At 43.7% G+C, this 141,520-nt stretch overlaps 6 protein-coding genes across 7 annotated transcripts; 2 read left to right on the top strand and 4 right to left on the bottom strand.

The window, feature by feature from the left end:
- Positions 1–8,629: 8,629 nt before the first annotated feature.
- On the bottom strand, positions 8,630–14,797 carry C2H11orf97 (chromosome 2 C11orf97 homolog). Its single transcript, XM_055703266.1, has 4 exons — positions 14,577–14,797; positions 13,781–13,885; positions 10,978–11,103; positions 8,630–9,106 (listed from the first exon to the last, which is right to left on the bottom strand). The coding sequence occupies exons 1-4, from the start codon at positions 14,626–14,628 to the stop codon at positions 9,099–9,101; spliced, it is 291 nt and encodes a 96-aa protein (XP_055559241.1). The 5' UTR covers positions 14,629–14,797; the 3' UTR covers positions 8,630–9,098.
- A 2,359-nt stretch (positions 14,798–17,156) lies between these two features.
- On the bottom strand, positions 17,157–19,841 carry ANKRD49 (ankyrin repeat domain 49). The gene is made up of 3 exons (XM_055702053.1): positions 19,710–19,841; positions 18,893–19,163; positions 17,157–18,118 (listed from the first exon to the last, which is right to left on the bottom strand). The coding sequence occupies exons 2-3, from the start codon at positions 19,148–19,150 to the stop codon at positions 17,660–17,662; spliced, it is 717 nt and encodes a 238-aa protein (XP_055558028.1). The 5' UTR covers positions 19,151–19,163; positions 19,710–19,841; the 3' UTR covers positions 17,157–17,659.
- Positions 19,842–19,878: 37 nt separating this feature from the next.
- MRE11 (MRE11 homolog, double strand break repair nuclease) lies at positions 19,879–43,803 on the top strand. Of its 2 annotated transcripts, none has more exons than XM_055702052.1 (20): positions 19,879–20,006; positions 20,420–20,510; positions 20,998–21,130; positions 23,395–23,555; positions 24,219–24,306; positions 25,224–25,365; positions 27,051–27,165; positions 28,232–28,417; positions 28,842–29,013; positions 29,915–29,995; positions 30,539–30,665; positions 32,524–32,627; positions 35,109–35,282; positions 36,438–36,500; positions 37,456–37,672; positions 38,575–38,658; positions 39,635–39,690; positions 40,164–40,231; positions 41,112–41,190; positions 42,308–43,803. In XM_055702052.1, exons 2-20 carry the CDS (start codon positions 20,491–20,493, stop codon positions 42,356–42,358), a joined length of 2,121 nt encoding a protein of 706 aa, XP_055558027.1. In that variant the 5' UTR covers positions 19,879–20,006; positions 20,420–20,490; the 3' UTR covers positions 42,359–43,803. The 2 variants fall into 2 exon arrangements, with proteins under 2 accessions (XP_055558027.1, XP_014131834.2); XM_014276359.3 differs by lacking the exon at positions 19,879–20,006 and adding an exon at positions 20,167–20,324.
- A 114-nt stretch (positions 43,804–43,917) lies between these two features.
- On the top strand, positions 43,918–51,741 carry GPR83 (G protein-coupled receptor 83). The gene is made up of 4 exons (XM_014276332.3): positions 43,918–45,648; positions 46,404–46,529; positions 47,524–47,657; positions 48,467–51,741. Exons 1-4 carry the CDS (start codon positions 45,262–45,264, stop codon positions 49,089–49,091), a joined length of 1,272 nt encoding a protein of 423 aa, XP_014131807.2. The 5' UTR covers positions 43,918–45,261; the 3' UTR covers positions 49,092–51,741.
- A 16,579-nt stretch (positions 51,742–68,320) lies between these two features.
- PANX1 (pannexin 1) lies at positions 68,321–96,163 on the bottom strand. Its single transcript, XM_055703029.1, has 5 exons — positions 95,878–96,163; positions 85,736–85,875; positions 74,424–74,647; positions 72,720–73,390; positions 68,321–70,642 (listed from the first exon to the last, which is right to left on the bottom strand). The coding sequence occupies exons 1-5, from the start codon at positions 96,056–96,058 to the stop codon at positions 70,557–70,559; spliced, it is 1,302 nt and encodes a 433-aa protein (XP_055559004.1). The 5' UTR covers positions 96,059–96,163; the 3' UTR covers positions 68,321–70,556.
- A 3,066-nt stretch (positions 96,164–99,229) lies between these two features.
- On the bottom strand, positions 99,230–135,858 carry HEPHL1 (hephaestin like 1). Its single transcript, XM_005434716.3, has 20 exons — positions 135,689–135,858; positions 126,204–126,448; positions 125,217–125,429; positions 123,209–123,388; positions 121,988–122,242; positions 120,784–120,952; positions 119,921–120,057; positions 119,622–119,753; positions 116,706–116,917; positions 116,112–116,262; positions 114,702–114,914; positions 110,183–110,396; positions 108,397–108,536; positions 107,455–107,595; positions 104,385–104,491; positions 103,717–103,939; positions 102,848–102,987; positions 102,073–102,232; positions 100,662–100,742; positions 99,230–100,584 (listed from the first exon to the last, which is right to left on the bottom strand). The coding sequence occupies exons 1-20, from the start codon at positions 135,856–135,858 to the stop codon at positions 100,382–100,384; spliced, it is 3,486 nt and encodes a 1,161-aa protein (XP_005434773.2). The 3' UTR covers positions 99,230–100,381.
- Positions 135,859–141,520: the final 5,662 nt, after the last annotated feature.

Raw genomic sequence — 141,520 nt, 5'->3', positions numbered from 1 at the left:
GTCACAGGCAAAATCGGCTCCGCCTGGGGAAATTAGTTTAATGTATTAACATTCAAATCACAGTAGGATAATGAGAAGTCAAAACCAAACCTTCAAACACCTTCCCCGCACTCCTCCCTTTTTCCCGAGCTCAATTCCACTTCACTCCCATATTGTCTCACTCCTCTCATCCCGAGCGGTGCAAAGGGGGCAGGAACGGGGCTGCGGTGAGCGCATCACCCGCTGTCTCTGCTGCTCCTTCCCCCTCGCCCTCTGCCCCTGCCCCGGTGCGGGGCCCTCCCACGGGAGACAGCCCTGCACGGGCTTCTGCAGCGCGGGGCCCTCCCGGGGCTGCGGCTCCTCACGGCCTGTCCCGGCGGGGCCCCCCGCGGGGCGCAGCCCCTCAGGCCCAGCCGGCTCCAGCCCCCCCGGGGGCACCGGCCCTGCCCGCAGCCCGGCCCCGGCCCGGGCTCCTCCCCGCGGGGCCACGGGCCCTGCCCGGAGCCGGCTCCAGCGCGGCCCCCGCGGGTCACAGCCCCCCGCGGGCACCCCCTGCCCCGGGCTGCGGGGGGGAGCTGCTCCCCCGCGGGCTCCGTGGGCTGAGGGGCACAGCCTGCCCCGCCGGGGGCTGCCCTGCCCGGCCCTGCCCTGCCCTTCCCCGCGGGCTGCCGGGGAGCCTCTGCTGCGGCGCCCGGAGCCCCCCCGGCCTCCTCCGGCCCGGCCCGGCCCGGCCCTGCCCCGGGGGGCTGCGGGGCTGCTGCTCGCCCCCCCCGGCCCCCCTCGCTCCCGCCGCTGTTCCCCCCCGCGGGGGTTTTTCCCCTTCTCAGCCCCTTCTCCCCGCGGCGCTGCCCCCGCGGCTGCGGGGCTCGGCCTCGGCCAGCGGCGGGCCCGGCCTGGAGCCGGGGGGCAGCGGCTCTGCCGGCCGGGGGGAGCTGCCCGCAGCCCCCCGCAGCAGCCGGCCCCCGGCACCGACACCCGGCCGCGCAGACCCCCTACATGTGCGCAGGTGGGCGCGTGAGGCAAGGGACCACCGGCGGAGGACAGCCCTGCCACGAAGGCCGACCCAGCCTCACATCTCCCTACCCTGGGAGGCGCGGGCTGCCCCGCTGCTTCCTCTGAGCCCTTCTCGCTTTTTTCTCCCCGCCCACACCTGGAACAGTCAGAGGGTTTAAACTCCAGCAAAAGGGTTTTCCCACAGCAGCTGAACTATGGTTTATGTGCTGTATTCTGTGGCCTTGCGGGGAAGTACTTTGGAAGATGCAGAGGGTTTTCTTTTAAAACAGTTGCAATTTAGACAATGAAGTTGAGAGAAGCTTTGAATAAAGCAAAAAAAAAAAAAAGTTACATCAGCCACAGTAGCTTTGAATTCCTGTCAAATTCAGTGTCAAGCACCTCTAAAAGGATCTACAATGTGGAAAACTAAAAGTAAAGAAATTAGAGGATTTTTTTTGTCCTTTTAAAACTTTCTTAGAAATACATACATTTACAATAAAATGTCACACCCATTTAAAAGCTACAGAACCCTGTGGTTGCCAGAAAATTACTTTTTCCAGCTCTGTGTGTGGAAAAGTGTATCAGATCAGCTCAAAACTTCCCCCCCCCCCCCCCCCCCCCCGGCCCCCGTCATTTGCTTCAGTGAACTGAGAGATCATTGATTCACACAGTTCAGAGACTGTTTGTACAGAACTGGAGAGTTTCCAGCTCTGACCTACGCATTTTCATATCCAACAGCCATAAATCCAAGGTCCTCTCACATGGATCTACTGAAGGCAGCGGAGTTACACCAGGCCTAAGTTCTCACTGACCATTTGGATTGTAGCATAGCTTTCACATACCACATAGACCAAGGCCTTGTCTCTATATTAGGAAAAAGAAGTGGTTCAAGCCTGTTTACTCCGCAAAATGAAGAACAGTTGTGTGTGACGTTGGTGTTAGGTTAGGAGCTAGGTAGTGTGCATCTATAAAGTTATTAATTGCACATAAAAGTGCTTGCAGATTTCCATTGTCCATGTTGTAAGCACTCATGAAATATAAGAAACACCAACAGTTGTGGTCATAGCCAGTATCTTGCTTCCCCTGCTCCAACATACAGCCTTGGTTGGAAGGGGTCTCTGGGAGTCACTAATCCACCCTCCCACTCAGAAGAGCATCACTGCCAGCACTGGCCAAGGTGGTGGCTGGACTAGCACCAGGATGTTGAAAATGTTCAAGGAGAGAGACTCCACATCACCTCTGGCAGCCTGTTCCAGTGCTATGTCACCCTCTCGGAGAAGAATTTTTTCTAATGTCCAACGCTGAACCTCCCAACCTGGAATTTCTGGTGGTTGTCCCTTGTTACATCCAAAGAGAGTGGCTCCATCATTTTCATAACTTACCTTCAGGTAGTTGCTGGCTCCCATTAAATGATCCCATCGCCTCCTCTTCACATGACTAAACAAGACCACCTCCCTTAACCTCTCTCCTTGTGTGCTGTAGGATCTCTCATCATCTTGGTAGCCTTCTGCTGAACCATGTTCTCAACATTCTTTTTGAACTGGGAGGCTGGGAACTGGAGACAGTATTCCAGGTGCTCCTTCACCAATGGGGGGGAATAATTACTTTCCTGTTTGCTGGACGTGCTTCTCATGTGGCCCAGCAAGTGACTTCCTTTATTTTTGAGGTGAGCTCACACTCAGCTTGATGTTCACGTAGCCCCCAGCTCCTTTCCAGCCCGGGTGTTTATCAGCCAGCCAGTTCCCAGCCTGTACCAGTGCATGGCAGTTTTCTGCTCTGTGTGTAGAACTTGCTTTTTGTCCTTGCTGAACTTCCCAAGATTTCTGTTGGCTTGCTCCAGGGCCTCTCTGTGTTGAAGTTGTACAAGCCAAGATCTTAACCCTGCTTTCTAATTTAGTACTGTCTGCAAAATAATGATAGACAATAGTAGCAAAAAAACTTTTTAGGGCAATAAACATAGCACCTGTCTTGACAGATAACACTGATTTTAGTCACAAAATGAGAATCTGGGAAAATTCTTCTACCACAGCAGAAAACTGCCAACAAACGTAGAAATACAATGCCAAGGGAGAGTGAAATCCTCTGAGGCCATGAGCTGTACCTAGAATCAATCCAGAGCTCATCCAATACAACAGACTACCTAAAATGAGCACAATCCCTAGCCTGCCTTAATTAAGCATTCAAAGGATTCACAGTGGTCTAAAAGCCCTTCTGTTAGTAATTTTGTTTACTTAGACATTTTTGCAAACAACGTAAGAGATTTGGGACCCATGAAAGTCAGTGGGAGAGCTCAATTGACTTCCTTGGAATTCTGATTCACTCAATATATTTGATCGTATCAGCTGCAATGGCAGTTCCTATTTTCCTTCGGGAACTTAAATTTCAGCATTGATATATGACTTTGGAGGAGCCCTTGTCTAGTCAAGTTTTCATTTCCATTGCTTGAAGATGTGGTGCTAAGCCATTCCAATTCCAAAGCCTAGCCAACTACATTGGTGATGCCAGGCCTGATCCTGCATATGGTAAACTCAACAAAAACGTTGGCTTTAATTCAGGGTTTATGAAATGTTTCAGAACAACTCAACATGGAAGCCTTTTCAAGGCAAGTAGTGACAAATCTGAAAATAAAATATATATGTTTTCCTTGTGAAGATTAATAGCAAGAGTTGGCTAGTTACTTTTGGGTTTTTGCAGTCTCGCAGTGAAACTTCAGTGTGACATTCAGCTGCACTGCAGTGACATCCATTTTAAGACTTGTCACATGGGAACAAATCTGCTGAATTATTTAGCATGAAATCAAAACAAGGCTCTCTATATTCATCAACACACTATCAGCTAAAGCTCTATGCTGCATATTGAAGAAAACTATTACTGAAATCCACAGTAAGTTGTGATGGTATATACCATGATGGAAATGCAGTATTGTAATGTTTCCTATCTGTCATCTTACAGCAAATAAGGATTAGATCCATTCAAAATGAGAGGAAAGTAGCCTGAAATGTTTCTATGAATAATACTGCCACTGTAAGTTAATTTTCGTGTTATACCCGCCTCTGTGGAGACTAAATACGTGAGACTAAAACATTTACATGTTGTGTATAGTCCACTAGTTCAGAAATCTAAACAGAATTTATATCTAGAGCATGAGAAAGCCTGTTTTTAAGGTATATTTTAGATTTTTTGCAAATTAAAGATCCAAATGTCTTGCTGTTGCTATCTGTCTTCAAATCCCTTGCAATGTGGGAGATAGCACAGAAATACATTTTAGTTAGATATCATAGTCACTACTGAAAATAATTATAGCTGTGCCTTCTTTGAAGAATCTAGCAGCCTTCTAGAAATTTTCGTGTAGCAAGCTTACAAGTCAGGTGCAATGTGCTGCTGTACAGTGAGTCACCTCACTGTCAGTACCACAGTTAGAAGCCCAGTGTCCTCAGACCTGCATGCTGGTGAGGAATTTCTCCTTTTTAATGTCTCATTTCTCTTCTAGAAAAGAAAAACCAGCCTGGCAGTAACCCACATCAGCTCCAGTTTGCCTCATTTCCACTGTAAGACACATGGCATGACCATGATGAGCTACTCTGCACTAGTAGGGTTTTGTCAAGCATTTTTGTTCACTCTGACTTGGGAAAAACTCCACAAACGTCACGGGGAAGTACAACATGATGATGTTCGAGTAGCGTTACCAGATGCCTGCAGATCTTCCAGAGGGAACACACTTGGTTTTGTCTGCTTCAGTGGTAAACCAGCCCAGCAGATAGCTCCATGGACTGAGGACCACACAGACTTCTTGGAGCTGTATACACAAATTGGGGAACTGTGGTTTAACTGCTCTGTAGAAACCACACTAAGCTCTAATGTTGCTGATAGGAATTTAAAATAAAAAGCTAGCTGCTAGTAATGAAGCTGTTGCAAAACAGAAAAATATTTTGCTGCTTTGAAGGTTAAATGTTTGCCATTTCTAACAGCAGTAAACATTTTTACCTACAGCTTCCCAGCTGAATTCCTCTTCTACTCTGACTCATTCTATTTTGTCACACTTGAGAAGTAGTTAAGCCTAGAAAAGTCTTTGAAGTTATTTGTCAACTTCTTGCAAACACAGTTTAAAAGCTACTGCAACACGTGGCTGTGTTTTCAGCCACAGCTATCGAGTCAGACATTCTGTTGACCAAGCAAACCTTGTGGAGTTTTTTATCCTAAGAAAATCTGATCATCTTCAAAGCATGGCAGCATGCTACCTGGTACCAAAATGACACTAAGAATGACTTTGAAATCTCTTCTTCGTAAGTAGTCCCCATGGTTTCAATGCAAGTTTTTGCCAATTAAGATCCTAAATCCTGTATGAAAAAGAGTGATAAAAGTTCTGTATAAATGGCACGCTGTATTTTAGTGTAATTTGATTACCTAGGGTTTCATATTCAGGATTATTATCTTTCTGCATGGAAGTTTAAAATTGTGAAATATGACTAGACATAAGCGATTCAGTTGAAAGGTGATGCCTGCCTCACTGGATGAACAGCTTCTGGACAGACAAGACCACATTATTGCACACACAGCAAATGTGATATTAAAATATTCTGCCTCGCTACAGTTCTGCTTGTGACTGTGAGCAGGGCTGGATTAAAACTATGTGACCTTGACACTTCCAGACCAAGGCACAGGCATGAACAAATGTGCTGTGGCACACTGTGGATGGAGGATCCCATCCCAGGACGCTCTTTGACCTTCCGTTGCAACATCTTTGTTGTTCACCAGGGTAGACCAGAGCCCAAATCAGAGCAGAGAACTTCCTACCAGAACCACATGATCCTCAGACACTTTGATGTGTGTGTGTACAGCAAGCCAGAATTTGGGTCTGTGGATATTTGTTAGCAGTTATCTTGACTTTCCATTTTCCTTGGGTTTTTTGAGCATTGGTCTCTCATCTTACGCAGCAGCAGTGGCAGGGGCAGTGCTGTGCAGTCAGCACCGATGCTCCCATTTTACCCAGTGAGCATTCCCCAGGCCAGAGGGCAAGGGTTTGTAATGGAGCTTTTCTTCAAGCATCTTTGAAGCTCAAGCAACAAGGTGACATTTCAGTCCAGGAGACAAGACTAGCTCTAGTTCGAAGTGAATCTCCTAAACCACATACAGTCTAGTTATGGGGCTCTCAATACTCATTGCTTTAAAAACTTGATCCCCTCCTATTGTGCCTCATTGCTTGATAATGTAGACGTGACCTTTGAAAGATGTCAGTGTTTGAACATTGCTATTAATACATGGAAGCAACGATAACATTTGTCTTTTAAAACAGTAGTGTTTAGTTTCAAAAAGAAATAATACCAAAAAAAACTAACGAGAAAAGGGTAGCTGGACAGTTAGTAAAAAAGTCACTGCAATAAGATGTGACCGCAGTTAATTTCAATTATCTGACACCCCATTTAATGAAACATATATTATAAATATAATAGCAATATTAATAACATTACTATAATATTATGCAATGTTATTATATTTTTTAAATTGCTTTGTTTTATTCAAATGAAAGATGAGACACATAAAAAGGTCATGAACATAAATATACTGGATTAGCTAAAAATTACCCAAGCCTCATAATTTAAATAAAACATTCAGTAGAAAAGATCTAAAAGACATTTCTCCATTGTACAAGGCTGCACAAAAAGGAAGAGAGAGCAAAGGAGCAAGAGATTCACAAATCTGCCTTTGTTGCAGCAAAACTGAGCTAATGCAGGAATCCAGGATAGACCCAGAAAGTCTTTTCATCTGGAAAATTTTAAAACAAGATCATGAAAAAAACACTACTAAGAATGAGAAAGCAGGGGGAGGGGAGTAGAATAAAAATGAAGCAAGGAGCAGTAGTGAGATGTAACAAGCTTAATCAAAGGCCTCTATCTGAAAGCCCAGTGATTCTCAAACAGTATTGTGTGGTTCATCATCAAATTTGCATCTAAAAAGGGAGAATAAGGTTTTCAAAAGCAGCTAGTCCTCTCGTGCCTCAGGTGCCATTTCCAGTGCCAATATTTTTTTTTCTTTTAGAAGTGAAAATGCTGAAAAGAGTTGGCTTGGAGCCAGCGAAGGGTGGGGTGTTCTTTTTCCCTTCTCACTGGTACAAAAAGAAAGCCAAACTTTTAGTGTCAGAGAAGGGTTCCTGACAACCTAAACCACAAGCATCCCATTTCATTCACAGATAACTGTAAAAACAGCAAAAGAAAACAAAGTCTAGCTTCACAAAGCCTTCACTGAGACTTCATTTTTAACAGCATTCAGTGTAGTTTAAACACTTTCCTAGGATCCGAGAGCCCCAGGAACTCCCATCTCCACCTCTTAGGATCACACCTTAGAAAAGATGTGAACTATCATCTGAGGTATAAATGGGAATAAGGAGATCTTAAATTATCCATCAGTCCCAGTTCATTGTTCTCACTGCACAATACAATTAATTCCCTCCTTTAAAAAGCCAGTAACATTTATCCCACAAACATGCTGCAGGGATGTCTGGAAAGAATTCTGGCAGTGAAAACTGCAGGGTAAGCACTAAGTATTATTAATCTGGAAAATAATGTCCTACAATTATTCTAGAAATACACCAAAGTCTGATCATTACGTTAGATTGTTAAACACGAAGACAGGAACTATCATGTCTGCTAACCTGGTCCACCACCTCCTCACCTGACTGCGGGTTGTCATCTCCCTCCCCTTCCACTCCTACTTATAGTTCTCCTCCCTGGGTTGGCCAGGCAAATGATCACTACTGTGTATTTCTTATGTTATCACAATGCTTAGGAAACAATCAGGGATCCTTCTACGTATGGTACAAACACAGTTTTTGTACCACCTGTTGAGGTGAATCTCATCTCTTCATAGCAGTTCTTAGTGCTCAAAGAGCGGACATCCCATAGTCACAAAAGCCAACTCCCCATTTTCAGCACCAGCTGAGCAAACAATAGTTACAGGATCCATGCCTTCCTCCAGCCCTACCCCCTCACCAGTAGGACTGAGGAGAAGCCACCTGGGCACCCGTGTCTTTGACTCACCTTACAGCAATGTAGTCATGCTTGATAGGCTCCATGCCTGCCCTGGCAGTATTGTTGGTGACCATGTGGAAAGAGGTGGAAAGAGCAGTAGGGAGTAAAAGTCCCAGTAAAAGGCCCAGACAAGACTCAGCACGCTCTCCATGTTGTCCCAGATCTCAGCCTCCCAACAAACCTTTCCAGACAGCACGTTGGGGAAGCAAATGGGAGCTTCCATCTCCCACAGCAGGGAGTCTCCAGCTATTCTCACTTTTCACTTCCCCCTGCATGGTTCAGGCTCAGCGAGCTCAGATGCTTTGCTGGAGAGAGCTTGCAGCCTCTCATCTGCTACCAGAGCACTGGAGCTGTGCTGCAGCTGCAAATGTCACTCCTGTCTCTGGTACCTCTTCCAACCACCAATGACCTTGGAAAGCTATCTTTTGTTCTGGTTATATACAGCACCTAGGAAAAAAATGTGGATCCTTCTAAGTGGTATGATAATACAAAACAAAGTAACGATCAATTGGTATTACCTCACTGTAATAATGGTTAAGGGTGAGAGTTAAATGACAGGTTCCGTTTCAGGTTCCATGCTGCCTCTGTGGTTCTTAGTAACTCTAACATATGTAGAGACATACAGAGAGAGGTTTATTTATGTTAAACTTTTATTAAATCAGGCTAGATATCAAACCACAAACTCCTGGCTTCTGAACTGCTCAGTTCAATGAAAGGACTCGGCCTAAGGCACTTAAAGGCATCTCTTCAATTACATTACAATCTTCTGCCAGAACTTAGAATCACTTTGCAACAAAGAAGCCTATGAAAATGTCAAGTTTCACAGTAGTACATTTTTGTCAGCAAGAACATTTTGTAATCTTTGGATTATGACATCTTCATCACTGGCTGAAATATGGATCAGAGTTGGCTACTACAACATCAGATTAAAAAGTGGCATAAGGATATGAATAAAACAACAAACGAAGAAATAGCTCCCTATCCAAACAGAACTTCCTTCAAAATTTTAGAATTACAGATCTGCTTTTCCAAAGGCAGCCAGTCATTTTTGTGTTTGATTTGACACATCACAACAGGCTCAGGTCTTCACAGCACTGAAGTTCAGCAATCTGTAGAAAAACAAGATCCGCTCTAAGGACGGATGAGATAGCACACAGTGAGCCCCCCAAATCACTAATCACTTCTAGGGGAAGACAGTAAAAGGGAGAAGCAAAATCAAATGCATTAACTTATGCATGGATTTTTTTCCTCTCTCTCATCTATTTATTTCTTCTACATGTTTTCCCTTCATTTCTTACAGTTTCTATCTCTGCATTGCTGAACTGTGTTCTCCTCTCTCCAGTTCCCTTCAGGAATTTCCAACCTTCTGTTCTGTATCTCTCTCCTTTCATTCTCCTTGTCTGTGCTGCTTCTTTTCCTTTTGCTGATGCCTTTCCTTCTGGCACTAAACACAGTAGGCTCATCTCCTCTCTAGAAAAACCTCTTCTTTTGGGCCCATTTCCACAGCCTGTACCTTCTCCATCTCCCAGTTAGTATATTACCACCTCATTTCCTCCCCAGATCCTTACACCGAGGCAGGTGTGTGAATGGAAACTGTTTGGTGAGTAGAGAAGCTGAAGCCAGATTGCTCTCAGTTTTTCTCCTGTCTTGTATCTTTTCTGTCACCCCTTCTCTCATGATACCTGGCTGTTCTGTTGGAAAACAGGCAGTATATATAGCTAGTAAGGAGAGCACCACTTGTCTCTAGCAGCAGTCCCTGGGAATGAAGGTGTATCTAAATTCCCAAAGGAAAACCAATAGAGCCTATAAATTTTAGCACCTAAATAAATTTGAATAAACTGCTTTGTTTTACAGCTGTTCTTTCCTCACAGATCTTAATAGGAAATGGAGGAGATCAGGATCTTTGAATACTCCGTGTGCTTTCACTAGCAGCCTCAGGTACGTGAGTTTTAAAATAATATTTTAAAAAAAAATATTATTTTTTTAAATTTATGTAGCAAAACTCTGAGGCATTCTTTGGCTGTATTTTCTATGGTGTGGCTAAAATTTTCTTGGTTTAAGTACACAGTGACTGCAGTTAGTACTTGCACAGATTAGGCCTGCTCTATTCTAGAGTACAGGCAGCATGGCAGAAGGCTGTACTCATTAAATGCTACTTATACTAGCAATCACTTAATTGATACTGCTGTTGTAACTAAGATGCTGATATCTCTAAAGCTTACAAGATTAAGTTAGGAAGAAAGAGGCGCTAGTCATGCAGCTAGCTGTATTTTTAAACCAACAGCTCCTGAGAATGAGTTAAGGAGCTTCATTTAATAGCAAAATATGCCGAGTTCATATATCGCGCAACTACCAACCATCCTCTTCCAAAACTAATGGGCTCTGTTTCCTTAGGGTTGGAAGCTTTCACCTTCCACTACAAAGTTTATACATTTCACGGAAAGAAAGTGAGCACATTGAGAAGACTATGCTAAAAATCTACCAGCTCCTAAGGAACAGGTCTGCTCCACAAAAGCCATACTCCACAGAAGTGGACCACACTCCAAAAGCTGAAATGATACCTAGATATGTATCTTTTCAGGAGGTCTGTTGGAGGAGGCTTTTCCAAACATTTTAATTTGTTAAGGTTGGATGTTAAGAAAGGCCAGTAAGGTTCATTATGTACATGAAACCAACACTCACCACCTATCAGTAGGAAACAAGTGATTATTCCACACATTTACAAAAGGTTTCCGAAAATGAAATCAGGTGACCCAACACAGCAGTCCTAAACAGGTTTCTTATGCAAAGATTTCAAATCTGCTGGCTACTTACTAAAGGAAGAAGTAGGTTAACTCTGCAGAAAAATGCCCAGAAGCAATTACCGTAAGACCATATAGGTAATCTGCAATCCTACAAGATGTCTATGAATTATAAAATAATAATACCCTGTAACTTTAAAATGAGGTGTTTTAGTAAGTTTCTTATTATTGACTCTTACTTTTCATTCCTGCATGCCTTGAGTAGAACTGAGGCTGTAAAAGTAAACTGTTTCTGTTCTGTGACACTGGTTTCAGGCTTCCAATGGCAAAATTCTTTTTCACACTGCAAATCCCATCCAGAGCCACTGTTTGTCAAAATAATATCATTACAACTGATTATTTCAACTTGTTCTAGAATTAATGCAACTTTTAAAAAGACAGTCCCTTTGGTCTATACAGTAATTAGAAGTAGTTAAGCAGAACACTATAATCTTCCTCCATAGTTAATGATATTGACATCTTCACAGAGCAATTCAGATTGCTGAGGGTATACGATGCTCTCTACTGTCTGTAGAACAGCTCAGGACTGCTGGGCTCCTAACTGAAGCAGGATGCAGCTGATTTATAACGTATAAGAAACAGCAGTAATACCATCAGCGCATCCAGCATAATTTACTCGTCATACTGAAATACCAAATGCCTTCATAAAAAGACAGTAGAACAACACCCCTGTGCCCACCCCACCCCCCAAAAAAAACCCAAACCAAAAACACACAACAAAAAACCCAAACAAAACCAATGCCAGCAAAACAAAACAGCTAATTTATTTGGTGGAAAGGTTATAATTTACTAACCATCAATATATGTAAAAGAAGAAACTTAGTAATAATCTGTGTAAATCAGTAACCATCCCATCTGACAACCGTCGTTTATCAGAGCCCAGGCCACTTGGGGAGTATCTCTAATTTTCCAGATGCATACAGATGAAAAAGGAACTGGGTACTTGCTGAATAATCTGTACACCAGCATCTGTTTGACCTTATTATACATAGCATTGTTATTCTATGCATATAACATTATGCCATACATACCATTTCAGACTGAAATGTTCCAGACAATTTTGATCCATTGGCAGATGGATACAGTGAAATACAGTTGCGTTCAGCTCCTAGTAACTTTAGACTCATGAGCCAACTGAGCAGACCAAAGTTAACATCTGCAATTCAGCTACTAATCCAGAAGCCCTTTACAGTCAATGGGAAAAGAACAGGCACTTTTAGAGCATCACACATGCAATGATAGGTATCTAGGGCAAGTCAGAAGAACTGTCTTTTCAAAGTGCCTTTTTCTCTCCATTTACTATAAAGAGAGCCTACATAAGTCATTCATTTGCAGGTGTGCTGTAATTGCCTAAGGAGCTTAATCACACTAATGGAGTTGCAGGTTCAAATGGTCTTTACATCCAATAGGATACTGATTATATCACCTAACTTATGTACATTTTTGCCTGTGGATCTAGCTGTTTTAAATTACCGTTGAATGAGTTTAGACTTGGGTCTTAATCCTACATAAGAGAAACCAGACTTTTTCAAAATGTTCCAAATTTTGAAACAAAGGCAAAAATGCCCTTACTACATGTGTGGAGGATGTAATAATTAGGAGATATAGCGGTGGACTTATTCCAACAAAATGCAGCTTAATATCATCAAGGAATAGCTTTACTCTATGGAAGAGAATGTGGCATTAAAGAATGAGGACTGTGTATTGTGAAGCAAAAGCATCATGGATTTAGCAGCAACAGTTGACAAATAGTTCAAGGTCCTAGTGCTGGCAGCTCTAAAATTAGATGATTCTCTCTCTCTACAGGCTACCAGTGATACAAATACTGAAATTCCATGATCAGATTTGGTATTCACATTTTAAAAGAGGAGGCAAAACAACTGGTCAGAGTACATAAAGAGCCAAAATAAAATTTATGTATACCTTCCCTGGAAGAAAATCCTGGATACATATTACATATCCAAGAAAAGCAAGGAGCTGAACCATACAAACCCAAATTATTAATCAGGCTTTTTTTTTTTTTTTTTTTTTTTTAAATACACTAACCACTAGAACAAACTAATGAGGGAAGCTGTGGAATAAACAGCTTTACTTAGTGGAATCTACAGAGAAGCGGCTAATAATATACAACGGCTTGGCTGATAAAGGCAATAAGACCATATAGACAACCAGATGACTGATCCTTAAACACTATAAACTTCTGAAAATTGATTTTCTACAATAAGATTAATATATCTTATGGCTGCAGGAGGTCACCAGCGTGATTTAAGTTTTGTCTTGCATAGGCTACGTGGCTTCAGGTCATTCCTGCACCAAGATGAGCCAGTATTTAAACTGTGTATTGCAAATGCTGAATCTAAGTGACCTTTATTAAATTGTTCCAGCATTAAGTTATCTTTCTGTTAAAAACTGCTAATTATTTCTTCTCTGATCTTACCTTGGTTTTACCTCTGGTTCTCAGAACAGAGTGAACACCTTGTTCCCTCTAAGACTTCCATGTCCTCATTTGCCTACTGTAACCAAGTCTTTCCATAACCTTTAAGCTGCCTAAACAGACTGATTTTCTAAGTGCTTTCACTATTTTCCTGTCTTTCATTTACATTTGTCATTCTTACCTCAACCCTTTCTTTTCAACGCCAACTTCAGTTTCAAACAGCAGAAGGGAACAAAGTATTCTAATAACTACAGCACTTCTTTCAGAGAAAAAGGTCGCAGAACCTCCCTACTGCTTGACATTTGTTACTGTTTTATTAAACTGACAGATCATACAGAATTATCCATGTTCTCTATGGTGCTGTAATTTTAGACTGAAAAAAAAAGTGAGAAAGACTATATGTAATTCTTCCATTTCTATATGTTCCCCAGGCTACTACAAAATGTGTTAGGCTGGTTTTTAAAGTAACAATTTGCCACAACTCTTCAAAACAATTTATATTTCATTTCCCTGGCAAACACTTCCCATTTGCTGCTAAGGAGGATTACCTGCAGCTGGATGTTTAGTATGGCATGCTTCTTTCCAGAAATAAAGATCTTCTTCAATTACTTCTTTAACTCTCCTAGGTGGCTCAACATACGCAATTTTTTCCCCTGTTAGTAAAGATAAATTACAAAAGAACCAGTTATTTCAAAATCCCCTGAACGTTAACGTTGCTTTGCCAAATCTAACATAATTTCACGCTGCTCTACTTCTGTCTTTAACACGCTTCAAGTCAAATAATTTATAAATGCACGGTACCATTCAGTCAGGCCCTGCTCCCCCGTATCGAGTGATTCCTCTTGACGACAGCATGGTGAGGGAGCGAGGGCATCAGCCAGGCCCAGCTCCCCGCTATGAGAGCGTGGGGAGGGAGCGAGGGCATGAGCCGGGCCCAGCTCCCCCCTATCTCACGACGGGAGCACGGTGAGGAGCCGAGGGGACGAGCTGGGCCGCCACACAAGAGCCAGAGCCACCCCTGGGCACCCGGGGTGCTGTGCCTCAGCGGGCCAACGACCCCTGGCAGGGCCGCGGCCACGCACGGAGGCCTCCGAGGAGGTGCCCTCGCTGAGGGTACTCTCCAAGGAGCTGAGGAGGCCCGAGGGGCCCCCGCGGCGGCGGGGCAGCCACCACCTGCCCGGGCACTGCCCGTGCTCCTGCCAGGGGAGACATGCGACCGCCGCGCAAAGCCCGATCCCCCGGGGGGACACGCCGGCGCGGGGAAGGGAGGACGCAGCGCGGGGGTGGGGGGGTACGGACAGTGAGGTGGGCCCCACCGCCGGGCCGGGGCACCGCCGCGCTCACAGGGCTGCCCGCCTCCGGCCGCCACCGGCTGCTCCTCTCTCGCCGCCCTCATGGCTGCCGCCGACGCCCGGGCAGGTAGGAGGCGGGCGGGTCGCTGCCAGGGGAGCGGGGGCGGGGCGGCTCTGCCCCGCTGGCGGCGGGAGGCAGCGCGGCGGCGGCCTGCGCCCAGGCCCCGAGCCGGACGGGGCCGCCCCGCCCCCTCGTACCGAGGCGGGCGGGCTGGGGCCGCCGCTCCCGGGCACAGCGGGGGGGCTTTACCCCTTCCACCCGGCAGGGTTAACGGCAGCGGCCTCCGAGGCGGGGGGCGGCCGGTCGCCATCCCCGGGGGACAGTGGGCCACGGCCACCTCACGCCCGCTTGGGTCACAGGGTGGGTGAGGGCTCCAGGTATCATCGGGAGCTCCTCGTTTCTGTCAGTGTCACTGCACTCAGAAACCGGCACAAACATCAAAAACGTTTTATACCCCTGTGGGGTGTCACTACTGGCCTGCCTGGAGAAAGGACGCCTCGTCGCCCCCCCCCGGAGGCGGCAGCAGACTAACAGAAATAAAGACAAAAGAGCCCGGTTTAACTGGATGGATCATGTAGATCTAATACTCAGAAGTACTAGCTTGGTTTTAATAACACTTTTCATAAAAGGAGGCATATTGAGGTGCTGTTCATAGGACTGAAGTGGACTTGACTCCCCTTGTTTTGCCACTGTTAAAAGTTTTGAGAAAGAACTGTGGCTGGCCAAAAAAAAAAAAAAGCAGAGAATGCTGCCGACAGGTGCACAGGGAAGCTGTCCTGCTCCCCTGGCTGCAGGCTGTGCCCCGCAGTAGCTTCCTTTAAATCAAGACTTTGCATACGGTAGTGAGACTTTATACAATACAAACCAAGTTTAGTTACACAAATGCATGACGTAACCCACTTCTGTATTTTTTCTTGATGCACTTCAAGGTGTATTCATCTTCCACAGGTGTCCTGAAACCAAACTTTCGAAATAGTAAGCATTAAAAATCATCTTGTACCATTCATAGGTCAGAGGCAGTTCTCTGTTTTGTAACAGAAGTCCTGAACCGGACCTCTAAAAAGTGCCCTCTACAGTTGCTTGATCAGAGCACCAAACGTGGGCCAACATACCCCAAGCCTGCTGCTGCTGTTGCAAATATACTTCAGCTCTGTTGGTAGTGTCTGGAAGGAGCTTGGGATCACTAAGGTGTCTGCATGGGGCAACAAAGTGTTTTGTTACAGCCCTCGTATGGAGTTACAGTACTTCAGGTCTTACATTCAGTTGATTAACAGGGAGAAGCAAGTTTCTCCCCTCTGAATTACAGATGGCATGAAGCTCAAAACCATGCCGCATGCCATTACCATGGGAAACCTTTAGTATGCTAATTCCCACGCAGTACAGATCATCTACTGGGCAGACAGCACTGCTGCAGTTCTACCAGTATCCTTCTAAACCACTATTGATGAAAAAATATCTACCTGCTCAGAGTAATTGTTTTGAGATGTACTGTAATGATACTTAAAACCCTCACCTGTTAGTTACTTGCATTTAGTAGTTGTTTTTGGCAAAAAATTTACACTTGAACTGAGGCAGTAGAAAGAAAAAAAAAAGACAGGAAGTACATATTTTACTGGACCTTTCACAAATAGCTGAATAATCCAGAGATGCTGATTCTCCAAAAGAAGTTGAAAGATTGAGATGCAGACTAGTACAGATGATGTGAACAGTAACACAGGTAAATTAAACTCTCACACCAATTCTAAAAATCATAGAATTTTCCACTTGCTAGCAGAAAGGCTGAACTGACAAGCAGAAGCAGCAAAATATGTCTCTTGTGAAAATTTATAGCATTAATTAACATTTTTCTGCTAAACTAAACCAAACAGTACTTGGTGCTAAGAGCTGCCTAGTGTGCTTCAGGTTAAGGGCCCCAAGTCTTCACTGCAAACCAGTGAGATTCTAGCTGGCATGATTGCAGAGAAGCTGCACTCAAGTGTGTGCTGAAGGCCTCAAAATCTTAAGAAACAAACCAACAAACCCACCCCCACCACCTTAAGTTTGGTTAAATGATGGCAGCCACATTCAGAAGTCCAGCTCAGATGTGAATGCCTGGGATTAGTAACACAGGCTATTGCAAATTAAAAAGGCATCAAATAAGCAAATAAAAGAATGGACTGGAAATTAAGGAATTTTGAGGGAAAATACCAGTAAAGTTTTTAAACTATGCTGAATATTTGAGCTGGAATGAGGGATTCTCTTTGGGGATTCAGAAGTGGAACACTGCCAAGTGCATCCTGCACTAAATTAGCTGTAACTACATCAGACACAACGTTATGTTGGCTGTTTATCCTCACACAGCTGAGGTTCATTTGTTCTAATGCCCTATCCATGACATTAAAACTTTACTCCTCAACTTAATTTACAAGCAAAAATTAAACAGGATCTTCACAGAAAGTAATTTGCTTGAAAGTACCAGAAAAAAACCTCACCAAAACTACTTTATCTTCCTATGAATAACACTTCTGATTTATGAACAAGCAATTGCATTAATAATTGAGCTTTCAGTTAAAAATATGACAACAAAAATACTTAGGGCTAAATATTTTATTTTATAATATTCCTTACATGAGAATCACTAAACATTTTGTGTATCACTCTAATAAGTTACATTCATTCTGAGCTTTCATGCAGCTTTAAAAAAGTTAAAATTTCTCAAAAAATAATTTTCAAGTGGGCTGTAATAAACTGCATAACCAAGCCAGAATTCTTTCACATCAAGTAAATATTCCAGTTTTCCCTCCTGCTTTGACAGTACAGGGCAATTACAAAGGCCCCTCGGAAGCTGCACTAACAAAATGGAAACTCACTGAAATTACTGACACTTTCTGAACACCTCGAATAACAGCAGTAACGCTTCTAAGTATGTGTGAGGCCACAGAGCAGAGTTGCAAGAAGTGACATTTTGCCTGAGGAGAATACTAAAGTATTATAAAAGAAAAACCTTGTTGCCAAGGGACAGACCACCACTGATAAGCATGCAGAACACAAACAGGAGGCAGCAAACCTCACATTCACAAGCTTAACCACAGCTTTTAAGGGGACACAGCATTTATGCAGTCTTCTACGATTTCAAAAAGATAGTGATATACGTCAGTCCTCCTAGCAATGTCAAGGGCAGTTTCATCCAAGTTGTTTTTCAGATCTGGTTTCACATAGCGATTCATCAGCAAGAGTTCAAGGGTTTCTCTACTGTTTTTGTTTCCTGCAGCAATATGCAATGGTGTCAGCAAACCATTTGTCTGCGCGTTGATGTCTGCACCCTGCTGAAGTAAGAACGCAGCCACTTTTGTGTTGTTCCACTTACAGGCGCTGTGCAGAGGTGTCCAGCCATCCACCGTCTGCGCATGAACGTCTGCCCCTTGGGCAACCAATTCATGTGCAACATCCAAGTGCCCACTGTAGGCAGCTCGATGCAGAGGAGTGTACTGATCTTCATCACGAGCATTCACTGGAGCCAGTTTTTCAGAAAGGAGCCTCCTCACTGTACTCAGCTATTTAAAGGAAACGGGCAATTCAAAATAAGACTCTACAAACAAGATGTATGGCTTTTACTGTTCTGAAATTTTGTGGGAAAGCAATTTCTGTCAGTCTCAAAAAGGCTTAAGTGCAACAAATAATTTTAAAACGAAACCATTTATTCTTACATTGGTGGGGGTTTTTTTGTTTTGTTTTTAAAGAGCTACAAAATGAACATTAGTTACAGTGCCTTTGGAGTACCTTTTTACCTTACACCTTCTCTCCATTCACTGTGAACACATAAATACCTCCACAGAACCGTAGGTGGAGCTTGTGTGTGTAAGAAAGGTAATTAATGAAAATAAATGTACACGAGGGTGTAATAAGCTAGGTAACAAGTATCTTGATCATCTCTCCCTCACACCAAAAAATAAAAAGCCCCCCCCAACAGGGAAACATTCACCCATTACCTGCACATCGAGCTTTTGAAAAAAAGATTTCAGACACACCCTCTCCACCCCAGTTAAAAGGCTTACTTGCCATGAAGGAGGAGCCTGGCATGCTTTTAGTTCATAGAAGTTTAAGAAGAGTGCTGTTACTGTAACTTTGAACTACAATTCAAAGCTTTTGTTCTGAAAGCTAATGGATCTAGAGATAGTTTTTTGGGGTGAACTGTTTTACATACAGTGGCTTGCAAAACCAGATCAAAATAGTGTGTAGGTAAATTTTTGTTTGTGGATGGAACTGTAGATATTTGCTCAAAATAACATTCTTGACGTTGATACAAAGGAACAGAATAAATGCCTTACCCGATTATTTTCAGCTGCCCAGAGCAGCAATTTCTCTGGATTTTTTTCCATTTTTTTTTCTTGCATTTCGTACCATTCCTCACTTCTTTCCTGTTCATCATCGTCATCGTCAGACTGTCCTGACCAACAGCTCTGAGTTCCTACAGGAATCAAATGCCTGTGTGTCTCCAGCAGTTCAAGTTGGTTAAAATTCTCTGTAAAGTCCTCAAACTGCTCGCTGTCATCATCATCTTCATCGATTTGTTTGTCTTTACTCATTTTCAATCAGCATCTGTAAGCAGCAGACATACAACGATATCTGTAATAACTTTTACTGTTTCCTGTGCAACTAATTGTCCATAAAAACATCTGACGAATGACGCTGACGCCAGCAACACCACGAACAGCAAAACTCAGGAGCGAACTCCATGTTGCGCCACTAAATGAGGCTTCGCCAGCTCTGCCGGTATCCCCAGGTCACACGGTGTTAGCCCCATCCCCCGAAGCAGCACCGCCTTCAGACGGCGTTTCGTGGGGCGCACGGGGAGCACTGCGCCCCGTATAAACAAAAGATTAGGGAGAAACGACGGGACTCCAGAGCAGCGCCCCAGCCCCGCCACGCGCTGCCCGCCGCCCCCCTCTCCCCGAGCGCCCCGAGCGAGGGCCGGGCGGGCCAAGCCCGGTAGCACCGGCCCTGCTCCCCTCCGCGGCGGCTGCACCACCCCGCCAGGGCCTCAACGCCCGCCCCCGAGGCCGAGCCCCGCACCCCCCGCTGCCCCAGCGCTCGCCGCCCGCCCGGCCCGGCCCCACTGGGCCGCGCTCGCCCCGCGTACCGTACCTGCCGCCTCCGCCGCCGGGACGCGCCGGGGGGTGGGCCTCCCGCCGGGGCGGGGCCTCCCCAAGCACACCCCGCCCACCGCCCGCGGCGTTTTTCCGGCCCGCGCGCCGCTAGCGGACGTGACGCCAGCGGTTGCCGGGGCTGGCTGACCAACCACGGCGGCCCCGCGGGGGAGGCGGCGGGGGGGCGCCAGCGCGCGCGCTTTGAACGAGACGGCTCTCGCGAGAGCAGCGTATGGGCCGCGGCGGCGGGCCCGCCCCCTTCGGCGCCATGGAAACGGCCGCGCTAGGCCGCGGGGTGAGCGCTGCGCCGGGCCTCGGGCTCCCCGCTCGGCTTCTGCTTGGCCGCTCTGGCGGGGGAGCGGGCCGGCTGCCGCCGCCGTTACTATTCGCTGATGCTGAACCTCTTGAGGGTCGCGCTCGTCCCGGGGACCCGGTGCCGCTGTCCTCGCTCGCCCGCCTCCTGCCCCGCCGCGTTTTGCAGCCGTTCCCGTGAAATCCCTTTTCTTTTCGCGCTTCCGGGTGGCCTTGGCGGGGCGGGGGCGGGCGGGGCGGCCCCGCATCTGGTGCGGTAGGAGATGGTTAAACCAAGCGAGGGGCTTTCCCTATCCTGAGGGTAATTGCCGGTGAAAGGCTGGGTAACTGGCGGCTCAGCTCGCTGTGCCGTTCATTCTAATTCGGTTCTGTTCCTGTCTCTCTGGCTTTACTTAGTATCTACGAGGGTCGGAACCGACTTCCTGACCTGAGTCCAGAGCCTGTTTGTGAGGAGCCTTGGAACCAAGATGAGTACCATCAACTCCCAGTAAGCTGCTGCTGTCTACAGCTCTGTGTTCTTCTGTCATATCATATAACAAATCTTTTGTATGTTTGGAATGAGTTGAGAACAGCAAAGGTCATCATTTGGGTTTACCCTCAGGTCCTTACGATCATATGTACAAAGAGAAAAATCGAGTGTTTGCTTACCAAGATTTTTTTAAAGGCAGAAGACATACAAAGGATTCTTTAGGTTTTCGTTAAATATTTCAGAGAGGTGGTTGCAGCCTCTGCTAGAGTAGGCTGATTGGGAAAACCAAATCGTCAAACTGGTTGGTTTGGTGAAGGAAGGGCTATTTACAATAAAAGTAGTGAAATGCTTTGAGAATATTGACAGGAGTGATATTTTAGTAGAGTTTTATTAACAAATCTCCTGTGTGTTTAATGACTTCAGACAGAAAAGGTTACCTTAAGAAAGCTGGTGTTGAAATCCTTAAGTATATTTCCCTCAACACACATTTTCCTATTTTATTCAGGGATGACGAAGATACCTTTAAAATACTTATTGCTACTGATATTCATCTTGGCTATTTGGAGAAGGATCCAGTGCGTGGAAATGACACATTCGTAACTTTTAATGAAATTCTGGAGCATGCTCAGAAAAATGAAGTAAGTACTGCTTTTTGGAAAGTGAAGGAGTGAGACCATGCAAAGTACATTCCAACCTGCCAGAAGCTATAAAGCTTAGTCCTGGTTCAATCTTTAGTAATTTAATTTGATATTACTAAACTATTTATTCCAACAGTAATGTTTCTGTTTAGTAAAAGGAACGCCTATTCCTTTCTGAGAGCATTTTTCTTAAATTATGACACTGGTTGGACTAATGGTGTTTTTAGATTGCCTACACTAGTTCCAGTAGTATTTGGAGAAGATGTGTCCCTGCGGTAAGGGAAGGTGATTATGGAGAGCAAGGGTAATGATACAAAGTCTTTAGACAACTTGGAAAGTAGAAAAAAAAGTTAGGAGGTGTTGAGTTGCTGAGATGAGCAGCTCCGGTGCCGACAGGATTGACAGTGGAGTGCTCCAGTGTGGTGTGCAGTGGGATTCCCACGCCAGGGGAGCAGAGAGTGCTGCTAGGAGCCTGCAGCTCATGCAAGAGCAGCTAGTGTGACCTGTGCGGGTCCAGGCAGGCAGGACGCGTGGTACAGAGGATTCCCCATCCTCTCTCTGCCTGGCTGAGCACACAGGGGGCAATGCTGACAAGTCCCTGCCTGGCGCATCAGGCACGTCCCCTCTGTGGCCGCCCCACCTGCCCAGGTGCCCTTGCGTGATGGGCGTGAGGCTCTGCAGGTGGAACCGAACAATAACGGGGACGATGGTTCCTCTAACACAGCGGTGTCGGTGAGGTTAAGTCAGCCTACACCCTGCGTCAGAACTGCTTCATAAAGAACAAAAGACGGGTCCTTGTCAGCAGGCTCCGTTCTGATGGGACCGGAAGGCCCAGTGCACAGACCGAACCCACTTCTTAGGGAAGGCTGCGGCCTCCCTGGGGCCCGGGTTAAAGATGTGAAGAGAAACCTTCCCACCCTGGTGCAGCCCTCAGATTAGTACCCATTGCTGATTTCTCAGGCAGGCAGCAATGAAGGTGCAACATGAAGTCTGAGGGCAGTTGGGAGGCTTCTGGGCCTTGGGATGACTGGTTAAGGGACCAGGACCACAAGCAGTGTTCTACTCTATCCTTTTCCAACCTAAATGATTCTAGGATTCTATAATATGATTCTATTCTATAAATCTGTTTTTAAGGATTGAAAGTTTCTTAGTGAAATTATTTGTAATTTTGATGAAGAGGGGTTTTTTTTGGTTTTTTTTTTCCCTAATGCTTTTTCAAAAGCTTAATATATACGGAAACTCAGCTAGTACATTCTTGTCGTGTTTTAACCTCAGCTGGAAACTTAAGTACCACAAAGCTGCTCATTCTACCCTGCCCCGCTCCCCCCTCAGCCCCACCCCAGAGGGATGGGGAGGAGAATTGGGGAAAAAAGTAAAACTCAAGGATTGAGTTATTTTAATTATTAATAAAATAATAATGACACTTGCAATGAAAGGGAGGGAGGAGACGAATAAAATCCAAAGGGAAGGAAAAAAAAGAAGTGATGTACAGTACAATTGCTTACGACCCGCTGACCAACGCCCAGCCAGTCCCTGAGCTGTGATCCAACTTCCCCCAGCTTATATACTCAGGATGGTGTTCTGTCGTATGGAATGCCTCTTTAGCTAGTTTGGGTCACCTGTCCTGGCTGCGTCTCCTCCCAATTTTCCCCCAGCCCTCTTGCTGCTAGGGTCTGAGAAGCTGAAAAGTCCTTGACTTAGTATAAACATCACCCAGCAACAACCAAAACCATCAGTGTGGTATCAACGTTATTCTCATACCAAATCCAAACCACAGCACTGCACCAGCTACTGGGAAGAAAATTAACTCTGTCCCATTTGAAACCAGGACACTTCTCAAAGTAATGTGGTGATAGCTACTGCTTTCTTCCCACTTGCCATCACAGCAATGAAAAGATAATGTATCTCTTCGTGCCTTTCAAAGAAAATGTTCAGGAGCCAATCTGGAGACCCTTATTAAAACACTTCACTGGAATTTTTGTTGGGGTTTTTTTTCAATTGTTTCTGTTATTTTTTCCTATAGCTCTTCAGAAATGGGTCTTTTTTGGTTTGATTTTGTTTTAATGAATAACTTTAGTTAATGTTTCTTTCATGAGGAAGTTAAATACTGTGTTGACAACTACCAGCTTGTTTTACCTAGCAGTCCAGATATGAGGAGATACATGGAACTCCTTAGAAGAAATAATTTAAACAATTTGTTTTGAAGTCTTTCAAGGTAATACAGAATGTTGTATTAATATAATGCAACTTTTTGTTATGTACAGGTGGACTTTGTTTTATTAGGTGGGGACCTTTTTCATGACAACAAACCTTCCAGAAAAACAGTACACTCTTGTTTGGAGTCACTAAGAAAATACTGCATGGGTGATCGTCCTGTTCAGTTTGAAATTTTGAGTGATCAGGCAGTTAATTTTCATTATAGCAAGTAAGTATGTTCCTATAAATTACGGTATAAGGTTTGGTTTGCACATTGAGTGAATGCATTGTGATTTTTGTGATTTCTATCCTCCATGACTGGAACCTTGAAGTTTAGGCCTGTTTGTGTGGTACAGTTTACAGGATGACTTCACTTGTCATCTTTTGTAATCTAAGTCTATAATGGAATGCACAGAATTTTTTAAGAAACTTCTGGATGTGTTGTGACAGTTGATACATTTATGTAATCTATAGTTTCTATCCTGCAAGTACAATGCAAATAAACCAATTTAATTGAATTGCTGTGGTAAAATTGGCAGAGTTCTTTGTGTGCAAACAAAGGTTGCACAGCTCAGTCTGCTCCTCTTGCACATACCTCACAACAAGTTGTGCAATTCTGTTTGGGCTTGCCCTAAAAAACAGGATCTTTTTACTAGCCTGTTCACAGTGGGAAGTGCTGTTCCAGTCCATGAATAAGAATCCTCTTACATTGTGTAGCTTAAGTTTATCCATAGCCACATAGTACTCATTTGTGCTGCTGTCATAATATATTTTTGATGACATTAATTTGAAGAGAATATTGAGAATTTTCCACAACTTTGCAGATTAACTTTTAACTTCTAAAAAATGTAATTAAAAAAAAAAATACTTTTTTTTTCCTCTTCTTGTTCAGGTTTCCATGGGTGAATTATCAGGATGGGAATCTCAACATTTCTATGCCAATTTTTAGTATTCATGGCAATCATGATGATCCCACAGGGGTAAATATGATCATAATTGTGTACTGGGCTGTTATATTACAAAAATAGTATTTTAGAAATAGAGATTTGTATAGAAATACCGTTCTTGAAGAACAGGCTAGTTTTAGTCAGTTGCTCCACTCTTCACGTAAATATTTTGTGTATCTTTAGGAATTCTATTAGTTAGTGACAGGTTAAGCATGACATTAAAAAAGAGGGAGGAAAGAAGTTAAGGGATCCATATGAACTATGTTTAAATTCTGAATTTATGTAGATTTCTCTCATTGAGAACAGAATCACTTTTCATACCAAGAAATGGCAGCCCTTCAGAAAACTTCTAATACAAATCCTATCTGTTGAGACTGAAAGCCTTTTTCTTAAAGAAGGGGAATTTTGATATTTGGACTTGTGCATATGCAATTGATATGAATCTTATATTTTCAAAGAATATAATCTAATAATGATGAAATGCTAGTTTAAAAATCAGCTACTAAAAGTAAGTTGGAAAATTACTTTTAGAAAGCAGCAGAGTGTGTGTGTTGAATTAAAAATGTTGCATTTTATCTCAAATAGCAGTGTATCATGGAGATGAGTGTTTTAACAACAGAAGTTTAACTTTGGACTCACTGTGAAGTAGTTAGCTTAACCAGATAATTTTCTATAGTAATTTAGACTTTGACTGTTTGGGTTTTTTTGTTTTGTTTTTGTTTTTCTGAATGATTTAATATTTAATTTCATGTTGTTCAAATGAAACAAAACTTGTAAGGAAAAGGGATTTTCTTCAATACCCATGAGTACTGAAAAACGAAACTAATCTGTGTGGTGGGGTTTTTCAACCACAGAAGTTACTTGTCCCTTTTGAGTCTGTTTCACTTATACTTTAAAGATTAAATGTTCATTTAAAATTTTTTATATTTGTTTCTTAATATTTTCTACAGGCAGATGCGCTATGTGCGTTGGATATTTTAAGCTGTGCAGGATTGTTGAATCACTTTGGACGTTCAACTTCTGTGGAGAAAATAGATATTAGTCCCATTTTATTGCGTAAGGGTAGAACAAAAATTGCTCTGTATGGCTTGGGTAAGTATTAGGCTGCCAGACTGTGGCTACACTGTTCATGTATTACTGAAGCTCAATAGGTCTAAATTAAGTTGGAACAAACAGAGCTGCAACAAACATGAAAGCCTAAGTAATGCTCAATCAAAGTGTATCATTCTGTCACAGTGTCAGGTTTCTCCTCCTGTTGTTGTCACTGGCTGACAGGAGTTTTTTTGTTTGCTTTTTTAAATTTTAAAATAAATCCTTCGGTAACTTCATTTCCATACTTCTGTTGGCCTTAAATGAACCCTGCTTAAGTCAGCCATAGATAGTGCCTGTGTATTGAATCAGGGCAATGACACTCTTAAATTCTCACTGTTGTGTATTAAGTTTACTTCCTCCTGTTCAGGTAAAACTTAAACATTGTGTGTTCACTTGACATTTTGGTTATATTTAAAAACAAACTGTCGGAGCAGAAAGCTAATGTCTGACATACCTGAAGTGGTTCATAAGTAACATCTGTCACAGGTAACCTCAGTTTCTTTAAAGAAGCTTACAAAGAGCTTCATAATTTAAAGGTATTCTATGGTAGGTTTTCAACTTCATTTTGTCGCTTTCTATTTTCTCCTCTACCCTCACTTCTTACTTAGAATGGTTATGTTTGACTGTTTTCATCTGGAGAAGTTAACTATTAAGATCTTAATTTTTCCCCCTTATTTTACGTCCAGTCATGAGTACTTAAACACTTATTTCCAAGCAACCTTTATAGCTATAAGTTAAGTCCTAGTTGGCTGTGATTTCATGTGTTTAATGAGATACTTTAAATGCTTACTAGATGTTCTAAGGGTTAGTAGTGAAGGTTCTAATGCCACAATACAAAAGTTTTCAAAAAGCATTTGAACTTTTAATACCCCAAATATTCATGGGAAATTCAACAACTTTCAAAAGTATGGGTGTTTCTTCATGAAAATGTTCATGTGGTGTTTCTTTGAGCTTGTGCCAGATTTATATACCCTCTTAACTTTGTCTGATTTAGAGAGCACTTGTTCTTATACAAAATATGTCAACTCCATATGGGGTTTTACTAAAATGCGTCGTGTACCCTGGATATGGATGGTTTGGGGTTTTTTTTGTCCTTGTTAAAAACATCAAGGAAATAATCATTGACAAACAGTTCAGAAGTACTGCAGGCTTTTTCGTGCTGTGTGGGAAAGCACAGACTTTGCAGAATTCATGGTTTATTTCTTGTTTTGTAGAGAACTTCAAAGTATTTTTAAGAACTCCATCTCTATTCAGTACGATCTGTTTTTAGATGCCACCCTACAACAAAATATACTTCTTACTCTGTCAACAAGAAACAAAACGCCTCTTCTAATATTTTTATTTCTGCCCTTAGGCAGTTATTTGGCACAGAAAACTGGCAAGGGTTCTTAAACCAGATGTAGTAGTTAATGAAACTGCTTTTAGCAGTTGTTTAAAGGTAGATTTAATGTTAAAATGTCTGATTTTCAGAAGTCTATGTAGTAAAATAGCCTATTTATACTTTGATTTGTTCAAATTCATAATCATGCCTCGGACTTCTTAGGTCATGAAAATGAAGATCTGATCTGGCCACAAAGTTGTATTCTTCATGATCTTTTTAATAGAGTTGCTAATAAAAATGCTATAAAATAAAAGAGTTGTTTACCACACAAAAATGATTAAATGTTTTGTTTTATCCATTCCAGGAGCGATTCCGGATGAGAGGTTGTATCGTATGTTTGTCAATAAACAAGTAACCATGCTGAGACCAAGGGAAGATGAAGATAGTTGGTTTAACTTGTTTGTGATCCATCAAAATAGGTGACAGTATTGAATGAATTTCAGTGATTTTTAAATCTGTTGTGTTACTTCATTAAACTGCCTTGAGAAGGGTAGGTGAGAAAGCCAGCTATGCTAGTTGGTGCTTCTTGTGAGTAGCTGGTCTCTTAAGATTTTCCCAAATGAAAGCATTGTTTTACAGCTCTTCTTGCAGAAGAATCATAAAGGAAAAGAGTGTAAATAAATGAGTTAGGGATGTTGGGAAACTGCTTCCTAAGCTTTTATAATTAGGGGCAGCGCAGGGTTTGTAGTATAATATGCCTATAGTTTAGTCTTGTGTGCTGCTTAGAGCTGAAAGCATTAAACTTCGTATTGTATTTTCTATCCTTGTTTGAACCATAATTTGACGAGTACCATATCTTCCCTTGCACTGTTATACTTTGCAGGTTCTCTTGAACAGAGGATAGGTAACATGTTCTTTCTGCCTACACACTTCTCCCAGCAGTGGTAGTAGGAACAGGCGGAATTCCTTTCTTACAATTTTTCCTGAATAAGAATGCAATCCTTATGTGCAAGTAATGGTGAGACAGAAGTAAACAAATACAGCTCAGATCATCCTGTGTACTGATCTCTATCTAGTAGGCTGATGGAGCTCACTCATCCTCCATCTCCTCTGCCTTCTGGAAGGGGATGGGAGGTGGTGTGTCCCATGTCTAATTCAGTGCTTTTTACCCCACCATTTAAAAAAACAACAACAAACAAACAAAAAAAACCCCACAAAACCCCAAAAAACAAACCCCAAAAAAGGCCATGAGGTGCTATGAAAGCACTTGTACAGAAAAACCCCTAAAGTCTTACAAGCCAAATACTAAGAAAAGGGAGATCCGTATAAAAGGATGGGAGCAGAAAAGAATGAGCTGTGTAAGCTGCCTTTTTGTTTAACCAAACAATTGTGTACGGAAGAAATGTGAGGAGTACCAGATATGAAATGTATATCAGATATTTTTTGCTGGAGTTTCTGTATCACTTTAAATCACACCTCCTTCACTCCCTCTTTGTCCACCCAGGACTGTACACATTCTAACTATTTTTCTCTTTTCTTTAACAGGAGCAAACATGGAGCTACCAACTACATTCCAGAGCAGTTTTTAGCTGACTTTATTGATCTTGTTGTGTGGGGTCATGAACATGAGTGCAAAATCGCTCCATCTCAAAATGAACAGCAACGTTTCTATGTTACTCAGCCAGGAAGTTCAGTGGTGACATCTCTGTCCCCTGGAGAAGCTGTGAAGAAGTATGTGATCTTCTCTTTTTCTTCTTGTTTATCCCTTGCCTTATGTCTCTCATGTGTTGTGTTGAGAAAGGAAAAATATTTCCTCTAAATATGAAAGGATTTGTGTTATAGCATGGGTTAGCTTCAGACGTAACAAATTAAGTAGATGGAATTAGTGCCTAAAATAACTTTCGCTTTATTTAGGATTAAACCTAACATTTGAAGCAAATGGAACATCTAAGAGGAGTTACACCCTTGTAAGTTGGAATACAAGGAACTGTGTACATGTGCTTGTGTATGGAACAAGCAAAATCTAAATACAATAGAACTGAAGTTCTGAGAACTTCCTATAGCTTTTAAACTTTTGCCCCGGAAAGTAAACATTAATCTAAAACAAATCTTTATGCTATAGCTCTCTTCTAGTAAGTTACCTTTCTCCTTCTAGACACATTGGTTTGCTGCATGTTAAAGGGAAAAAAATGAAAATGCAGAAGATTGCTCTAGAGACAGTGCGAACTTTCCACACAGAGGATATTGTTCTAGCTGATCATCCAGATCTTTTTAATCCCGACAATCCGAAAGTAACTCAGGCAATACAAGCATTCTGCATGGAAAAGGTAACTTGTAATGCTAACAGTATACGGATAACTGTATGGACAGGGAGTAGGATCTGTGACTGGTTTTAAGACTGGAAGATGAGAAATCTTGTGTCTTGCCCCATGTTATTTGAGATGAACTTAGTCAGTGTTTCCATAGGAAGCTAATTCCATGACATTCACTGCAGCCTTAGCTTCCAGATTCTTTGACTGGGATAACTTATTAAAGTACGCTGGAACTGCCTTTATGGGGCTCCGTATCATTGTTGTACAAAACCCCCTGCCTAAGAGTGGGTGTTGGTTGGGTGTGCACTTTGGAAACAGCACAAATACATGCACCTAAACCCTGAGAGCTGGGCTGTGTGCTGGCACAGGCTGCCCAGAGAGGCTGTGGGGCTTCCTTCTCTGGAGACATTCAAAACCTGCCTGGACGTGACTCTGAGCAACTGCTTTAGATGACCCTGCTTTAGCAGGGGGTTGGACTAGATGATCGCTAGAGGTCCCTTCCAACCCTGACCATTCTGTGATTCTGCGAAGTGGCAGAAGTAACTAGGCACGTTTATTAATTGCTCTTGATTCTTCAATCTGTGTAAGTTTCTTCCTGCTTTTCCCCGGAACTAGAAATTTAGCAAAGGATGATAGCTATAAAGTAAAATAGTATGAGAGATCAGTGACATAGATACTGCCAGACTGCCCTATAACTGAAAGATAAGCCTTTCATTGTGATTTTTTTCTCACTTGTTCTTGTGTTTTTTTTCTGGATACTGGTTTATATGTCTGTTCAGGAATGAGAGCACATTCTAGAAATACTTACTATTGTAGCTCTGCCCCCTGCAGCTGTATGTATTTTAAGTTATACCAGAAGGGTTCAGGCATCTATAAGAGAACAAAGTGGAACTGAATTTTGAATTCTGCTTCACAGGTTGAATTGATACTGGACAATGCAGAAAGAGAACGCTTGGGAAATCCACGCCAGCCAGAGAAGCCTCTCATAAGATTACGAGTGAGAAATGGTTTGGTTTGGATTGCTTTGTTTTGAAAGGTTACTGTGAGAAGTTTCAAGGCAAAGTTATGCTTTTTGTATAAACACATAATATATAAAATTTCTTACTGTGTACAGGCAAATATAAGTAATCTTTATACCTGATTCTGTTTACTTATAACCAGTATTCTACGGTAAAGGATAAGATTGGTCATAGGTGTACTTCACTTCTGGCCTGAGTAAGGGCATCAAAAGTGGCTATTTACAGTTTTTCTTGGGTCATATTATCCTGTGTTTGTTCCTAACCTAATTTATGGAGACTCTCCTGAAGACTAGTAAATAGAACAAGTTATGAATCTGGGCTGTTATTAGCTATTTTTTTTAATATTATTATGGGCTATTATTATTCATTAACTGTTCTGCATAGTATGGTAAAGCATTAATTTTAGGTTGACTTATATTTTACTTTAATTTTTCCCTTGAAGGGTAAGAAACTAATCCTGATTTGTGTGGCTTCTCTACTTCTGGGTGTTTCACATCTAAGTTTTTCCTTTCCTCTCTTAGGTTGATTATGCGGGTGGCTTTGAACCGTTCAGTGTCCATCGTTTTAGCCAGAAGTACATGGACAGGGTGGCTAACCCAAAAGACATCATACACTTTTTCAGGCGGCGTGAGCAAAAAGAGAAAAAAGGTAAATATAAAAGAAGGGATCATTGACTTGCTTTGGTTTTCATTATTCTTCCTTCATTTAGTTGCCCAGCACTTGCAAAGCCTTGGTGTCTGCCATCTTAATATGTTATAGAAGGAGTAAAGATGCATTTAATATATATATTGCACAGGTATTTCTGTTCTGTTTCTGGGTTTGTCTAAAATTCTCATGTTCAGCACAGCATCTTCTGACAGTTATTGATAAATAATTCCTTTTTCTTCAGCCTCAAACCTTATTAAGTTGCTTATGGTAATGCATATAGCTCCATACCAGACTGAGTTACTTTATGATTCTATGATAAGTACCATGAAAGGCATTAAACACTTCACTCCTGAGGCTTCTCAGAGTGAGTTGGTTGGTTTGGGGCACTCTGCAGGAAAAGAGATGGGTGTTGTGCTTTTTCCTTTTGTTTTTTAACTTTTGTTGTAGTAGCATAGTAGCAATTAATTTGTTTATACCTAAAATAGTAATGGAGAGGGATGGGTTTGAAAGATGTTTGTATTCCAAAAAAAAAAAAAAAAAAAAGGTCCGAGTGTACGACAGCATTTTGTTTGCCCTAATTAATCATGTGTATGAGGTGCTCTTGGCTTGTCTGTTCCAGGTATGTCTCTATTCAAGCAATTGTGGAAAACAAATAATAGCTGTTACTATTGTAGCATTTCTCACTGTGCCTAGAATTTTTAATAAATGTTTAATAGATGTTGCCCAAATACTGGATTTGTAATAGTCACTAATGAAGATACAGCTTGCACAAGAACATACTGTGCTAAAGAACTGTTAATCCTAGTGCTTTGTAAGTACTCAAATTCCATTGACAGTTTTTACGTACACTGTCAATTTTATAAAGTTCAAAACATCATGTTTCATTAATAAAACCTGCTTTTAGTGAGGCTTTTTTTAATTATGTTGTATTAATCTTGGTTTATTTTGCTCTGGTTTTTTTAACAGTTGTGTAATCTCATTAACATTTTGAGAATACCAGATAGCTACCACATCTGTCACCATGTTTCATCAAAGTGTTTTACTTTTTCCTAGTTAATGTGCATCTCAGCTTCAAGAAGAGGATGTAAAAACAATACTATGGTTCTTTGCATTGCTTTATTAGATGTCCCCTAATACAAGGGAGGTAGCTAATAAAGGAGAGTTGTCAGTACATGTGCACATAATGGTGTGGTTCAGTACAGGTGATGTAAAGACTTCATGAGTGCAGAAGTTACTGTTGTTTCCTTTGTCATAGCTGCTTGCATATAGCAAGGCTAACAAAACAACATCTGGATGTCTGGAAGCAGTCTGTAGTCCATTGATATTACTTTGCATGGTATGTGGTAACCTCAGGTGATTATCCCTTTCATCCCTCTGTCACTCCTATCTTGCTGCCCAAGAATGGGGGGGCAGCTTTAATGAGCTAAGAGCATTTTCTACTGTAAATAAATTGGTGTGCTTTGGAGGAAAATTTCTTCTCTAGTAACCATTACTTGCAAAAAAAAACCCCCAACCCTTATGCTTTGAGTCCTTTGATTTTCTTCCATTTGTGATCTTCTAGATTTCAATTATAATAACCTTCAGGACTTAGTGTTCAATTTATAATTCCAGTCATTTGGTAGTTAGAAGAACACTTTGTATCTGCTAGACGTGAAATTGTCTTGTACAATTATCACATCTATTATATTTACCTGTGTTTCCAGAGAACAGACTACAATTAGAACAAAAAACCTTTACATGTAAAAGGGTTCACAATTGTTAGGAAAAAAGGTTAACATAGGCATCTTATTACTGTCAGTGGATGATAATTAAAAGCTGCAAATGTGGGTGACAGTGCCACCATGCTTTTCTGTTCTAGACAGTGATCTTAATTTTGGAAAACTGCTTGGCAGACCTGCTTCTGAGGAGATGACACTGAGGGTAGAAGACCTTGTAAAACAATATTTTCAGACAGCAGAGAAGGTATCTACCTTTTATGATTTTTATTAAATATTTTTTAGTGAAATATAGTTTTTTAATCTTTTTTTCTTTCTTAATGCAAGTAGTGTACCCTTAAAAGACTTTGACATTCATCAAGAAGTGAATCTATTTTCTACATAACTGTATGTGAATTGCTGTATGAAGGTTAATAGGTAACTGTTGTATATATGTTATATAGGGTACCTGAACACATGCTGGTGTGAGAACATTATGGTGACCCTTCATGTGAACTTGTGGTGTCTGCCCTGTACTAAATGATGTGTCATGTTCTTACAGGAGCAGCATGCTGTGAGTGAGAAGCTACCTTAATACACTGTAGGGTCAGTGTGAGGCTGTACCATTTACAGTGACCAGCTGACTTGGAATAGCTTATTAACTTTGCAGTGTATTGGTGTCCTCAGACATAGTGCAATTCCACATTATATTTAAAGCAGAGCGGGGAAAAGGAAGAGAGCCCCCCCAGTAGTTTGCCTTCTCTCTACCCTTCCATTAAACCTGATCTATTTCCCTTTCCCAAGACCAGGGCAGTAACTTCTCAGAGGTAAAAAATACTCATCAGCGAGTCAGATGCCTAAATGCATGAGCTTACATGATCAACCGTAACTTTCAGAAGCTGCTTCAGAACATGCCTTATAGAAGGTCATTAGAGCAAGGATTCCTGAGGTAAAGATCCCCCAGATTATATCATCTTGCCTAACTTTAGACACATTAGGTGTCAGTACTAGGATGGCATAAATCATGCCCTGGAAGGGCTGTTTGCCTTCTGAATATGATAAGGGAACCCAGGGTGACTAGTTCAGAAGTAGGTACTTGTCAAACATGTGCCAACCCTAAATCCCATGGGGAGCGGTAGCAGTGTCAGAGACAGGGCACTGTATTATTCTGTGAAGAATAAATTTTGCTTTTACTCTCTTTTCCTCCCTTATTCTACAGAACGTCCCTGTTACACCATCTTCCCACTTTGTATGCTCTTGTATAAACAGCTCAGTTACTGGTCCCTGCATTTGCGGCCTGTTCAGCAGCTCAACATCTGTAAAGACTGGAAAGAGTCTGTTGGTGTTCTGGGAAGGCTTGCAGTAGGGGGATAATATATTAGTTAACAGTGGTAATGAAAGAAGGAGGGGAGGGGGAAAGCATATTGTGCCCCAAAAGGATGATAGGGGTCTTAAAATTGTGTTAAGGTAGCTTGTGGTTTAGGTTTTGCTAGACACCTGATCTTGTCTGATTAGGGAAACAAATGAGCCCTCAGACCCTGAGGTGGCACAGGGCCATAGTTGAATGTTTAAAAAAATTTAGACCAAAACCACCTAACAAGTACCAGACTTTGTTCAGTTCCGGTGTTGCTGGTAAGCTGAGGCCTGGGAGTTAAAGTCACTGCCATTTATCTCTTTTAGCAAGCTTGCTTTTTTTTTTTTTTTTCTTTGGGAGAAAGCTTAATTGCTGAAAGTCAATGTGAATGTTCTGTGTCATTACAATCACTCGGTCTTTTGAGATCCTTACCTTACTTTTTTGTAAACTTCATATTTTATAATCGCTGTAAAATTTATTCCTCGGTGCAGCATTATTTCAGGAAAGGATTTATGTTTCTGATGCAACCCTCAAAACAGTTCCTAAAGGACACCTGGAAGGATCAAAAATAGTTGATAAGCTTATATAATGCTTATTACTAATCAATTGTCTGTGCTGTAATTTAGACAAAAGAGGCTGCTATTTAAACAATACTGCCCATGTGGGAGTTTCATTCTCAGAATGTCTCTTCTTACTGTATTGGGAAGGAGGGTAGAGAAGAGAGTGTCTGCGAAACACCACCAGTAGCATCTACTACTATTACTAATTAGTGTCTGTAGTAATACCTTAATGTAGAATATCTTGATGAATGTCATCTCACTTGGTGAACATATGAGAACTATTGGTATTTATAGAATTGCATTTCAATAGAGTAAGACTTCTGTTTAATAGCTCTTGATGCTTCATTGTAATAATTTGCCCTGCTATGTAACTGCCATTTTTTTAATGTTAGAATTTGACAGTGAAACTAATTTGGAATCCATAATAATTCAGAGCCTGTTTTTAATAGCGTTTTTATGTCTCTGCAAGTTGGTCTTAACTTTAGCTTGAATAAGAGAGGGGAACTAGGAAAGAATACAGTTTACCTTCTCTCAACAATACATTTTAGATATGGCTAGCATTATAGTTTCTTTACTGTCTATGAAGCTTTTTTCTTTGAGTCTTGAAAATACTTGGTTAGGTAGGTGTAACGTGCTAGTAGCCAGATGGTTGTAACTATATTATGATGGGTAACATGTTTGCTTATCACTGTGCTTTTATCTGATTGAAATCTTGAATGCATGTTACCGATTTTGGAACCAAGTTAATGTAATAGTTATCTGAAACCGGAGGAATATTACTCACTTTCTTTGATGACAAATGCTTCTTAACAAAATGTTTTCCCCAATTATGAAGAAAGGACAGCTTTCACTTCTAACTGAAAGAGGAATGGGAGAAGCAGTGCAGGAGTTTGTGGACAAAGACGAAAAAGATGCCATAGAAGAGTTGGTGAAATTTCAATTAGAAAAAACACAGAAGTTTCTTAAGGAGCGTTGTGCTGATGCAGAGGAATCAAAAATAGACGAAGAGGTAATACTGTGTTAATTCCTTAGGAGAGATCAAGACAGACAGTAATAAAAACAGTGCTCAAACCTGGTTTAATAGATTTGTGTGATGTGTGTAGCATGTGCAAACTCACTTCTAGTCATTTTCTGGAATTAATAAATATGGTGATGAAGTTTCAAATACATAATTTAAAAGCTTGTATTGACTCTCACATACAAGGTATGCTTGTACTGATTCTCACTTTATTTGCATTCACATGCGTAGAAAAGATGTCACTAATATATGTAGAACTACTGTGAGAAAGATGTAGATATAATCTCTTCTTAGCTCTTTCATACTGGCTTAGGGAAGAGTACAAGAACAGGACAAGCATAAAGGAAACTAATCCTTCAGGTGCTCTACAAGCTTCTAACTGCTTGCGGCTCAGGGTCTCCCAGAGACAAACCTGGATTATGTGTATCTAGTAAGCCTTAATAGACTTCTCTGACAACTTTTTGAGGTTCCACATGAGGCTAGGTATTTAGTTGTAATATTCAAGCATTGTGTGACAAGTTGTTCTTTAGCTTAACTGTGCCCTGCATAAAGAATAATCTGGTGGGGAGAGGAAGGTTGTGTCTACCTGCTTTCTTTCTGATTGCTTTCATTCACAAGGGTTTGGAAGAGACCGTAGACAATCAGTACCTGTAGGCTTTCTGTGCCACTTTGGGTTTTTTTGTTTTGTTTGTATTTTGGACTACTATCTTTCCCTCTCACCCATCATATCTTTTTACATACTTGACAAGTTGAGCTTTCTTAGTTACACATGTATTGAACATTTGTCTCTTCCCAATACCATTGTTTTCTATCTTGCTTCTTCATCTGTACCCCTTGTTTTCCAGTTATTCATATTTCACTGTCCCTTATTGTCAAATTACATATACTCTCCTTCTCTTGAACACAGTATCTCCTGTTTTTCATCACGTCCCAAGCTTTTTTCTCCCCAGTGATGTAGCTCCAGTTATTAATAGAATGTGAGATTCTTAAACTGTAGGACAGCATGAAAAGACTCTAGACAAACTCTTCAGTTATTCTGTGCTCTTTTTTTGCCTCTCACATGAGCTTGACTTCTCACTTACTGTGTTTTGATTGTATGAAATGGACTATTATTTTGATGGGAACTTTTTTTTTTTTTATAATCAGGTGCGAAAATTCAGGGAGAGCAGAAAAAAGAACACTGACGAAGAGGATGAGGAAGTTCATGAGGTAACTCCTTTGAATTTTGAAAATAGGCTGAAAAATGAAATGGTGACTTCTGCATATGAAGTCACTTAGCAGTACTTCAAACGGTCCTTGCCAAGAAGTGCCTGTCTGCCTAGGCAAGATAAGTAAGTCTTTTTTAAAATCTTCTTTGGTATAATATGTGCCTAGCTACTGTTTGATTTGGCTTTTGAGATCTCTTTTCTTGTGCAAATTTGTGGACCTGAGCATTCAGTTGTTCTTGCTTTGAACTGAGGTTAGACCAGGCAGGTGATCTTCAGGGATCTGTCAGCTTAAACTATTTGTGATCCCATCACCAGTGGACATGTGGATGGGCTGTATTGAGTGATACTACTGGAACAAATTGTTATTATCGGTAAATCTTTAGGTAATTCTGTTCTCATTGGTAGTCTTGGGTCTCCCAGAGATTCGTATCTAGGTTGCATATGTCTTCCCAAAGAGAATTGCCAACCACTGACAGCTTTGATGCTCCTTTGTCTTTGCAAGCTATGTGGGACTGGAATGAAATTTTGAGAAAAAGGACACCTGGGGTGAGATTCAGTTCTTCTGGTCTGAGATATCTTCACATGAACTAGGCACCCACTGTCATCAGTGAAGATGAAGTCAATGGAGCCCAGAGGGTGCTTCCTCCAAGCAGATGTACATATCTGACACAGGGTGACCTGAACTGTTCACCAAACTCCACTGACGGTGTATCATATTAACTAGCTCCATTCTGTTATCAGAGCTTAGCTAACTACTTTATATGTGCATGTCTTAAATTAAATAGACTAAAGGCTGTCCCTGCTTTTTGACAGACTTCCTTGCCTTCCATAACGCTGTGGATTTGGGTGTTCTAAGCCGCAGGGGTTCAGAAGTATATATCACAAATAGGATTTAACAGTGGTACATTCCATCATTTAAGATTCTTTTTCCTGTAGCACTTACTGTTCCATTTCAGGCAATGACCAGGGCTAGAGCCCACAGGTCTGAGGATGCAGTCCTTGTCAGCGCCTCCAGTGATGAAGAACTCATGGATATGGGAGTGAAAGGCACCGGTGATTCAGATGATGGCCTTCCTGCAACACTGAGCCGAGGAAGGGGTCGGGCAAGAGGAAGGGCAAGAGGTGCAAAAGGACAAAATTTAACAGCAAGAGGTTCATCTCGAAGGGGAAGAGGTGAGAAAAACTTCACTTTCTTTGTACTGCAGTTCTTGAAAAGGCAGCTTGGTTCTGATGCTTCCATCAAGTGGAAATTTGTCACTTAAGGACTCTACTGGAAAAAAAGTTCTTCACAGGTATTTTTGGTATCATATTGCGTACAGTTGACTGCCTTATGAGGCTTAAGTTGTGACTTTTCCACAGGGTGATGAAAAGAAAAATACCTTGCTTCCCAGCTATGGAAACATAGCAGACTCTTTAACAGATGCATTGTTGGGAAGGTCTGTGCAATGGAGTGCAGGGATAAACCTTGGTTACTGCTAAAGGTAATGCATTTGATCAGTACAGAGAGGAGATGAAGATTGTCTCTCCTAATGCAATTTACCAGAGACTTCATTGTCTCTAGTGACGGAGAAAATGGGGAGTGTTTCCTAGCAAAATGAAGTAAATAGCTCTTTTTGGTCTATGTGTGATTATGCACTTTACGGTGGTAGCAGTACTTCCATTATATATATATATATATAAAAATTAAAAAAAACCGATGGGGTCTTGCAGTAATGTACTGCTTTGAGTTGTCTCCGTAATATGCCCAAAGGTCTAAGAGCAGGATGAGTTGAAACAAAGGCAGTCACCTTAGGACTGATTTGGTTAGTGCCTTTAAACTAGTTCAGTGAGCGTGTGCTCCAACACTTGTGGTGCCGTCAGAGCCCGGGGGAGTGTTAGGAGGCCGAGTCTGTGGAGCTTTGAACACTTGGCCCAGAGCAGTTCTTCTGCGTGTAAGGAGGGCTTTGATTCAAGGAAAAAAGTCAAGGAGTAAAGAGGAATGTAGGGTTTTGAGTGACTTCCCTCTCAGTAATAGTAGACTAAATGGTGAAAAAAACCCAAATGACTGATTTCCATATTGTTTATTATCCCTACAGGAAACACTAGCCAAGAGTCAGCTACTAGCAGCAGAACCTACAAGCCTGTAACTGCGCCTGCCAAAAATATGTCTATCCTGGATGGTAGGCCTTTGATCTGTCCATTACTCTAATCTGCTCTCTCAGATTGTAATGAAGGTGTTTATTTAATGAAGTGCCTTATTGCCTTTATTTCTATCAGTCCAATTCAGCTGTGAGAGATTCTTCTGGTTCTAATGAAATAGAATAGCTAACAGTGATGAGAGAAAGAAAAATGGAGAGGGGAGGAGAAAGAATAGGGATATCCTGCTGTCATGAGTTAAAATGAAATGTGTCAGGGGCTTCTGGCTAGAACTGAAAATAGGAAAGATCTTACTGTATGCAGTTCCTGAAGGAATGTGACTTAATGGCATCTGTTTTGTGCAGAACATTCCTCAGTGGATAAAAAGTTAAACTTCACTGATGTTCACAAGTTAGTAAGCTTTAATGAAAATCCATTTAATCTTGTATTGTAGCAAGTTTTAAGAATGCCAGTTTTTACTAGGGCAGAGAAATCTACCTGCAATTTAAGCTGCATGTGTGAGTAGCCCTTCCTTGCTACACAGGAAAAGCTCTGAGGAAATGGCGTAGGTGATAGTATTAAAGAAAAAAATACCGCTCGCAAGTCTATACTTGAATCCCACACAAACTACCTGAAGGTAGAGCGAGTTTTAAATTAATTAGTAAATTACCGAAATTTTAGGTTGGTCAGCAAATGACCTGAAATACTACAGAGAAATCAATTTTAGCAGTTATGTTCATGTCTAAACTGTTAGACATACAGGAATATCAATTATAGTAATATTTTTCTCTTCCTCCTAAGTAATCGGCCAGAGTGGGAAGCACTTGCTGCTGTGCAGAGGGTTAGATCCCTGGGTTGTCAGACTCTAGCAAAGGTTTTGGGTTGGGTTTGGGGGGGGTTGCTTGGTTGTTTTACAGAAGAAATGCATGCTAAACAGATTTTAAGTAAAAAGAATGATATAGTGTCATTCGCATTTTATTGTGTGAGCACTTTAAAATTTTTAAATTTCTTTTATTCTAGCCTTTAGGTCTTTGAAACCAGAGCCCTCCTTGAATTCATCTAAATCTTACTCTGAGGTAAGAAGCATCTTGCATGAGTGAAATTGCACTGCCTTTTGCTGCCATTTGATTTGAAAAATAAATATATTGTCAAAATGTTAGCCAAAACCAGCAGATGTTCCCAAGCTATGAGTTCCAGCAGTAAGATTCTGCATGTTAATATGTAGACCTTTTGTACCCTTTTTTGGTGTGATGTTTGTCTGAGAAAAACAAGGACCATGTTTTATTTGTGACCATAGTCTAAGATACAGAGTGTATATGCATGAGTATTTTGGGGGGTTCTGCAAGAGCAAAGATCTGAAGAGCAGAACTTGTGCTGTATTTGTATGTTGTACAATTCTAGCCTTGGAACCCTGTGAAGTGTATAAATAGGTAGGTATATACCTGGAAAAAAAACAAAGGCTCTGTGCTACAGTACTTTAGTATTATGTGCTACGTCTCTGTAAGAATAAATTCTGTGAAAAAGCTTTATAAATTATATACTTTTTCAGGATATTATAGATGATGACTCAGACCTAGAAGATATTTCTATTGTTCCTTCTTCCAAAGTAAATCAAAGGTCAGTATGTTTGCTTCATGAATGCTACCATTGCTGCCTTATTTCTGATTGGCAATTAGCAGAGTCCAGGGATCTGATCCACTACCTGAAAAAAACCAGATTTTAAAGAAAGTCGTAACGCTACTTGGGAATTTATATAATATTTTACCTGTTAATGTGGCTGATCTTTCTGTAACAATAAATCATGGGATCACAGAATGGTTTGGGTTGGAAGGGACCTAAAGATCATCTAGTTCCAGCCCCCTGCCACAGGCACAGACACCTTCCACCAGCCCAGGTTGCTCCCAGCCCCATCCAGCCTGGCCTTGAGCACTGCCAGGGATGGGGCAGCCACAACTTCTCTGGCAACCTGTGCCAGTGCCTCACCGCCCTCACAGTAAAGAATTTCTTCCTAATACCTAATCTAAATCTACCCTCTTTCAGCTTAAAACCATTACCCCTTTTCCTGTTGCTCTAGGGCCTGGTAAAAAGTCTGTCCCCATCTTTCTTACAAGGGTAAGATCCCCCCTTTAATGTCTTGAAAGGCCACTGAAAGGTCTCCCTGGAGCCTTCTTTTCTCCAGGCTGAACAACCCCGGCTCCCTCAGCCTGTCTTCACAGGACAAGTGCTCCAGCCCTCTGATTGTCTTCATGGACTTCTGTGGACTTGCTCCAACAGGTCCATGTCCTTCTTATATTGGTCTCCTGACTGAAATAAGCTAGGTCAGAGCTTTACAATTAATTTGTTAGTTTGAGCATTTGAATCGTTCTACTTACTGCTATTTCTGTTAATTCTTAATCCTGGATTGGTGGTCCAAATCTAAGTGAAAGAGCAAGTTATTGGAATGCCTGGTAATTGAGAACATGGTGATGCTTTTTTTTTTTTCTTTCTATGTTTCAAGGTTGTCAAGTACACCTTCATTTAGTAAAAGAGGTTCACAAAGCCAAACAGCTAGAGGAGTTGATTTTGAGTCAGATGAGGTATTGTATATAGTGGTCTTTTTTTCTTTTCTATTGCTTACTGTTTTACAGCTATTTGAATAAAACATTTCAGAGTAAAATTGAATATTTTTTTTTTTCATTAACAGGGCTGGATTATTGCAACCAGCTTTAATTACAATATATACATAATAGTAAAAAATCAGGCTAGAGGGGATCTCGGGAAAATATCCAGTCCTTTTTCCTTTCAGTTCCTAATCAGTTAATTATCATTCCTGAAATGTGTGGAACAGGTTATTTTGCCGGGGGAAGGAGGTAATCATAAGATCTTCTAGTGCTTTGCTATTTCCTTTTGTTTGTTGATGTATTTTATTCTTGTAAAAAGGGATAAGTTTGGTTTTTTACATTTAAAAATGGCTATTTTCCAGGACATTTTATTGTTGTTGCAAATTATGTAAATGCATTTAAAAAATCCAAAACACTATCTTCAAGTTCAGGATGTCTGTTCTTGCGCTGTATATTTGAACTGCTAGGAAATGGTTTCCTCCATAATTAAACAAGTAGAACTTTATTCACAGTATTTGACTGAATAAAATATACATTATACCGTCAAATACTGTGCAGTAAGTTTTCACAGACTAGCAGACTGTCATGTATGGTCAGGATCCTAGCCTTAACAATGTCAGACCACTTCAGAGAAGATGTTACATTCTTGTCCCTTCCCTCCACTATGCTATCTCTTCTTGTGGTACCTGAAATACAAACCTAAATGTTTTCTTGAACATGCAAAAGGAACAGTATTTTTGATTCATGCACATCTCGGTAAATTATGATGTGTGATATGTATACGGATATAACTTCATTGAGGTATGTGCTGCAGGTAATGATAATGTTTTCCTAGGTCACACTTGAAATACAGATTGTTCCTCATTTCAAGTAGCTGTTCTGAACATACTGACTTAAACTCAGTTTCTATTCTCTGCACATCTGTGATCTGGACTTTTAAATCAATGGATAATTTCTTTCATATCAAAACCAGCAAACCAGGGCTGTCAAAAAACATGACCAGGCTTTCTAGTTTAATCTAACGGTGGCTTTACTTTTAACGGCTCAGAAAGCATGCTAGTTCTAGTAACACACATCTGTTTACAAATTGCAGGAGGAATTTGATCCATTCAAAAGCACTGCAACATCAAGAAGAGTGAAGTAATTTCTGGCTTGCTGTACAGGAGAGACCGTGGAAGTTTGTGAAGAAAATGCAAAGCAGTATGCAAGTCATACCCTATATATTTCTCTGTAAATGATGGCTTGCCTCCGATCTGCACCAAATTCAGTGCCACTGAAAAAAACCAAACCAAAAATATTTCACAGAGGTGAAATCTGGGTGTTGCATTGCTTGATACGTTAGACTAGAGTGTCTAATATTCTGAAGTACTGCCTGAAACTGCAAGTTCTTTCTAAAACTTTTAAACCCCTGTTTTCTTTCTGGGATGATAATGCAAATAAGTAATCTATTTTATAGAAAACTCCATCTCTTGGGATTGAATTTTGAAGAGGAGTAAATTTATGAGAGTATACAAGTATGGATATGGACACTGACTCGCTCAGCTTAACAGAACACGTACTTATTTGCAATTTTCTGTGGATACAGTTGAAAACTCTGAAGAGTAATAGCTTTACCCAAAAAATACAGTTTTCAGTATTGAAGCTGGAAAATGTTATAATGCTTTCAACTCTAGTAGAACTAAACCCACTATTGCACTGTTATTAAAGGTCATAGTATATGGGAATGAAGTCTGCTGTGTAATTAAAGAGGTGCCAAAGGGGACTGTCTTTTAACGTTGGAGACATCCTAGACAAAGATTTTAGAAATGTATATAGGATTAATAGGAATTGTATCAGTGGACGTTTCTACCTTTTTGTTGTGAGTTTAACCCAACAACAAAAAAAAAAAGTTAACCACATTTTTTTTCAGTTAGCTGTCCTATTCACAGCGGCTTTGTATGCAGTGTTAAACGGCAGCAGTTCTCAAATCGTCTTATATAGAAGATAAAGATGGCACACTTCATTTCAAGGGGAAAAATGTACGCTGGTGTGTGTAGAAAGACTGTACTATAAACAGATACTTCTAATTTTTATGTCTGTTAGTTGTATGGGGGTGGGGGAGTAAGATGGTCAGAAAATCATTATTTCTCAGAGATCACACTGGATATTTTTTTTAAAAGTCACTTCTCACTCACATAACTTCCAATCCACCTGCCCCAGGAAAACTCAAAAATTCAGCAAAGCCATGCTAGCAAAAGATGGTTCCCAGGGAAATAGCTGGGGCAGAGGGAAATGCACATTCTTGCTGTATAATTAAAAAGGAAAAAAAGGTGTTACTCCTTTTCTTGAATGCTTCCAAATTACACTAAAAAAATGAATCTGGGTGATTATTTTTTTTCAATTATTCTTACAACCTTTTTTTCACCATGCCTGTTTTCTAATTTAAGTTTGAGTGTGCCATTGCACGGATGTTTTTGATGACTTCTTTTCATTACTTGACTCCATGAGCTCTATAGCTTTATTCCATTTTCTAAATACTGTTCACTTTATAAATTACATCATTTCACAGATACCTTTTACAGAAACCAGATAAAGCATACCAAATCCTGATATTCCTGTGCAGCCGCTTCCTTTGCTGTCGGTGGGTGCTGGGGATGGTGGAGTAAGGGTGAAGTCAGCAGGAGCGTGTACCAAGCTGACAAATCCACTGCAGCCTGTTCTCTAGTAACAACCACAAGGTGACCTGTTTAGACAGTTCATACTGGGGTATGTTTAAATACAAACTAAACCAGAAGGGGTGATGTGAGGCAGAGAAGCGCACACAGACAGCATGGGAGAGGTGACAAGAAATAGATGCCAGCAGCATTTTGCAGAGGAGCGCTGTGGGCTGGCTACACCACCTGTCCTGCTACATTCCAACTCCTGAGCAGTGGTGAGGGGAAAGCAGCCTGAGTGGTTCACTGGGGGGAGTCACAACCGTCTTCTGGAAGTGTTATTTTCACCAGTAAGTGACCAGCTTATAAGCTCTTCAGATAATAGCCTTTTAATTGTACATAAGAGTCTTTAACCATCAAAACCCGCTCTGCCGCCCAAGCAAATCTCCCCAGCAGAGGGGCAGCACCTTACATGTACACTTGTGGAGGAGGGGCGCGTCTTTCTGTGCTGTGTATGTTTTGTGGCTCTGTCTCCTGATACTCATTTTAGATTTCCTACTGTTTTTTGGGCGAAGGCACAGGGAACCCATGCTGCTGTCTCGTCAATGCTTGGGTCCAGCGCATGCTGCCTGTTGCTTTGGATAGTGGACTCACTGGGGTGGGACATCCCTTCCTGTCCTCTGTCCTGTATAGTCACCTCTTTGTAACCACCTCTGTATTGCTACAAAAGCTAGAAAGCACAGTTTTGCATCGAACTTTTTATTCCCTCAGCCAAGAGGAAATCCCTGCCAAGGGAAAGCCGAAGTATTTCTCTGAGGGGAAAAAAGGTCTTTGGAAAAATACTGTTAAGTACAGTAAGCTGGCTTGTTATTCACAGTTCATCTTTTACGCCCTAATGTCATGCTGTGAAATAGGCTGAAGCTTGCCTGCCAGATATTTAAAGCAGCTTAAAATTTGAATGGTGTCCTGGAAAAGAGCAGAGCTGCCACACATGCTGCTGGTTTATAAACGGCACAGAATTTGCTTAAGCTGGGCTGCTTGTAGCGAAAAAGGATGCTGATGACTGGAGAGATTGATTTGCCTTTCTCACAGATGTGCTTGTCTTGGAGTAGTGCCTGGGGGAGCGTGACTGTGTGGAAAAGCAGCACGTCAGAGCAGAAATAATGTCATGCAGCCCAATGACTGCAGAAGATCCCAGCCCGGAGCTCGCCTCGGGGTATAAAGCCGGCAGACAGAGCAAAAGTAGCAGCGAGCTGCGCAGGAGAGAAGCACAGGCTGTGGAGGACAGGAGCATCCACCCGCTCCTGCTGCTTGCATGCTGTGCTTGCAGCCCCTGGGCTGAGCGAGACGGCGTGAGCGCTGCTCTTGCCGATGAGTTATTTCCAAACTGGAGGAGCAGAGCGGTGCTTCGGAGATGTTGTCCTGTTTTGTGTGGCTCTTCCTCCCTGACGTGGTTAACGCCTTTGCAATGCTGGGAAAGCTGCCCCTCAACGGGAGCCTGGAGAAGACTTTTGTAATCCCGAACATCTCAGGTTTCTTTCCCTGGGATAATGACAGCCTGGCTGACTGGCAGAGCTTTGTGGGCAGGAGCCGGTACGGAGCGGAGTCCCAGAGCGTCACAGTGAAAGTCCTGCTCATCGCGGCGTACTCCTTCATCATTGTCTTCTCCCTCTTCGGCAATGTCCTGGTCTGTCACGTTGTCATCAAGACCAAACGCATGCACTCTGCCACTAGCTTGTTTATTGTGAACCTGGCTGTAGCCGATATCATGATCACGCTCCTCAACACGCCTTTTACGCTGGTAAGACTGGGGCACAGGTGCTGTAAAGGCATCAGTTACTTCAGTGACCTTTTCTTTTTTACGCCACTATAGGCAGTGCATGGATGTTCTGCAGATACCTGTCCAGTCCAAATCACAGAGATCTGAGTTATGGGAAACTCAATGTGTCTTTTTCTTCTCTAATCCCTGTCATCTAGTTGAAGATTTGAAATTATCCATTTGTTAAAAGTGGTCCTTTCAAGATAGTACTTGAATAATAATCACCTCACAGTGATTACTTAGTGCTTTGTAGTATCTGGTCTGGTTTTTTTCCTCCCCTCTCTGAGGTATTTCTAAGGTAGTACTATGAGCCTCTCGACAAAAAAATTAATGCTCACCATCGTTTGACAAGCTGTGTTGAAAAGCTGTAGTTTCCTTTAAAGTGAGATAAGATGTATAGGTCAGCCCTATCCTGTAAGGAGGTCTTAAAAGGGAAACGCAAATGATTTGACTCAATAGTTAGGCTGCAGAAGGACACGCTGTGGATGAAACGGAACAGAGCTTTGGTACCGTGCTGCGGAGCTGTCCTGGAGGGCATTGCTGGGCCACTCAGCAGCACTAATGTACCTCTTCAGGGTTCAGAAGCCAGAAAAAGAAACAATTATACAAAATACCTGCTATTTTAAACATACCTTTTACATAGCACAAGGAATTATGTGCCAGAGGTGTCTCAGATATCTATAAGCATGTGGAGATGGTGCGTGGGGTGCACAAAACTAATGGTGTTCTGGTTTTAGGCTCGTTTTGTGAACAGTACCTGGATCTTTGGGAAGGGGATGTGCCATGTCAGTAGGTTTGCACAGTACTGCTCCCTCCACGTCTCTGCCTTGACCCTCACAGCCATTGCCCTGGACAGGCACCAGGTGAGAGCTCTCTGAAGGACAGATGGAAAGCTTGGGAGGGTGTAATTAAAATGGGAAAGGATGATCCTGTGTCCTTTCCTTCTCAGCTCCCGGTTTAACGTATCCCGGTTTATGATGCCTTGCATCAAAGTGGGAGATGGGAGATGTCCATTGCCTTGTGACTGCTTCCAGCTGGGGAACAGGAGCTTTTCTGCGGTAGATAGTCCAGGAGCTCTCAAACAAGGAGAAAGTTCAAGATCCTGACTGGAATTCACGCGGGCAGCTCTCCTCTGGGGTGATTTGCCCAGCACCATGGATGTCGGGACATCCCGGTTAGCTTCTGCAGCTCTGTCTCCCTTTGCTCTGGGACGTCTCACCCCTTGTTACCCCAGACACTGCAGAGCTGGCTGTAGCACACTGGTGTTGGTCATTAGCAGAGCTGTGGCTTGCTGTTGATAATGGACTCAAAACTGCGGACAGTCAGGCACTATCAGTTTGGAGTCACCCAACAACCACACAAAACAGTTGACATTTTCTGCTAGAAAGCTTCTCATTTCCAGAAAATACACTGGCTGTCAGAAGCATCCCCAGGGAGATCTGGATAAATCACAAACCTGTGTTTCTTTGGGTCACCAATACTGAAGAGTCTGAGACTATTTTCTCCTCTCTTTTTTTTTTTTTTTTCTCCCCCCCTCCCCACCATTCTTCTGCTATTAAGTAAATTGAACCTGGAAATTAACATGTGTGAAAGACCCCCCAGTACCCAGTTTTCCCCACCTAGACACAAATACTGAAATGTGAGGGTAGGGCTGTCATCTTTACCTGTTTCCATGGAGCAAAAATTCAGGCTTTCATGTACAGTTTACAGTCAATGGGAGCTGGGTGAAGACTGTGCTGCTTGCATGCTAAATTTCCACATTAAGTAATAGATTTAAGGCTGAAAGACCACATGAAAAAATGATATAATTATTTCCTGAAATATCAATAAGCCTGAATATTTGTTTATTTTGCACAGGTTATAATGCACCCTCTGAAACCTCGCATATCTACTGCAAAAGGTGTTATCTACATCTCAGTAATCTGGATCATGGCAACTTGTTTTTCCCTACCACATGCTATCTACCAGAAACTCTTTACCTTTGAATACAGGTAAGTTTGTGCCTTGATTTCCTCCACAGCCTCCCTGGAGGCCAAACTCTCAGTGGTTGTACTTTGGCATCTTCTATTGAAAGCCCTGAGCTTATGTTGAGGTCAGCCAAATATGGATCTAGTCTATAAGTTTCATCAGATTCCTTTTGCAATGGCTGATATCCTGTCCTTGTTTCTACTTACAATTATTTTATCTTTATTCTGTCACACTAATCCCATGAAATAGGCTAAGGAGTTAGAGGGTCTGGCCTGGCCCCTCTAGACACTGGTGTTTTACACGATGTACCAATTTGACCTGTTTGGGCAGACCAGGAATGGGGAAAAAACCTAAAACCTAACAGGTTTTAATCTACTCTTTAGCCCTGGGAAAGTGAAAAAACCTGCCTCAGCTGCTTGTCCCATAATTGTTCCATAAAATGCTGTTATGAGCCTTGATATTTGGAAAGTGCTTTAATGAGGGAAGGATCTTTAATGTGTGCAGATACTGCGTTTGTGTTTGCCAAAGCACAGACAATAAAAACCTGCTTCTGTGCAGCTGGAAATTTTGTAACTGATGAAATTCATAAAATTATCATAAGGTCATGAATGCCTATGAGAAATTATCACCATATTGCTCATAGGCTGCTCACAGGCTGAAGTCCTTGGACAGCAGAGTTCTGCTTGACTGTGACACGTGCTTAAACGAGGTGTCTGCCTCCAGGCTTCATGGCTGGAGCCCTCATGCATCTGCCTCCTCGTTCCTGATGTATTTCTCCCGCAGTGGCCAGCCCCATGCTCTCTCACCTCCTGTCTGGTATCTTCACTTGCAGCGAGGAGGTTACCCGGTGCCTGTGCCTGCCGGATTTCCCCGAGCCTGCTGACCTCTTTTGGAAGTACCTCGACTTAACAACCTTCATTTTGCTCTATGTCCTGCCCCTTCTGATCATTTCTGCTGCCTACATGACGGTGGCCAAGAAACTCTGGCTGCGCAATGTCATCGGGGATGTCACCACTGAGCAGTACTTCGCCCTTCGCAAAAAGAATAAGAAGACCATAAAGATGCTGATGCTTGTTGTCATCCTCTTCGCAGTCTGCTGGTTCCCCTTGAATTGCTACGTTGTCCTTCTCTCCAGCCAGACCATCCACACCAATAATGCCCTGTACTTCGCCTTCCACTGGTTCGCAATGAGCAGCACCTGCTACAACCCCTTCATCTACTGCTGGCTCAATGACAGCTTCCGATCAGAACTGAAGGCTTTGCTCAACATGTGCAGAAAACCTCCCAGGCCCACAGAACAGCGGCTTCCCTCCACAGTCCTGTCCTACCAACTGGCTTGGCCAGAAAACACCAACTTCAGGAGGTTACAGGCCCCCCATGTCCTTCCACCAGCCTCCAACATCCAGTCAGGAAAGACAGACATCTCTGTGGTTAAGCCGATAGTAGCTGCAAGCTGAACAGTGGCCCTGTAAAATCTGTGCAACCACATGGGATAAAACCAAGCAGGAGGTTCTGCAGGAGGTAGTATGGAAGAGCGGCATGTTTGATGCAGGCTGATGATAGTGGCATGAAGTCCCTAAAGGGGAGAAAGCAAACTCCTCCCGGGAGGGAGGGAACTCTCTTTGTCAACTTGACTTTGGGCCAGCTTGCAGGGTGGGACTCTTTGCATGTATGTCGCTGTTATCTGCATGACTAAGCCTTTTCACCGCTGGGGCTGTGTGTGTGTTTTGCTGGTACTTAAAACGCTAAAGCAAGAATCTAATCACATCAGGCCTCCCTTCCCCTTTTCCATCTTTTTGTAGCAACACGGCAATGATCGAGATGTAGACCTTTAGGCTGCTGGCTTAGATCCAGTGCAACTGGTTAGGAAGCATCCTTTCTGAACTGGTGTCTGAAAAGTCCAGATCTGTTCAGAATGAATGAACCGATGTGTTTCACAAATCCTGGGGTTTTGTGGAAACAACCTCAGAGAAGTGGGAGGTAAGATGGACGTTGATAAATAGAAGAGTCCCTTACATTGCAGGCACTTTTTCTAGGTAGGGTAGAAGAAAAATGGATGCCTCTTCTTTGTGTAAGGAGACGGTGAACACCAACCTGTCCGCTTGGCATCTGCTGCCCGTGCTAAATCACACAGATTTTTTCTTTCCTAAGATAAAGTAATGAATATTCAGACAGGTTTTCTTCAAATAGAGAAATAAACCCCTAAGAGCTACTTTGGAGAATGTCGGACATACCACCCATAGTTGGAGAATGGGTAAATACACACGAGACTGAGTTTGGGCTAGGACCTTTCGATCAGAGCATCTTTGCATTATTGTCAAGTGGCAGCTAAAGGATCCCACACTCTAACATTTTAATTTGCCTTTGAACGTTGCTCTCTTATCCCATAAAGTGCCTGGGAACTTCTCAGATCAGGTGTTCAGGACATTTCATCCCAACTAAGATGCTAGCTCTCTACAATCAGTACATAAATGAATTGCTTTGAGAGAACAGATGATATCTCTGATAGCAAGTAATACAAACGGAACATTTCTCTGCAAGGTAGCCTCTAGTGATCGCACAATTCTGGTACATTTAAAGACAAGCGTGCCATCTCCTTCTCAGGGTGGGCAAGAAAATTCATGTGGCTGCAACTGTCTGGAGTAGTTTGCAGAACTTAATGTTCTTAGCAGAAGAAAAGCTGATTTTGAATAACAAAAAATAGGGGCATTCCAAAAGCTGTACCTTGTAATGCACAGGAAAGCAGTAATTCTCAATTAGCTTGAATGTCACACAAGGGTGCCCCATTCCACATTCAACTTGCAGCAGCCAGCAGTGAAGAGAGAAAGCTCTTCTTTTTATAAATGGCTATAAATGGCAGAGAAAAAAAAAAATAAAAAGAAACCCTGTTTTTCCCGATGTCCTGTAATACACTTACATTTCTGAAATCATTTTAAGCCTTGTGCAGCTTTTTCACACCGAGTATTTAAAGAGACTGAAATGCCTGCCACTCCTTGCAGCTAGGCTGTCACAAGGTGTTACCAGTCTCTCACTTTGAATCCAGCGCTGTTTTACGCCCCTTTATCAAGGCCCCATGGATCAGAGTATTCTGTATCACTGATATGCAGAATCAAACCTTTCCTGCTGCCTGTTCAGCCCCGTAAACCAGCTCCCTTTTCCTCCCTTAACATTTGCAATGTCAGCCCTGAAGTGGTCAGGCAGTCAGACTAGATGATCATCGCAGGTCCCTTCCAACTGAAATTCTACTATTTACCAGAAAATAAGCCTTTGGGAATGCTAAGTACCTACGAATCTATGAATTTCAAAGAGGAAAGTGGTGAAGGGGTATTTTTAAAACCATAGTAACCTGGACATACTCTGAACTGCTCTAAATCAGACCCATTTCCCATTTTGGTTGCACAAGACCTAACCTATGTGTTCACTATAAGAAGAATTCAATTAACATGCCATGAGAGAAGCAAGGACCTCGGCCCGTTTCTGCGCCACAAGAGAGAGAGGTCTGGTAGTGTTGGGAAACCCTCTTCGGGAGAGTTTGGGAAGTTAGCCCACCGCCTCCAAAGTCCACTCATTGGACATTATCTTTTCATTTTTCCCTTTGCCTCTTCCTTTCTTGTAATCACAAACTCCAATTTAATTTTGGGGTCCCTCATAACCCCTTGTAGTCATCTTATTTCTTTTTGACTATTAAAACATTTCTCCCAGATACTAAAGTATTTTCCAAGAGAGGGAAAGTGTATGTGTGCACATATGGGCAAGGGATAAAGCAACAAATTAGATACTACATTCGGTTCCCTCAGTCAAAATAAAAATGGTCTGTTTATGTGCAGTTTCTAGCAGCAAATGTTCACTCATTGGTAGCAAAGAGGAGAGAGAAGAGCGCTGAGGAGGAAGCTGAGAGGGGAGGGAGCGTGTGGTGGCAGCAGGGGGAAGAAGGGACTGAGAGGCAGGACACAAGGGCAGGGGTTGGTGTGAGGAACGGCGATACAGGGAGCCAACGCTCTCTTCTTCCCACCTTAATTTTGTCCCAAGTTTTGTAAATGCCGAACAAAACTATTCTGAAGGCTACGTCTTTGTAGTTTTGTATTCATTAATAAAAATCTTTCTTTACTTGGGTTTCTGGAATGGCTTTTCTTAGCTAGAAGCTAGCAATGAACGGAAGAGCATCCCTGTCTGGGGCAAAAGGAGAGTGAAAGCAGATCAAGAGACCCTTCCCAAAAGCATCGTTTCTTCACCCAGGGAAGCAAATGGTCAAGGCTACAGTTGAGTTTACCTATGGAATCACCTGGCTCAGGAATGGAAAATGTCTTCTTGTGTGTTTGGGTTTTTTTAGAGAGTCTGCCCCTAGGGAAATGCGATGTTTCAAATCTTCATATAGTATCCAACATTTTGCAGGATTTTTTTCTCTGCTTGGTCACAAATGACTGGAGAGAAAAAGTTTGCCTGGAAATCTGCTTCTGAAGGTTAGATTGTGCTGGTAGCTTGACCTTCTGCTTTGATCCTTCACAGCATCTCCACATGCCTCTCATGGCTTCTGCCAGACCAACACTATGGTGGCTCTGTCCTGCCGGCATCCCCTGCCAGCTGCGGGGAGCCGAGTGAGCACGGGGCTGGGGGACTAAACTCAGAAAACTAAAGCAAGGCGTTTTCAAAGTATGATCCTGCTGCTGTCAGTCTTATCAAAGAGGGGAGGGAAAATTTTTCGTTTGCATTTTGAATTCATCCCTTTACGTTTTAATGCTTTATTTTCTTTTGTCACTTCTTTTATTCCTTTTTTCCAATGAATCGGTAGCTGAAAAGACTCAAGCACAAATACTTACTTCAATTGCCATTATTGTTTGTTGTCTGATAATGACTCTAGTTGAGTTAGATGTCCAGAGTTGCTTTCTTGCCCGTAAATCATTGCTTTTCAGTTTTGTCAGCATGGTGTCTTTGATTTGTAGTACTTACCATCATCAAACACAGGCAGGAGTTTACACTTTGCACATCCCACAGGGACAAGACTGATGAGACACCAAAGGACCTAAAATTTTGAGGGCAAAATGTCTCTCGGTATCCCTACCAGAGCAGGACATGCTGCCGTGACTGCTCTTGCATCAGCTGTCATCCCATCATTCTGGGGACTCCTGGGAAGTCACTGTGACTGGTGTATGGACCTTAGTCCTACTGGCCTTGCTGGATATACTGGCAGCTCCATCTGAGGGAGCTTTTGGTGTGAGAGAGGTTGCGGGTTAACGGTCGATGGGAGCTGACGGACAGGCTGGCAGCAGAGGTGAGCCTCAGGCAATGGTCTCCTACCCAGTGCTTTAATACAGCTTTGACAAGCCAGAACCCTTTGGAATGAGCCATAATTTACATCAGAGGTCTTTTGTTTCCCCTTTCAATGAACACAGTGCAGTTGTTTCCCAGCACATACCTATGTTATAATGGATTCTGCAGTTAGATCCTTGTATCTAGCTTTGTCTGGGACCAGGGACTCGTCTGAACTCAGTAAGATGTTCTTTCTGAAGCTGAAGGTAACATCTTCAGATTCACCATTTTTGGGTGCAGTTGTCCTTCTTCAAAGAGAACCTTGCTGTAACTCCAGGAGGCAAAATCCTCCATTTCCCAATCAAATGCTCCAGGTGGCTCTGAGCAGGGCTCCTGCAGCTACAGCTCTGGGTCCTGCACCCCTGCACCAGGCGGAAAACCTCCCTCCTCCAGGCTCTGCCCAAGCCTGGAGCTGGGCACAGCAGGGCCATAAGACGTGCTGAAGCTGTTTGACTCAATTACAGAGCACAGGAGGGATGGACCCAGTAAAAAGAAAAAAAGAGGCAAATTGGACAGTGAGCCTTTACAGCCTGTCCAGGAATGAACCAGTGGCCAGTGGCCAGCAGCAGTACAAATTTTAGAGAGAATAGGACAGAAGCTTGCAAGAGAAGGACATGGTTAATGCACTAGAAACGGTGCCCTTGAAAACTGTACATAATACACTGTGCTACAACGTACTTAATGTGGTACACAGCGGTTTCTGATGAGCATCTTTCCTAATTAGCTATTTTTCATTTTCTTCATATCTGATCTGGGATTCCGGAGAAACATTTTGCATTCACTGGTGCCTCTGAAATCAGTGGGGGTTGTGTTCTGAGCACACAAAGTGCAGTATGATCGGAATTTTTCCAAAACCATCAGGTCCTGGGTAATCTAAATTGGGTGCCCAGGCTTCACAGGTATTTTCTCATTCTACCCCAGCTCTGTTGCAGACCAGAGGGTTCTTTTAAAATGTGAATACAGCGATTGGTATGTAAACTGCATTCAGATGCCACCTTGGTGAGCATGAAGGGATGGTCTGAGTGATGATAAAATGAGATATGTGTACAGGGTGGATGTTATCTTCTTCCATTTTCTCTTTTGTGTGTGTTTGCTCGCTGTGGCTTTTTGTGACCTTTTGAATGTTGGTGTTATGCAGTGCTTTGAAACAGGTGATTTAGTAGCTAGCCGTAGAAAAACAGACCTGCAAGAACAAGCCTGGGGGGGTCTTCGGCGTGAGAAGGGACTGGCTGCTCCAGATCATGCTGTTGGGAGGCTTTTCTTTCCCCTCTGGGAATATAATGAATCAGAGCTAGCCATGAGGCATTATGGAAAGGGGAGGTCATTTTGACTTTCCGAATTTCCTAAGCAAGTCAGTTCTCCCTGGTCTCACCCTCATAGCCACATCCTTGGAAGCACCAAGTCCTGTGTGCGTCCGGGTGGCCTGGCCAGGCTGACTCAGTGTGACACGGAGCTCAGGGATGCTGGCTACTGACCCCTCGTTATGCCTGTTGGGTTCCTTGTTGTTGACAACGACGAACTGGATTTTGGACGGGTGTTTTGTACTCTTCAAGGGTTAATGGTTAGTTTTGTTATCTTTTCCCTCAAAATCTTGCCTGCTTCTGCTTCCATAAACTTCAGGCAAGGCCTGCTGGTTTTTCCCTTCCTTTCCAGTGTCTTTATAGACACAGACTGTCCCCCTGTTGGGGTGAAGGAAGAGCAGGGGTGCAGGGGACATGCTGTGACCTTGTGGCCATCCTCCTGTCATCGCACCACAGTCCTCTGCTCACAGCGTTACCGGAGCGTGGCTCTCTGGCCCTGGGGTAGTGTGTTCCCCCAAGCTCACTGGTTCGGCTGCTGTCAGCCATGTCCTTGGCTATCAGTGTAGGTCAGGCTTTTAAACCTGGCTCAGTTGTTCCCTCTGGAGCTTTCATGCAGGTGCCTGCGGAGCAGACTTGCAAACGCGGCGGAGTGGTGCCTACGGGGTAACGAAGAGTACGCGAGGCACTGAAATGCTGCTCGTTGCACGAGACCCACACAGCCTGAGCACAGGAGTTTTGTGGAAAAATTTCTTGCATTTAGAGAAGGCATCATCTGGCGTATGAATAAGGGAACTTGATTAAGTGCATGTAGGTAAAGTTAATGCTAGCATCTCCGAAATCTTGAGTGGCTGGCTTTGCAAGTTTCATGACTTAAAGGGTGCCATGTTTTTTGTATTCGAAAGTGAAATTATTTGTATTGACAATACTGTGTTCTTATTTTTCTATTTCCTTGAAAAATATCATAACAGACCTATGAAAATTAATTTACAAGTTCTAGGAATTTATGAATGTTAATTCTGTTTCTAACACCGTTCCTAGTGTTTCATTAATTTTCTCCATGTAGAATTATGCAGAGACTTTGAAAGGGAATGAAGATGGTGCCAGGCTGTATTTGGCAGCTGCTGTTATTCAGAGGTCTGTTCCCTGCAGCCCCTCGACCCCTTGCCCTCTGTCTTGCTGGAGGGGACAAAGGGGACAGTGACTCACCAAGACCTATGAACAATCTGGGAAGCCCTTGGGGCTGGTGCAGCTGCTGGATTAGCCGTACGGTGCCCTTCTGCTGGGTTTTGCTGCACACACCACCAGCGCCTGGGGCCTTTGGCTTTCCTGGGCTGGAAAAATCCCAGTTTGTCTCCCTGAAGACAACCTCCCTGGAGTGTAGATACAGTTAGCTGTGAGACTATAGAGACACGACGAGATAATTGGAAAAAGATTTATTATTGAGAATAATACCTAATTTATTATTATGCTTTTCTGTGATTATTTGTATCTCTGTGACACTCTATTCTCTTTGTTACCCAGTGTCTATACCTTTTCTGGTGTACCCTGTGCCAGGGTCCAGGCGCGTTGCCTGCAGCTGCACCGTTTGGAAGGCAGGTGCAGGTCAGCCAGCGGGCTTGGCTGTGAGGCAGCCTTGGCAGAGCAGCAGCAGAGGTCACAGCATCTGTGACCCGTGGCAAACCATGGGTCACAGACCTGAAGTACGCTGGCCCAGGGAGCCTGCATAGCTGATAAACCTGGATGCACGAATAGAAAGGAGGGAAGTCCCAGCCCTGGTGTAGAACGACTGTTTGGTACAAGAGGTCAAACATGGTGTGGTGAAGCAGTGATGCAGCAGAAGCAGCCTCCTGGATGTCAGCTGGGCTGTGGCCGTGGTGATAGGGGTGCATGGGCACTTCTGATTTGGGTAGTTGCTTTAGCATGTGGCTCGATAGGTATGGATTTACTGGGTGCAGGTGTCTAGTTGTCCTCCTGTGGAGCTGCTGTGATAGATCATTCTCCTCTGCAGAAACAGCTCCTACCACAGGCTGAACATCTGAGCTTCTTGTCAGGCAGCCTTCCTCCAAATCTTGGTCCAGTGAGGATGCAGCTGGTGCTGTGTTTTTTAACCAGCACTTTGCTTACAGATTCTTAGCAGCTGGGGAAAATCTCTCTTTTAAAAAGTGTTATAGTAGGCAAATAGCTAAAAAATGCAAAGGAGAGGAGTTAGTTGCCACCATTTCAAGACTGAGAAAGGCAGAGATATGATAAGTATGTGTTTGAATCAGAAAAGACAAACACAGATATTAAAAAGGACTCTCAGGGTATTTTAAACCTAAAGTTTAGGCTGAATAAAATGTTCGGTACAGTTATATTAAGTAATAACCACCCTTGCCACTTGAGAGCAGAGAAGTCTGGAATTCTCAAAAGCATGAAAACTGATCTAGAAACTCAAATGCCTCTAATTTTCAGCCACTTCAGCACGGAATGAAAAAAGTAGGTAATAATATGATGCTGACATGTATCTTCTCAGCATTCAGCTGATGCCACAAGAATTGGTATGGGTCCAATACTATTGAATATCTTTGTCAGTGACACAGACAGCGGGATCGAGTGCAGCCTCGGCAGGTTTGCAGATGACACCAGGCTGAGTGGTGCAGTTGATTCACTAAAGCAGGGGTCCTCAAACTTTTTAAACAGGGGGTCGGCACGCGGATGAAGTGGCAGGCAGCCATCTGCGGCTGCTTGGTTTCCCCCCCCAACCCCCAGCGGGGCGGGGAGGGGGGGTCTGTAAATACCGGGGGGCGGATTGAGGACCCTGGGGGGGCCGTATCTGGCCCGCGGGCCATATTTTGAGGACCCCTGCACTAAAGGATGAGGGGATGCTATCCAGATGGACCTTGACAGGCATATGGAGTGGGTTCATGTGAACCTCATGAGGTTCAACAAGGCCAAGTGCAAGGTCCTGCACCTGGGTTGCAGCAACCCCTGGTATCAATACAGGCTGGGGGGTGAAGGGATGGAGAGCAGCACTGCCGAGAAGAACTTAGGGGTACTGGTGGATGTAAAATTGGACATAAGCTGGCAACGTGTGCTTGCAGCCCAGAAAACCAGTTGTATCCTGGGCTATATAAAAAGAAGGGTGGGCAAAAAATCAAGGGAGGTGATTCTGCCCCCTCCACTCCACTCACCTGAGACCCCACGCGGAGTTCTGCCTTCAGCCCTGGCGCCCCCAGCACAAGAAAAACCTGTTGGAACCGGTCCAGAGGGGAGGGCACAAAAATGATCAGAGGTTGGAGCACCTCTCCTGTGAAGCCAGGCTGAGACAGTTGGGGGTGTTCAGCCTGGAGAAGAGACTCCAGGGACACCTTATTGTGGCCTTTCAATACTTAAAGGGGACTTTTAAGAAACACTTAATTACATATTACCAGGCCCTATAGCAAAAGGACAAAGAGAAATGGTTTTAAACTGAAAGAAGGTTGGTTTAGACTGGATTTAAGGAAGACAATTTTTTATGATGAGGGTGGTGAGACACTGGCACAGGTTGCCCAGAGCAGCTGTGGCTGCCCCATCCCTGGCAGTGCTCAAGGCCAGGCTGGATGGGGCTGGGAGCAACCTGGTCTAGTGGGAGGTGTCCCTGCCCATGGCAGGGGGCTTGGAACTAGGTGGTATTTAAAGATCCCTTCCAATGCAAACCATTCTATGATTCTATGATTCCACTACCTGCATGCATTTTTCCTGAAAAATGATGCCTGAAACAGAACATTTCAGGTACTCCCTGCCACATCTCAAGTGGAACAGGAGAGCCATCTCCCATGCTTACACTTGGCATTCCTCCTGTAGTAGTCCAGAGTGATGAAGGGGATTTGGACAGTGGAGTTGGGATTTGATTTGATTTGATTTGATTTCATTTTGGTTTGGTTTATTTTAATTATTTCTTTTATTGGGGTTTTTTATTTATCTGCATCACAGATAATGTGACTTACAGTGTCTTCCCAATTAAATCCTTGAATTCAAACCTTCCCCAGACTCTTCATTATAATATTTAACGTACACTAGCAGTAGTCTCTTGGGAAGCAGGCCAGCTCTGTTGTAGTCTCGAAGACTTTAGGGGCAGAGCATGAGCTGCCACTGCCATTAGACATTGTGGTGCTCAGCAGAAAAAATCCACAACTTTTTTAATTCCACTACATGTGGTTTTTTTGTGATAGAGAAATTTCTGTTGCAGCCAAAAAAGTCATTAAATGAGGGGTTTTTTTCTTCACCTACGCTTTTCTATGCCTGCAATAATTAGCAGTAAGCTGGCTCAGAGACTGTCTCATCCAAAGGAAAGCAGCAAATAGCTGAAGCATTTTGCCTGCATCCAACAGAGGGATATTTCATAAAGCACAGACAAAACTGACAGCGCATAGCACAGTCAGAGCCTCTTGCTGTAATACGTGAAAGGAAGCCAGCGCTCCTTGAAGCATGCTGAGATCATCACCCAAGGAAAAGATGATAGATTTCTCCTACACAGAAGAAATTAACATCAGCTTTAGTGGTGGGGTTTTTTCCGGTATTGTCTCTGAGTGCAGGGCAGCCTACCCCTTCTCCTGTCAGCATGGGATGAATATGTTCTCCTCTTGATTGATGGAGATGAGAAGAGGGCTGCTAAAAATACAGCAATTTCCTGGAGCTTCAGGAACGTTAATGCCATCTCTGCACTATCTTTACTTTCACTGTTCTTATGGGGAAAATGTCGAGAGGTTCCAAAGATTTCAGAAATCACAGTTTTCTGATAAGAATAAACCTCTTCCTAATTTCCTTAATGAATGTATTTAACTAGCCACAACTAGCTAATACAAATGTGATTTTCATCTCTGGAGCTCAAATCACTTAGCAAAGGTTGATGCCACTGTCTACATTTCAGTACCACAAAGAGTGAGCAGTTACTCACCCCTATCATTCAATTACTGAGATTCTTAAACATTTGCATATTGCATGTGAAACTTCAAGATGTTTTTTGATCTATTTTGGGTAGACCACAATTAAAATAGTCTGGCTATGTCCTTCACAGAAGTCATTAATGGACCACAGTGTGATACCCTAACATCTTTGTCAGCTACAGATGTCTGCTCTGTGGAAGAAGAGACTCCCCAGCTTGCTCCAAGGTGCAACCTACCTTTGTTGGGTGAAGCTGCTGAACTGGGAGCTCATGGTGAGCTTGGCAACAGCTGGATGAAGCTGTACAGCTCTTGGACATGAGTAGGTAAACCTACCCAGCACTGAGCCACGTGTGGACTAACTGGGTGAGTTTCAGCTCTGTTGTCTCTACTTGTGCGCTGCAAGCACAGGCATCACAGGCAGATATTCCCACTAAAATTAGATCTTCATGGACTTAAAAAGAAGTAGTGAATGGCTGCTGTAAAGTGTCAGGCAGTGGAAAAGTGTTTCAGCAGCTTCGGGCGTGTCTCAGCCCTCTAAATAGACCGGCCTAGAAGCCGTATGTGGACACAAAGAGTTTAGAATAGCAGTTTCCCAGGAGACTGAGAATAATTTATTATTCACGACTGCCGTGTTCATGAATCTCTTGAGTGCTGATGAGACGGTGTAGCCAGCTCTGCTGCTGATGCAGTCTGCCAGCCTTGTGTCAAGGCCACCGGGCTGTGACAGCCGGCACCCGCGGAGGCACCCACCTGGTGCGGCAGCTCCCAGAGGCTTGGCCAGGGAGCTCGCACCTCCCGCAGCCGCTGTGTCTGGTAAATCATCGCCGGGTAGCTTGCAATCCTCTTTCCTGGTCTTCCTTATACCACCAAAGGGGGACGAGAATGGGATTCTCCCCAGCTTTCCCCACCCTGCAGAGCAATGGCAGCCCCTGCTCCTTTCCAGGGTAATACGGTGGGCTGGAGAGTGGGTTTGGGCCGGCATTAGAGAAACAGAAACAGGGAAATGCTTTGGCCTATCCTTTCTTCTTCTGGGAATCGTGTTTCCCCCCAGCCTTCCCTCTGGTTTGCAGGCTTGAAGGGATTTCTGTGAGCTGCTGTGAATCACGGTGGGGTTAAACCTCTTGCCTCAAGCTCAAAGCCTTTTAACGACACTTAGGGAGGAGGCGGGGAGGATCCAGTCATCGCTGCAGCTGTCCTGACCACAAGAAAAATCGCCTTAGTCTACAAAACAAGTGCATGGAGGGTTCCACACCCTTCAGGCCAGTCTCTCAGCCACATCTTAGGTGTACCATTTCTCCGCAGGCTGTGTCTGGCAGGCAGGGCTTTTTAGGACGAGACAGGTGTGCCCATCCAACTAAAGAACCGAAGGTCTACAATCGATTCCAGGCTTTAAGGTGTCAACGCACTTGTTTCCACAGTGTGTAGGCCTAGCTGCAGCTATGTCATGGCACACAGTCCTTGCCTCTGAGCCCCGAGGGTCACAGGGATATGGGGATATTAAGATATAATTACATTTTTTAATGATTTTCAGTTGAAAGTGCTATAATGTCACGTTTGCCAGAGGCCACCAGAATAGTTTTTAATAATATGAAGCTAAGGACATGCATTGGATGTCTAAAAACGTGGCGTTAGAGTCTCTGAAGGTACACAACGTGATGGGATATGTTGGAGGGACGTGTAGGGTAGTGGGAACCAGACCGGTATGGTCTCATGCCTGCTGCCTTTTGGGAGCAGCTCTGGAAGCGGACTGTTCCCAGAGGCTTGACCATAAGTTGCCTTGGAGAGAGCCCAAGACAGGGCTCAGGAATGAGCTAACATTTGAACGATGAGGGCAGCAGGGACCAAAACCTTCAGCTGGGTCCCTGGCACTCCTGTTTGGCAGTGCAAGCACATTCCTACTGTCGAGCACCCAAGTACCCCTCGGGTCTGTTCCCACCCTGCAGCTCAGGCTCCAGGCACAGAGGGGCTGTTCTGACCTGTGCAGCATCACAAAATTCTCTCATCCCAGTTTAGCACCACTAAGAGGGAAAAAGCAAACAAATACCCCAATTATTTTGTTGCTGGTTGAGAGATTTCACTTCTGTTGCTTTGGTTATCTGAAATTTTTAAGTGTGCAAGAGCTAAAGCAATTAAAACCATAGTACAAACACAGCAAGCCCAGGCTGTTTCATCCCAGGACTGGGTACCTGTTCAAATGCCTTCAAAGGCACCTACCACTTTCCCTGGACTACGTGGGGAGTGAGGGTCCGACTTTAGAGGACTAATTCAGCGGGCAGCTGAGTTGGGCGGGAGCTTGTTCATTGGCAAGGGATTTTGTTTGCATGAAGGTATTTGGTTAATCTCAATGTTACAACGAGTTTGTAAACAGGTGAGGCGGCTCACATCAAAAAATCTGGAGACACAAAAGAGATGATGCAAATTTTACTACCAAAAAAATAAATCAAGTGTTACAATGTGAGCTGTATGTCACAGTCCTTCAGGGGAGGGTTGAAAACATGAAAATGTTTTGAAGCAAATTAATATGTGAATATTTAATGATATAAAGCCATAATAGATTTATTCTTTTCATTACAGTTTGTCACTTAACAAATAGACATTTTTCGTGTTTAATAGAGTAATTACTTTAAAAAGTATCCTAGTAATTTGGTATATTGTCCTGGTTTCAGCTGGAATAGAGTTAATTTTCTTCTTAGTAGTTAGAGTAGTGCTGTTTTGGCTGTGATGTGAGAACAATGTTGATATGACACTGATGGTTTCAGTTGTTGCTGGGTGATGTTTATACTAAATCAAGGACTTTTTGGTTCCTTGGGCCCTGCCAGCAGGAGGGCTGGGGGGGGCACGGGAAACTGGGACGGGACACAGCCAGGTCAGCTGACCCAAGCCAGCCAAAGAGGAATTCCATACCATATGACATCATGCTGAGTATATAAACTGGGGGAGGAAGAAGGAAGGGGGGGACATTTGGCATTACGGCGTTTGTCTTCCCGAGTAACCGTTACGTGTGACGGAGCCCGGCTGCCCTGGGGATGGCCGAACACCTGCCTGCCCAGGGAAGTGGGGAATGAATTCCTTGCTTTGCTTTGCTTGCGTGCGCGGCTTTTATTTTACCTTTTTTTCTCCACCTTTCCATTTTGTTATTATTGTTATTGTTATTATTGTTGTTCTTACCTCTTTATTCTGTTTAGATTATTAAATTGTTCTTACCTCAACCCTTGAGTTTTACATTCCTTTCCGATTCTTCTCCCCATCCCTCAGGGTGAGGGGGAGTGAGCGAGTGGCTGCGTGGTGTTTGGTTGCTGGCTGGGGTTAAACCACCACATATATTCAGTCAAATATTCCATTGCGAGGAAAAACGAGCCAAATTCCAATCCAATGCTTTGATAACTTCTCTCTCAGCCACCCAGTTGGCTTTGATGTGATTGCCTTAGAGTTGCAACAATGTCCAGAAAATCTCTGATTCTTTGAGCTATCTACTATCGTTTTCATTATTATGTTCCTCCAAGAAGCATGCTTTGTTTCCTAAGTTCTGCCTCACCTGCAAACTTGCTCAGTTCTTTCCCAAAAAGCATCTCCCTCTAGAGAAAATCCAAAAGGAATAACTAGCTTTTGAACAGCTGTACCACCAACAATTGCATTTCCAGATGTTATAGCCTTGGTACCTCATCGTTGTACTAGCTAAAACAAATAACTCTATGGGCTGCACACTTGTCAGACCAGATAATCTCCTGAGAGGTGACTGTCAGTCATTTCACAAGGTAACGATAAAACAATAAGGAAACCATTTGTGTGTGAGGATAACAATCCTCGTAACATTTCAAGAAATCCCTTAGGACGAAAACCACAATGCTGCAAATGTTCCTGGAGGAACCACAGACTGAGTTTCAGGTGTCACCACATTACATTATGCAGCATCCACCCTTAGAGCAGGACTTGTTTCTCAGCTTAAAAATCAAATATGTTTTAGGCAACTGTAGCCTGCTGAAATCTCATGCTCTGTTACAGTTCTCCATTACTTTAACACAAGGTGAGAAAAATGAACGTTTCTCTCATTCTGTTTCTCTGGAGTCAGTATTTCTTTGATACTGATGGAAAGTCAGTGTTGTGTAACATTATGGAATTGTAGAATTTCTTAGGTTGGAAAAGACCTTTATTATTATTAATAAAGGTCTTTATTATTATTATTGTTATTGTTGTTGTTATTGTTATTATTATTATCACTGCTAAGTCCACCACTAAACCATGTCCCTAAGCACTGTGTCTTTTAAACATCTCCAGGAATGATGGCTCAACTACTTCCCTGGGCAGCCTGGTCCAGTGCTTGACAACCCTTTCAGTGAAGGAAGATTTTAAAAGAACAGTAATATTACAAAGTGAAACTACAATTTCACTCTTTAGTTTGCTTCCCATTGCATTCATGAATGATACAGCTTTCGGTTACAGGATTACATGCCAGGTTTTCATGATGCTCTGCCTTATCTGATTTACAGAACAGTGTTCAAAAGCAGTTATTTAATATTTTCTTTCTCCTCTCTATCAACTATGGGTAGGTATCCTTTTCAAACCCTGCTCTACAGGGAATTGATTTCTTCAGAGCACTTTAGAGTGCTTTGTTGTGGCACTCAGTTACATTGAGGAAACCTTTGCTTGTTCTGACACTTAACATTTTTTTAGAATGTCCCCATTTCATGAAGTGGTGTTATCACCCCTTTTTTATAAAACGGGGACAGAGAGAAACAGAGAAGAGCAAATGCATCTTGTACTCATGATGCCTGGAACTGAGATTATGAGAGCAACATGGTTCAAAATCATGTATAGAAACAAAGGAAAATTCTTTTGTGTGTCATTTCATTGATGCCTGGATATATTCTCAGAAAGGCTGGAAATGTAATAACTTCTTCTAATCCATCTATCTGACAGCAATGGTAGGATGCTGTCCTTCATGCATAGTTAACAAACAGGGCAAAAATGGGAAGTTTTGCCTAGGGATTTGAATGTTTGCTAACAGCAGAGAAATGATGAGACTTAGGACTCCCCCAGCACTTGGGAGGGGTCACACCTTTTCCATCTTCTTCTTCTGGAGGTGTTGTCTTCTCCCAGATTTTGGCTTCTCATTCCAAGCCAGTACTCCATTCCTTCAACTCTTGCAGTCATTTTGCCCTAATGCAGCAAAGGCTGCTTTTTGCCCCATAGAATTTCTTTGTCTGCTTCCCTGACCTTCCTGTGCACAAGAAAAGTATAATTTTTTTAAAGGCTTAAAAACACAGCCCTTGTACAGAGCCCATTGCTAAGTCTATATCAAATTTCATCTTCAAAGTAATGGGGAGAACAATTTGAGCTTTTTGAATAGAAATGTGCTGGAATATCTCTCAGGCATCCTCCTTTATTGTTCTCCAAATGGTTGTCATTTCCCTGCAGAGGCTGCTTCTATCGTCAGCTTAATAATATTAATCTCAAGGGGCAGGAGAATGATCTGGCTGTCCTTTGAATTTAAAAAGCCCTGGTTTGGGGCAGGGTTTTTTGCAAAATACGAAAGGTCTTCAAAGGTTTCTTTCTAGTGTTAAGAGCTGAGAGTGGCTCCCAGATCCTGCTCTTAACTCTTCCCCATGGAGCTTTCTCCTTAAAGAAAAAGTGCTGCATCCTGCACAGTCCTTGCACAAGTGCAGAATGTGCCTAAGACTTCTGCTGCGACAGGGACAGGCAGGCTCAAAGTTCCTGCAGTGAACAAGTCCTGCTTGAATGGTACTCAAGGCCCATGCAGGGGGAAGGCATTCTAGTTGCTCCTAAATGATGGACAATTGCATTACATTCCTTTTTTTTTTTTTTTACCTACCTGTAAACTGGCAGTGCCTCCCTTGCTGCACTGAATGTCCCAGCTGGCCTCTCCTCTAGACAGGGCTTGTTGGTTGAACCTTCTTGGAAAAGAATACCACAGAACTGCAAATGGGGCAAATTAACTGGCAATTTAACGTCTGCTGAAGTGCTTACCCTCACCAAAGGGTCAAAGTGGTGACAGTTAAAAGTACAGATACAGGGAGTATCTGTAACTGGCAGGTCTCTCAGGAGAGATGGGACTTGTCTCACTGTTACCTCACACACGGAGATGAAGAGCTAAAGTCAAGCAATCACTGACGGCTAGTTCCACCTGACCTGCTGCCTCAGGCTTTCTCCTGCTTACTGTTTTCTTTCATGGCTCTTTTTACGTTGTAGTGGAAGAACTGAGACGAGCTTCTAGTGACATTCTGCTGTGTCTGGCCCACTGTCACTTCAAATACATCATTTGTGAGCTGCAAGGTCTCACATGAAGCCCCCAGAGGAAATCTCTAAGTAGGTCTTCATGACCTTCAGCAAACTTGCTACCAGCAATGGTCCAGCAACTCCACCTCCTGCTTTGCTGTTACACTCTCTGAGAACCAGGAGAAGGCACTCCTCCCTGCCCCCCGAGGTGCTCAGTGCTGAATCAGAGGGCTGTGAGCTCAGGGTTGCCTCATCATTTGCCGCACTGAACTGTCTTGGGAACACAGAGACAATGCCTGAAGCCTGGGAGGCCACTGTGGTCTGGAAGGACATCAGTGGCCGCCGACCACTCAGCCTCCTGCAACAAGCCTTGGCAGAGGAGAAGGTGTAGTAAGGAGGAAGAGGAGGAGGAAAGAAACAGCTCAGCATTTCAATGAAGGTATTTCAGGACATTTCGTACCTTATCCTTGAATTAAAAACTGACCTGTGATTAAACCCTAAGGAGCACAGTGCTGTAGCTTGGGACGACTACATTGGTTGCTAACGCCAGATAGCCTCCCTGACATATACTTTTGACATTATCTTTCCCCCCATCTTTTGATGCCGTTCTGAAGACACAAATATCTTGTTCAGAGTGTGGGAGTGATGCTCCTTCCCTCGAATGAGGGAAGCCGGGTTTTGCAGCACTTTGCTGTCTGATCTGTGAAGAGGAAGAGGTGAGAACTGCTGATGTTGTGGGCCTTTGGCAGCAGCTCTGAGATGTCAGAGCTCATCGGTCCTTCTACACAGCAACGGCATGTGAGGAGACGTGCTTCAGCAGGAAGCAGTTTGTCTAAGAAAGTAGCTAAAGGTGGAGGAAAACTGTTGCTGCTGCTACGGGAGTATCAGACCCCTCTGGGTTGGTAGACAGTGTGCCTGGATTCCAGCTTTTCATCCCTCTCGTGAGCCCGTGAGCCCAGGCAGGGTCTGGGAAATTCGTGCTGAAGTGCAGCTCAATGCCAGGCTGTGAAAGCAGGGAGCTGTTCTCTCTCCCCTAAAGAATGACCTTTCCTCCAGAGGAAGAAGGGAAATCTCTCTCCAGGAACTTGTCTCTACAGGATGCTGTGTATGAACAAGGAACTTCAGTCTGAGCAAAAGTTGTCCCTTTCTTCTCTGCAACTCGGACCACTGTGGCTATGGCCGTTGTGATGGACCTCCTCCAAAAGCAATGAAGTGTTTGACCAGCACTTCTGGGTCTCAGGTCAACATGAGGAGGTCCAACACACTTCCCAAATGACCAATATGAGGTGCTCCTCTGGATACCCTGTAGCTATATGGGTCTCTGTGTCAGCAGGTATCAGACCTGGGGGAGCTCCTGGAAAAGCTGTTGACCTCAAGACACCTAGATGTGTGCATACAGGTGAGGGGAAGTCTAAGGCTTTCTGTGGTATTTGGGCAGCAGGATAGAAAAGCATGGAGGCCTAAGACAGTGAGACTTCCACCCACTCCCTCTGGTTTTCTGGGTGAGTAAGCTCTCTTCCAACATGGAATTCCTGGTACCAATATGGCAACCCTGGCAAAAATTCTGGACGAGCTGAAGGAGTTCAATGGATCCACTCTGAAAAATATAATTGAGATTTTCTTTGATGATGTGAGTGAGCAATATGACCTAACTCCTGTTTCAATGATGTTTGTAAAGTTCATCTGAAAAATGTGTTATAAGCAGGTGCAGATGAGGATATTTTGGGTTCAGAGATGATACTTCTTCTATGGAAAAGACCAAAGAGAATATGGGAAGACTGGGGGTGATCTCCTCTGATCCTCAGTCTCAGACAGGTATTCATCTTTGGATGCCAGCTGGAAAGTGCTGAAGAAAGCCAGGACACTAAGGAAGGAGTCATCTCACTGCACTGTAGGTTACTGCATCTGCACTGCTGCCTCCTGTATTTTTTCATAGCCAGTGGAGATGAAGAGAAGAAACCTCATTGGTTTGGTATTTATTACATTCCTGAGCTCCTCCAAGCACACTGTGGGTTTTGCTTTCTAGAAAAGTGAGGATTCACTTTCTAAAGCCTGTAGCGGTACCCTCAGGCCACTTCTGGTGCTCTGGCTGTTTTTTTATCCTGCCCAAGCTTCAGAACGGGGCTTGATTGAGAAAATTCTGAGAAAGAACTCTGGAGGGAAGGAAAATCCTTGCTCTTTTTATTATAAAACACTTGAGAGGTGTTTGAATACTGCAGTGAGCAATGGGAGTCCTGTTCTGTACTGTCTAAAACCTGCTCCTTTGCCCAGCCCAGGGGTGTGGGGACACAGAGCTGTCCTCTGCAGGGAAACAGCCCCAGCCATGCTGGAGGAAAGACTTACTGGAATGACCATCGTTTCTCAGATGCTCCTCCTGAGCCATATGGAGAGCATGGTATGAGCCTGAGGGGACAGATGTAGGACCTGGGAAAGGCTCAGAGAGGCACTGCACCTGTGAGTGAGCCAGCAATAGGGTACAAACTCTGGAGGTAGGCACTTTCACCACCCAAGTCTCAATTCAGCATGTTACTTGTCAATACTTGCCATGTACTACAAGGGCTGGTTTTATGAACTGGCAAGTCCTGCTGTGTATCAATCCTCATAAAAGGGCAGGGTCAGGATGGGCAGTACAAGATTTTCCTAGTTCTTGTAACCAATAGAAATGAAATTAAACTTTTAGGAACACTTTGAAGTGGAAGATGGGGGGGTCTCGGTTCTTTTGCAACGCTCTTCCAGAGCTTCCATGTTACTCTGGCAATTTTCTGAGAATAAAAATTAAAAGAACACTATTATAACTACTGCCCAAAAAGTTTGACAGGTTTTAGCATCAGACCACATGTATTGCACTACAGGCTTTTAGATGGTGACCTGCGACTGTTCCTGGAACCTTCAGTCACTTATGCTACTGTAGTTCATAAAATTGATTTTGTTTAAATAACTAAGAAGAATTGATACATATTTTATTGAGCACATTAGATGACAATGAGAGATTCACTGCAGCAAGTCATATTTTTAAATACGAAAGGGGAATTAGTAAAAAGTTAGGTTCATAGCCAACAGGAAACACGAATATGTTGCTTTCAGGAGCTTCAAGTTTTCAAGACAGAACTCTACTTAAATCAAACAGCTCAAACACATCCACATCACAAAACCTTAGTATTGCACTATAGCTCCTTGTTCAAAACACACAATGCACAAAGTGCATCTGCATTAACCACGTATAAAGAACCATCAGCAACGCATCAGCACAGACAGAGCAATGTAGGAAAGGTCAGAGGGGCTGTAGGTTTGCTGGGAGAAATACGGCAGCACTGGACCACCAGTATCCAACACAAGCTGTTTCTGACTGGTAATGCAACAGCCATTAGGACTGCAGCTGTGCTACTGTCCTACGCTGAGGTAGCATAATACTATGGCTTTTAAAACTTTCTTTGAAATAAGGTTTTTCTTAGCTGAAAGCCATGTAATAACTGAAGAGTTCTTGTAATACTAGCCCAAGGTATAGCATGGCAGCACTTTGGGAGCCACTTGTTTAACAACAGCTGCCAAATTCAAGTAAGCGCACTACCTCTCTGAATGCAGCACATAAACAGTTCTGTGCAGAGATGGTAACACCAATTACTTCTTTTCCCCCTCATCCTCAGCCACATGGAGAAGGCTAACAGTTGAGAACACAACAGCATGTTGTTCTGTTTTTCCATGAGCCAGAAAATGGAAGTCCTACCTAGCTATAAAAGAGGTCCTACTTTGTCTATAAAGACAACTTGGAAGAGGTGACAGGCAAAACATTTCAATTACATGGACAGTACAGAAAAACAAGTGAGCATGTAACATTTGTGAAAGAGACACGCTGCTATTGTGGTGCTAACCCCCCCACCCCCCCCCCACCTCACCTTGTATCTAAAATTCAAGACAAAGGACATTTTAATGTTCATTGAAGGTAGAGGTCCTGGGTAGGGGGAATCACATCAAAGCTGAATGCTACTTTGCCAAAACAGTCGAATAACAAACCAGGACAGTTTTCCAATTTAAAAATGCTCCCCCTTCTTTTGTCTGTTCAGCATCTTACCTTGAATTAAAATTAAGTCACAGTGTGTGTGTGTAGAACAAACCTTCCTTGTATTTACATCTACCTCACTTCGGCTATCTGGTGCTTAGCTCTGCTGAGGCACTCAGGTGCTACTGTAATACAAATAAGACTGTCTTCTCAAGTGGAATTTGGAAAACAGCACAACTAATATTGTGATTGATACTACAAACACATTGAAACAAATTCCACATACAAACATTACAAAACAACTTGTACAAACCATTACAAAATTCACTGATTTTCAATCCAAACTCCAAGGTGGGTTTGTTAGTCACTAAACCAAAATAACTGAGAAATAGAAATTAAACTAACATTTAACTTACATATCATTACATTTTGTAGAAAAAAAACCCTGTTAAGACATTATTAATTTATGAATGCATAGAAAAATCTAAATCCCTAACATTTATAGTACCCCCTTACAGTAAGCCTGTTTGTAGTTTCGTTTCTATCAGTGCCAAGTAATTAATCTCAGACATCAATGCTGAGATGGCTAACCAAGACATCTCAGGCTGAACAGAGCAATCTCTGTTTTTCCTGTGAAGACACAGTCAATATCAGTGGCCAGCCACCACCTGGTACAGATTAACCAGACTCATAAAAAACCAACCAACCAAACAAAAAACCCCAAAAAACCAAAAAACCCCCACCTTTTCCAGGGCCTCACTTAAACCCCAGAACTGAGAGGACCACTCTCAGCAGAGCAACACTTCAGAATGCAACGTGGCCATCTCTTCTTGTTACCTACAGGGTTGTGTTTCCCATCCCTGTACCGCAGAGCACTAGCTCTTTGCTGCTGGCAGCTTCAATTGCATTCAATGTATGTCACTTTATACTCATGGTAGAAATCTTTTGTTCTTGTTGTTCCTTGTGTGTGTTTTTGTTTTAATAAATAATGAAAGTCTACCACACGCTTTTTCAGGTACATGATTGCTGATTATTATACACAAGTAGTCTGTAAACCGGTTTGGCCTCTGAGGAATTAAGACAGTTGCATTCAGAGCAGCACCTTGTGTTGAGCGCAGCAAAGGTGGAGGAGAAGCACTCCTGCAGTACGAAGCTCCTGCCTGCTGCGGTGGGGACGCATCAGCATGAAGAATCTGTAAGTCTCTGGCGAAGTTTTTTATCTTCTCTCAGACTCACGCTGCCACCTGCATCATGGTCTGTCAAAACTAAAGAGAAAGTAAACCTTTAGAAGTGAAAGGGCCATCAAACCACTTGACACGTTCTGGTCTGAAGAGGAACTGCCACCAAGCCAGTGCTGCCAGGCTGGCTGTCCTGCACTGGGCTGGAGCTGCCGAGCAGCCTCCAGCTGTCCCCGCGCAGCCTGGATGTGGCACCCAGCGGCAGGATGCCCCGCAGCCTCTCCTGCCCTTGTGGTCCAGAATCAGCACCTACCACTGGTCTGTTAACACCGTCACTAATTAAAACATACTGATGCCACAAGTGACGGAAGACAAGGCAATGAGCCACAAGCAGGCGAAGCTTTGCTGGTGGGTGGTGAGGTCTGCAGCGGCACCCCGGCAGAAGGAGTGGGCTGCACCAGCCGGAGCTGGGCACAAAATGCAGCTTCTTTCTGCAACGCATTTTAACGAGAGCTTCAAGCATGAGTTTGTCCTGCTCCGGAGGATGACAAGTCTTTGAAGTGGTTTTGTGAGAAGAAAACAGTCTCATAAGTTCTGCTTTCAGATGAAAATGAGTCAGATTTTCTATTAGCTTTCTCAGCTTCTGGAGCAGAGACCTCCAACTTAGGCTTTTAAATTCTCCTATCAAAACCCACCCACCTGTCATTTCAAAACCGGACACATTTAAAAGGAAAGTTATTTTCTGTCAGTATTACTCCAAACTGCTGTACTAGAGCTGGCTGCCAGAACTGCTTCTTCAAATTTGAAAATAATTCTACTTGTTTGTTCTGAGTTCCCCTTTTACATAAATTGGCTTCTCATCCAAACCTCAGCCTACCAGGACTACCTGACCGAAGCACAGAGGAACAGTTACCCTCTGCGTGCTGCTGCTTCTTTTTTATTAAGCACAGGGCATGGCCTTCTGAAGAGAAAGTAAGTGTTTTTTCCTGCCTTTGAAACAGTTGTTTAACTTGCCCTCAGCATTGTGCTCCCCTACCCAGGTCAGCTGCTTAACGTTTTGCAGCATCTTCACTTCCATGAGTGAAGGACTTTGTGAAGTGATAGCCCACAGAATCTGGTCTACTTCATTCAGGGGATGCAGCCACTTGCGTCCTGCTGCTTCTGTGCTGCTACAACAGTGGCCACGCTCACATCAAATAGGAAGAAAGCTCTTCCATCCCTTTATGCCCCTCCCTGGATACTTGGCCTATCTTCTCTAATTCTGCACTTGAAGAGGGAATTGGAATCACATTTAAGATATGCCACATTTTTTAGCACAGGATCTAAGATTATATCTCTCATGTAACAGCGATTGCTCAGAGCTGTCTGAGCAGAGATGTCTAGGAACTGGTGGGAATATTCAGAGAACAGCTGTACCAATCCCGATCGACTCAGACCATTCTGGCAAAAATCACTTTACAGTCAATCTTCCTTTCCATGTAAGAAGGAAGAGGAGCATGTTTGCTGGCTGCAGCCCTACTTCCCTTCTTTTGCCATTTTCTGTTCCTCCAACAGCAGCATTTCTGACCATCAGACTTATTTCTACATTCATCTAAGACTACTGCCAAAGCCTGAATGAAAAGCTTAAAGCAAAAGCAGCAGTTACTATTCTTTTGAGCTAATCTCTGAAAATCAAATGTCCTGAAACCACCAGCTTTCTCACTGGAGCTTCTTCAAGCACAACCTACTGTAGACCAGTCTAGTGCTCTTCTACCATGCAGGTGGGTTTGAGGAGTTCACGTTCAGACAGCTGAAGCCTCTTGCTGCTCTAGCAGAGAGGTCAGCAAGGACCATCAACTTAACAGGCACTTCAGCGTCTAGCCTGTGCCGCTGACTTGCAGCACCACAATCTTCTGGCACATACATGAAGTTATAGCAGTTATACTGCAGACAACAGAGCAAGGTCCAAGCAGGTCTGTTTGCTTGTAGAATATATGAAAATGTTTTGGTATACACATGGATGGAATACACATCTAGATGAAACCTGCTTTCTTTTGTATGAATGGATTTCTGGTTTAATGGATTTCTTATTCATTTCTCTATACAGGCAGGTTTGGGTGTAGCGTTTTTTGTGGTGGTTTTTTTTCTTTGATTTTTCTTTTAAAGAAAGAGCAGGTCACCTTACCTTGTAGCTCTGTTGCATTTCTTTCCAGCTCTTCTGCAGTTGTTTCTTCAGGCTTCTCCAACACAGCTGTTCCTGGCTTCCCATCTATGGTATCTGTCTTAATAGTACCAAGGTTTACCAAAAGTTGCATGACATCAAACTTTTCAGAAACTGCAATGTTCTCCAGCACTTTGAGGCATTTAAATGATTTAAGTTCACTCACATTTTCCTCAAGAAAGAGGAGGTAAAGGCTTAAGTCATCAAAACACTTTGACTTCAGTTTCAGAACATCGAAAGTTGGCAGGATTTCATACACTTTGAGAATACTCAGATTCCACCTCCATGGAACAAACATTGCATACACTACCAGTGGCATCACTAGTAGATAGACTATCAGGTTAATATAGCTGAGTACCTTGAAGACACCAACAGCAATAAGCTTGCATTGAACCACTTCTGGAACAGTTGTGTCATTTTTTAAGATCCCGGTTTTGATAGTGCAGAGAAACTCATCACTCAAAGAGGAGAGGCTAATGTAGTAGCTCAGGTAGAGGCATGCAATGAAAATAATTACTAGCGTGAGTACACGGCAGATAATGTATTTAATTATTAAGCATTTGGAATTCTTCTTTGTCTTCAGGTACTGCTCCACAATTGGGTATTTAAAGTGGCTTTCAGATATTTCCCACAAACTGAAAGAGAGAGAAAAAAACCCAACAAATCACATAGATCAGATGCTGCAGCATTCACCTACCCCAAATTTCAAAGAAATCAGTACTCTAAAATAGACACGAGATTGGAATCCCTCTTATTAGGGTAAATCAAGGGTAGTTTTATTGAAGTCAACAGAAAAACAACAGAACAGCAGATAAAGGAAGAATATTGACACTAATACAGAAAAGCCACTGAAGAGACAAAAGACCTGAAACTCTGGAAAATGGAAAAAAAGTATAGCTCTCACAGTGAAAAAATATTTTTGTTCTTTTCCAATATGAAGCAGGTATAGTAAGCAAATCCATGAGGAAAAGCAGACTTCCCAAGCACTTGTTCAACAATAGCACACTGGAAGCTTCTTACTTGTCAGGCCCTAACTCCACATTTTAAAGAACTGACCTAAGTCCCCATTGCATTGCTTGCAATCACTGCCTCACATGCAAAGAGAAACAGGTTCCCTGACCTAGGATGAAGCAGAAACTGGATCTGGTTAGAACCATGCACCAATCTGATCAGAGAGGGGAGTTTTGCTTTTTTGGGGTTTGGTGTTTGAGGAGGTTTTTTTATTGTTTTGTTGGTTTTTTTTCTTTAAACAGAAGCTTTGCATACCTAGATCTGAAACGACAGGAGATGACAAGTAACAGACTTTGCTCACAGCGTGCAAGTGACTGTCAAGAACATTGAGAACTGAGGACTGCAGCCATCCCCATTTTCTTATGCTGTGGTGGGTAAAACTAATTCACACCTACTACAACTGAAGAAATCATGACAGCTTAGGTACTTAGTGATCTGAAGAGCTCATCATGAGTTTTCTTTGAAAAAAGAAAGTTATAAGTTCCAGCTCCAAGTGCCCACAATAATGATTTCAGGTATCTTCTTTATTTTCAACCAAATTTAAAAAGACCAGGTCACCATTCAAACCTTTGCAATGAATTTCTAAGACAGTGCAGGTTTCACATCTCTTAAGAACTTAAGGAAAAGACCAAAGAAAGCCAAGCCCAAACATCTTACCTCTGTGTCAAGTTCTCATTAACAGCTGGAACCAAGTCGGTAGGGTCCCTGGGGTCCCCACCGCGAATGCTATTAGCAGCTTTGATTGCCCTGTTATAGGCTTTGTCAAGTTCTTCCATAATAAATTTCAGGTCTGAAGAAAGGTGAGGTGCTGCGGTGAAGCGCCAGAACAAACATGGTAGATACAGCAGGATAGCAACGAGCAGAAGGATGTATGGAAAGAACTGAAGGGAGAAAAAAAAAATCTGATTAGGCTCCACCTTTATATAAAATAAGTCAGCCATCACCCCTAAAAGTCTATTAAATTCCTTATAATTTTATTTAAATGCTTTTAGTAAAACCCACTTCTGTGGTTATCGGGATATGCAGGGAAGCAAAATATCTTTTCAGACGGCTCCAGTGACCTTGCTGCTGCTTAGAGCTTTGCTAAAAATAAAAAAAAAAAAAAAGGGGTGGGGGTGGGGAGCGGCAGAATAAAGTTACCATGATCCTGATAATATTTTCATTGCATATTCAGAACTGCACTGTTGGAATTGAAATCGAGAGAGGCAGCATTAACCTGGGAAACAACAAATTGCAAAGGCAACCAAAGCAGCTATCAGAGAGGCTGGAAGAAGAGGGTAGTGTCACATAACTCTCCCTCCCAGATGTGTCACTACTGTTAATAGCAACTAAAATGCTCCAACCACCAGCAAAATCTCTCCTGCTCTCCATTAGCTGTCAGGAGGTTAATGAATAGACCCTTTATAGTGCTGCATCTGTCTGCAAACACACAAAATCTGTTCAGAGTGCATGACATACGGTAACTGTGAAAGATGTAAGTGTGGCTGTAAAAATTAAGGGTATTTAAATATTTTTAGATAACTCCTAAATGGAAACCAACACAAGGCATCAGATTGGTCTGATGCTAAAGCAGCGCTAAGAAGTCAGCCCCTACACAGTCCCTATTGCTTAGGGAAAGGGCTGAAGCAGTTATAAAGTACAACAGCTTGAAGTCTTTCTGTCCTCCTAGTCACCAACAAGTAGAGCTTCTTCGCCATGAGATTTAATTTCTAATTCCCTCCAGCTGCTGGAAAGATGGTATTTTCTACCTACTGTGACATTATATTCAAGGTGTACATTCAGAGATGATATTACCTTTACAGAGACATGATGTAAGACCTAGTTAGGCAAGCAGTTAACAACATGTACTGCAGATTTGGATAATCTTTAATTCATTACATTCCACTTTTGCTAGTAATCACACTTAAATCAAACCAATCCCTAAGCAGTTTTAAATTAGCTGTGGTGAACAAATCTGAAACAGATTTAAGGCATCTTAAGTGTTACAGCCACGCACACATGCACATTCATTGAAAAAGCCAACAGAGAATTTGAGAGGAAACTTGAACTGAAGTTATTAATCAGCGCAAGTGGAACAGCTTGACTTAGATTTGTAGATTTAACAAGATTAGAATTTGGAACTAATACTAATATGTCAACTTATGTCTGCATTAATCAAGAGAGAGTAAAGTTTTGTCCGCACAAAAGAAAAAAATTGATGTTATTGAGTATTTTACCTGGAAAAGCTACTTCTAATATCACCTACCATTAAAGCAAAAGCCTATGTTTTTATTAATACTATGAATGCATACAATATATTAGCACATAAATAAAAAATGACTTCTTAAAATAACTGCATCAGCAACTGGAGACCATAATACAAACCATCATTCTGGATGCGCACGTTCTCTACACAGCAGTAAGGCTGGAGATTTGTAACAAACAGGAAGACAAAGCCACGAAAAGCACTAAATAGCCACAGAAAACTGAGGATACTGTACCAAAGGTCAGATTTTCCTTGCACCCTTCTTATGAATTCATAATGTCACTCTTTCTGCTCAATAGCTACGTAACTGAACTTGGCCCAAATTGCTACTTCAGTCTTGAGAAGGAAAACTTCAGGAGAGGCTTACCCTTAAAACTGAAATGGAAACCCTGCAGGGATGGGCTAACCCAGTGCCAAGATTGTTTCAAAACCCTAGTGAAGTTAGCAAAGCAGAGTTGACTGTAATCATACTGTACATCCCACTGGAGGTAGCTCTTCCTCAGAAGCATGGAACAAGCATCAACCCTTTACTGCTTATCATAGCTGTGGTCTGTCCCCTCTCCGCCGCAGGGGCTTGCCCTCACAGGATGGAGGGACCTAGGGGATTCCTTCTGACATCCTGGAACTGCTATAGACTGCTAATCTGCCCAGTACTCACACGGAATCCATACTATTTTCTGCACCGCTAAACCACACTCACTGAATGGATTGCCTATAGTCACCATCAGGAATTTCGTCCGTCCAGAGCTCTGACCTATGCCAGCAGCCAAGACAGCCCTTGGGTGTGGGTGCTGCTCTTCAATCATGTCCTTACTGGCGGTTGCCTCTCAGCAATACTTTCTGCACCCGTGGCAGGACCCCTCTCCTATCCCCAGCAGCCCCTATAACTGCGCAGAGCTCCGCCCTCACTACTGCCTCCCTCCCCTCTTTTTACAAAGCAGATAACCTCAGGTCACCTGCTTTTTTCCAGGTTTGTCCTTTCTGATTCATTTGTAAAGTTCTGCCATGTCCGGCATGCTTTTGTAGACATCTCACCAACTCAAAGGCAACAGCTCAAGAATCTGCCCTTCATATTTATCGCTGTGGACGATGCCACCAGGTGTCACAGGTCTAAGTCCTGGATGCCTTTGGTCTAGCCAAAGCTTTATGGTTTCATGTCCAGGCTCTTTCAGGCCTCTGGATTCTGTATTATGTAGAAACAGAAATGATCCATCTACGAACACAGCTTAACCTTATCTAAGCTCCTCTAAGCTACTGCAACACCTTTTCCATAGGCCTTGGCAAATGCCAGCTTGTACAAGATTGCTGCAAAGCTTGTTTGACTTCACTTACTCCTGTGTCACATACCTCTTAGCACCCTTCCATTGGTGCCAGGTGGCGAAAGAAACAACAAAGAAATGTCTGATTTAGTAAGGAGTGTCCAAAGCTTCTTACATTGGTTTATACCACTTGGCTTTACTACTTGCACACGGGAAATTTTACAGGCATCAGATGATTTATGAATTCCCTTTCTGATGTTCAAACTGGAAAAGCCACCAGCAGTATTTGATTAATCCTTGAGATCTCTTTACCCCGAGGCCTACAAGACATGTGGCAAGAGGCAAGATTAGTTGACACACTGAAGTCACAGCCCCAAACCTTCACTGTCCCAGTCCCCACCTCTTCCTTTATACCTAGAAAAAGACTCTGTGGGCACGTTCTGCACTTGTGTAGTACATTGGTATCAGCCCTGTTGCTCTGCCCCAGACCTGCTCCAATCCCCACCACCTCCTCTGCCTCATTACAGACTCCTGTCTTACAAAAAACAGCTTCTGCCATCTTCCCTTGTACCTCCTCCTCTCCCAACTCCTTCACCACTGCCACTTCACCTAGAAGCATCACACCACTGGGACAAAGGCACATCTGTCATGTGTTTACTGGGCTTCCCCACACCAGGCTCTCATCACTCGCAAAGCTGTAGCTTATGGCAGCATGACAAAACACTATGCAGCTCTTTTCTGAATGATCTCGGAACCAGAGCAGCAGCGTGACCATCAGTCCAGCTCTTTTTGTTTGGAGACAAAAGCCTGTATTTGTCAGCCCTTCCACAGCACTTAATGAACGACTCCATCCTTCTCGGATTCTGGCTTTTTTAAAAATGAAAGATATGCTTGTTCTATTTGTTAACAGTAGGCTTACATAATAGCTAATTGTTTTGAACCATTAAATTTAAGGCCTTGAACCAACAAGCAGAAGTGAAAATGCAAAGTCATCTGGCACAAATCCTAGGTTTCAGAGCAACAGACTCGGATTACCCGGCTCATCTGACCACATTTAACAGTCACACATAATGACTTCCCATTCTAAGAAGAGGACTCCATGGCATTCGTAAGCAGATGTTCACGTGCCATACGCTTTTCTTTTATGGTTTATGTATTTACTTCTAAGGCACCGAACACACAAAGAGGAAATGCTACTTCAGTCGTGGATAGTTTGTAGCATTTATGTTAAATGGGAAGTGTCACCAACCTCAAGAACTGTACGGTCAAAGATACACCAAAGAAAGATACTGGCCTAAAAGTAAAACTCAGGTTTTCCTTTGCTGTCTAGTTATCAAGTTCCTTTTCAACAACAAGTTCACAATGCTGGATGTCAGATGGTATGGGACTGCATAACTGAAGAAAAGTCCTCTGAAAGCGGTTACATTGGAATGGACAGAATACCTTATGGTTCAAAATGCTCCTTTCTGAACCTTGTTAGTGAAAATGTGTGGAGGGCTACAACATTGTGCTTCAACCTGGATGCCCTGAGTCTTCATTTCCACCCAGCTGCAAGGAGGAAAGGACAGGCAAAAGTCCATCGAGTTTGGCACTCAAAAACAGAGTAGCAGAGCTTCAGCTAGGCTAATCCAAGTTGCTGGAAGGTACTAGCTATAGGTACTGTGCAATTAATACTCAGCATGAGACAGACAAAACAAGTAGTGCATGCACCAGGGACTCAAACTAGAGTCCCCTTTAAGTTTTCTGCTAATTATCGGTGAGTTCCTGAAAGCTAAAGATGATGGAATCAGGTTCACCTGCCCTGCTTGTCCCTTAGTCTGATGGCACGCTGGGTGGGACAGCAAGCTCCCGAGGAAGCAGAGCACTAGGAAGCCAAGAAGACAACTGTCCCTTGTTCTGTACTGCTGCAGTTCATTTCCCTTGACAGACCTGTGAGCTCTGTATACATTACAGGCTATGTACCCTTACTCCTCCTGAAAGCTGAGAGTACATCACACCTGAGCAGGATGCATCTGACAGTTCAGCACCAGAGACCGCCAAAGCCCATGTTAACTGGTACTGATGTGGCACTGATGTGGCCATGCCTGAGTAGGAATCTGTGCAGAGAAAGATTCCTCCCTCCAGGCTAAAGACGTGTGTGCTCAGCATCACTACTCCGCAACAAGTAACCCAAATTGGAACTGCAAAACTAGTCTCTCTCTCTCTCATGGCCATACTCTGAGAGTAACACATCCCACAGGGCAGTCAAAGACAAAAAGAGCACCAGATCTGACACTGGCTTTTGGTAGCCTGTGGCACAACACTCCACCAAGCCCTGCAACAGGCAACACATGATCTTTCATGCATGGGTAAAGACAAAGTGTTTGAGTAATCTGGTTTGCACATAGGACACTGGAATCCCCCAAACTATCTTTTAAAGATGCATTAGCATCACACTCTCCTGAAGATGAAAGGAAAAACCAGACTAAAACACAAAATAGTCTATTATATAGACTATTTTATTCAATGCAGATATTTATAGACTATTCAACAGACTTTATATAGTCTACTCTACAGACTACTGGGACCTTGACAGGCTGGAGAGGTCAGCTCATGTGAACCTCATGAAGTACAACAATGCCAAGTGCAAGGTCTTGCATGTGGGTTGGGGCAACCCCAAGCACAAATACAGGTTGGGCAGAGAATGGGTTGAGAGCAGCCTTGACGAGACAAACTCGGTGGGGCTGATAGGCAAGAAGCTCAGCGTGACCCGACAATGTGTGCTTGCAGCCCAGAAAGCCAACTGCATCCTGAGCTGCATCAAAAGAAGCATGGCCAGGAGATTGAGAGAGGTGATTCTCCCCCTCTACTCCGCTCTTGTGAGACCCCATTTGCAGCGCTGCGTTCAGCTCTGGAAGCCCCAGTGTAAGAAGGACATGGACCTCTTGGAGCAAGTCCACAGGAGGAGCCCACGAAGATGATCAGAGGGCTGGAGCACCTCTCCTATGAAGCCAGGCTGAGGGAGCTGGGGTTATTCAACCTGGAGAAAAGAAGATGCTGGAAACACCTTATAGCAGCCTGCCAGTACCTAAAGGGGGCCTACAGGAAAGCTGGAGAGGGACTTCTTACAAGGGCATGTAGTGATAGGATGGGGAGTAATGTTTTAAGCAAGAGGGTAGATTTAGATTAGATATTAGGAAGAAATTCTGTACTGTGAGTATGATGAGGTAGGCACAGGTTGCCCAGAGGTGTTGTGGATGCCCTGGAAGTGTTCAACACCAAGTTGAATGGAGTTTTTAGCAACCTGGTTAGTGGAAGTTGTCTCTGCCCATGGCAGGGGGGTTGGAACTAAATGATCTTTAAGTCCTTTCCCACCCACACCATTCTATGATATAACATCTCCAGCTTCAACTGTGCTAAGATACAGTAAACACACAGCAAATAATTTAAAAGGGCATTTAAAAAACTTCTTCATCAGTTCAAATATGCTTTTATCATCCGAAGAAAATACAGCCACCAAGCGTGGTGTGACCCAAAAGGCATTTTCAAGGACGTCATCTACAGAAAACTTGCCAAGGTCTGGATAGATATCTGGCAGAAGATGAGAACCACTTTAGTGGCACTTAGAAAGCAACAGTTTTCTAATTCTACTGCATCTTCTCTCCTTTTTCCCCCCCGGTCAAACATTACTAAAGCATTACTAAAGCATTCTGACTTCTACTATACCCAACAGTGATCAAAAAGTAACTTTAACTACAATAGCACAAAGCTGTTAAACTGCACAGGTCTGGATTACAGCCTCAAGAAAATTCATTGGCATAAGTACTCAACAAAGAAGAAGCACTGAAGTGTCTTCACTCACTTGAGATGAAAATTTTTCTCATTAAAATGTAAGATCATGGTAACGCACCTGCTTCTTCAGTTCCAAATTTCTATTTACCACCAGGAAGAGCCTAAGCAAAGGCACCAGCCCCCAGACAGGCTAATGACAGCGATGGCATGTTTCCAGAAACAAAGGTATTAAGCTCCCTCTGGATATGACGCTATCCCTGCTTGAGTAGATGGGAGATGTTCCATTGGTGTTCAGGGCTGAAACTTGAGCTACAAATGACTCATCATTCTGGTTGAGAAACTATCCTGCCTGCAGACCTGCAAGTGAATCTCAAACCATACATGACCTTTTTTACCTGACCTGTGACTTAATTCCTGTTTCGATACAGCTTAAAAACTGTATTTCTCTGGTTTCAGTTGTTAAGATGAAGGTGACTGAAGTAACTCTAACACTATGCTCTCAAACAATGGTTTACAAATCCATCTGCATCCAGGTTTCCTTGCTCTGAAAGCGCTTAATCCCTCTGGGCGGGGCTTTATAGGTGAAACACGAGGGGAGTCCTCAGTCAGCTAAGAAGTTATACAAACAGGGGATAAAGAGAACCAGGTTACAATCACGACTGTAATCATATTAACAAAATAATAAAGAACCTTGGGATTATTTTGTGTATTTACAGACAAGCAATTCAAAGAACAACCCACAGGTCCACAGTAAATCTTACTTCTGCTACAAAAAGGGAGTATTTTCAATGAGATAAGCTTCACTCTGTGCATACAAAGACTTCAGACCCGCTCTTTGTATGCAATGCTTTGAGCGGGTCCCACGGCACTTGTCCTGCACTTTTACAAAGACCTGAGCCAGACAACTGAACTCTCCTGGCTGTGCCACGTGTGAAAACCTCTTCTTTCTGCTGTCAGTCAGATGAACTGTTTGCCTGCGTTTCACAGTGGTATGAACCCCCTTCCTCTGAGGAACCATCTACTCCCTTTACCTCTGCTTTGCTTACCTTTGTCTTCCTCCTTGATTCTTCCCAATTAATAATAGACTAGAAAATAATTTTTAAAATCCCCAGAAGCTTCTTGATCATAGGCACCTCCATGCCAGCAATCTAGATTTCAGGGCTATAGAGATGTCATCACTCAATGTCCAACTGCCCCTCAGCTTGCTTGCTATCATGTCTGGTGGGTATCAACAGCCAGTAAAGGTGATACTCACTGTTCTCCTGCATGTGTCCGTATACGTTTTTCTGTGCACTACAGATTAAAAAAGCTTCACAGTGTAATTGCCTTCTCCACCAGTCTGCAAGGAATGCCCTCTCACACTGGCCAAAAGCTTGTTTCTATTCCAGTTTAGGATCAAGCTAAGTTTTATCAAAATAAGTTGTCAGGTGGAACACTCGTCTTCAGAGCCAGAAAGCAAATAGAGGGAGCAAATACATGACTCTTCCACCCCAGATCACCACTGTCTGTCTCTCTTTACCACTCATCTTTAGAAACCGGTATCTCCATTCTGACACTTCAGACATATTCCCTCAAGAAATCTTTTGAGGAAATTAAACCTGAATGGAAAACCCCAGAAGAAAAGAGACAACAGAAGAGTGAAGCCCAACCAGACTAAGTTTCATCAAGGACAAACCCGAAGATGAGTCTTGTCAGAGGACTCAACCGTAGAATAATTTTGTCAGCTTTTTCACTGATGAAGAGAGGAAATCTTAGCGTTAATCTAAGAATATATGCAGGACATACCATAGTCTCTTCTTTCCATTTATCTATCTGCAGACAGTTTGTTTCTTGAATTGTGAGTACAGAACTCATTTTGCTTTTGGCTAAGGGTTATCCAGTGTGAAGAGCTATTCCAGGATCACTGGAAATTTCAGAACTCCTGTTCTCCAAGCAAAGAGGTCCTGGGCACCCTCTAGAAATGCACGGAACTCTAGAATCAGGGAGCCCAGAAAGTTGCACTATGCTCCTCCACTCCAAAACAAGTTTCCAAACTGATAAATCCAAGTGTTGGGAGAGATCTCCTGGAGCAGAAACTACAGCAGGTAAAGGTGCCCAAGCTGTGGTGACTGCCCAAAATTGAAACGTATATTTTACTGAATGAAAAACTAAAAACTCCAACTCAAACTTGTACTCAGCTTTTCTGTAATGCAACCTGGTTTTGATAATCCTTCAGAGCAACTAGATGCCTAGAACAAAAGCAGGGCAAGCTGCTGCAGGTTGGCTTCTTCACCAAAGAGCTACACTGTCCTGCTGCCTCTGTACACCACACCAAGCACTGTCCTAGGATGCAAACCTTTGACAGCACTTCTGACAGAGCACAAAGAGTGTGCCATAAGGAAATCCACCTGTTTCAATCAGGAACTGGGCCCTACAACCTCATCCCTCCCAAACTGTAATATAATGCCTCCTTCAGCATTTTTTACAGTCTTACAGCATGCCAATACAGTGAGATGCTAAGTGAGCCAGGGTATTAGAAAGAAACTGAGATGCTTTGCAAATAAAAGCACTGCTGCCCAGAAAGCAGAAAAAAAGTTTTAAGTGTTGTCTTAAGAAAAACTAGGCCTAATGATCCCTGCTACCCCTCTGTGTGCATCCCTGCCCTTGCACTGTGGAGCCAAGGCTCTTCCCACCTGGGCTTAGGAAGGCCCTCTTTTCTCATTAACATCACTGTGCTCCCACAAAGGTTCCACTCTGCCCGTTTTAAAAACGGTTATCTAACCAAAATCTGCAGAGCAATGCACCTGTACGTACCTCACAGCACAAGGTCAGGGGGGACAACCCAAACCCTGTTTTCCTGCTGAAGTGACCAGCCCCCACGACAAGCCAGCCAGCAGTGCAGCCAGCAGCTGCTGGCCCTGGATGCAAACAACAGCCAAACATTTCAGACACCACAGCAGAAACCAAAGGTCAGTGTTAATAGCTGTAACGCTCCTCCTCCCCTGGAAACTTGTAAAGTGTGGAAGTTGATGAACAAATGGTAGAAGGATATTAACACTGGCCTCCAAACAGCTTCTCCTGCTCCCAGTGCCCAGCTCAGAAGGGTAGGTGGCTAAGCATGGATTGAGGAGGTTAAGGCACCCAGCCTCTGTTACCGCATCCGATTCAGCTTTTCAGGTGTACTGCTTGCACCCAGTCTGCAGGGTTATTTACAAGGAAATGTCACATACCCTTAATTTATCATGGAGGAACTGTGGGAAGAAGGGCCCTGCACCAATTCCTGAGACAGCACTATTCAGCAAGTTAACATGGGTTGCATCATAAATGTATGACTACTTAAGCTATTAGTTAACAGCTGGAAAATAGGAGACTTGCAGCGATCAGCAGGTGACTAAGGCATAAAATTCAACATAAAGAAATAGGGTAACAAGAACTCATTCCTTCAAGAGAAAGGGGCAACAACGTATCCAGGCTTGCAGGTGGAGTTTCCACCCATGCAAGGTGCCTGCATTGCAAGACGTCCCAGCAGCTTCAGCTGGCCTCTGTAGAAGGCCTGGCTGAAGTGGAACAGCAAGTGAGCAAGGAAGAGTTTTTGCTAGAAACCAACAAGTCTGGCTTTAATATTCATGAAACGCAAGACTGTCAGGTCAAGATTATGAGTGGAGCTAGCTGGAGAAGGCAGTAGTAAACCCTTACAGCTAGGGATTTGAGTCAGCAAACAAATCAGAGACAGCCCTGAATAGTCTTTCAGAGGAGATACCACCAGCTGACTGGATAATAAAAGCTGAGGTACAGGATACACCAGCAAAACCCAGAAATACGGGTGCTGCAGGTCCCTGACCTGAGCTCCCTCTAACACCAGGTTCTCCGCTCCCAGGTGCAAGGGAGGTTATTTGCTGGGGCAAGTAATAAAGGGGCTGGGGAGGGCAGCACACAGCACCCCAAATCTGCAGAGTCCTCACAGCATTTCTTACTTTGGCATCAGTACTGCCCGAGCAGGGCGATGCTGCCTCGTGAGCTCAGTCAGCTCCAGGCATTGGTACGGCATTTACTCAGTTTGTAACTCCTTGCAAAACCTGGTTAACTGCTTTAAGCCAGCTCAAGTATCTTAGTATCTACTGCAGTTTTTACCCCTAAAATAAGTCTCTTACTGTGCATTCAGTATGACACTGCTTTACCTGGAGCAGTGAAAGCATGGTTTGCAAGGGAACAGCCCTGAGGAAGCACAGAAGAGCACACTGAAGACAGAGGTTAAACTTGTTGGTACAAGGGATGTATTTAATCTCTCCCAAAATGCCTATCTTCCCTGAGTTCCTCTCCATGCACAATTGGCCAAGTGTAACAGAATAAAAATACAAAATGTTTTTACTACTCTGTTTTCCCAAGCTTTTGACACAAGCATTAGGGCAGTTGTTGTATCCTGTATCCTGGTTTTTAAATAGTTTCTGGCTAAAGCCAGGTAAAGCACTCGGCTCTGGGGCCACACAGCAACATTAACATTACTCTTGTGTCAGATAACTGGTGACCCTTTAGTTAAAAACAGAAAATACCTTTTCTAGTACTACCTTCTTTGGAAGTAAGGGAAAGAAAACATTCTAAAAATAAAGTCAAGTCAAAGCCAAGGACTACAGCACAGAAGAGAAGCAAGGAAAGTGAGGCAAAGACAGGTTTCCAAGTGGGGACAACTTTTCCAGGAGAAGGAGATCTGTACATACTTTATGCAGCCACAGGGGAATGTTTTCTAAGTTGTTCTGGGATGGTTGCCTCTGTTGCACAGCTGCCCAGCAGTAGGAGTCCACGTAAGCAGCTTGTCGCCAGGTGAAGGAGCTGGGTGCAAAACAGCTTATCTGAGCACCTGGGAAAACAAAGCTAAAGTCATCACATCCTCAGAAGATTAAAAAAAATAATAATAGATCAAGTTTAGGAAGAAAAGCTCACACTCAAGATTTCGTGGTATCCAAAGCTATTAGGTTAAGTGATGGAATGAAACACAGCGGCCCTGTAGGGAGGAAAGTCACTGAGTTCCCACTGCACTCAAAGGGTTAAACTCCCACAGGGACTCTCAGATGTCTCCTAAGGGTTGAGACAGCATATTAGAAGCACCTGCCTTTCAGGCTGATTTTCTCAAGTTTTAGGGGGAAACGTGCCCTCCAAGAACTACCTCACTTGCGTTCAACACAGGTTGGCCAGAGGGGAACCAGCAGATATGACGTGTGACCAGGAAAGGCTGCTTTCCCGAGGAAATGGCTACCATCACCTACCATCATGCCGCTGCATTTCCCAAACACACAGCCTACAGCTTACACGCTTACTGAAGCAAGACCTCAAACACCATTCCTGCTGCCCGGCAGTCCTTGCAGTGATGCAAGGGCAAGTTTGGTTCAGGGTGCTGCCACTTCTTCTGCCTCTGAGACTGCACATGACTTTTGAAGGGTTTAAGTTATACATGTGAAAACAGGGATTTCCACTTGCAACTTCTGGCAGAGCAATAGTGGCCCCCAGACACCTCCAAAGGGCACAAGGTCCCTCCTCACCAGTGCAGTGACACGCTGTGCCCAAGAACAGGTGTACCACCATCATCCCCACACATTCCCAGTACCTCTCCAGCTGCTTGGGCGCTTCAAATTAAGATCAGGGCACTAACTGACAGAAGAGCAGCTATCTAGCCAGCCTCACCCTTAGGGTCAAATTCTGCTCTGACCAGATACAGTCACCAACTAAGTCTTCCCACAGCGTATCTCAACAAGGAAGAGTGGTTATTGGAAATGGAGTATCAGCGGTTCCTTGGATAAAGCTAGTAAAACAGGATGAGGGGTTCTGATTTTGCTTCTGAAGCTTTGATAGTGAAAGCAAAAAAATCCACATATTTTCAGCACTTTCATAAATGTTGAGAGAGGATGGCTGTTTCACCAAATGATTACACAAAGTGGAGATGGCTCTTCCATGAACAGCCCTCTTCCAAAAGCAACTCCCAGTGCTTCCTCCAACATACCACCAGTATCAAAAGACAAACAGGGGGAAATATTGCTAGCTTTATTTTCTTAATATATTCATCAGTAAGTGCTAATGGCATTGCTGTGTGCTTTATGGGAATATATACTTCATATAAGATTGTATCATTCATTGTGCCTTTTTGCTAGTTTAGCCTTTAGAGAATAAGAACTTCTTTTGTAACAGCAGCCAACCACTTTCGCCTTGTAACTTGCACAGCCTTTTTACAACGTAGTGTAGTCAAGAAGCATTATGAATAAAAGCCTTTCCTTATGAATCACAATTATTTCTATGGCTGTAGTATCGTAAGGACATGGTTTGACGTGTCACAAGCCTCCCTTCATGGAAAACAAGTTACTGTTTATCAGATCAGAGCTCATGTGGTTTAGCAAAGTTGGCACCAGACAAACCCTTGCACTGTCCCAAAGCTTGGGGAGTTTCTGCTTTGCGATTTCCATTAGCTGTAGAAGCTCAAGAAATAATACGCTGCAGGGGAAAAAGAAAAAAAAAGGAAAAGAAAAAAAAAGGAAAAGAAAAAAGCAGGCAATTGGAGCATCTATTCTCCACTGGATAGGGACCATTTATGCTCTGCTCTCATCACTTAACGAACCTCCTGCTGCTGACTGTGCCTGGCGTGAAGCAGCAAACAAGAGACCCTTTCAAAGGGTGTGCAATTGCAATGTTCAGAAAGATGCTTTGTCTTATTCACGTCTGCCTGCAACAAGAGACACATTCCATGTGTTCATTCTTGTCAATGGGTGGGAAAACAATGAAAGTGATGGAGTGTTTAAATCGGTGAGGAAAAAGGCAGCCAGCCTCCTTCTCCAAAATTAGTGATGAAAAATGCAGCCAATCTCCTTCTCCAAAGAGTTACGTGCACAACTTCATACCAGAACACCTACAGTGATGCCAGGGCTGCAGCAGAGCAGTGACCCTCACTCTTCTAGTCCCCATGGTTTCAGCAGGGATGAAGGAAACCTTTAGCAACTTGACTTGGGAGCAAGTTGCTGAGCAGGTAAACCTTGACATCAAGCAGAAGCTGGGGACACCCTGGTTATTGCACTGGTTTTTAATTAACTTCCTGCAGTCTTGATTCTAAACACTTGTTACTGCAAATTACAACTTTGCGCTGACAGCAGTATTGTTAAGACTTAAACAGGATGTTTTTGTGGATCATCTACACAGAACACAGACTATTAAATGCCTCTGAAAATGGTCACAATTTTCCATCATTTTTTCCTTCCTTCTCCTCTCCAAAGGAGTAATAGCAATAAATCTATACAGATAATTAACTTTATGGTGGGTTGTTCTGGAGGAAGGGAAGACCTGTGGTTTTTATTAGAGGAGAAATCACCCAAAGGGCCAAACACCTTCCACAGATGCACTTTGCACACAAGCATGCACTGGGCTGGTTTATGAAAGGCCGATAGTCGTCTGCTGTCAAAGGAACAGCCTCCTGGGTTGGTGACAGGAAGCCATCCCCCATCCTTCGCTTTCATAAGAAGGGAAAGAAGAAAAGCAGCAGCCAAGCCCATAACAACCGGGAGATAAAACACACAGCAAGAAGGATGAGGAATAATAAATGACTGCATTTGTTAAGCAGTTGCCACAACAGTCTTTGCCTGAGTTATCATTACACTTGGCAACGCACTTACTTTGTAATCATTCCCTGGTACTAAAATCAACTTTGAAAGGGAGCGATGGGGGTTTCACTTACACTTTTGCAAACAAATGAGGATATAAAAATGCCACTTACTGTGGTTGCCCTAAGAAGAGACCACCCAAAAGAGCTGCAGAAACTTAAGGCAGCAACAGGTGTGCAGCCGTGCATGATAAAACGTGGCTTTTACAAGTATGCTGAGATTATCAGATGGAGCAGCTCGCTGGCAGCAGGAATTACTTGCAGGCATGCAAGTGCTGAGCGCAGAGTACAAGCCTGAATCACTGCAGCCAGCGAGCAGCAAGGCCGAGCTGTCACCCCACCCAGCTGCAGCATGTCTTCATGTGTGCTCTGCCAACAAGCCCCCAGCGATTTCCTCCGTGTCTGTACCAGGAAAACCCTTCTCTTTTTGCAACTGGCTCCTCTTCAGCTCCTACAAAGCACTGTAAAAACCAGCACGGGGCAGCCTACAGGTGGAGGTCCTGTGCCCTGGTAATACCTTTTCATCCATTTTGCCTAAGTCTTGCAAGCTCATTTGGGAAGGATGTCTCATCAGGTGCCTGAAAGAAGATGTTCCAAACCCAGCTGCAACTTCTCAGAGTTGAGATGCTAGCAGTGGGCTTACTCCAGCTCCTTTTGTCCAAATGGAGGTGGAAATTTTGCTGTTGATGCTAAATGAGCAAGATGCAAAGCACTTCTGTGATTCCCACCTTACTGGCCCTGCAGATGCTTCCCAAAAAAAGAAACTTACCTACAAAAAGAAGCTCTCAGAATCCTAAGGAAAATCTCAGATCTGAAGGAGCCTCCATTGTTCAGTATCCAACTGCTTTTCTGGGGTGCAAGGCAGGACGAGCAAAGGGCTGAGCACCCTCTGGCTGCATCCCTCACCAGAGTGCAAAGCCAGCAAGCTGGACTGGTTTCCTCCTGAGTGGCTCATCAACCCTCGTCTGACTTAAACATCTAATTAAGAAACTACAACTAATAGAGCGTACTTCCAAGAATCAATGTTAATCATATGCTGAACTATTTTTCCTAAACCAGGATCAGGTAGGTGGTTGTGGTTGACAGGATTAAACCTTCAGTAAGCAATTATTTGGTTTCTAATACACTGCAATCACTGGAAAAAGATTTACATAAGCTTGGATGAAAACCTAGCCATTCATTACTACTATAATTTTCCACATGGCAAAATGGACTAGCCACAATACCCAAACACCTGATTTATCTAGAAAGAATTATGCACTTTAGCAGCCACTAAGGAAAAACCCACAAACAAGAAAATCAAGGCACAAGTATGCAATGTACAGACTGCCAGGCACCATCCAACACACATCCTTCACCCTAACATCAAAAAAGATTTTAAAATATGAAAAAAGATGTCCCAATGCAGGCCAAAGAAGAAGCAACTGTATGTGTGGGTGTACACGCATACATTAAGAGTGCACCAGCAGGAATAATTTTATTAGATTTATAGATGCTTCTCACAGACCGAAGTGGCAGGTTGGGTGAAACAGAATAGACACTATGTTTAAGAAGGAAGTATGGAGAGACACAAATGGGTGCCCTGGAGAGAAGCAGCTGTTCCCTGAGGTTTACTTTGGAAATGAAATAGTAGCAGAACGTAAAGCTCAGGTGATGCAGTGTTTGAGTGGGTCAGAGGAGCCAGCAAGGATCTTTCATTCCATGGAGCTGCCTGTTATCCCTCAGAGCAGTCTCAAAATCATGTAGCGGGAAAAGAGCTGGGTGTTTATCAAGCATTGTCTTTGGAGCAACACGTTTTTTGATTTATAGGAAAAAAACCTTGTGAATGAAATTCCCATCAGGGAGATTTCAAAAAAACAAAAACCAGAAAAGCTTCTCTTTCAAAAAGTTTCCCTTCATCTGAAGGAGAAGCATCTCAAAACAGTGGCGCTGACCATCTGGCTCCACTGCCAACATTGGTGGCACCCCAAATCTCAGGCAACACCAGAGGGCCATGATGCTTTTAAAATTAATTCTGGCACCGAAAGCAGCTCACCATCATTTCTGGAGGAAATGTAAACCTGGCTCTGTAGAAGTTAAACAGAAAAAAAATATCTCCTCCCCAACAGCTGAAGATGTTCACCCAAAGACAATTTAGACTCTATATTAAAGTAAATGCCTTTACAAGTTTGTCCTGGCTCCCCAGGCAGGCCTGCTCCTGATGATTGTAGCTTCTGCTCTTTACTGAGTGCTCCTCATATGCCAAAAAGCAGCACAGTGTATGCTGCTGTTCTCGGGGGTCTGCACCTCCAATGAAAGATGCTCTGGAGCTCACAGTCTGTCTGGCTGCTCCAGACTGATGCCACTCACACATTCGTTGACTCAGTCCTGTCATTAATGCCTTGGGTTTCAGAGCATCCTGCAGAACTAAATGCAAGGTGTGCAAATGCCAACTATTAGCACACAGCCTGCTTCAGCAGCACTTGGAGATGTTTTTCAGGCTCTCTGCCAGCAGCTGCCATAGTAATAGTCTTTGGCCTAGTTACACCCAACTTAACATTAGCCCCCAGCTCCAACGGAAGTCACAAGATTATTTCCCAAAAGCCTCCCCAGCAACTTGTGAATGTGAAGGGAGAGGAACATCAGCAGGGAGGGCCAGAGAGGGGGCAGAGGGAGAGGAAAGGAGCCTAATTCAAGAGTTAAGCCTATTTTTTTTCTATATATTTGTTGTGATATAGTCTCACAATAGTGCCGTTTTCTCTTTTTTATCCATTAGATTCTCATGACTTGTTTAAGAAACGTGATTAACATGTACAGAGGGACACAGGCTCAGCCGGGCATGCAATAAGGGATGCTGCAGATGGTGGGCACTGCTGCCCCCATGGCATCCACAGGAGCTGTTGGGATGTGGCACCCAGCTAACACCCTTCTTCCTGTGTTTTCTGCTGGCCAAAGCACCTCAAATCCCACAGGCAGCCAACTGCGGGGATGGCAGCTAAAGCAAACAAACTGGGGAAAAAAAACTTTCCAGAAATTAGGTGGAAATTGAGCAGGGCAAGCAAGGATTGTCACCACTGGGAAAGCCCAGAGTGGTCAATGGGGACATAAACCCTGCGGTGTGTAGAGCACAGCACAAGGCTCTGCTTTGCCATGTTTGCACACCCTCCAGCATAAGATGCATCAGAGAGCATCAGTAGGAAATGAGACTTCGTTAGCGCAGCAAATGTTCATTTTGATGGATTCATACAGATGCTGTGGGTTGGTCCGTAGCCAGGCACTTCCCAACCCAGCATTCTGCCACAACTGATAGGCCAGTAGCGCTAGCCAGGCCTTCATGCTTATTATACCCAAGCTTCTTAGGTGTCTTTACTCAACACATGATGGTTTCTGTGTCCTGGGAAGGTTTCCAGAGTGTTTTCTTATATTCTAAAACAAACAGAGATGCTAAGCCAAGAGGATTAATTAATACCAGCAACGTATGAGCCATGCACAACCAACACCCAAACTGAACATGCAGTAAGGAGTGCTGGTGGCCACCATGAGATTCCCTTCTTCTCCCCTTCCCAGCTCTCTCCCTCCCTGTCTCCCTTCCCAGCCATCACCACTGAAGCGAAGCCGCAGTGAACGCAGCCAGCCCACGCTGCCCGCTGCACAGCAGTGCCCCAAAGCTGCTGTATACAGAAGGTCCAACGACATCATTTGGTGACAAGCAGCCACTGGGCTTCAGCATGTACGAGAAATTCCCAATTGCCTTCATAAGGGAAAAGACACAAATAGTTGATATCAAATGGACAACTCTCACATCTGCTTTTCTTTTGGCTGCAACCCAAGCCAGCCACTGATATTTTCCCCAGAACTCGGAAACAAGCCTCTGCCAAAATTAAGCAGCTTGTTTTGATTTCCTTTCTGCTCAACTGGCTGTACCCACTTAGGGCTGCAGTATCCTGCTACAAGCAGTGCCTTGGTAATAAATATATTTATTTCAGCTACATTGTTTACAGTAAGAAAGCGTATCTCATAATATACACACACATAGAGTTTAAAAAATGGAATCTCAATCCTGGCTCAAAGCTATTCTTATTAAATACATGGTCACAGAAAAAATGACACAGATAAAATCCTCATAATTTGTGGCGCATACATTGCTGAGGGTGCCCTTATCTTCCCTCCCCCCCCCCCCTTATAAGAGGAATGGGTGATTTAGCTATATTTTTATGGGGTTTATTACCATACTACCTGATCACCTATAGTGTATTTACCCTAAGAACTGCCAAATAACATAAGGAAATGGTATTGGGCCATAAGAAGTATAAGCATACACAACATAATCCTCACAATCATATCGTTATTTCCATTTTCAAGATCCCAGTATAAAAATACATAAAATTGTATAAAACAAGGTCTAGCTGCAAAGAGGTGCAGGATTTCAAGCAGCAAAGTCTCCCAGGACTGGTTAAGAACAGCTCAATCACAGCTAAGCACAACCAGAACCAGCTTAAAATCATCACAGACCTGCAGCTTGATCATGGGTTTCTAAAATATAACCAAGAATAAACTTAGAACAGTTCTCCTCCTGCCCCTGAAGGATGCTGAAGTGCAGTGCAGGCACTGCCTCCAGGAGTTTTGGTAGTGCTCACTGACTGAGCTGGGTGGCAGCTGGGTTTTCCATGCCTCTGGCAAAGAAATCCTCTGCGATACTCACCTGGAATCTCATTTGTTCCCTGAAACATCTATCAAAACGAGAAGTTACCCAGCAGCTTCAGAAAACCTCTGCAGCCTTCATAAATATTTTAAGTATTTTGCAGAAGTAACAGCAACCACATGTAGGAGGAAAATTGCAGTTACCTGACACTGCACTGCAACGATACAGGAAAGCAGAGCGGGAAGGGAAGGTGACAGCTCGATGTGCCAAGAGAATTTTAGGTGGGAAGAATGCAATTATCCCAACAGAAATAGGAGCGGAGCATTCATTTTTGGAAAGGATGTTTAATTTTTGTACCCAGAGGCAGAGGTATTTTCATGCACTCACACACCACTTTCACAATCCCTTCTGATTCTGAGTTGCCTTCCTTCAGACCTAAAATGCACCCTACCATTTTCTCTCAGTTTAGCACTCCTGAGCTTTTTCAAAGCACAATTACATCAGGAAGCATTTGAAACCAATCCTTGCTTTCTACGTTATCGCTGGCTGAACACTAGTGCTTGCAGAAGCAGGCATATCCAGTCCCCCAGAGCCTCTCTCTCCCCAAAAAAGTCTCAAAGGAAGCATCTCCCGTAGGCAGCCAGCCTGCTGAGCCGCAAGGACCATGCGGGAAAGAAGCAACAGCTGTAAGAGCAGCGCAGCTGATACAGTATCACTTTCTGTATGGAAACCATGTGGTGCAGTTTCACTTATGCTGGGGGCGTGACCTATTCCTCATACTTACTTTTGTATTTATTTTTCAGAGGTGCTCAGCTTTAAACCCCATGCTTTCTGCTAACAGGTTCTCAGGATTATAAGCAAAATAAAGCACATGCAAGACATAGCGTGCATTTTAATATTTCCTTTATGAATCTACTGCAGTCACAGTTTTAATCTGAATTAGTTTAATATTGAAATATGTTATATATAGCGTGTACTGAGGCCCAAATGTTTGATTAGCGAAGATGAGAACTTAAGTCTTCCAAAAGAAAGGCAGACTTTACCAAACTCTGCAATTCAACTGCATGTTGGAGGTGTACATAAGGAAGGAAAAGGAAAGAAATACTTCTGTAGAACTCATGAAAGAGACCTTGACATGCAGGCACTGTTTCAAACTGGATCCAATGGTCTTAGAGAAGCAGAAGGTAGAAGAATTAAGGGGCCCATACACGAGCTAGTATATGGAAATGCAAGCCCTCCTTTTCGTTGCTTTAAGATGAAATGTGCACCTATCAGTAGCAGATCTAAACCTAAAAGCAGCCGGTTAGACTACAGAAGTAACTGTTGTATCCATCCCATCTCTGATTGACCAGAGCTGCTACGGGGCTCAGATCTGGCCTTGGTATTCCCGGCCTGGTTGTCCTTAGCTCCACTCCACAGTTATTGCAGGCCACAGCACTTTGGGTTGAAACCGCATCTATTGCAATAGGTATGTAGCTAGATGTAAATAGTGTTTACATCTGGGGCATCTTATCTCTTAAGCAGCCCAGTATCTGATTAATGCTATTCATGAGGGATTTGAACAGATTCACCACCAATGCACAGTCTCATTCCATCTTCCACTCTCTCGGCATTCACTTGACTCAAACCTATAGATGATGTACCTCAGGTATACAATGCTGAACGGCAACAAACAGGTACACGCAGTAAATCAAAGTATTTCTGAGAGGGCAGAAGACCTATGATTCACCCCTGTCTCAAAATGGCCAGTACTGCTTATTCACCTTTAAAATCTTTATTCATATAGTGCTATTTAAACGCAGAGCAATTCTTACAAGCAAATAGCTTTTATAAGCGACCCCCCAAGTTACAAGTCCTTGTCATTTGGATTTAACAGTCTCCTCCCCATTTCAGACTCTGAAAAGCTCTGGCTAGGAGGCTGCCAGACAAGCACTTCTGGAACTTGGAGGGGGGGGGGGGGGGGGGGGGGAAACAGATGGCAAAGTAACAAAGAACCTCGGCCTTTCTCCCGTAAGGCACAGCTTCACAGCAGAAGCTGAACTGAGCAGCCGGCAGAGCGCAGCAGAGTCGGGGGAAGCCCCCCGCCCCCCCGTCCTCGTCCCCGGAGCCGGTGGCGCAGCCCCAGCCCCAGGCGCGCCACCCGCGGCCCAGCGCAGCGCTCCGGGACCCCCTCCCTTGGCAGCTCCCCCCAGCAGTGGCAGCTCCCCCCGACAGCTGCCGAGGGCAGCGGGACCCCCCGCGGGGGGCTGCCGCCCAGCAGCTGTGAGAGGATGCCAGAACGCGGAATCCCCAAGGAGGAGGGCATGGGGAAGAGCGGGAAAGGCCGCCGCCCGGGATGCCCGGCGTACCTGGGTAAGGCTGCGGGGAGGCACCGCCCGCTGCTAGGGATGCTCGCCACGGGAGCTGCCTCCCCCCGCCCCCCCCCCGCGGCCCAGGGGTGCCTTCTGCCCGGCTCCCTGCTCCTCCGCTGCCGGCTGAGCCCCGCGGAGCGCCGCCACCCCGCCCCCGCCGCGGCCGCGGCCCCGGCCCCGGGGCTCGGCACCGCCCGCCGCCCCGCCGAGCCCTTTGTCGGCCGCGGGGGGCCCGTCGGGGAGGCCGGTTACCGATGGAAACCTCCTGGGCGAAGGCGAGGGAGATGAGGAGCAGCGGCAGCCCCACGGCGATGCAGGTGACGATCTTGTCCAGCGCCAGCTCCAGCCGCAGCCCCTTGTAGCGCGTCTCGGGCGGCTCCTTCAGCAAGAAGTCGGAGAAGACGTACTCGGTGGCGATGTGCGCGATGGCCATGGCGGGCCCGGCTCGGCACGGCACGGCACAGCCGTGCACGGCCCTGCACACCTCGGCCCCGCCCGGCGCGGCTCGGCAGCGCCCCCGCAGCCCGGCCCGGCCCGGCCCCGCGCGGCTCCGCCCGGCGGGCGGGGGGGGGGCTCAGCCCGGCGCGGCCCGACCCCCCCCCCGCCTGGGGCCGAGGGGCGGCCGTGGGGCCGTGGGAGCACGCAGGAGCGCCGAGGCCAGCCGTCCACCCAGAGCCGCCAAGGCCACCGCCGAACCGTGTCCCTAAGCACCGCATCGAGGTTGTCTTAAACGCTTCCAGGGCTGGTGCTTCCGCCACCTCCCTGGCAGCCCGTTCCAATCCTTCACCACCCTCTCAGAGCGGACATTTTTCCTCATCTCCCATCCAACCTCCCCTGGCACAGCTTGAGGCCTTTTCCTCTTGTCCTGTAACTTGTTACCTGGGCGAAGAGACCGACCCCACCTGCCTACAGCCTCCTGTCAGGCAGCTGTAGAGAGCGATAAGGTCCCCCCTCAGCCCCCTCCTCTCCAGGCTGAGCACCCCCAGTTCCCGCAGCCGCTCCCCATCAGACTTGTGCTCCAGACCCTTCCCCAGCCCCGTTGCCCATCTCTGGACACGCTCCAGCACCTCAGTGTCCCTCTTGCAGTGAGGGGCCCAGAACTGAACCCAGCATTCGAGGTGTGGCCTCACCAGTGCCCAGTACAGGGGGACGATCCCTTCCCTTGTCCTGCTGGCCACTCTGTTTCTGGTACAAGCCAGGATGTTATTTGCCTTCTTGGCCACCTGGGCAAAAAATATGGAATGTTTCACCAATTTGTATGCCATCCTTGCACAGGTGGGGTCATGCAACCCCTGCTCAGAGCAGGGGGCTCTGAGCCGTGCCAGGCACCTTCAGGTGTCCCCCAGGAATGGAGGCTCGTATTGCAGCTTGCACCCATCGCCTCTGGTCCTCTTATGGGGCACCGCTGAGACGAGGCTGGCTCCATCTGCACTATGTTGTTTGCACACACTCTTAGGATCCCCCTGAGCTACCTCTTCTCCAGGCTGAGCAGTCCCAGCTCTCAGCACATACGTCCCCACCCTGTCAGACAGACACCCCAAGCCCTTAATCTATCTAGCGCCATGTGCAGTGGCATTTTCCCCACCCAAAGTGTTTGGTCACCACTGCCATATCCCAAATCACTTTTTGTGGGAGTCAGTGGGGTGCCTTCATCTTTAGTAACCCTTAATTCATTTGCACCCTTATATTCTTCCAGTTGCTTCCTGAACATCTGTAAGCCTGGAGCATCCTCAGCCCCCTCAGACCAGGAGTTACACAGGTGCCTGTCCACCCCCTAAAGAGCCAACTCCTGTGCTGTGCTTTGCATGTAGCACTCCCCTAGCTCATACTACTTCTGCCAAAAGGGACAAATCACTCCCTTCTCCACCCAACTCTCTTTTTATAAAACCACTGTCCTACCTGCTTTCAGTTGTTCTTTCTGTTTTTCCAAGCTGAAATCATTCTTCATATGGAAACTGTTCTACAACACCGATTCCCTTTCTTGTGCTTTCTGTGCTGTTCTGCTGCTGCTGCGTCCTCTCCTGCATGGCACCAGGGGATGTGACTCATGCCACATTCGAGATGCAGGTGCCCCAGACATTTACGTAATGGTATGAAGCTTTTCTGTTTGCTCTGTTCTTAATTCCTACTGATTCCTAATATTCTGTTGCCTTTCTGCCCACTAAAAAGCACTGGAGATAATGTTGTCGTTAAAATATTACAAATAAGATCCCACTTCCAAGATGCTTAGACAGTATGAAGCACATACATCTAGGATTGCTTTTTTCCACAAGTACTACTGTAAAAGTATCAGTACTAAATTTTCTCTTTTATTTTTCACCAGTTTTTCATGATACACGTACTTACGATTGTCACTCAACTTGGTCACCCTTTTTCACACCACTTACAGAAAACAGTGAAGAGCAGGGGTCCTTGCAGCACACCATGAGTGACTTTCAACATGAAACCTGGCTACTTTTTCCTATCTTTTAACCAGCTATTTAACCACCGTGGGCCCTTCCTCTCATCCCATGGTGATTTCATTTCCCTAAGAAGCTTTAACTAAGGACTTTCTCAAATGTCTTATGGAAATGTAAGCAGGCTCTGTTCATCCAGACCTCTAATCTATACATTGAGTCCTTCAAAAACCTTGCTGAAGCACAATTTTCTTTAAGAAGAAAATAAAAAAAAAAAATCTGTTTTGTTCCTTTGGCCACTTTTCTGGGTTTTTTTAGAACAGTTTCAGCCAGCTTGCGTTGTGTGGGTATCAGAGCTGCTTATTCCTCCAGAAAGTTTTTAAAGGTTGTTTTTGCATTTGTCCCCTTCCAAGCTTTTGTCACTTGTACAGTTCCCAACTGCTACCCAAGCTCCTAATCCAGACTTTTCACACTCGAGAGCCTGTAGCACTTCGTGGACAGCACGGCTGCCCTGGTGACTCGTTCATTTTATTCTTGTGTTCATTTTGTTGCTTTAGTCTGTTCTCATCAGTGCTTCAGGCCAACACAGATGCTGTCCTTCAATACAGGTGTCGGGGCACAGCTGACCACAGCACCGTGTCCTGAACCAGGCAGGAAATGATAAAATCAATGCTTGATGCTTGCTGTGATGCTTCATGCTCTCTGTGGCAGACTGTGTCAACTGGGCAAGCAGTGGTGATGTCCTGAGGCCCTGAGGACCTTTGGAGGCTTCGTTCTTGTTTCACAGCTGTCATCCAGCTGAGAAGCATGCCAGATGAACTGAACTGTTCCAGAAGGTTCATAGAAATAACCACATTTTTATTATCATTGTAATTGCTTTGGCTGGCTAGGTTCTATGGTCAAAAGTTATCTATGATTCTGCTTCTAAAAAGTCAAAGACATTAGCTACTCTCAAAGGAAAGTACCAAACAATTTCCTTTATTAACAGTGTATGTTGAAGTGAAAGGCTTTAATTTTGTGTGTATACAGAGAGCAAATGTCCTGCACAGAGACAGATAGTGTTTTTGCACAGAACAGAAGACCACAATTTTAAGGTTTACAAACCAGAATGATGAAAGGGCTTAGAGTATCTGTTTTTGTCAGCTCAAAGGGAAGATTTAGAGGAGTCTGAAAGTGTTTATTGCTATGGTATAACTCCTCTTTGGGCTCAGTCCTGCAGTTCTGCCGCACTTGTGTGGTGGCTCTTAAATGACTGGGGAAAACAAAGAACTGATAAATAACTGAGAAACATCAAAGAAACTTGAACATATTGGTTAACCGGACATCAATCCAGGACACTATTAAGCTACAATAAGAGTGATGAGCAGTAAAGTTTCCTACAGTTGAACATAATTCCAAACACAGAAGTGGAAAAAAAATAAAATCCCAGCAACCTGAATTTACATTCAAAACCAAATTTGGATAAATAGTCTCACAGATGTGTTTGTTCTGGAGTTCCTCTGCCAGAGCTGTAGCTGATGTGAGCAGGCAAGAATGAGTGCTATCTAATTAAAAATGAGCTAGAAACATTCAAGTATCAATAAACGTGGCCTGGTTCTGCCTGTCTTCCTCGCAGAGCACAAAGATCAGCCTCCTGGTGGCTTCATTACAGGTAGGGAGTGAGGTGCTACTCAGTGCAAAGAATCAGGACCACAAGGAACAGCAATTACAAAGTTAACTAATGTTCTAAGAGGGTGCTCAGGGCTAGATTTTTAAAGGGATTAACAAAAGCTTTTAGAAACTAACATCAGGGGACTGCTGAAGTCCATCAGGTGCTAAAATATACTGGTAGGTCCCTAAATGCCTTTAAAAATCTGTCCCCGGTGCACAGTTTCCTCCTTTAACAGGGCAAAAAAAAAAGGAGAATCGTTTAAATATTGGTGAATTCATTGAGCCTGACTTTGGGAAACCGTGAGGACTTCCAGATTAACACCTGTTCCTTCAGAAGCCAGCATGCTTTAAAAGTCCCTGGTCGTATTTATTCCCTAGCGTGAGTCCCGTGTTTCTGCCCAGAGCACATGGATGCCGCGCTGCCCGCTCCTCACTCCATGGATATCCTGTGCAGCCAGTGTGGATGCCATGAGGTGTGCTGCTCTGCTTGGCTGCCAAATTTGATCTTGGGTAAAGCTCAACTGAACTCCAGAGAAGTGGAAATGGTGATGGGTGGTATGTGACTCTTGGAGACGAACCTTAGAGCTCATATTCACTCTTGTGAGCTCTGGCTATGGGGTAGGACTATCAGCATATATCTTGTTCCAGTTTTATTAGCAGCATGTCATGAAATCCAGTGCAGCTCTGTACATGATGCTAAAAGCGAGGATTTACAGGGGATCTGTAAGAAATGCACTTTTGTCATGCAGCGCCATGTAACGGATCCTGTTTCCTTGGCGAGTGATGAGGCAGAAGACAATTAATACTGTTGATAGAAGAACAAGTCCAATGAAAAAAAAGGCTGCAAGTATCAGGCTGGCTTCTCCAGGACTCAGAGGTTTGCCCCAAAAATTGCCCCATTTGCTGTCGTAATCTGTTAAAAGATAAGTAGTTCATGAGAAATCTATGCATGCATCGAGATTTTTAAATGACATTTTAAAAAATCCTTACCCTTTGCAGTGGTTCTGTTTTTTGCAGTACTTGTATCATATGCTCCAGTTGTGAGTTCTCCTTCTGAAGGAGCTTCCCACTCTGCAGAGAGAGAAACAGCATAATGAAGTTGAAAGCCTTAATAAATACTTTTTTCTCTTCTGCAAAAGTAGTGTTGATTTTATTTGATTATTTCTACCTTGTTGATCTAAACAGAAATCTCGATTAGATCAGCACAGCTACTGTTCTGTGGGCAACATCCCCCTTCTCTATAGGCATCTCTGTTACTTCACTGCCCACTGTAGTAATGGGACAGGGGGGCAACAGTTTTAAACTGAAAAAGGGTAGATCTAGATTAGATATTGGGAAGAAATTATTTACTGTGAGGGTGCTGAGAAGTGGAGCAGGTTGCCCAGAGAAAGTTTACAACCCATCCCTGGAAGTGTTCAAGGCCCGGTTGGATAAGGCTTTGAGCAACCTGGTCTAGTGGAAGGTGTCCCTGCCCATGGCAGAGGTGTTGGAACTATGTCATCTTCAGAGTTCCCTTCCAACACAAACCATTCTGTGAATCTATGATTCAGTTATGCATTTGCTTGTTCCTTGGAAGTTTCACAGCCTGCATGAATACGTGGTAAAAATAAATTCCCCTTATCCAAGGAAGGAGTATTTTGGCTACATTAGGCATTACTTTTCTCATCCTGCTGCTACAGGGTTACAGGTAAGAGATGTGCTTTCTGGCACCGTTGCAACCCCTGTAGAAGAGTGTAGCAAGCACAGTGGGGACCCAGGCAGGAGATGCTGGATCCAGATGTTTAGTGAAATTATGTCATGTGGAGAGGCTCCCAAAGCATTTTTGGCTTCACTCACAGGTGGTGGAAGGGACCAGCACCACTCAAAAAGTTTGCCAACTTTTCTTAGTCAAAGGATCGCCTATATCTTGGACAGGATGAACAATAATTTTTGGAGCTTCTTGTATCTCAGCTGGTCTCTGCCTGTGCAGGAAGGAACTCAAATAGATCTGGCAGCTGGCAGTGATTGCAGGGTGGAACCAGCACCATGCCAGGCTGCAGGCCCTCCCTCACATCACGTGGCAGCAAGGCAGAAAAATAGCTTTGCAGTTGTTTTCTGCTCCACCTGCAGATGACTAATGGTCCACAGGCCACAGGCTGCTACTGTCTTAGATGGGCTCTTGCAAACATCAGCTGTTTTTAAGTTGCAGAGCACAGCAAAGATTACCGACTTTGCCATATAACTAGGGGTGTTTGTCCTGTCCCTAGATGATGCTAACTGGCCATGGCAGTAATGCACAGGTACTTCCCACCGGCATGCAGGGTGCAGTGGTGATGTTAGCTCTCTTCCTTTCCTCCCTGCCTTCCATCCGCTCTGCTGTGATAACACCTCGGAGGCCTCAGACGTGTTTCTGATACTGCACCTGATTTATTGATGGTGTAGGTTGTCTCCATGCCAGCATGGATATGATCAGCTACGTGGCAATGCAGAAGCCATGTTCCAGGGTTTTCTGCTACCAGTTCAACTGTCTGGAAAGTCCCAGGAAAAAGGTCATATACGTCTCCTCTGTGGTCCTTATCTGTCTGTGGCAAGACAAAACCAGCATCATGAGGGTTGTGCCTCAAATACCCCCCTACAGGCACTGAAATATTCCAGTTAGACTTTCAGCTCCTCAAGGCAGATCAAATGCTTCTTGTTACACATTTCTAGTGAGCCTCATCCAAGGAAACTAAAGTCTGTGGGCACCCGTCATTTAATCAACTAATTAATTAACAACAGAAGACCCCTCCTGAGGACTTCAAGTGCTGGTTAAGCACAGGCGTTTCTTTGAAAGACAGATTTTTTAAACAGTCCTGCCAGTAGCAAGCTGTCACAACATAAAAGCATACTCTAAGCAGACATAACTCTCTCTGATTTCCTCCCTGTATCTTCCCTTATACCCCAGGGTAAACATGTACTTTAACCCACCTAACCATGTCCCCTAATAGTGACATTTGTTCACGTTCATAACAGGCTCAGAACAACAGAAGCTTTGCAAGAATCTCATTCTGTATTTCCTTCATATGCAAAACTCCCACTGACCCCAGCATCAGTCCAGAGCTCCAAGCCCAAGCTGAAAAACCAGGATAGAACCCAGACTACTTTGCAGAAATTTTTCATCACACAACAAAGGTTTTACTTTCACTAATTTTACCAACCTTGAAGATGAAGGTCTGCGCATGGAAGTGAACTGTATGTATGTCCACTTCATTGCCCATTCCTATCAAATACCAGTTTGTCCTATCACCTTCATTCATTGTTAGGCCCAGGAGACTGTTATAAATCTTCCCGTTGATAGCTGGAAGAATGACAAAATAGGACTAAGTGATAACTGGACATGGTATGGGTGATGATAACTTCTACTTCAGGCACCTTGTCTCTCTGGGGAGAAGGGGGTGCCCAGGCAGAAAGGGGACAGGCATGTGTGGCCAGGGCAAGGGCTCTCCATAGCGACCACTGCCATTGCAGGGAGACTGTCCCATTTTTGTTTCAGTCTACAAATCACGTAAGTGAATAGCAGCACTTTTTTCTGTCTTAAAAAAGCATCAGGTAGGTTTTTTACTGGTTGAGATCAAACTCTTGAATGTCGAGAAGCTGCATGGAAAAAGAGGGAATAGAGTTGCCTAAAATGGGTACCATCTGTAGAAAGAGATGTTTGCTTTACCAGGGCTGTTCCTGCTCCTATCCAGTCTTTTCTGTTTGGCTCCTGGGCTGGTTGCTACTACAGCCACAGTTTTGAAATAACATCCTTAACGCTCCTACAGAACAAACCTGCAAGGAACGCAGCTCACAAATGACAAGGGAATTCTGGCAGGGCAGCCTCTTCCCAAGAGTAAAAGATTAAATGATCTAGTTAGAAAAATATGTATCTTGGCTGGGTGTCATGAAATCTTTTTGTTTCCAGAGTTGCAGTTTATGAAGCTGTCACACGGTTGGGTAATTGCAGGCTGAGTCCAATGTCTTCCTAAAAGGGCTTTGAAAAATAAACTACCATCCCCTTGGCTGCTGTCACTTGAGTCCTACATACCATGCATGCAGTTGCCTTCTACGAAGTTCTCAGTGAAATTAAAATCATCAGGATTCTTATGAAGGTATGTTTCAATATTTTCTTTCAAGTACCAGGATTCATTTTCATCGAACACCATAAACAGAAGAGTAAATTCACGATCAATGTCTTTCCTTAGGCCTCTCTCATCTAGAATTCCTTTTCTGCAAACTACAAGAGGCCCAATCAGACCACTGTACGTGTCCTGAAATAAAAAAAAAAAATGTGTTACAAATTTTCACTTCACTCAGTTATGAAATAGATACAAATTAACTACAGATTAAATAAAGATGAAATTCTATTTTCCTATCAGATGAGAAAAAAAATTACTGTCTGATTAGAGATATCTTTCTTTTTCACTACAAGCACCTATGTTAATGTACCAAAGCAATGTTTTGCCTTCACTCAAAACCCCTTCAACTATTCTTTATGGAGGGAATCACATTACTATGATGTATCCCTAGGGATTTCAGTAGATTAAGTTACCCAGGCATGTGCAACCGTAATCAAAGAAGACAAAGCATCTATAAATTGTTCCCCTAACTTGTGATCCTCACACAAATGTGAAGGAGGATCCTTTCAGAAACATTATGCAAGGCAGGATGCTTTAGCCAAAGCAATGCAATCTTTAATGACCATTTCTTGGTTACCTTTACAAAATTCACTGTTGAATAATAAACCCAAGTGATACAGTTTGGATCTGTTTTACCAGGGCCGGATCGTTCTGGGACATTCCATCTGTAGGTGTTTATTTCCCCTGAAACAGAGAGAACAATTTTACCAAGAGCGGCATCCCACAGATGGAAGTTTGGAGACAGGACTCTTCATCTTTCTCTTTGAGCAAAACTTGTAGCAGATCAATGATCTTGGATGCTGATGTTTAAGGGCAGTTGAAGATGCTGGGAGTCAAGCTCCAGAAAATGTTTCTTGGACTTTCTCAGCTGAAAAGGGCACAAAGATGAGGCAGTTGCCACTGGGATTTTGCACAGTGCTGCAGCAGTGGACCAGCTCTGGGCCAGGAGAGGAGAGCTGAGTACATACCAGCCTGCGGACTGGGAGCAACAGGAGGGTCCTTTCATCTTCCACTAAGCCACTTCTCTCAGCAACTACCAGAGGACCCCTGCCCATCCCAAAAGCTATCACCTCTGCCATGTCCTCCCTGAGCAGAGATTCCCTGACCTCTGATTTAAAAAAACAGAACAATCTGATGGAGAAATTATCTATTTGGGTGAGGGTCAGTTCTCTGCACTGAACACAAACACATCTATGTTCAGATTAACTGTCTATGCTGTGTTTCCCTGCTTTGTTGTTTTGGGGGGTTTTTTTGTTAGTATTTCAGGGGAAGGTAGGAGACCAAGATGTGGTCAACACCTTGCCAAGAACACCACAAGAAGTGTTGAGCCAGGCAGTCCCTGGCCCAAAAGTCTTTCAGGGTGACAAAAGCCAAGAACAGCTGGGGGCATGTTACAAGTCAGGAGAAAACAAGGAAATCACAGAACTCTTGGTCGTGCTCTTAGTACAGACACAACCCAACAGCTGCCAACAGCAGCTGGCATCAGAGCAAAGGAGAGTTTTCAATCTTAAAATGGTTGTGAAGTGACCGAGCATAGTTTTATGTCACTGAGCCACTACACTATTTTGCTGGATCATGCAATAGTGGGTTTTATTGTATAACAATAACTCCAAAAAAAGAAATGGTGACTCTCAAATATCATGCTATATGAGATGAGTCTCATGAACGTTGTAATATTGCAACAGGACAAGCATGTTCTGTTCATTACAGCATGGATTTACACACTTTAGCAGAGATCAGAAAGGCTTTCAAGGCACAATACTACACTAATACGACAGAAAACACTAACAAGAAATCTCGGAGGCATTCATGCCATGGAGACATACACTAGGGAAGAGTTTGTTATCTACCTGTATCTAACCTTCACGTCATCACTCCTTTTTAGAGGGTGTGATGTGAGAAGAGAGTCTGGCCATGATCCTCCACCACTTCCTTGCTTTTTACTCATCACTTCAGCACATTTGGAAGCTTTAGATGGAAAAATCTCCACTCTACTTAAAATCTGAGACACTTCAAATGGCATCAAAGACATATCTTTGAAATGCAAATGAAGCATAAGCCCTGAAAAGACTGATAAACAAGAGGAAAATGGATATTTTCTCCCTTTTTGCTGCTGGGTAAATGGAGGAATGGACAGGGAGAGGACAAAGCTGTGGTAGCTGAGAGCTGTTTTGGGTTAGGCTTCTATGGATCTGCTCTCTGCATCTCTTTACCATGCCACCCACAGTCCCTTCAGGAGCTGGCAGTGCTATCAGGAGCACAATTTAGCAGGACATAAATCAGATTGATGACTTGTTCAGGATTTAGTAGAACTAGACGGGCTCTGGGAAGCTTGGGGAGAGTAGTCCAGCCTGATCCAGGATCAGGCAGCAAGGATTTCTAGATGATGGTGATGGGGACTAAAGTGTCCCAGAATTATGCTTGATTTGAAAGACTCGTGTTCTGTGTTAACTGCTGCTTCCAAAATCCTAAGGAAAAGTTTGTCCTTAGATCTTGCTGAAGAGTACTTGCCTTTGTCTTACTGTCAAACGCAGAAACCTTTCCTTGTCTAACTCATTCCAAGCCTGCTCCCATGTGGACACAGGAGACATGACAGTAGTGTTTCCAGTGCTACACCTCAACTGTTAACAAAACGGCATCAACATCATGGAGCAAATAAAAAACCCCAAGGGAATCATATAAATCACCTCTTTTTTTCTTTCTTTTTTTTTTTTTTTTCATATATTAATCACAGGTCAAACTCCAGCAAAGCAGATGCTGGCTCACATTTGGCCATTAATTTCTGTGTGATTGTACTGTATTGATAGAGTTGTTTACAGGAAAAACATTTCATCTTGCAAATGTCTCTTGCAAAAAAAAGATTTAGTGCATCAGATTTTCTTTTCATTTAGTTTTTCACTGAAGCTCACAAAAACTGTGAAAAAAGTTGCATGGGTGGTGGAAAAGAAAGGCATGTACGTTTTATATTTACTATAATGCCAGGATTTGAGTCTGACTTCCTACTAAAATATAAAACCCAACATAAAAATTGAAGTACAAACATTTTGACAGGTATTTTTCTATATGAAAAATTTCAGTGCTTTGAGAACTATTTTCCACTGTTTTCCTTACTGGAAACTGAGGCATACTGGGTAAACTTTTCCAAAGACTTTTAATTCACACGACATCTACCTTTTGCATTTAATGCATCGGCTCTGAATGCAAATGCCAGTTCTGTGTAGATTGAAAGAGAGTCAGAGTTAATATTGCCAACTGCAACTCTACCACTGAGTTTCTCAGTTTTTAAAACATTGTGAGAGTTTCAGTCTGGAGCCAAATGCAGTGCTGGCTTACACTTCCCTCGCCATGGTTAGGGACCTGCTTCGGCCTTTTTTGGAGATTGTCCAGTGATACTACATTCCTCTTTCTATGCCTGATAGGAACAAAGGCTCATTCTCTGCCCAAACATGCTCACTTGTTCAAGAACCTACTTGTATAACAACACAGAATTGTATCTGAATAAACATTGAGCTTATTATGCCAGTAAGAACATACAGGTATGTGTAAACTCGACAAAGGGATTATCATTCATATGTTAATATGCTTTTATATACAGCCTTTGTAGCTCAAGAAAAAAAACCACAAAAACAAAAACCAAAGAGCCTTACCGGGGAGAGTAAGTGGTGTCTCAGGTTGTTCTTCACAACCCACTTCTTCTATACCGTGTGCGCTTATGGAATAAGGCCTGCTGGCTTTGTTCTTAAATACGATCAGTACAGAGTCACCAACCTCAGCATGGAGTAATGGCCCTAAATTAAAATGGAAGATGCTGGTGATTAATGCTGCTTTTCTGAATTTAACAGACTCTCAATAGCTTGGCCTAAGAGAGGAGCCAAGGTCTTTCTCAAAACCCTTGGGCTTTTATTGTTCTTCCAGCAAAGCAATCAAAATTGGTTTGTTATCTGGGCTGATGAAAAAGTTCCATATATATATAAATAATCTTTTTTCTTTTCAGTCAATAATTGTTCTCTCCGGAGACAGGTCTTGGACAGCTTGGTTTTAGGGAAACCTCTTGTGGATGATTTTTGCATCTTTGAAAATTCTATTTCTTAACTATTTTTTTTTACTTTTGTACTGCAAAAAAGGAAATGACAAATATATTCCTAGAGAGTGGTGGCTACTTTATGACCAGTTGTTGCCTGCTTCTCACCCCATAAAAAAAAACATAAGCTGATGGTTATTTTATGACACGCATAAAATTTTGTCTTGCCCAGTTTCAGACACAAATCCAGCCCTTAATATTGACTTAATCTGCCCACAAGAGTCTCCTGCACATTGCATGCTCTGAATTTAAGGTGAATCCTGGAATTGCCCTTTTGGCATCCTTTCTGATAGTACTCTTTGGAAATTCCTTATACATGTTTGAGAATGAATTCTCTAACTTGGAAAAAATCTTTACACTCAGAAATTATACAAATTGGTTGTAAAATCACTGATAACCTGGAATTCATATTCCTTGTTTTCCATGTTAACAAAGCTGGAAAAACTTAGTTCTTGGAAAGCAATCCTCTCACTTATCAAGCTTAATCTGTGAGCTGAGAGCTACTTGCCCAGGATTTCCAGGTGCTCCTCCTCCTCTGCCCTCACTTTGCGCTGCGTGAAGTTGCCATTTGTGTACTCCCTGTAAACCACCTTCTTGTATTTTGAACCAATCAGATCTTCTGCTTGGCTCAGGAAAACGTGCCCGTAGCTGCAAAATAAAAGGGAAAAAATTAAAAGCACTAAACTTTATAGGTCTAAAGGCTAGTAACTGTTTTGTTATTCACAATAGATGTAATAAGAATATATGTCTTGGTCTGATGTGCTGGTTCATGTGAAGACCTGGATGCTGCAAGAGATTTAAACCAGCAATAAACGTGATAATCCTCACTAAATGAACACCTTCTTCAAAGAGGTAAAGTTGAGGATATGTTGCACTCACCACAAACCTTTGGGAACACAAATCCTTCACCAGACCTGTCAGAGCACAGGTGAAGTTCAAGCTATGAGTGGATTTGATGGTTTGACCACTCTCGCCAGCTGCATCCTCCACTCCCATAAAAAATACTGCCTTTCTCTGTAAACCTGAATCCTCTTACCGTGATGGCTGCTTCCCTATCTTGGTTATTAGCCACAGGAAGATGATAACCAAAGCCTAGCCCTGTGAAAGGAAATGCCATCATCTGAGATAAGAGGGGCCTGCTTTACCCTGTCCTCCTGCTGCTATGTACTGTGCAGGGCTGGATGTTCTCCCCTTGTGAAGATAAAGAGAGAAATTGATTGTCACTTCTGCATCTGGCACAGGATGCTTTTTTGTGCCCTCCAGGTTTGTGCAGTCACCCACAATTTGTTGCTACTCCTGTGGGAACCCGGAGGATTGACTCGCCAGCAGAGGACACTCACCACCAGCTACATAGGAGAGTGTTCACCCTCTTCTGAGAGCAGCTCAGTCTTCTGGCAGTTCATTCCCAAGGTGCCCTTGGCAGGGAAACCGCAAGGCTGGCTGACAACATACTAAATAAAAGCAAAAAATTGCCCCAGGAATACTGCTTACTGTAATAATATACTGTGTGTGCAACAGAAGCCTTTGACAATACTGGAGTTAGTATTTTCTTTAAACATGCTTCACCACTTGTGACTCTTCAGGTATATTATCTACTGACTCCACCATACTCTTCCCCTTTACAGGGTGCAGTTTCCCAGCCACTTTTCTAAAGTTTATTTTTAAAATATGTTCCTTGATCCTTTTTGTTTCCACCAAAGGGGTCTCCGAGACCTCCTTACCCAATATGATCTGGAACGTGTATCTTTTGCACATGCTTTTTACTTCTTAGCACAGCGCAACATAGATGTGATTCACTTGCAGTGGTTACTATGTTCTGACTTTTCTAGGGGAGCCAGGGGCTACTGCATTGCAGTGAAGCAGGCTCAGCACCTCCCTAGCACACCTGCACTGCTTGCAGGGGCTCACGTCTGGGACAGGTACATAGGTTTCTTCTCTAGGAAAACCACAACACTGGGATGGGGAGACTGGGGAGAGTGAGGAAGGAAGAAGAGGGGGTTGGAGGACATCATTGTAGGGTTGAGCCAGGGCTGGAAGCCACACATGTATTTAGGGACTTGGAAGGCTTCTTGGGTTCAACAGCATTACAGTACACTCTGAGATGAAAACATTCCAAAATGATGCCTATGAGCTACTTTAGTCTGAGAGGCTGTCGCTTTGTAAACACTTTTTTGTTGTTGTTGTTAGAAAGTGCCTCCTAAGAAGTACCAGACTGGCTTCATGGAAGGATGCTCCAGTTTCCCCTCCATTATAAGTATGCTTCATGCCCACAAACAGTTTTTTGCTTTGGGTACCTTTCTTCATTGCTGCTGACATTGTAAATCTTTGGTGCCAAGCTCTTATTTGATGCATAGTCCCACTCCACCTCCTCCGCAGCGACGTAATAGATCCTCATGGCTCCGTGCTGCTGCTGGGCTCGGGTGGTGTTACGGCAGCTACTGACCTCATAGAGATGTTTCATTCCACCAACAAAGTGATCAAAAGTCCTGCAAACCACTTTGAATGTGCCTGGAAAGGAAAGCACATGAAATTTAGACATTTTTAAAAACTTTGAAAAACAGCTTGGCAAATTAGGTCCTGCGCTTTGTACATCCCTGATCTGTCCTCAGACAAACCTGATCTGTGATGCTATATGGAAAGTCAAGAAAAGGAATGCTTATATAGGATCATAGAATTGTTTAGGTTGGAAAAGACTTTTAAGACCATTGAGTCAAACCATTGACCCAGCACTACCAAGTCCACCACTAAATCATGTCCCTAAGCAACACATCTACACATATTTTAAATACCTCCAGGCATGGTGGTTCAACCACCTCCCTGGGCAGCCTGTTCCAGGGCTTGACAACCCTTTCAGTGAAGACATATTTCCTAACAGCCAGACTAAACCTCTTCTGGCACAACTTGAGTCCATTTCCTCTTGTCCTGTCACTTGTTACTTGGGAGAAGAGACCAACAGCCACCTTGCTACAGCCCTTTTCAGGCAGCTGTAGAGAGTGTTAAGGTCTCCCCTCAGCCTCCCTTCCTCCAGGCTAAAAAAACCCAGTTCCCTCAGCTGCTTCTCATCAGACTTGTGCTCCAGACCCTTCACCAGCTTTGCTGCCTTTCTCTGGACACGCTCCAGCATCACATTGGTCCTCTTGTAGTGAGGGACCCACAAGTGAACCCAGCATTTGAGGTGCAGCCTCCACAGTGCTGAGTACAGGGGCACAATCAATGCCCTTGTCTTGCTGGCCACACTATCTGCCACGATACCTTGTACCTTGTACGACACCTCACAACATCCTTACAGTCCTCCTGAGTGGCTTGCCCCTTCCTCCAGAGGTCAAAAACCTCTCCTTTTTTCCCTGAGTGCCAGGCAAAGCTCCCTGTTCAGCTGGGCCGGTCTTCTGCCCCGCTGGCTCCTCTTTCAGCACATGGGGACAGCCTGCCTCTGTGCCTTTAGGGTTTCCTTCTTGAAGCACGCCCAGTCTTCCTGGGCTCCTTGGCCCTTCAGGGCTGCCCCCCAAGGGACTCTCTCAACCAGGCTCCTAAACAGGCCAAAGTCTGCCCTCCAGAAGTCCAAGGTAGCAGTTCTGCTGATCCCCCCTCCTTACTTCTCTGAGAACCTAAAACTCTATCAATTTCATGATCGCTGTGCCCAAGGGCCTCCAACCATCACCTCACCCACAAGTCTTTCTCTGTGCACAAACAACAGGTCTGTCGGGCAGAGAGAGGATGGGGAACCCCCGCCCCGCGCCCCCCCCAGCCCACCCACCGCCCCCGGAGCTCTGTCCCGAGGCGGAGCAGTTCCCCGCCCCGGCACTGCCCCGAGCCGCCCGGGCCTGGCACGGAGCAGGGCACGGCCGGCAGCCCGGCACCGGGGTGGCTGCGTGTTCCCACCAGAGCCCAGCCGGGGCAGCTGCCTCGGGCCCGCTGGGCGCAGAGCTCGGAGAGGCCGCGGCCTTCTGCCGGGGGGACACCGCTGCTCCCCGGGGGAGCTGGCAGAGCTCCGGCGCCCCTCCCGCACCAGCTGCCGTGCCAGGCCCGTCTGCCCGCCCTGCTGCCCGCGCTGCTGGTCGCTGGTGCTCCCCAGGGCTTCTTGTGTGGGTGGGGGACGCTCGGCTGCCGTTGCTCCTGGCCACGCACAGGTTCCATCAGCTGCTGTAGCGTCAGCTGTGGGCTCCTGGCAGCTCTCGGCTCCTCCGAGGTTCCCTCAGTGCGGGAAACCCGCTGTGCAATGCACTGGTGTGCTCCGCTGCCGACCCTGCCGGCTCTGCAGCCGCTCGCCTCAGAAAAAATTAAGAGGACTGAAGGAGAAACTAGTTAATAAAATGGATATGCACCAATCATTTCCTTTAGTCACCATGTGCTCGATGGTGTCAAGACGTAAGAGGGTGGGGATTCAGGCTGTCATCACACACTCAAGAGTAAACATGTGTAGAAGAATGGCTGCAGAAGCGTGGCCTTAGAATCTCTGAAGATCTGCACAATCCAGGCCTGGTATTAGAATAGGCCTGTAATCAGAATTGTGCTGAAGTTGCTGTGCTGAAGTTAACAAGAAAGGTAGCCTTGAGCTATTCTTGAATCCTGAGACCAAGTAATTATGTTGTGCCAACAGGCCGTGGCTGTAGCAAGCTACAGCTGCTGGGAAAGCAGGTGCAGGGCCAAGAAAGATAGGGAGCGGTATGGGAAAATAGGGAGTAACAAACTACAAGGCTGAAGCACAGCAACACAATTAGCTACATGGATAGAATGCTTATTTTAGTCATGATAATTAGGGGTGTGAGAACCGCACGCGTTTAGAGACTGCTAACCAATTATATTTCTGCTTTACGAATATGCATGTGTATCGGTTCTATATAAGTAGTGTTAGCAACTAATAAAGTTGAGCAAGATGCATAACTCATATTGAGCGTCTTCTTGACTCCGGCGAACCCTTCTTCCAACAAACATGCACATAAGACACTGCAGGGTTGTAGCCTGTAACTCCTACATTACAACAAGCCCTTCAGCTCAAAGCAATATGTGAATCCAGGCACAAATGGAGATCCGCAAGTCAGCAAGTGACTTTTTGCTCCAGAGGAAACACTAGCCTGCTCCATCTTTGCTCAAGAATCTCCAGAAATTACTTCTAACTATCTGAGTTAGATTAGCTTAGCCAAGGGAGCTCTGAAAAGCAATTCACTAGATGTCTGGCAGCAGGAACGCAGCCTTGCCAGTCAGCTTTCACGAGTGCTGCCCTGTCTGCAGATGTGCCCACAGGCAGCACGAGAAAACACAGGAGGAGTGTGCATTACGAACACTGATAAAGGCATAGAGAAACAGGATGTGTGTTTCAGAGATGCTGTTTCCTTGTCCCTGAGCACAGAGCCCTGGTGCCAGCCTTGGGTGCATGAGACTCTCCACTGAGTCCCTGCAGCTCTCTGGTGTAATCAGGCTAATGGAGGCCTCTTAGAGACTTTACAATACGGCTACAGACCTGTTATACAAGAATACAAACAGAAAGATGCTGCTTATAACCATTTGTTTATATGCACCTATATGGTATAAAAAAGATTGAGTTAAATTGCACCTTTCTGACCCTTTACTCTCTCTCCATGAAAGGCCAAATCACCATGGGCCAGGTTTTTTGTAGCTCTGATTGTCAAAGGCTGCAGTGATGGTGGAAGCATCTTTTGGCATGTCTGTGGGCAGATTTTAATGTTTGTGCTCTCCTTCCCATTTACTCAAGTAGAAGCTGACCACAATGTAGTCCTGCATAGCTCCACCTGCTAGCACCTGCTGAAGGAGGAAAACACTTTCACGTCTACTTTGTATGTGAGTCAGTGATAGAACCAAAATTAGAAGCATAGCTCTGTCCAGACTGGAACTTAGTTCATGCCTTGTGCTTCTAGGGCAAAATTGACGAAAAGGGTAAAATAACATGCAATTAAAGAAAAACACATATGTTGTTGAATGTAAAGATATGATAATTCACTCAATTTCCTTTATTGCCAGTAGAAGGTTAGCTGGCAAAAATCAATAAGCCCCTAGAATATATTGCTTAGTGTGAGTCCTGCAGTGCAGTTTCATGACAGACGATGGAAATGTATGGGATGGAAAAGGTGAAAATGTATGTACACATTGCCAACAGGTATTTCTATCAGGTGCTCTGGCCAAGGATGGCCCTTGGCGTAGCCTTGCACAACTCTGATGACTCTTGATTTAAACAGTTGCACAAATGTTAAGAAAAGTAACGTTGCATCCTTTGTCATAAAGCTTATCTGGTGTTTCCAACAAACAATTCACACTCTGAGTCTGAAGAAACTATCGTTTATCGTAAAAAAAAAGGGGAGGGGCGGGGTTTGTAGAGGAGTTATAGAGGACTGAATGAAAAGTTTATTTGTATATCATTGGATTGTACATGAGAATTAAAAGTATCCTTAATGTATATGATTCTGAAGAAACTCCTGAAGACTACTATTGAAAAACTATTACTGAAGTCATAAATACCTTAAATGATGCTGACTGTCTACATGTCAGTGGATTTTATCTTTGCCAAAAAAGCCTGTTTTTAGAGTTATGGAAATTCTGTGAGCATCCCATTAGCTGTCTCTGCCTGCTCCTCTGCCTATCCCAAAGTCTTCAAAGCCTTCACTCCTTGGTGCACACACAGATTTGTTTTATAGCACCTTCCCAGAAAAGTAGCCCATCCTGAATTCTGAGCTACGCCAGGTCCCCATGGTCTCTACACTTTCAGGCTCCCTCGTGCAGAGCAAAGAATCTCACCAACTGTTATTTTGGCTGCCTGATTTCTGTATGTGCCACACCGCCAAGATAAGTTCATGAACGTACCCACGTGGTCTGGCTGCATCAGCGCTGTTCCTGATAAATGAGGAAACAAGGCCAGCCCATCCCTCGTCGTCCCTCTCAGGTCAATGGTGTTTCCTTGAAACTGAACTCCGTGCATATCGTAGTGACTGCCCAGTCCGATGAGGTGCCAGGAGACCTTGTCATCCTTGCACATGGCCAGGCCTGGCAGATTACCGAACAAGTAGCCGTTGACAGCTGGAGGAGAAAGAAAGAGCTCGGTTGGCAACAGGTCGATGGAAACTCAACACAGAGCTTCTTACTACCTTCCTGGAAGACACTCGTGACTCAGCAAGTTGCAGTATTAATTAAAGAGGCATTTTGTGAAGCAAAGGTGGCACTGGATGACACCAAATTAATATCTAAATGCTATGCGTATAAACTCTGAACTTCTACCTTTTCTTTTAGCCTATAAAATCTTGCAGTGATGTAGCATTTCTGTTCCGAGCTTTTCAGGGTGCCTCACAGACACTGGTTAAGTGTGTAAATTAGGTACCTCCCTTCAGCCTGGAGAATGCATAACTAGATCATTAAGGCCACAGAGTGGGCCATAAAGAGTCCAAGTCATAAATTCAGTTCTGACAGAGCCTTTTTATGTGATTTTGACCTTTGATTTCCACTTTTGCTTCCAAAATTTATCTCTTTCACAAGGGTTTTATGAGGCTTATCTCCCTATTCCTCAAATGCTCTCTATGATCACTGGGTGAAAGATATCATGGCAGAACAAAATTTTAGTATGAGATACTACTTCATAACAGAAGAATAAAATAGACGGGTCCAGAAAGCTCTGAGGTTCTCTAATAACGGATATTCTCAGTGTTATTCAGAAAATTAAAGCAAAGAGAGGTTATGTAATTTGCTCAAGTCTGTCATGTCAGGAATAACTTGGAGGAGGTCCACACTGAAGTAAGATACTTATATCCAGAGGTGATGTTTTAAAATATTATCGGCCATCTCTCTCTGCTTCTCCTCTTTCAGAGGTGGTTGCTACCCAGGTGCGAGCTGACTCAGCAGAGCAGGTGGACCTTCATTGTCTGAGTCAGTGCCAAGGCCAGCAGGGAAATTTAAATCACCGGTGAACATTGGTCTCTTCTGCAGTTGGTGTCTGACTCTGGCCTTATGTCTTTTTACAGACCCAAGTGTTGTATCTAAAAGCTACACTCTATTCCCTTACTCCAGGTGTAGTTGGTAGGTGGATGCATTCATTGTTAATGTGACTGGGGCTTCAAAATACACTCCAAGGGCATCAGGAGCTGGCCATAAGCTGACTGACAGCTTTCCATCTCACCCTCCAGTGCACTGTAGTCGGCTATGAATAATGATAAAATCTGCCAACTCATCTTCTTAATATGACTGAAGAAAAGGTATCATTAACAGATATTAGGTATTTCATACCATGCATTTTGTTAGATTCCTTGAAATCTGCATCATTTTCATCTACTTTTGAAGGGTCTCCAGTAAATGCTTCAATATTCTTGTTCAGATACCAGCTGTCATTCTCATCGAAGATTGAAAAGAGAAGGTAAAATTCTCTGTCTATTCCTTTCTGTAGACAAGAAGGAAGGCAAGAGATTAAAAAAAAAAAAAGTCTATGCAGAATTACCAAAGTTAAAATAACATTTTTTTTAAACAAAGCTTTCTTTCCCCAAAAAATTGCAGCCACCTTCTTACTGTGCCCTTGCAGAGACAGGGATTGGCACTCTTCTATCAGCCACAAGAATAAATAAAGTGTCCATTACTTACAGAGGGTGGAAAGACTCATTCATTGCTAATAAGTGTGTGGAAAAGATGGAAAACCTAGGGACAAGCCAGCATAATGTGGATGACAGTGTTATCTTCCTAACCATCTCCTTTGGTCAGCTTTAACCTTGAGGAATGGCGTTTATTTAATCTCTTAAAACTGAGCTGGGAACTAGGCAAATTGGCCCATATGGGAAGCCCTCCTAGTGCATGACCCATTAGGGTCAAGCAGATGTCCATGTTGGTCACCTGCGTCCCGTCGTCATTCAGTGTGTTCTTCCGACAGACCAGCAAAGGCCCCACAAGGCCGGAGTTGGTGTCCTTGACAGCATCAGTGGCTGAGTAGTACAGATAGGTCAGGCATGGGGGATCACTCTCTGTTGGACCTCCATTTTCAGGCACCCTCCATTTGTATGTGAAGGTTTCACCTGGCTTAACATGGGCTCCTGGCTTCAGATAGCCTGCAGAGAGAAAATTGAGAAGCACCTAGGTTACAGGAAAATTTTCTCTTCCCGAACACAAGTGTTAGCTAGGAGTCAGACATAGCTGCTTGTTTCTATGAAGACGGTCCCCCTTGCAGCCACAGCTCAAGCACCATCCCATAGCCTGAGCACTTATGCCATGGGGACATCTCCAGACTGGAGTCCTGTGCCATAGGGACAACTGAGCCCATTCCCTGCAGAACAAGTTTAGCGGCTTCACCCAGACACATTCTGATGCTATCTGTATCATCTGGGTTTAGTCAAACAAGACATGCAGAGCTCATCCTTGTGCTTCAGTGGCTTCCTCTAGTGTTTGTTGCTTGCCTGCCCTGTTGTGAGATTCATCTGCAACATAAGCACAGACTCTGGCTTTTCATTAAACACCAACAAAGCAATTACATCAGCAAGTGGAGCTGCAGCTGTGGCTCTTTAGAAATTGAAACCAAAACTGATTCTGGTGTTTGTTTCTTTTTGATTTTATAGCAGCGCACAAGAACCTCTGTCAGAGTCCCCAGAGGGTGGCTGCTGTTACTCTTTTTTGGAAGTTACTCTTAAAGGATTTGGGCCATTGTCTCCTGCCAAGCCACAGGGTGGATATAGCACCACTCATGTAATTTAGCCCCTGTAAAAGAGTGTTGGTATCCACTCAGGGAGGACATACAAAAGAGCCTTGAAAGGAAAGTTGGGAAAAGGAGTCAGGTCTGCACCCTTTGTAGAAAAAATAAAAGTGCTAAGTAACCTTTCTGGTCTTTGCTATGAGGAAGATCAAATCAGAAATTTTGTTTAACACTTAGGCATTCATTGACTGGATTTTCTCAGCAGGGTCAGATGTGCCTTGCAGCAGCAGACTGCACCAATGTAATACTCCTCTATAATACTCCAAGAGCATCCTCTGAAAATTTAGACACAAGTGAAAATAGCAGTATTAGATATGAACACGTACTATTTGCTGCAAACTGCAATGCAGCGTCGAGTACTGCTTCAAGAGTATCTGATACTAGTGGGTTCATCCTGCAACAGTGTTCAATAAGAAGAATGTTGGAGTTAAAAACCCTCTGAGACTGGACAAGCGCCAAATGCAACATGGAAGAGTATTTCCTGAGAGCACAATTGAAAAAAAGGATGTCTGCAGATATCTGTAGGTATGTTTATGTACAGCATTTTCACATTAATAGGCTGCACTCAGGCAATGCACAGCCTTTACATGTATACATTTGTAGATAGATATGATTGAAATCCAAGACACAAAGGTTACAATGAGAGAAGAAGGGGCAGAAAGACTGCTGATGAATCTGGAGTCAGGTTCCTCTCCAAAGACCCAGATGGATGCAATACATACTGCTGCTGAATTGTAGGGTTTGGTTTGATTTTGCTCCACACCAACGCATGCAATGCTGATGGGTGCTCCTGCTGGGGACCGTTAAATGAAAGCACAACAGGACTGCAAGCAGAGGGAAGCTGCACTTCCATCGGGGAGCTACACCTGACATGGATGGCATGAAGACGTGTGCTCTTCAAGGTTGGACTCAAGCCAGTTATTTCATGATGCATTGGAGCCTGCTGGCAAATTTGTTGTGTTGCAAGGTCAGCAACTAGAGACAACAGAATTTAATAAAGCCTTTTGTATTGATTTTATTGTATGATGTTATGAGTTTTACCTGTTGACCTCATTCTTTTAGCACACTTCTCAAAAGAGGGATTATGTTCCATGAGTTTCTTTCTGATGTGTTGTAGTAGAAAGAAAGCAATTTAGACAACAAGAAACTTACCTTTCTTTTCAGTGTTGCGAATGCAGCAAAAACTTTTTAAGAGGCCACTATATTAGTTCTGTAGACACTGTGGGTGGGATTCAACTCACTTTACTTGAGCCACCTAAAGCTTAGTTCCTAACCCAAACTCTAGGCTTCTTCTGTAGTTGATGAAACACATCTCCAAAGGGTGACCTACTGTCTCCTAAAACAGGTGTTCAAAGTAAATGAGACTTCTTACCCTCTGAAGGATTTGCTTCTTGTCACTAACTGAAAAAGGTGCCTGCCAATTAAACATGATATTTAGCATGTTATGGTTAAACTTAGATGATAAAGATCCTGTCCTTGCACAAAATGAGAGGAAGACTTTGGCAAATGCTCCATTTCAGCGTTTACATATTTATGAGGATTAATAAGGATTATCGCTGCTTCATGTTCCAGGTCAATCATATCAAAGCTGCCTCCAACACTGACTATCCTGCCAGCGAAGCAACGGCAATGCCCGACCTGGATTAGAGAATCAAGAGTGAAGCAATGCAGACCATGTGGATAGCTATATCCAAAGACTCAGCAGGAGCATCATACCAGATCTTAAGCTTCGTAATTCTGGAGCATGTCTAGACGAGATTCACTGACTGCAGGTGAGTGATATTAAATTAGAATTAATATAAATAGGATTGCGCCTATGACTTTTGCTCAACATGGACCTCAGCTAGTTTTAGATGCCTTGTCTGGCACATGTCCAAGGGGAAGAACCAGCACGTTGGCAGACTGGGGAGTCCCATGGGTTGTGACACACAGGGTAAACACAAACTAATCAAATCATCCCTTCTGTGCCTTAGCGTCCACAGAAAGGCTAAACCTGCAGAGCAACAGAAGATCCTTAGACTCAGGTATTCTGCATAGGATGATACAGCAGCACAGTCAAAACTCACCATCTAAGTAAGGAGCACCTTCCGACAGCTTGCTGAAGCTTACACCATGGGCCATGATGCTATAGCTTCTTTTGGCTTTGTTGGCAAAAGTAACTAGCACTGTATCTCCCACTTCAGCTTTTATAACGGGGCCTTAAAAAAAGAGAGTGAGGGAAGGTATTAGAAGAACTACCCTCTAACATATTTCCACCTAAACAAGAGAGGGCTGACTGGCAGCCGCATGCATATTCCCCTCTGGATCCAACTGGATCTGCATTCAGACCTGATGTAACGACAAGAGGGGAAAATATTCACTGTACCAAGTATTCCCAGGTGTTTCATGTCCTCTGACCAAATCTTCTTACTGAACGTTGCATCGGTATATTCCACATAGCGAACTTTCCAGTATTGCCCTCCTATTCTGTCAGTCCCTTGTGTGAAATATATTGCAGACTCACTGTGGAATTAACAAATCGGATTGGTTACTTAATTAAAGGTTCAGGAAGAAACTTTCATTTTGGATGAAGTTACTATTCCAGACACAGGAGAAATGATCCCCCACATTACTAGTTTGCATACAATTTTCTAGCAGACAAAGGGAGATATTACTGGTCTCAATTAGTTATAAATTAGTTAACAAATAGACATTCACTGTGCATTAGACTTTCAAGTGTTTAACCCCAATTTATTTAGGGAGACATCTCTGTGTCTGCTTACCTCTAACTGCCTTAGGGTAAGACCTGTGCCATTACCTGTGCACAACGTATTGCTAATCCTTGTTAGCTTTCCTGGGAAATACTATAATACAATTAATCTTCATCAGTAATAACAGGGGGGGCAGGAAATTTACCACTATGGCACCTCTGAGATACTCCAATTGTAAGTGTGAAAGCTGCCTGAGGAGTCTCGACACAGGGTCATTAGCTCTATGGAACTTTGAGTAGCTCACCAGGGCTCACTTTCTCCATGGACTTAATGGATCAAGATAAGTGCTTCCAGAAGGCAACTCCAAGCATCGCAGTTATGAATCTAACAGCCCGACAAGGCTGTTTAAATCCATTTCCCCCTGCTCCTTTCAATTAAAATTAATAACAGTGCAGGACCCAGCCCTGGTGACTCACTGCAGAAGTCTCACCCAGACTCCTGAAATTAAAGCACAACAGGAGAGGACAAGAAAGCTTACCTGCCAGTGGCGTTTAAACCCTGCCCAGTGAATTTGTCATAACCGTCAGGTCCGTAATTCCAGAGTACTTCTTCAGCAGCGATATAGTATCTTCTCTTGTGACTCAGTGGTGAAGGCTGAGACAGGTTTTTTTGGCAGATCTGAACATCATATAGTGCCTCCATGCCACCTGGGAGGAGAAAGAGTCTGGACACAGTTCCTGGCTGGCTGCAAAGTCAGCAATCTCAGGAATACAAATGCACATTAAAACTCTCTAGGAGCTATGTGGATTGGAAACAATTACTAGGGTAAACTTCTACTTTTAAAGACTTCCTCTGCCTGCACTGGGCCAGATGCTATCACCCTTCTCTTGCAAGGTGATACTTTATGCCACAGGTGAAACTCACTGACATCAAGGACACTCTTTATTGGTCTTATTTACTCAATTCCTTAATCTGGATAAGGATGGTAGAATGATTTTGGGGGCCAGAGCACCTCCTGAAGTATGCAAAACGGCATCATCTCCCCTTGACTTTCATTGAAATAGAGGCTGGTTATTACCACACTGAAGATGTTTGCTGCTTGCCAGAATCAGGTCTGTTTTGCCTGATGCAAATCCCAGTGAAGTCAATGTGCAAATTCTCAAAGTAAAAAATCTCCCAACTTGTCTCCGATATAGCAATTATGCATTGCCTGCTGCCATGAGATCTAGTTTATGCTGTGTGTTTTCCAGCTTTTGCACCACACAAATATCACAACATCACCATCAAATTCCTTCACATAAACGTTTCTGAAAATGCTGCCAATTTTTGTCTGATTTCTGTTAAGGAAAAACCCTATGAAGTGTTCAGCTGGCATGATTTTTCTTTATGGGTAAGTACTTATCTACCACAAAAAGCGATGATGAAGGCTCCTCTCATTGCTCATCAAAATCTCCGGTTTACATAGGAAGCGTGGAGTCAGCGCTGGGTCTAGCAAGCCTTCCTCACATGAATTACACAGCTAAGTCATTCCTACCACCTGAATATTTGGCCCAAGGCCCAGCATGTATAATTTCTACCGATGACTAAATTCATATTCATGATATTTATCTGGTGAAATAGTTCCAAAATTTTCAGTTAGTCACAAAAAACCTGTCCTGCTTCCCCTGGAAACATCTCTCAGTTTTCTTTTCCAGGCATAGTAGAGGCTTCTGAAAAGATCAGGGAGGTCTATAGCAGCGTACCTCGTAAGTGCTCATTAACCTGGCATGTTATGAGCCACCTCCCAGGGTTCCCGGGAGTCATCTCCGCTGTGATGAACGTTGCTGGGAACAGACCGACGACATCTGCCCTCTGGTCTCTGTTAGTGAATGTGTGGCCATAGAAATAGGCGGCGTGGATGTCTATTTCGCTTCCCATGCCAAACAAGTGCCAGGAAATGGAAGTGTCAGCACACATCTCCAGGACAGGGAGATTGCCATAAATATAACCATTAATAGCTAAAAACAAAAGTATGAGATTTTATGAGAGGTGAAAGAGAAGTGCCAAGTGCCTCCGACCCCATTTCTAAGGTTGATCCTTTCCTGGCCCAGAAAAGAAACTGGCTGAATGTCCACGCTGAATAAGGCCCTCACAGGCTCCTTGATGAAGAGTAACATTTGAACATACAGCTTACAGCTCTGGATAATCAAATGGCCCAAATTCTTTGGTTGGGTCTGTGAAAAACTTCCTGGGGAATATCAAGATGTTGCAAAGGCCAAGTCATCACCACAAAGGCCTGATAATGAAGTTAATTTGTTCTGCAGCTATTGAGCATGTCTGAAATTTCTTTCCTCTTACTCTGAGTCATAAATATACCATTTTATGCCAGGCTTAAGCAATTTAGATTTGAAAATTCTATCAATCAAATCAGTCTAGTCAGCTCTCTCTGCCTCAGCTTCCACACCTGACATGAATGTGTCAGGACACCAGGAGAATGAGATTTATTTTAGCTCCTAGGCTCCATGGGACAACCAAAATACACCAGATCACCACATGGCACAAAGTACTATTGGCCAATGGATCTCTGAAGGGCAGAAGTGGTTGTACCAGCCAACCCACCATCCACAAGGCCCTTTGAGAAATGCTGGACTCTCCCAATACACACATCTCAAAGTGCTCTGCAGCATACTTTTTTTCTTTTCACAGCTGGTCAAACAGTCACCAAATGGCTTAAATCTGTTGCCTAAGACAAAATGTTAAACAAGTGGCAGAGCTGGGCATGAAAGCTAAATCTTTCTGCAAACCAGTATGTTTTGTGCTGTATTTAGGGAGAGAGTTTTTAACAACACAGTATGTCAACGTCCTAACCCATTCCTTGCTGACACAGATAAAGGAGAGACAGCACAAGGGACAGAAGGTCCTACTGAAATGAAAAGAGCCTGGTCACTGCTGTAGGTCACCATTTGCTCAAGAATCCTGCTCACCATGCATTCGGTTGCTGGTCTGGAAACCTTCATCCTCTTTGTTAACTGTGGCTGGTTCTAAGCAGAAGGTGTTTATATTCTCATCAAGGTACCAGCTGAAGTTTTCATCTACAATGCTAAACATCAGGGCAAAAGCGTTAGCAGCACCAGTCCCTTCTATTGAAGTCTCATCTGCAGTTCCTAAATTGCAAACGAAAAGGAAAGTGATAAAAAAAGCTTTGGAGGGGATTGAATTTAGAAGTGACAACGACTTTGGAGCACTCAAGGAAATACTGTGCTCAGCCCATGATCTATAGGGCAGGATGAATCTCACCTAATGTTGCCGTTCTAAGATCTCTTGACCCCCCTCCAACAGCATTTGAACAGACAAGACCTGGACTGCCTCCAGAAGTCAGTTCATCTCATCTAGGTCAAGTTGATATTTTAGGATCTCTTTGGTTTGACATAAGCACAAGTACCTGCCAATATCTGTGGTCCCATTTTCCCCACCTTTGGCCCACTCCCCCCAGCCCTGCCCTTTAGTCAGTGTTAGTGTCTGTGTGCCTGCACAGTGAGGGAGATCACGGGCTGGATCCAGACAGAAACCAGTGACATTTTTCTTCACCAGGAATTAATGGGAGGCAAGTGGTAGCCTGCATTTCTGTTGCATTGAAGAGACTGGTGAACCATGCCCTCATAATGGCCGCCTGAATGTGCCTCACTCTCCATGGACTAACGAGGAAGCCTCAACAATTATCTAGGACTAGATAGTTAAGTTTTAAAAGGCTGAAGGCAGGATGAATATAATCTATTCAGGCTAAGTTCAGTATCATTACCTGAGTGACCATTTGGGGAACAACCTGAGACTATAAGAGCGGCAATACTGAGTAGTCTATTATTAACCATTGGCAGGTTCAGACTTCATCTAATCATCCAGTCTACCTCTAAACCCATGAAAACTTTTGCTTCTCCTGTCTCCTACGAGAAAGAGCCTGAGAGCTTTGCTGTCAGTCCCCTAAGGAGCCACCTACCACCACTGGACAAAGGACTACAGCAGTAGCATCATGCAGATATCCACCTTGATGAATTCAAGATCGAACACACAGATAACCTGGCTTTTCAGGCTGGGATTGTTTGGAATGTGTTATTTCCTAGCTTCATGTATTATTGCGTAGTTATCGGTTCATTTTTATATATTTGGGCAGTTCTGCAGATTTCAAAGGCCCTCCAGGAGAATAAAAGTTGGAGACATTTTAATTGTGTGAGTTAAGCTGGAGACCAGGCCTATCCTTTCCACGTTGAAGTCTTTCTCTTCTTCATATATAAAACCTGCTTCACTTCTATGTTCTGTATATAAAATCAGGGCTGATTCTGTACTGTGGGAGGTACTGGAAAGAGGTGGCAGAGTTACAGATGCCCAGAGGGAGAGGGTGTGATGGTGTGATGGCTCAGCTGATAGAGGGGAGAGAGTTCCTGATGGCTCCAGCACAAAATTATCAGGCTGTAAAGTACATGGGACAGGCTGCCACCTCAGCTATTCAGCACACATCCTCATATGGTTGTGATACACAACTTGTGAGCAAAAATAAATATATAATCTGTATCGGGAAAAAATTACAAAGAACTTTGGGGCTTCAAATATATAAATGCCAATGATGAAGTCACCTGCCCAGCCCTAATTTAATTTCCTGGGAAATGAGTCCTTTACCTGTCCTGAAATATTCCCAGTTGGGAAATATTTATTTTTGGTCTTGGCCATGACCAGCTGGCCACAGAGCATGCTGCCGTCCCTCCACCAGCCAAGGCAAATCTCTCGTGAAGCCAAAGGGGAGCAGGAAGGGGGTTGTCCCAGAGCTACAATACCTACCCTGGGATGCTCCTGGAATGGCCCAGCTATTCCTTGCCCCTTTTTATGGGCTATGTAGGGATAGACTTTAGACCATCATGTTTATACCTGTAAGCAAAAATGACTGTTAAGATGCCAAGCTTGGCAGAGGGGCTTGCTTTATCAGTGTTTCTAGTTCAGTACCTTTTTTACAAACCAGCAGTGGCCCAATTAAACCAGATGCAATATCTCTTGGTGTGTCAATGTGAGAATGGTAAATCCAAGTCAAGCAGTCTGAGTCTGCCAAAGTTGGGGAATAATCTTTCCTTACTGGCCATGTGTATGTGTAATTTCCACCGGGAACAACAAAGTCGTCCTCTTTGCTTTTACCGCCAGTTCCATCAGGGTAAAGTGCTCCTAATACATTAAAAGGAAAAAGGAAGATTTTAGCCCCCCCCTTAACAGTTTTCCTTCAATAAATGTGTAATTTCTTCTATTTTATTACAGATTTATATATTAATAACAGCACTTACAAGTACAGAATCACTGAGAAGTTGTCAAAAATCTCAGGTAAAACCATCCAAAAAAATTGATAGTTAAAATCCATTACTTATCAGTACACAAAGCTTTAAAAATGTATTAACAGGCACTATTTTTTCCTTAGCTCTTTACTCTCATGTCATCTACACATTTTGCCAGCTAACATTGTGCATCTTCTCACAGAAAACTGATGAGAGTAATGAATGTAAGCAAATCCATACAGTCCTCTAACCAAAATACACATGCATAGCTTTGGGATTCTGAAAATTAAATCATGTCTGTTGTAGCCCTATAGAGAGGAAAGCATTTACTTTTAAGAACTCCAACCATTCAAACAGGCTAGAAGTAGAAGAAAGGAGGGAAGATGCTTTGGTGACTTATAATTCAGGAAAGAAATTCAGGAATAAAACCCCACCTAACCTGTTTAGTACTGTTTTTATCCCAGGCGTCAAAGGTTTGTGGCAAAAGGTTTTAAGAGACGAGACTGTTCCTGGTTTTAGTCATCAGCTGCAATTACTGATGAGTTTATGAGGGGGTGATCTAAAGTCCTTTGATGTCAATGTCCAGAACAATAAATACTTGGACAAACTTTTAGCCATCATATTAGCTACTCCAGGGGAAAAGGAGAGGAAAAGGCAAACCAACTTTTACCTTCAGAGTCCTTGTCATAGAAGACCCCATGTGGATGCACAGAGTATGGGCGGGAAGCAAAGTTTTTTAGATGGACAATAAAGACATCCTCTTCTTCTGCCTTCAGGACTGGCCCCAGGAACCCCAGCCAGGCTGCTTTGGGGATCTCCTGGGAGTAAGTGTCATCTGTGAACTGCCTGAAAATAGCCTTTTTGTACACACGTCCTATCCGGTTGGCTCCTCTTGTCACATAGACACTTGCAAACCTGGTGTTGGGAAGGGAAAATAATTTAGACTCCTTTAAAAGCTGATCAAATAACTGGTGCTTAGAGTGCAGATAAATAGTTCCTTTGGACATATCACATAACTGGTGGAATAAAAGCTGAGGAGTAAACCTGGACAGTGCTAGCAGGATCCACATCCCTTTCTGTACAGTAACAGTCATCCTACTTGCAGGTCTGGTCTTCAGCACAGTTACTACAAGTCTTCACTTGAGGATCAGCCACTCAGGTCTTTCTGTACAGTTTTAGCAGTTTCTACTTCTTTTGAAGGTTTGAAACCTCACATCTGAAAGATGACTGTTCAGAAGGAAAGGAAAACCAAATCAAGTTTTTCCAAAAGCAAATAAGAGTGATTCTAATCAACTAGTTTGACACCCCAGAAGAGTAGCATGAAATATTTTTTTGCATGAAATGCATCATTTCTACATTTCAGAGGCTATGTTTATAGCAACTTCAGGTGATGGAGAACCCATCATATGGTCAGTGGTTGACATATTATAGCTATTAAATACCTACTCTCTTTGAATCCTCAATTGCATTTCTAGTCTAATATCATCTAGCTCCACACTCCAACCACTGGTTCCCATCAAGCCCTTTCTGAGATCAAAGAAGCCACATACCATCAAGAGATTCTTTTCTATGCAGGCACTTGCAGAAGTTGTAATTAATTGACTAAATTGCCTCCTATACCCATGTTCTGGACAAACCAAGTACACTGACATTCTTTATGCCATAAATCTTTCCTGAAGCTCTTTTCTGAAAGCCTTCCAATATTTCTCTATCTCTTTTGAAGTCTGAACTCAAGAACTTCAATATTTCTTACACAAGTGGGAATTAGCTTTGCCCTTTTAACTATAGCATCATACTGGCAGCCCATGTTCATCCCATCCATTATGATACAAAATCTTTTCTTACTTCTCTCCAGGTTACAGCTGACAAGTATGATACACTTCCTTATCCCTAAATATCCCACACGAAGAGGGTAAAAATGAACCCCTTTGCTACACAGCCAGCAGTGGACTGTATGACCAATTCCACCATACCTGACTGCATAGTTTTTGCATCCCTCAAAGGTTGTTTGAACTTTTATGCTTCCTAACAAATTCATTAAAAAGCTGAGCTAAATTTTCCTGAAGGATCATTGGAAGAAATATAGCAATTTCATATTTATAGTGAGTTTTTGCGACTTGCCAGTTCAACTGCTTGAACCCATTTTCTTTAGGTGCTTTAGTACAGTTTTGTACAGTGTACAAGAACCTGAGTGTTGGATGTCACACGAGTTGAAAAGTATGAGTTGCTAGAATTTCTCCACCATAAGATCCACTACCCCCTCTTTTCAAGCTATCTCTGCTTGATGCCATAACTCATAACATCATTACAACTCTGTGGCCACTGTCTAAACTAGATCCATGAAGTGATCCAGATGAAAAAGCCTCCAAAAAGAATGCCTTTTCTTCTGAAAAATGTGCTTTATAACAAGCCGTGAGCTATTTTGGCACAAATGAAAACATTGTCAAGGATATTGCCGTGGCAGAAACATGGCTAGGATGGAGGGGAAGGGGCAGAAGCTTCTCAGTCTGCTTCTTCACAGAATAACATGTCAAATAAATACGTTCCAAAAGTGTGGTTAAGGAATGAGTTGCCAAGAAGTCTGGATTTTCAGTGAAGTAGCAGGTCTGAGGTAAATGTGTGCACAGCAAGACCTGGCAAGTCACACCATGCTCACCAAGAAGATACCTTCCACTGCCGGGGGGGGGAAAGCTGCTACAAGAACCTTTACCACAGAGTAGTAGGTGTTGTCAGTAGTAGTGCAGTGTAAATGCACATGCTTCCTTACCTCATGGCGGTGTATTGATGTGGCTATGCCCTAATTCGAATTATAAAGTGATTTTTTAAATGGTTTGTAATGTTTTCTCTAGAAATAAAAATCAAATAGATTTTTTTTTTTAGAAAGTACTTATTTTCAAGACATATTTTTCATTTTCATCAGCCACCAAATATTTCAAGTGAGATGCTGCAGTGGCACTGTGCTTTCCCCATGATGACAGTGCCCTTATGCCCTTGGCTTTCTGTACAGACAACATTGCACATTATTCCATAACTTCACACTTCTGGGATACACTGTCTCTTCAGCAGAAGGAGAACTGTACCCCAGAAAAGTGCACTTCTTGGTCAGGCTTTGTCAAATGCTTGAAGTGAGCCTAACTCCTTTAAATGCATAGGTCATGGATCTCAAGATCCAGTTAGGTACAGAAGTTCAAGAAAACACCCTGAGAAAACCCTGTAGGTTTAGGCACCAGAGACTTTCTCGGTGCCTAAAGCCATGCTGTAGCATTTCTGTTGGTTAGATCTGTGCTTGTCTCCTAGTTAAAGCCATCTAGGAGTCAGGAAAATATGTCTTTTTAGTGCCAGTTTTCTGAAAGGCTTTCAGACATCCTCCACCTGTTCAGAGCTGCAGAGCCCACTGTCAAGGCAATAAGTATCAAGGCTGGTCACAAGGTGATGCTCTTCTGTGCAGGGCATGAAGCAATGCAAGAGCCGTGGAGCCAGAAAGGGATCACAGCATGAAAGGAACAACCTGGTCTATTGGCCCCGGTTGATTTTGGGGTTTGTTTAATCTTTGTCAAAAGAATAAAACCAATCAACTCTGGGAGACAAATCCTACATGCCACTGATGCCCTTGCTGTTGTGTTAGACTCTGGCTCTTTCATAGCTTCTCTTCCTTCTAGATCCACACTCTCCAAAGGGCAGAAGAGTTTCCTACCCAAAATGTCCTGATGTTTGGGAGTTTCTTGGAGTGCAGACACTTCAGCCTCACTCCTCCTTCTGTCTGGGAGGGGTGGAGCCCAGTTCTTCTACCTATACAGAGACATGTATTTTCAGCACATCCTTTTGATTGCCCTCGGTACCCGAGAACAGAGCACACTGATTGTTGTGAGTCCCACTCTAAGGTGTCCAGGCTGCCCCATTTCATCCAGGAAGTCTTTTGGGTGCCCACCTCAGCCTTGAAAGTAGCTGGTAGCTCTGTGTCTCTTCACAAGTGTTGCTGTGCTGCACATTAGCGTGCTCAAAGTCCTTTGCAGAAAGACTACCCACACTGGAGCTAATGGTATCAGCTGTAGGAAACTCCTAGAAAGGATGCACGGGTGTGAATGACTTCTGCTCTGCACTGCCAGATGTCTGGATCATAGGCATGTAGCCACACTGTAGGGCCGGTACCTCTACCCAGTGCCGCGGTGCACCCAGCAGATGTGTCAGAGGGAGCTGGCACAGGCTCAGTGCCATGGCCCCTGCTGCTTCACCAGTGGGACACAGAGGTTTCCCTCCATCCCTCTTCTTTCTCTCGGTGAGAGCTTCTTCTCAGTGGTCCATGAAGTCTTTGCTGCCAGTGCCATTCAAACCAACGTGTCTCCCATCTCACAGTTCCTTACCACCCATATCCAGAGTCTCTTTGAGATTTTCTCAGCTTCAGGATAGTGTCCTGCTGACCTTAATCTCCTGTCTTTGACAATTCTCAAACACCATTCCCTGTCTTCTTTTGATGACGTCTGCTTCCTTGGGAAACACTTAATATTTTCTGTCATTGAGTTAAACTTCCCCTTCAACTGCATCTTCTGCTTCATTCTTTCCCACTCACTGACTTTCCAATATACTGTTGCAGCAGTGGCTTCTCTAAATGCTGTGTGGTTAAACACATCCAGTTCTCTGAATCTGCCTTTGCCTCTTTCTTCCAGTGGTCACAATGTGCCTGTTCTACTGGGTGCCCCCTGTCAAAATGTCTCCTATCTGTTATTCATCTCTTGTTGCATAAAGACAAAACTTTTCCCTGCTTTGTCATGCTCCCCTACTTACTTCAACTACTTCATGCTCCTGGTGGCTTTGTGGTATCACTGCTTGAACCTCTTCCATCTTCCTGGTCTTGTGCAGATGTAAAAGCTGCTGTTCTAAATCTTGACTATCTCCCTCTACCTCAGTTGTCAGTCTGCACTTTATGTGCAGAAAGTTGTGATGATCAGCCATTCCTACTTTCTTACAGGAAAGAATACTCCACCCTCTGGAGCTGCACCCATGCAAGCTTCCTAAATCCTCTCCTTCTGCTCCAGTCAGGACAGTCTTGAGGTCACATACAGAGCTAAGCAGGCTTGTGAATCAGGGCATAAGAAATCTTGTTCAGCCCAGGAAAGCCATGCAAATCCTGCCTTTCTTTCTGTAACTGATTTCATTTTGCCAGTTGGGCACTCTTAGCAGTTCTTAAGCTCCAAGAAAAGCTGGCAATGCACATGAGTAGGGCAGGGAGTTATTAATGGGAAGTTAACTCTAATTCCTCAAAATAAGTACAGACATAAGTACAATTACAGACATCCATCTCTCCGCAATGACAAGCACTATGACTCTTCCAAATGAGAGCAAGAGTAGATTCTACTTCAAATCAAGACTAGACATGCAGATAGTCTGCCATCTCAGGATAGGACCACGAGTTAGGGTGGGACCATCAGTTAAATGTAATTTCTACACCTTTTTCTTTTATCACACAGAATAAGTATTTTGCCAACATTTTTACCATGTTTATGTTACCTTTGATCTTAAGCAGCAGAGCTACAACCTAACAGAGGTTATTTTTTTCAAGAGATGCTTACATGAATACTATGTTACAGTGTGCAATAAGAAATGGAAAGAGCTACATGTTGTGCACGGCCAAACAGACAGCTCCTTGGTAGACTTGAACCAGATCCCCCGCTGATATAATTTCAAAGCTGGCTGAGTTGGTTTGCCACTGTAGTCAACATTGAAAAATCAGCACTTTGAATGACTACCAGATGTGGAGACCAAAATTTTCTCCTGTGGTTAACTTGCCAAAGAGCCACTGTATGCTCCTGGGTGCAACTGTAGGCAAATACAAACTTTCCTTTATTACCATTGTTCCACTAAAGTCCCATCGATTTTACACTGGCAACCATTTAAACACCTGTCTTCATGGGTTTGTTCCCTACAATCTGTTGGTGGTGAAACCTTCCTTAACCTCTACCCTCTTCACATACTCTATGGCTGGTTTTATAACGGTTTTGCTTTCCTCAGCTCCCCATTTTCCCTGTGGCTCAAGTAACCCAGGACAGTGCCCATGGCTCCAGGCTGCCCCCATCATTTTAACCCCTGGGTCATGTAGCCTGTTCAGGGTAAGCCTCTGCCAAACCACGGCTCCCCTGGTAAGGCTAATGCAACGTCTGTGCCAGAGGGATGGCCAGTGGAGGGGGAAGAGGAGTTCCAACTCACATTTGTAGATGGTGCCCTGGCCACAAAGCATCAAAACCCAAAAGTTGTGTGTCCTCAAAAATGAAAGTCACAATGTCCTCAGAGGATGTTTTAGGCCTCTTCTGACCCACACAAGCCACAGAAGAGGTCAATCAAATCCATAAAATCTTAGATGAAGCTCTGAGGTGTCGCTGGTTAAGTGTGGCTATCATGGTTTTTCCCCTAGAATAAACTTCTCCTTCCCCTGAACTCAATAACAAAACTCCTGTTGGGCTTCATTAGAGCCAGGATTTCACCTTGAATGCCCTTTTGATGTTGACCCTTCCCACAATGATCATCTCCGTTGATGCAATTGGGTCATTTGGCCGCATGATGACTCAGCCATTAGTTTAGCATCTGTGACGACAGTTTCATTGTCATTTATCTGGGTGGGATCTCCTCATAGGCAAATTGCACAAACTGTGTTTGATGCTGTGGTAACAAAAAACACCCGTTAGTGTTGGTGGGTGCAAGACTTGGCCCAGATAAATGTAGGATTGATGGCCTAAAGAGAAGAGATGAGCTGTTACATCAGGCAAAACTTAATAACATCTACCACCAGCAGAGCAAGATTTAAGTGTTCATCTTATAAACTAGTACAAAATTAATTTAAAGGGATTATCAACCAAACTCTAATCCTGAGGGCTGAGCCACAATAGGAAGGAAAAGACTGATGTATGTCAAGCCACAACACCTAGGTGTATTTTTCTCTTGAAAGGCCATTGCCTACGTGACCACTAAAGGGAGAAGGCAATGTCTGAGCTTACCCTCCCACTGCAGCAATATTTATGCCCTAACCCACAAAATCTCACTGGGATCTGCAGCACATCCAGCAGCACTGACAGCACCATGCACGCTGTGTGTCCAGTCCACCATGGCTTAATGACGTCAATTCTTTCACCAGTTATATCAGGTAGGAGGGGATGTTGAACACCTTCCCAGCTCACCCCTACTCAATGGCCGTAATCTGGATCTGTGCTTTCCAAAGTCCTGTATGCTTCAGAAAATGACAGCTTAATTTTTGAAGGGAGAACCAAGAGTGAAATGTCTTGGTTTCATTCATAACAGTCCAAATTAAGAGAATGAGCGGAACAGCTTGAGGCTCAAGTAGACAAGAAAAAATGGCAGAGATGAACAGCCTCGTTACTCCCTTTACAAAAGAAGCACTGATGCACAGCAAGGTACTTGCTCTGTGCAAGCAGCAGGCTGGCCCTTGAGCACTGCAGCAGCACAAGGCCCAATAAAAATTAGCATCCAAGCAGAATAGTTATGTTAACACAGGGCTGCGTTTGGGTTAATCAGCTCTGACGAGAGGCAGCCTTTTAGCTCACACCCAGGGAGGTGCTGATGCAGCTCTGTGGCTCCTGGCTCAGGAGGCAACTCACTCAAACGCCAGCACAGCGGGAGCTGAGCAGCACGGCTGTGCCTGGTGTCAGAACCAGCTCACCTGATTTCCAGCCCCATGCCTCAGCTACTGAAGTCTTTCTCCTCTTTACTGCTAAAAACTAAAGGCTGAGGAAGGTATTATTTGCTTTGGCACGACAGCATTGAAAATCATCTCTTAAATCTCACTATCTGATCCAGGTAACACAACACTTTCCATTACATGCTGGCTAATTCAGCATTTTTATTAAGTAGTGAAGAATAAGTGGTTTTGATTATATCTCTGTGGGTCAGCCTGAATCAAAGGGAGCGTTCCTTTATGTGTATGCACTGACTCTTTTCAAGATAATCAGTTTGTCTGCAGCTTCTTTATCTTTGCTTCCCTATCAATAAAACTGGGATAGTGCCCCATCAGATGGGTGCTGTGAGGATGCATCACAAGGTGAGAAGTGCTACGCTCAGCGAGCCTGTGCATTGCTGCTTGCAGAACACGGCTGGCTCAAAATGCATTCTTGTCTCTACCTAGGACCTGATCCTTAAACTTTGTTTATGAAACTATGTTTTTTATAATATTCATAAGAATCAATTAATTAGCTGGAAAGTAACCATTAGTATATGGCTGTAAATTTACGTTAGAGGTTATCCTATAGAGCTTAATAGTCAAAATAGCTATTACTGGTTCAGTATTTAGTCCACATGCTTATGCAGATGCACCATTATTCCCAAATACAGCACTTTATTCTGGCTAAACTCAACACAATTTGGAAATGGAGTAAACTGGTTAGAAGAATCACTCCATTATTCTGCACATAGGGAGTTCATCGCAAACAGCTCCCCAGCTTTGAGTGTATAGTCTACCTTAAAATCCTCTGTGGGTAAACCCTTTGGAATTAATATTCTATAATTATTACATTACAACAATGACTGAAGACAGAAGCTATCTTCCCTCCCTGTCGTGCCATGTAAAAGGCATCACACTTATGTCACAGACTTTGAAGTAAATGCGCCACTTGATGTTCAGGGAGCACAAAGTGCAGCCAGCATTAAAAGTACAATTTACAGAACAGATTCCAGTATCTCTATGGCACTGAGGTGGGTTTACAAGTAGCTGCCCTTCACTTAAAGCTGAATTATTTTTAGTGAGGGGTCTTGCAGTTTAGGGAGTGGAGAAAGTTATCCTCTGCTCAAAAGGGTAGGGAAGTGAGAAATTCAAGTGTTTAACACAACTGAAGAATAACCTTTCCAGCAAAGCTTGTTTTCATGGGCTGGGGACAAACTATTACCCTGAATTCTATCTATAAAGGTAACACCTACTGACTTGGATGCTATCTGGGACCTCTAGCTGTTAAGAGCATAAGCAGAAATTTGTGTTGAAAAATTTCTTCGTCGAAAAATTGTGTTGAAAAAAGGCTCTTCCTTGCCTCCTGCTTGTAGCAAAATAATTTCCTTTATGAAATCCAGCTGAGAATAATTCTGAAATTACTGGCCACTAAACAAAATTCCAGCATTGCTTGGGATTTCCTGAAAAGTCAGAAAGGATATTTCCATTTCTAACTCCTGGGATACAGCACTCAGCTCCCAGTGTGCCTCCAGACCTGGTATGGACACCAGGACCTCCTCACTCACTCACGGCTCCCACCCCAACCCCAAGCCTAGACTCAGAGGAAGGACCCCCAAACTATTTCTAGGGTGTCAAACAAAATCAATGAAATCTTAAAAATACCGCCATACTTGTTTGAAGCCCACACTGTAGACAGGCAAGGGTTTGTGCCATCCCCATCCAATGTCCAGGCCAACTCTCCTGGCGTGGGAGGGACACACAGCCAACCCCAGCAATGCAAACACAAGAGCAGATCCCTGTTTTCCACTGGCCGAGGCACATTTCATCACAGCGCTTACCTAAACACTCCAGTTTCAGCACAGGTGATGGCTGGGACTTCAGTGTGACCCTGCGCTGTTGTATATTTAAACACTTATCTACACAGATTTCCTAAATGGAGGTCTCCACAGCTGCATGCATAGGGGGGATATATGAACCATCTACTTGTTTCTCAGTTGTAGGTATTATACACATCTGAATTTTACAATGTCATACCAAGCCCCTCAACTTTTATTGTCTTGCAAGGAAAAAGCATACATTCTTTTTCCAGCTAAACAGTCTTTTGTCTTATGCAAAGAGCTGTGCTTGATTATGGCAAAGCTGAAATTTACCTTTGGAGAACCAGTCCCAGAAATACCTACATCTCCATGAAACACACACGGGAGGAGGGGGATTGAGCCCACTACCTGACACTGTTTTGACAAATATCAGTTCCTGAAAGTCGCCTTCAGACACACACTATCATCTTGCTTAATCAGCCACGATGGAAGGGAAGTCAGCCAAAGTCTACTCTTGCCTTGATGCTGAAATCCTGCCTATGACAACATCATCAGAAGAAAAACAAGGAAAAAGCCATCTCAAGACATTTACAGCAACATTAACCACACTAGTCATTTATTTTTTTTTGGAGCTGTCAACACATCTACGATTTACCAGAGCCCCCAGTAACTTACTTGTCCTCTAAGAGGTTTTGTCCTGTGATCAGATTTTTCCCAGACGGTGCATAGTCCCAGTTCTCTTCCACAATCCCAAGGTAATAGGTTCTGGTCTTTGCTTCCAGCACTGCAAACAGCCAGAGGAACCCCAGAGCACAGAGGCAGCCACCATGCCAGGCAGGAGGCATTTGTACTTGTGATTGTGAGGCTGGCAGCGGGCAGGCAGCAGCAGGATGCACCACAGGGAGCTCACCCCTCCCTCCCAGCTCTTGACAAGTTATAAATAAGGAATGGACAGAGCAAAGCTCCTCCTTTTCAGCAGGTTAGGACTGGGATAGGTAGAGAGCCCGGCTATGCAGAGCAGGGCTAGGGAGGAGGTTGCTGTCATGGCAGGACCTTTGCCAATCCTTTGGTGAATGCATAAATTGCTCACTTACCCAGCCAGGCTAGAGCCAGCTGGTGTCTTTTTGGAAGCCTGGATGGTTTTTTGTCCTCCTTTTTTCAGACTAGGTGGTGTAGCATGCTGGGGCAAGGGTTGGTTTTTTGTGTTTTTGCATTTCATGTCAAAACTTCCTTTCTTTTTATTTTTTTATTTTATTTTAACTCCTTTATCATGCCTGTGATTTCTGAAGCTACTGTCTTGCTGCCTTCATAGGGTTCCTTCAATGGCATAACACCAGGTTATAATCAAGCATTATCAGAGAGAGAAAGAATTTGCCAGTACCTCTGACCCATTCATTAAGGCTGCAAGTGATCTGAATATATTCAGTTTTAGAGTGCTGAAAATGAGGCCCTTTTTTACAAACATTTCTGGAAGTTAGAGCCTTTGTAAATTCTTTCCATTTGGACACTAAAAATTGAGGCACACAAAAATAGCCCTTTTATTAACCTTGGTAATTTACATGCCCATGTGGCTCTCTAGAAAAGCAGTCCCTCCTTAATAGTTTAACTTCCTCTAAGAGGAAATCTCTATTACCATCCTGCCAAAGCCAAGTGTAAATCTATTGGAGTATGACTTGATAGGATATTCTAAGCCACTGAGGAAACATTCCCAAAAAAATCACTTAGGTGGCAAGAAACTTTGCAAAATCATATTGCTCTCTTACTAATTTTTAGCCAACTAAAGACATAAAAAATGGAATACAGCATCACTTTTGAGACTCATTGCAAGCTTTAGCAGTTGCAAAATTCCCCTTTCAGCTCCAGACCATCTGACCTCTTCTCATTGAAGCTAATGGTTACTCATGGCTTAGGGTTGCAACACGCTTTACAAACGAATATGGTAGCTACAGGTTTAATGTTGTCAGTGTCCTGGTTTCAGCTGGGACAGAGTTAATTTTCTTCTTAGTAGCTGGTGCAGTGCTGTGTTTTGGATTTGGTGTGAGCAATGTTGATAGCAGAGTGATGGTTTTGGTTGTTGCTGGGTGATGTTTATACTAAGTCAAGGACTTTCTAGTTTCTTGGGCTCTGCCAGCAAGAGGGCTGGGGGGGCACAAGAAACTGGGAGGGGGCACAGCTGGGACAGCTGACCCAAACTAGCCAAGGGGATATTCCATACCATAGAATGTCGTGCTGAGTATATAAACTGGAGGGAGTTGGCTGGGGTTGGCCGATTGCTGCTTGGGGACTGGCTGGGCATGTCAGTGGGTGGTGAGCAATTGTATTGTGGATTGCTTGGGTGGGGGTTTTTTCCCTTCCCTTTGGACTTTATTCCTCTCCCCTTCATCCCCCCAAGGCACACAGATACACAGAGTATCTTACTAAAGAAGCTTTCAGTTTCTTTAGGCTATGCTTTGAAACTCCTCAGCTATGAGGACTGAAAGCCCACTATACATGGGTAAGGATACAGACAATCACAAATGGTCAGCTTAATGTGGCTGCAAAAGTAAGAGTCCCTCAGCTGTAAGCTTCTCTCTGATACATGTTGTTGTTCATTATCTCAAGTCAGTTAATTGATGAACAATAAGGAGGAGAAGTGATAGGACAATGCGGATGTACAGGGATTGGGATCCTCAGAAGCAGCACCCACAGACTTCCTGATAACCTTGAAGATCTTGCTCATCTCTTCATTATTCTGCTGCCCAACCACTTTGCCTCTCATGTCAGCCTATATCCTCTCTTCCAAAGTACTGAGACTTAAAAATCATCTTCCTTTTCCACTGCTTTGTTGTGTCACTTAGTTACTCAAATGATGCAAACTAATAGTGCTGTTATTCTAAAAGGTGTAATTAGAAAGCAAAAGAAAAGGCAATGACTGCAGGACAGGCAGAGGCTTTGCCAGCCAGTGGCACAGTTGCCAAACATGTAACTGTGTGGTGGGGCTGATGGGCTAGTTGATGCGCTAGGAAGCTGTGAAAAGGCTAAGGTGACACTTGGAGGTTAAGAGGATCCCACTGTGATCACTGCAGCGTCCTGCGGTGAACACTTCCATTGCCCAGAGTAGCTGTTCTGAGCCCAAGCAAGTTACAAACTTCATCTTCTGTCACTGAAGCGCATGAGTTTACAGAACTAGGTGCCTGTTATGCAAATATTAATTGTCGTAAAGTAGTAAGGGGGTTGCATTTGAATAGGAAATACATTTATTTAGAGGGTAATGTGCACTTTGAATGAGATTGTGTAGAGTTCTATTGCTTGTATCAGCCACTCGCAAGGCATTAGAGATATTTAAAGGCCATGTACAGGGCCAATTTCATCCAGACAGTTTTGCTTTTTTGGAACGAAAGAATTCTGTTATAAGTTTAACATAAATCTATATGCATGTGGACTCATATAACTCAAGTGCATGAAGCTAACAGGGAATAGGAAGGGGGAGTGTCCAGTTCTGAGCTGGCATCTGAGTGCACTATAGTAATTTAAATAATAATAGTGCTATGTCCTAGTTTTTCTATTGCTTCTCATGCACCCATGATTGGGTCCTGGTTGCTTTCTTGCTAGAACAACTATTCAAAATTCAAATACGAAGTTAATTTCTTTGTCTATTACTGTAAAAAATTATTTGTGTAACAGGAATAATGTGTGGGCATTAACACCCTATATCAGCAATGTGTTGTAAGTCTGGTAAACGCCTTAGCTTGGCTTCAGCATTTACTAGATCTGGCAACTTGTATACCCTTTTGCATCCACACATTAACACTTAATTACCTTGTCACATCATTAAACCCAGGCACATTTACATTCCGGAGAGGTGTTGTGGGCATGACTCAGAAAAAGATGAAAGAACAGCTGTTTTGCCCTTGCATCAGGAAAATTTCTGGGAAGCTCCCCTTCGGCACTGAAGTAATGGGATTATGTTTGTCGCTTTGTTCAGGATCCTTTCAGCAAAAGGATTGGATACTGGCTCCTCTGAGACTTTCTGTCCCTCTGAAGGCTAAAATTATTGCATGGCTGGGTTTTGAAGTTTCGTAATGAGGAGCAACGTCCTTAGGTCTGAAGAGCGAACATCTTGAGCACCAGTTTGTGAATGAGCCCTGAAATATCACAATGGAGCTTTCTTTTGAAGTACATCAGGAATGATTGCAACAATTAGCTTAAGTTGATCCACTAAAGCCCAGACTTGTGCCAACTCATGTTAACGAATTAACTAGAATACCCATGTCAACCTGGCGATGGCCATAAGGTCAATGAAGACAGATGTTGGATGTGCTGATCTTCTGCAGTTCCTTGAAATTAGGCGACATGAGTTCAGAAATGAGCACTTTATTCAGACTGCCTACTACTGAAAGCCAGCTTGCATTGAGCAGATGATGAGCTGATGCTCAGGCAGATTTGACTACCCTGTTCCCTCTGCTTCTTCTGGATAGCAGTAGAGTTGCCATTCATAGACACACCTTCCTGGTCCCTCTGCTATGTTGGTTTGTGTCTGCATTGCAATCCAGGTTGGGGAATCAGTCTACTTGTTTCCAACATAAGATTACCCTCAGCTGGTATTGCCATCAGACCTGGAGCTGTGTCTTTAGTGACCATCCAAGGTGACAGAGTGTCTGTGGTAAAGCTGGGAACTGAATTACACCCTCCCAAATTTCACATCACTCTTTTAACTAAGCCATCCTCCCCCTTCATCAATTTTCCCAAACTCTCCAGCCACGAACATATATTAAATACAAAAGCCCCAAAGTACATCTGGGGAAAACAATTTCTATTGCACTTTCTAATAATTTTCTGAGTTGCAGCAGTAGTGAGCAGGAGGTAAACCTCACGTTATAGCCTTAGATACTCACGCAAGGTGTCTATGAAATACTTGAATCTTTTGAGTTCATAGCGGTACACTGGAAATCTCAAAAACCACCTGCCCTCCAAGGCATTCACCACTTCTGTTTGCAGTTCTGGATGGGACTTTGGTGAGAAAGGTTTCCTTGCCATATACAGCACTTCCCAGGAGTACTCCAAGTTTGTGCACTGAAACTGTTAGAGGCAGAAAGACAAAAAAGCTGCTGAAACCACAAGAATAACAAGGATCAGTGATCAATAAGGATATTAGAAGGGCAGCTGTAACCCTATTGCAGGTGGGCCAATGTGGACCTGACTCCCATCTGCCCAGAAGTCTCTGTGGCAGGATGGAGACTGAACCCAGCCCTCCAGATTCCCGCGTCAGAGCCTGCATGGCTCCCTGGCATTGCCCTCCAGCCATTTGGGCTCAGTCCATGCATCCAGCTAGGGTCACAATTGGAATTTTACCACAACAGTTGTCTGAAGATCATTAGGGCAGAATAATTTTCTCTGTATATCCCTGTGCAGGCGGTCTCCTTGCCGAACAGCTGCCTTGGTATATTACCTTTTGTGGAAAAATCTTGAGCCAAGGTGTAAAATGGAGGAGAGGGCTCCTGCTATGTCAGAACCAGCCCACAGATCCTTTCTTTTCCATCATGGGTCTGAGCCAAATCATTTATCTGCCACACTGGTGACAAAGGATGATACCATAGCTGAATTTAGACTCTGGAGAAACTAATTATACGTTGGAAAAAAAGTCACTTAAATTCAAAGATTGTAAAGGCGTTCAATGAGAAGCAAGGAATTTAACAGTGTACCAAAAGGACCTGCAAGTTTGAAGAGATTAAAATAAATTGCCAAATAGGCTGGGCAAGTGAAATGTGCTCAGCCTCAAAAGCCATTGAAGCAAAGCTAAAAAAAAGGAAGTTTTGATTCTAATTAAGAGAAGCTTCTTGCATGTGGTAACTCATGTAATATCTGCACTGTTAAAACAAGGCTAATACCTCGACAGAACTTCAAGGTATATTATTTAAGGGTTACTATGGAGCTGCCCATTGCAGCACCTAACAAACATGAAAGAGCTTAACTTTACGTCATCACTGTGGGGCAGAGCATGTTTATTAACCCTATTATACAAATGAGGAAAGGGGAAGGCTGGGTAACTTCCAGGTGCTTGCGCAGGAAGGCAGCCTGGTCTCCTGGCTCCCCGTCCAGCACTGGAAGAAGAACAGCCCTCCTGCCCCACCACCTTCCCTCTGAGCACGAGGGTGCTGGAGACCAGGGTCTCGTTGGACTTTCACTGTTTGTGGGAGCGATGCTGTGACCTGGTTGCATGGCAAAACCCTTTCACACCCACCTTTTCTGCCTGCTGGCAGGAGGGCCAGTGCCCAGGTCCACCTCAGGTCTCCCCTGAGCAGCTCGGCTGCTTGCCCAACCTCCTCCAGCCTCCCTGCAGGCATTATGGGATCCTCTTCCATCACGTCGCGCGGCACTGACCTAGTTACTCTAGAGGAAATGTGGCCCTTTTGTTTTCTTCTTATGAGATCATTGTCCCATTTTCTCTCTGGGTAAATAGGGGAGTTGTGGTAAAAAAAACCCAGCAGTGGAAAAGTAACTGGGACTATTTAAAGCAGGTAGCAGAAA

Source organism: Falco cherrug, chromosome 2 (assembly GCF_023634085.1).
Source record: "Falco cherrug isolate bFalChe1 chromosome 2, bFalChe1.pri, whole genome shotgun sequence".
Lineage (NCBI taxonomy): Eukaryota > Metazoa > Chordata > Aves > Falconiformes > Falconidae > Falco > Falco cherrug.
Note: the sequence above shows the minus strand (reverse complement) of the source record. Positions and strands in the feature narration are given on the sequence as shown.

Bases quoted from the DNA above. Each gene is read 5' to 3' on its own strand.
- C2H11orf97 (XM_055703266.1), bottom strand. From the start codon at position 14,628: ATGAGGGCGGCGAGAGAGGAGCAGCCGGTGGCGGCCGGAGGCGGGCAG. The intron at 13,886-14,576 runs GTGAGCGCGGCG...CTTTACTAACAG, and splicing joins GGCCGGAGGCGGGCAGCCCT to GGGAAAAAATTGCGTATGTT. The intron at 11,104-13,780 runs GTAATCCTCCTT...TTTGACAAACAG, and splicing joins TACTAAACATCCAGCTGCAG to TGGCTCTGGATGGGATTTGC.
- HEPHL1 (XM_005434716.3), bottom strand. From the start codon at position 135,858: ATGCCTCCTGCCTGGCATGGTGGCTGCCTCTGTGCTCTGGGGTTCCTC. The intron at 125,430-126,203 runs GTAAAAGTTGGT...TTAATGTATTAG, and splicing joins CTATGACAAGGACTCTGAAG to GAGCACTTTACCCTGATGGA. The intron at 102,233-102,847 runs GTTGGTAAAATT...GTCTTGCCACAG, and splicing joins CGCAGACCTTCATCTTCAAG to ACAGATAAGGACCACAGAGG.
- PANX1 (XM_055703029.1), bottom strand. From the start codon at position 96,058: ATGGCCATCGCGCACATCGCCACCGAGTACGTCTTCTCCGACTTCTTG. The intron at 74,648-85,735 runs GTATGTACAGAT...TTCTCCCTTCAG, and splicing joins TTCCCCTGTGGCTGCATAAA to TTCTTTCCATACATCCTTCT. The intron at 73,391-74,423 runs GTAAGATGTTTG...TCTCTCTTTCAG, and splicing joins AATGAGAACTTGACACAGAG to TTTGTGGGAAATATCTGAAA.
- ANKRD49 (XM_055702053.1), bottom strand. From the start codon at position 19,150: ATGAGTAAAGACAAACAAATCGATGAAGATGATGATGACAGCGAGCAG. The intron at 18,119-18,892 runs GTAAGGCATTTA...TCCTTTAAATAG, and splicing joins GGGCAGCTGAAAATAATCGG to CTGAGTACAGTGAGGAGGCT.
- GPR83 (XM_014276332.3), top strand. From the start codon at position 45,262: ATGTTGTCCTGTTTTGTGTGGCTCTTCCTCCCTGACGTGGTTAACGCC. The intron at 46,530-47,523 runs GTGAGAGCTCTC...TATTTTGCACAG, and splicing joins TTGCCCTGGACAGGCACCAG to GTTATAATGCACCCTCTGAA. The intron at 47,658-48,466 runs GTAAGTTTGTGC...CTTCACTTGCAG, and splicing joins CTCTTTACCTTTGAATACAG to CGAGGAGGTTACCCGGTGCC.
- MRE11 (XM_055702052.1), top strand. From the start codon at position 20,491: ATGAGTACCATCAACTCCCA. The intron at 25,366-27,050 runs GTAAGTATTAGG...TATCCATTCCAG, and splicing joins AATTGCTCTGTATGGCTTGG to GAGCGATTCCGGATGAGAGG. The intron at 35,283-36,437 runs GTAATACTGTGT...TTTTATAATCAG, and splicing joins AATCAAAAATAGACGAAGAG to GTGCGAAAATTCAGGGAGAG.